At 47.8% G+C, this 143,735-nt stretch overlaps 4 protein-coding genes, 1 long non-coding RNA gene and 1 pseudogene across 7 annotated transcripts; 2 read left to right on the top strand and 4 right to left on the bottom strand.

The window, feature by feature from the left end:
• Positions 1 to 34,277: 34,277 nt before the first annotated feature.
• On the bottom strand, positions 34,278 to 125,300 carry LOC144175942 (uncharacterized). 3 transcript variants are annotated; one of them, XM_077705013.1, is made up of 5 exons: positions 125,145 to 125,300; positions 115,816 to 116,054; positions 78,623 to 78,758; positions 76,594 to 76,667; positions 34,278 to 35,205 (listed from the first exon to the last, which is right to left on the bottom strand). In XM_077705013.1, the coding sequence occupies exons 3-5, from the start codon at positions 78,750 to 78,752 to the stop codon at positions 35,071 to 35,073; spliced, it is 339 nt and encodes a 112-aa protein (XP_077561139.1). In that variant the 5' UTR covers positions 78,753 to 78,758; positions 115,816 to 116,054; positions 125,145 to 125,300; the 3' UTR covers positions 34,278 to 35,070. The 3 variants fall into 3 exon arrangements, with proteins under 3 accessions (XP_077561139.1, XP_077561138.1, XP_077561137.1); XM_077705012.1 differs by lacking the exon at positions 34,278 to 35,205 and adding an exon at positions 36,694 to 37,565 and having other exon boundaries at positions 115,793 to 116,054; XM_077705011.1 differs by lacking the exon at positions 34,278 to 35,205 and adding an exon at positions 36,694 to 37,565.
• LOC144175941 (uncharacterized) lies at positions 55,815 to 57,566 on the top strand. The gene is made up of 3 exons (XR_013323723.1): positions 55,815 to 56,465; positions 56,704 to 56,922; positions 57,445 to 57,566. It is a non-coding gene; the product is annotated as an uncharacterized LOC144175941 (long non-coding RNA).
• LOC144175940 (uncharacterized) lies at positions 57,616 to 65,252 on the bottom strand. The gene is made up of 5 exons (XM_077705010.1): positions 64,960 to 65,252; positions 64,649 to 64,891; positions 62,858 to 63,029; positions 61,355 to 61,503; positions 57,616 to 59,459 (listed from the first exon to the last, which is right to left on the bottom strand). The coding sequence occupies exons 1-5, from the start codon at positions 65,117 to 65,119 to the stop codon at positions 59,296 to 59,298; spliced, it is 888 nt and encodes a 295-aa protein (XP_077561136.1). The 5' UTR covers positions 65,120 to 65,252; the 3' UTR covers positions 57,616 to 59,295.
• LOC144175939 (uncharacterized) lies at positions 65,907 to 73,049 on the bottom strand. Its single transcript, XM_077705009.1, has 7 exons — positions 71,505 to 73,049; positions 71,317 to 71,419; positions 70,456 to 70,644; positions 70,109 to 70,361; positions 68,415 to 68,544; positions 66,709 to 66,948; positions 65,907 to 66,227 (listed from the first exon to the last, which is right to left on the bottom strand). The coding sequence occupies exons 1-7, from the start codon at positions 71,871 to 71,873 to the stop codon at positions 66,045 to 66,047; spliced, it is 1,467 nt and encodes a 488-aa protein (XP_077561135.1). The 5' UTR covers positions 71,874 to 73,049; the 3' UTR covers positions 65,907 to 66,044.
• On the bottom strand, positions 99,607 to 101,039 carry LOC144175938 (phosphatidylinositol 3,4,5-trisphosphate 3-phosphatase and dual-specificity protein phosphatase PTEN-like). The gene has a single exon (XM_077705008.1). It carries the CDS (start codon positions 100,930 to 100,932, stop codon positions 99,976 to 99,978), a length of 957 nt encoding a protein of 318 aa, XP_077561134.1. The 5' UTR covers positions 100,933 to 101,039; the 3' UTR covers positions 99,607 to 99,975.
• On the top strand, positions 100,977 to 102,227 carry LOC144175937 (uncharacterized; annotated as a pseudogene).
• Positions 125,301 to 143,735: the final 18,435 nt, after the last annotated feature.

Here is a 143,735-nt window from a genome sequence, read left to right as displayed (position 1 = left end):
GGATGTGTGGTGTAGTTTGGATGTCTCTGTAAATGTATTCCAGTTAGCTCGTGCTTCATTGAACCTATTATGGGAAGATGGACTGCATGGGCCTTTACCTATGTATGTTAGTGAGGTGGGGAAGTGGTCACTGCCATATGGGTCAGTGCCCACACCCCACTCGAGAAGAGGAAAGAGAACTGATGATGGTTGGTGTTTCATGGCGCAAGGCCAGCGAGGGCAAAGAGCGCCAGAAGAAAAGTTATATAATGAAGCGAAGTGATTACCATAAAAAGGTAGGTATAAAAACATGTAAATCGGACATTGTAAAATCAATTAAAGGTAATGGTGATGGCTGGTGTATAGGGCCAGATTTGATTATGCGTGATATGAGATAAGGTTTAAAAACTTAACATCTGACAAATAATCAAACACACGTTTCATAGAAACACTGGCATCGTCACCTAGAAACAGCGATGGGTGTAGTGGGATATGTTGTCTGTAGAGTTCTCTGAAGTGTTTGTGTCGTGTTGTGTGAAGTGCCTTGCATGTTATTAGTATGTGGACTACGGATAGGCCCTCCCCGCACCTGCTACACAGGGGTCTTGGAGATCCCGTGAGCAGGTGGGAGTGTGTTGCATGCGTGTGGCCTATCCGTAATCGAGCCAGGGTAACTTCGTTGTGTCTGTTGTGAGTATCAGTGGTGTATGCTCCCAAGAGTGGCTTTATAATGTGTAGTTTGTTGTCAGTCTGTTGATTCCAGTGCGCTTGCCATGTTGTGCGAAGGTGTTGTCTGATGTGTGATTTGAGGTCGGTGTAGGGTATTGTTGTTATGTCAACTGTTGTTGTAAGGGCAGCAGCGGCCGCCATTCCGTCTGCGGTCTCATTACCTGGAATTCCAGAGTGCCCTGGCACCCAGCACACGGTCACCTCAAGGTTTAAAGCATGCACAGACATAATAGTACTAATGAGAGCACTGACCACATGGTTTTTAGACTTCTGTGAGGATAATGCACGCACAACACTTAAAGAATCAGTATAAATTACAGATTTCGGAATTCGACTTAGAACAATATGTTTAACTACAAGAAGTATGCCATAGGCCTCTGCCGTAAAGATACTTGTATTTCTATTCATAGTTCTACAGACATTAAAGGTACCACCACCATGCGCAGCACAGGAAACAGTTGTGGCAGTTTTAGAAGCATCTGTGTAAAATTCAGCACACTTGTATTTGTGCTGAAGGGACAAGAAATGTTGCACGATCGCGCTTCTAGGCACTCTGTTTTTCTCGACACTTGTAAAAGATACATCACATGATATCGGGCGAAGCTGCCACGGTACTAGAAGTTCAGTAGCGGAGGTTTTGATGGTGTCTGAGAACATGACATAAAGTTGTGACGCTTCTTCTCTTACTCTGAAAGCGAAGGGAGCAGAGACTGATGGGCGATTTGCAAGAAGTTGAGATATTGATGTATCATAAAAAACTGACGTAAAAGGATGGTGAGGCATTGATGAGATTTTAAAAGCATAAAGCAGGTCTGTGTAGGCTCGCTGACGTTCTAGGCTCCATTTGTTGCACTCTACATACAGACTTTCGACTGGACTAGTCCGAAAGGCACCACACGACAAGCGGAGCCCTAGATGAAGCACAGGGTCCAGCATTCTGAGGGATGTTTTAGTGGCTGACCCATAGACAACGCTACCATAGTCCAGTCGTGAGCCTATCAAGCTGGTAAAAACACGTAAAAGAAGTTGTTTGTCAGCACCAAAAGAAATGTGCGACAGAACCTTCAGCATATTCATTTTTTTTAAGCATTTATATTTTAGTTGTTTTATATGTGGGATAAACGTGAGCTTTTCGTCAAAGATTATACCTAAAAACTTGTGTTCTTTCTTGACAGGAATCGAGACACCATTGAGATGAATGTCTGGATCCGGCCGGATGCCACGCCTCTTGGAAAACAAGACACAAGTGCACTTCCCTGGATTAAATTTAAAACCGTTGCTGTCTGCCCAACCAGCTAGCTTGTTAACACCAAGCTGGATTTGGCGCTCGCAGACAGACAGGTTACAAGACTTAAAGGATAATTGTACGTCGTGTACATAAACGGAGCAGGAAATCGATGGTGGCAACGCCTTCCTGAGGGAATTCATTTTTACAATAAAAAGGGTGCAACTTAAAACTCCACCTTGCGGCACGCCGTTTTCCTGCACATGAACCCTAGAAAGTGCCGTTCCAACTCGCACGCGAAATGTTCTTTCAGACAGGTAACTTGCAAGCGTGTTCATCATGTTACCCGACATGCCAAAGGACTTCAAGTCGCTAAGGATGCCGTACCGCCAAGCAGTATCGTACGCCTTTTCAAGATCAAAGAAGACCGTCATGCAGTACTGCTTGTGGAGGAAAGCATCTTTGATATAAGACTCTAACGCAACGAGTTGATCGTTGGTAGATCGCCCCGCCCTGAAGCCCGCCTGGCAGCCCTCGAGAAGACCATTGTACTCTAAGAAGTACACAAGTCTTCTGTTTATCATCTTCTCGAGGAGCTTACACAGGCAGCTTGTCAGAGCAATAGGGCGATAACTGGCAGGAGAGGAAGGGTCCTTCCCTTCCTTTAGGACAGCCACTACTATGGCCTCCCTCCAAGAGCGAGGAATGTGCCCCGAAAGCCATATTTTATTGTATAGGTGTAAGAGTGTTTCAAGAGTGTCTGGGTGTAGGTGTTGTATCATGGTGTATGTGATTTTGTCTGCACCTGGAGCTGAAGGCTTATATGTGCTCAGAGCAACCTTCAGCTCATGAATTGAAAAACAAGAATTGTAAGAAGTGTGCGACTTGTTGTTATCACGCAGGGACTTCTTTTCTACAGATGTTTTGTGTTTAATGAAAGTGTTTGTGTAGTGTGCTGAACTGGACACGTGTTCGAAGTGTTGTGCAAGTGTGTTAGCCTGGTCTTCCAGTGTGTCCCCTGTTGTACTAACCAGGGGCAGGCTGTGTGTCTGTTGTCCTTTTAGTTTTCGTATTCGTGTCCAGACTTTGTGTGTATCAGTGTATGAATTGATGGAAGTGAGGAAGGTGTGCCAACTCTCCCTTTTCGCCTCATGACGCACTCGCTTCCCAAAAGCCTTTGCCCGTTTAAAAGAAATGAGGTTGTCCGACGTGGGGTACCGGCGAAGGACACCCCACGCCTTGTTCTGGGCCTCTCGCGCCCGCCTGCAGTCCTCGTTCCACCAGGGCCTCCTTGGGCAGCGGGACCCACTGGAGGCCTGGGGAATGGACTTTTCGGCGGCGTCGAGGATGTGCGCCGTGACGAGTTGGGCGGCTTCCTCCACGTGTAGGTGTTTTATGGATGTGTGGTGTAGTTGAGATGTTTGTGTGAATGTGCTCCAGTTTGCTTGTGATTCATTAAACCTTTTATGGGAAGATGGACTGCTCGGGCCTATACCTATATACGTTAATGAGGTGGGGAAATGGTCACTACCATATGGGTCTGTTCCCACACCCCAATCAAGACATGGAAAGAGAACTGCGGAACCAATAGCCAAGTCAAGATGCGAGTATGTATTGTGTCCTAAGTTATGGTATGTAGGCTGTTTTTTGTTGAAAAGGCATGCTCCGGAGGATGTAAGGAACTTCTCTATCAGGCGACCTCGGGCATCCGTTCTGGTGGAGCCCCAAAGAGAGTTGTGCGCATTAAGGTCGCCTGTTAGTATGTATGGTTCCGGCAGCTGGTCAACCAGTGCCTCGAAATCAGAGCTCAGAAGTGCAAAATCAGGAGAGATGTAAATAGAGCATACCGTTATCAACCTATTAAATATTATGGTACGGATTGCTACAGCCTCGAGGACAGTGTTTAAAGGGACAGGGTGGCATGCTAATGATTTCCGGGCGATAATGGCCACACCTCCTGAAGAGTGGGTGCAGCCAACCCTGTCCTTTCTGAATACCATGTACCTATTTAAGAAATTTGTTTGTTTAGAGTTGAGGTGGGTTTCCTGGAGACACATAATACTTGGCTGACTGGCATGCAGAATCTCATACACATCGTCAAGATTTTTAAGGAGGCCTCTGCAGTTCCATTGGATAATATTTTCTGTTCCCATTATTTAAATTTAAGAATGACTGGAATGTGTGTGTTCGTGTGTGTTCATGTGTCGTCTTTCGGGGCTGTTACTCTTGGATTGGGCTTTTTGGGCCTTTCTGTAGGCTTGGAAGTCGGTGGCCGCTCCTTGCGCTGCGTTGCAGGCAGGAACGGCCCGACGTCCATCTCGTCGTCAGATGTCCGAGGGGTGCCAGACGGACCGGGCCCCCCGGACTTGGCCCCCCTTCGGGAGCCCTTCGCTTGAGCCGCCACCGCCGCGGGCGTCGGGAACGCCAAAAGTGGCACGGGCGGTGCGGTGGCGGTGGGAACCGGTGCGGGGCCCGTGGTGTCCATCACCTCGGTACCCTCCAACGGACTGGAGGACGGGGAGACAGAGGCGGGAGCGGCACCGGTCCCGACGGAAGACGTGGCCACCACAACCGCTGCTGCCTCAGCAGGCGGCGTGGTGGCAGGTTGGGCTGCCCGAGGCAACCCAGGGGGGGGGCGGGCGAGGGACCAGGTCAGACTCGCTGAACTGGGTCCCTGTGGAAACCAGACGCCGCTCCGCCCCCCGGAGAGCTGCGTCGGCGTACCTCCCCAGAGGGAAAGAGGCGAACCTCTTTCTCGCCTCTGGAAAGGTGATGTTCTCAGTGACCTTAATGTTTATGATCTGTTTTTCTAGTTGGAATTTTTCGCACTTGCGGGAGTATGCTGCATGCGGCCCCCCGCAGTTTACACAAGTGAGGGTTTCGGATGCGCAGTTCTCGCTCGGATGATCGTGCGCCGCGCATTTCGCACACGTCGTTCGGCCACGGCAAGAGTTCGTACCGTGCCCGAACCGCTGGCACTTAAAACAGCGCGCGGGTTCGGGATGTACGGACAGATGGAGCAACGGATAAAACCTGCATTTATGTGTTGTGGGAGTACTGCGCGGTCAAAGGTCAAGATGATGTGCTTGGTGGGAATCTCCTTGTCGTCTCTGCGGATAGTGATGCGTCTCACGGCAGTGACGCCCTGATCCTTCAAGCCGGCAAGGAGATCCGCATCCGTTTCGTTCAGGAGATCTGTTTCGGATATCACACCCTGCGAGCTGTTGAGGCTCCGATGGGGTGTGACCCTGATGTCGAGATCAGCCAGTCTAGTCTGAGCTAGAAGCTTTGCAGACTGCTGCTTGTCATTTATTTCGATGAGGAGTTCACCAGACCTTTGTTTTTTGCACTTATATGATTTTCCTATTATTGCTTCAAGATACTTGGCGATCAAGAAGACTGACTGAGATGCTAGAGGGTGTGTTGGATTGAGCGATTCCATCACAAGAAATCGAGAGAAATTATCCGGTTCAGGAAATGTTAAAGATGGCAATTGGGGAAAAGATACTTCGGTGCGGCCCCTTTTCAGGGACCGATCACGTTTGGGGGGGGGTTTTGAAAATGCCATAGAGCATAGTATAAAAGCAGGGAGACTGGGGTACTTTCTTCTTTGACCTTACCCTGGTAGCCAAAGAGGTCCCGGAGCTCCCTGCCTGGTGAACAGACAGGGAGCCCATCCGCCGGAGCTTGACCTGGGCTCCGACGGCCACCGTTCGTGGTTTCTAACCCTTCACCTATAAACACATTGCCACGGTTGGATCCAGCGTATGTTTGGGGGCTCGGGGTCCGCGGTATCGCCAGTACCGTCACCAAGATTGCTCAAGGTGCCCCGTGCGGGGAGGAAAGAGAACTGCAGAGCCAATCGCCAAGTCAAGATATGAGTATGTGTTGTGTCCTATGTTATGGTATGTAGGCTGTTTACTTTTGAAAAGGCATGCTCCTGAAGATGTAAGAAATTTCTCTATCAGGCGACCTCGGGCATCCGTGCGAGAAGAGCCCCAAAGAGAGTTGTGAGCATTAAGGTCGCCTGTAAGAATGTATGGTTCGGGCAGCTGGTCAACCAATGCCTCGAAGTCAGAGCTCGAAAGTGCATGATCAGGAGGAATGTAGATGGAGCATACCGTTATCAACCTATTAAATAATATCGTTCGAATTGCTACAGCCTCAAGGACAGTGTTCAGAGTGACAGGGTGGCAGGCTAAGGATTTCCGGGCAATTATGGCCACACCGCCAGAAGAGTGTGTGCAGCCATCCCTGTCCTTTCTGAAGACCATGTAACTATTCAAGAAATTTGTGTGCTTGGAATTCAAATGTGTTTCCTGAACACACATTACACTTGGCTGATTAGCATGCAGTAGTTCGTATACATCGTCAAGATTTTTAAGAAGGCCTCTACAGTTCCATTGAATTATGTTTTCTCTTCCCATTATTTAGTGTGAGAGCTACTGGAGTGTGTGTGTTTGTTTATGTGTCGTCTTTCGGGGCTGTGACTCTCGCCTTTTTTGGCTTGTCGGGAGGCTTTGGCGTCGGGACGCGTTCCTTGCGCTGCGTTGCAGGCAGGAACGGCCCAACATCCATGTCGTCGTCGGATGTCCGAGGGGTGCCCGATGGACCGGGCCCCCCGGACTTGGCCCCCCCTCGGAAGCCCTTCGTTTGAGCCGCCACCGCCGAGGGCGTCCGGGGCGCCAGAGGTGGCACGGGCGGTGCGGTGGCGGTGGGAACCGGTGCGGGGCCCGTGGTGTCCATCACCTCGGTACCCTCCAACGCACGCGAGGACGGGGAGACAGAGGCGGGAGCAGCACCGGTCCCGACAGAAGTGGTTTGCGCCACAAGCGCTGCTGCCTCAGCAAGCGGCGTGGTGCCGGGTTGGGCTGCGTGAGGCAACCCAGCGGGGGGCGGGGGCGGGACCAGGTCAGACTCGCTGAAGTGGGTCCCTGTCGAAACGAGACGCCGCTCCGCCCCCCGGCGAGCTGCGTCGGCATACCTCCCCAGAGGGAAAGAGGCGAACCTCTTTCTCGCCTCTGGAAAGGTGATGTTCTCGGTTACCTTAATGTTTATGATCTTTTTTTAGAGTTGGAACTTTTCACACTTGCGGGAGTACGCTGCATGCGGCCCGCCGCAGTTCACACAAGAGAGGGTATTGGATGGACAATTATCGCTTGGATGATCATTCGCCGCGCATTTTGCACACGTCGTTCGGCCACGGCAAGAGTTCGTACCGTGCCCGAACCGCTGGCACTTAAAACAGCGCCGCGTGTTCGGGATGTAGGGACGTATTGAGCACCGGATGAAACCTGCATTTATGTGTTGTGGGAGAACTGCGCGGTCAAAGGTCAAGATAATGTGCTTGGTGGGAATCTCCTTGTCGTCTTTGCGGATTGTGATGCGTCTCACGGCAGTGACGCCCTGATCCTTCAAGCCGGCAAGGAGATCCGCATCCGTTTCGTTCAGGAGGTCTGTCTCGGATATCACACCCTGCGAGCTGTTGAGGCTCCGATGGGGTGTGACCCGGATGTCTAGATCAGCCAGTCTAGTCTGAGCTAGAAGCTTTGTGGACTGCTGCTTGTCATGTACCTCGATGAGGAGTTCACCAGTTCTTTGTTTTTTGGCCTGATATGATTTTCCTATTATGGCTTCAAGATACTTGGCGATCAAGAAGACTGGCTGAGATGCAAGAGGGTGGGTTGGATTCAGGGACTCCATGACAAGAAATCTAGAGTAATGATCTGGTTCAGGAAATGTCAAAGATGGCAATGGGGGAAACGATACTTCGGTGCGGCCCCTTTTAGGGGGCCGATCACGGTTGGGGGGGTTTTAGACAATACCATAAAGCATAGTATAAAAGCAGGGAGACGGGGGTACTTTCTTCTTTGACCTTACCCTGGTAGCCAAAGAGGTCCCGGAGCTCCTTGCCTGGTGAACAGACAGGGAGCCCATCCGCCGGAGCTTGACGTGGGCTCCGACGGCCACCGTTCACGGCTTCTAACCCTCCACCTATAAACACATTGCCACGGTTGGATCCAGCGTATGTTTGGGGGCTCGGGTTCCGCGGTATCGCGAGTACCGTCACCAAGATTTCTCAAGGTGCCCCGTGCGGGGTGAAGTATATGATTGACAACAAGAAGTACACCGTAAGCCTCTGCCGTAAAGATACTGGTATGACTATTCAGAGTTCTAGTCACACTAATGCCGGGGCCATGCGCCGCGCAGGACACAGAGGTGGCAGTTCTAGAGGCGTCCGTATAAAATTCAGAGCACTCATACTTATGCTGCAAATACAAGAAATTCTGCAGAATTGCACATGTGGGAGCTCGGTTTTTATCTACATGTGTAAACGATGTGTCGCATGACACAGGGCGCAGATGCCACGGTGCTATGAAATGCGTTCCAGAACTTTGGATGGTGTCTAAAAAGGAAACAGCAAGCTCTGATGCTTCCTCTCTAACTCTGTAAGAGAAGGGCGCAGAGAACGATGGTCGATTTAAAAGGAGTTCACTCATGGACGTATCATGAAAAACTGATTTAAAAGGATGGTGAGGCATGGATGAAATTTTAAAAGCATAAAGGAGGTCTCTGTATGCTCGCTTACGTTGTAGGTTCCATTTGTTGCACTCGACATACAGGCTTTCGACCGGACGAGTTCGGAAGGCGCCACACGCCAAGCGGAGCCCGAGATGGAGCACAGGGTCCAGCATTCTGAGGGATGTTTTACTTGCTGACCCATAAACAACACTACCATAGTCCAATCGTGAATCGATCAAGCTGGTAAAAACACGTAAAAGTTGTTTGTCAGCACCAAAAGAGATGTGCGATAGAACCTTCAGGATATTCATTGTTTTTAGGCATTTATGTTTTAGTTGTTTTATGTGTGGGATGAATGTAAGCTTTTCGTCAAAGATTATGCCTAAAAACTTGTGTTCCTTTTTGACAGGAATCAAGACACCATTGAGTCGAATAGAACCACTGGCATCGTCACCTAGAAACAGCGATGGATGTAGTGAGATATGTTGCCTGTAGAGTTCTCTGAAGTGTTTGTGTCGTGTTGTGTGAAGTTCCTTGCATGTTATTAGTATGTGGACTACGGATAGGCCCTCCCCGCACCTGCTACACAGGGGTCTTGGAGATCCCGTGAGCAGGTAGGAATGATGATGATGATGGTTGGATGTTTATGGCGCAAGGCCAACTAGGGCAAAGAGCGCCAAAACAATAGTCATATATGAGGGGTGAAACCTTAAAAACTACGAACAGTCAGCAAAAACAAAAGTAAAATCACAAAACGACAATGAGCATGGCTGGTGTATAGGGCCAGGGAGTGATCACGCGTGGTATGAAATGAGGTCTAAAAATTGAACTTCTTCTAAATATTTAAAAACGCACTTGATAGAAAACATGGGATCATCAGAGAGGAAAAACGCTGGGTGTGGTGGGACGTGTAGTCTGTATAGCTGTGGGAAGTGTTTGCGTCGTGTTGTGTGAAGTGCCTTGCATGTGATTAGTATGTGCACCACGGATAGGGCATCTACGCACCTGCTGCACTGGGGTCTAGAAGATCCCGTCAGCAGATACGAGTGCGTCGCATGGGTGTGCCCTATCCGCAGCCTACCCAAGGCGACTTCCGTGTGTCTGTTGCGTGAGTCAGCTGTGTACCGTCCCAAGTGTGGCTTTATTACGTGTAGTTTGTTGTCTGTCTGTTCGTCCCAGTGTGTTTGCCATGTTCTCCGCAGGTGTTGTCTTATGTGTGGCTTGAGGTCTGTGTAGGGTACGGTTGTTATGTGTACAGTGTTCCTGAGTGCAGCAGCAGCAGCCCTCTCGTCTGCCAACTCATTCCCAGCGATCCCAGCGTGTCCTGGAACCCAGCAGAGGAGCAGCTGATGCTTCTTTGCATACACAGACATGATAGTGTTAAATACAAGATTAACTATGTGGTTTTTAGGGGGTGTATGCGATGACAGTGCGCGAACAACACTCAAGGAATCTGTGTAGATGATAGACTTTGGAATTTGATTTTCAAGTATGTGCCGTACAATCAGCAAAATCCCATACGCCTCTGCTGAAAAAATTGTCGTGTGGACGCTCATGGTTCTGGCTGCACAGAAATTCGGACCATGAGCAGCGCAGGAGACCATAGTGGAGGTTTTAGACGCGTCACTGTAAAATTCTGCAAGTGGGTATTTAAACTGCAGAGACAGAAAGTGCTGCAGTATTGCAGCCTGCGGTACCCGATTTTTGTCAAGTTTCATAAAAGAAAGGTCGCACGACACAGGACGAACTTGCCAAGGCGGTAAACTGTTTGAAAAGGATGACCTGTACACATCCAAAAACAAAGCACTGAGATCCGAGGCTCGCTCTTTCACTCTAAGTGAGGTAGGAATGTGTTGCATGCGTGTGGCCTATCCGTAATCGCGCCAGGGTAACTTCGTTGTGTCTGTTGATGATGATGATGTTTGGAGTTTAATGGCGCAAGACCGACTAAAGGCAAAGAGCGCCAAACAATAGTGATTACATGAAAGTGGCATGGAAGTAAAAGTAGAACATTTCAGTAAAAATAAACCAAGTAAAAGACAACGTAATGTAGATGACTGGTGTAAAGGGCCAGGCTGTCAACATGCATGATAAGAAATGAGATGTAAAAATTTTACGTCGGCAAGAAACTCGAAAACGCGTTTGATTGAAAACATGGCTTCATCTCCTAAGTATGACGGGTGTGGTGGAATATGTCGCGTGTGTAGTTGTGGGAAGTGTTTGCGTCGTGTAATGTCGAGTGCCTTTCATTGTATAAGGATGTGGATCACGGTTAGGGCCTCTCCACACCTGCTGCACAGAGGTCTTGGAGATCCTGTGAGCAGGTGGGAGTGTGTTATATGAGTGTGGCCTATCCGTAACCTAGCAAGGGCAACTTCAGGGTGTCTGTTGTGTGCGTCAGTCGTGTATGGTCCCAAGAGTGGCTTTATTATGTGTAGTTTGTTGTCTGTCAGTTGATTCCAGAATGCTTGCCATGTTTCGCGAAGGTGTTGTCTGATGTGTGGCTTGAGGTCAGTGTAGGGTACTGCTGCTATGTCCGGTGTATTTGTATGTGCAGCAGCAGCGGCCATCTGATCAGCGGTCTCATTTCCCGCAATCCCACAGTGGCCTGGAACCTAACACATGATCACGTCGAGATTTAATGCATATGCTGACATAATGGTTTTATACACTACATTAAGAACATGGTTTTATGAAGACTTGTTGGATGTCAATGCATGTACAACACTCAGTGAATCTGTGAAAATGATAGACTTGGGTATTTCATGTTGCACTATGTGATTTAAAACAAGCAAAACTTCATGGGCTTCCGCCGTAAAAATGCTGGTCTTCGAGTTCAGGGCCTTAGAGACTCTAAAATCAGGTCCGTGCGCCGCACACGACACAGTAAGGGCAGTTTTTGATGCGTCACTGGAAAACTCTGCACATTCATACTTAGACTGCAGGGACAAGAAGTGCTGCAAAATAGCAGTTTGTGGTACCCTTCTTTTATCAATTTTCACGAAGGACAAGTCACAACACACAGGTTGAAGCTGCCAGGGTGGTAACACGTCAGTAAAATATGATGATGATGATGGTTAGAGTTTTTTGGCGCAAGGTCAGCTGGGGCAAAGAGCGCCAAACAAAAGTATCTAAAATAAAATAGTGGCTACTAAAGCCAAAACAATAAAATCAATTAACGGCAATGGTGATGGCTGGTGTATAGGGCCAGATTTGATTATGCGTGATAGGACATGAGGTTTACAAAATTCACATCTGACAAGTACTCACACACACGTTTAATGGAAAACATGGCATCGTCACCCAGAAACTGAGATGGATGTACGGGAATATGTTGTCTGTAGAGTTCTCTGAAGTGTTTGTGTCGTGTTGTGTGAAGTGCCTTGCATGTTATTAGTATGTGCACTACGGATTGGGCCTCTCCGCACCTGCCGCACTGGGTTCTAGGAGATCCCGTCAGCAGATACGAGTGCGTCGCATGGCTGTGCCCTATCCGCAGCCTTGCCAAGGCGACTTCTGTGTGTCTGTTGTGTGAGTCAGTTGTGTACCGTCCGAAGTGTGGCTTTATTACGTGTAGTGTGTTGTCTGTCTGTTCGACCCAGTGTGTTTGGCATGTTCTGCGCAGGTGTTGTTTTATGTGAGGCTTGAGGTCTGTATATGGTACGCTTGTTATGTCGACAGTGTTCCTGAGTGCAGCAGCACCGGCCCTCTCGTCCGCCAACTCGTTCCCTGCGATCCCAGCGTGTCCTGGGACCCAGCAGAGGAGCAGCCGATGCTTCTCCGCATACACCGACATGATAGTGTTGAATACAAGATTAATTATGTGGTTTTTGGGGGGTTTATGCGATGATAATGCGCGAACAACACTCAAAGAATCTGTGTAGATGATAGAATTGGGAATTTGATTTTCAAGGATATGTCGTACAATCAGTAAAATTCCGTACGCTTCTGCTGAAAAAATTGTTGTGTGCACGCTCATGGTTCTGGCTGCATTGAAATTTGGACCATGAGCAGCACACGACACCGTAGTGGAGGTTTTAGAAGCGTCACTGTAGAATTCAGCACATGGGTATTTGAACTGCAAAGAAAGAAAGTGCTGAAGTATTGCAGCTCGCGGTACCCAATTTCTGTCAAGCTTTATAAAAGAAAGGTCACAGGACACAAAGCGCACTTGCCAAGGCGGTAAAATGTTTAAAGAGGATGACCTGTACACGTCTAAAAACGAAGCACTCAGATCTGAGGCTCGCTCTCTCGCTCGAAGTGAAGGCGGAGAAACGGACGGGCGATTTACAAACAGCACAGATGTGGATGTATCGTTAAGGACAGGATAAAAAGGGTGGTTATTCTGAGATGAAATTTTAAAAGCATAAAGTAAGTCCATGTACGTTCGCTGGTTCTCAAGGCTCCACTTATTACATTCAACATATAGACTCTCGACTGGGCTAGTGCGAAAAGGACCCGACGCAAGCTGTAGCCCCAAGTGTAGTACTCGGTCAAGCATTCGCAATGCTGTTTTACTCGCCGACCCATAAAGCACACTGCCATAGTCCAAACGAGACCCAACCAAAGCAGTATAGAGCCGTAGTAGGAGTTCTTTGTCAGAACCATACGAATGGTGCGAGAGAACCTTCAGGATATTGATTGTTTTAAAACATTTTTGTTTTAGTTGTTTCATATGAGGGATAAAGGAAAGTTTTTCATCAAGAATTATACGAAGGAACTTGTGTTCTTTTTTGACCGGAATCGAGACACCATTCAGTTTGATGTCTGGATCTGGCCTGATCACACGCCTTTTGGAAAACACAACACAAGTGCTCTTGACTGGGTTCAGCTTAAAACCGTTCTGATCTGCCCAGCCTGCTAGTTTGTTGATACCAAGCTAGACTTGGCGTTCGCAGATTGACATATTGCATGATTTAAAAGATATTTGCACATCATCTACATATATTGTACAGGAAATGGTTCGTGGCAACGCCTTTCGAAGTGAGTTCATCTTGACAATGAACAATGTGCAGCTCAAAACGCCGCCTTGAGGCACGCCGTTTTCCTGCAGGAAAACATTTGAAAGGGCAGTGCCAACTCTCACACGAAAGGTTCGGTCCGCCAGGTAGCTACGAAGTGTATTAAACATATTTCCCGAGACACCGAAGGCTTTTAGGTCGCAAAGTATTCCGTATCGCCAAGCGGTATCGTAGGCTTTCTCAAGATCAAAAAACACCGTAGCACAAAACTGTTTATGGACAAACGCATCCTTGATATACGACTCAAGGGCGACGAGTTGGTCGTTTGTGAATCGCCCCACCCTGAAGCCGGCCTGGCAGCTCTCGAGAAGACCATTGAACTCTAAGAAGTACACAAGTCTCCTGTTGATCATCTTCTCGAGAAACTTGCCCAGGCAGCTTGTGAGGGCGATGGGTCGATAACTGGCGGGAGAAGAAGGGTCCTTACCCTCCTTCAGGAACGCCACTACAATAGCCTCCCTCCAAGATTTTGGGATGTGCCCCGAAAGCCATATGTTGTTGTATAGGTGTAGGAGTGTTTCAAGAGTGTCCGGGTGTAGGTGTTGTATCATGGTGTATGTAATCTTATCTGCGCCGGGAGCTGAAGTTTTACACGTGCTCAGTGCAGCCCTCAACTCATAGAGTGTAAATTCACAATTGTAACCAGATTTTGACCTGTTATTGTCATCTAGGGACTTCTTTTCACAAGTATTTTTATGTTTCAGGAAAGTGTTTGTGTAGTGTGCAGAGCTGGAAACGTGTTGAAAGTGTTGTGCAAGAGTGTTAGCCTGGTCTTCGAGTGTGTCCCCTGTTGTACTGACCAGGGGCAGGCTATGTGTATGTTGTCCTTTAGGTTGCGTATTCTTGTCCATACCTTGTGTGCATCTGTGTATGAGTTAATGGATGTAAGGAAGGTGCGCCAACTCTCTCGTTTTGCCTCACGGCGCACACGTTTTCCGAACGCCTTGGCCCGTTTGAACAAAATGAGGTTACCCGACGTGGGGTACCGACGAAGGATACCCCACGCCTTGTTCTGGGCCTCTCGCGCCCGCCTACAGTCCTCATTCCACCACGGCCTCCGCTGGTTGCGCGGGGCTATGGATGTGTCCTATGGATGTGTGGTGTAGTTTCGATGTCTCTGTAAATGTGTTCCAGTTAGCTCGTGCTTCATTGAACCTATTATGTGAAGATGAGCTGCTTGGGCCTTTACCTATATATGTTAGTGATGTGGGGAAGTGGTCACTGCCATATGGGTCCGTGCCCACACCCCACTCAAGACATGGAAAGAGAATTGCCGAACCAATAGCCAAGTCAAGATTTGAGTATGTATTGTGTCCTATGTTATGATATGTAGGCTGTTTATTATGAAAAGGCATGCTCCAGAGGATGTAAGAAACCTCTCTATCAGGCGACCCCGGGCATCCGTACGAGAAGAGCCCCAAAGAGAATTGTGAGCATTAAGGTCGCCTGTTAGAATGTACGGCTCCGGCAGCTGGTCGACCAGCGCCTCAAAGTCAGAGCTCGAAAGTGCAAGATCAGGAGGGATGTAAATGGAGCATACCGTTATCAACCTATTAAATATTATTGTGCGGATGGCTACAGCCTCAAGGATACTATTCAAGGCGACAGGGTGGCATGCTAAGGATTTGCGGGCGATTATGGCCACACCGCCAGAAGAGTGGGTGTAGCCATCCCTGTCTTTCCTGTATACCAGGTAACTATTCAAGACATTTGTGTTTTTGGAATTCAGATGTGTTTCCTGGACACACATTAAAGGGGCCCTGAAAGGCATTTTGAGCACACTAAATGAACTAGCGCAACCGTTAGATCGGGTCGTCAACGTCCTCTCTGCCAAGTATTACTCTTTTACGCGCAGCGGAAAGCTCACACTTTTGTTGCAAAGTTTGTCGTTTTTTTCTCACCCTTTCCTTCGTGTTTTTGGACGCCGCCATCTTCACATGTCTACATCATCGATTCCCAGATGTTCGTCATGAGCTAGACATCCTGCTATTGGGCGGCTTTTTCACGCACTTCCGGCAAAGAGATGAGTCGTCTGCTCAGCGTCGGCTCGCCGGCTGATCTGCCAGCGGAGGGCCGGAGTGCTTGGGCATTTTACGACAAACGAAACAAGTGTAAAACAAACGCTTAACCGTTTGTATTGAATGCAACACGGCCATAACACGACATGGATATTCTCTTACCTGAGTACGTTCCATAAGGAAAGCGTTCAAGCCCCGTGGCACTTCTTTCGTGCAATCGCAGAGAACGCCCTGAGCCGAATGCCCGGGTTTGACGCATACATTTTATTCAACTTCAAAACAATCCAGAGATGCGTTTCTAACGAACACAACGTCACAACATGCGTTGAAAGTGTGAACCACGATTGACAGAGGATGGGTTGCCTCCTGCGCGTCGTAAATTCGGTACTCACCTCGCGCGCGGTTTGCGGGGACGAACAGCAAGTCACTTAACTCTGGCGCACAAGCCGATCACTTTTAGCCACGCACACTGCACATACCCAATGCGAGGTTGAGTCGTACGTCGCTCGAGAAAGATTATCCAGACCATGGGAAGAACTATCCACCCGCAGAAGCACAACGTCGCATTTCATCGCGAAACAAAGGCGTCCAAACCCACACACCATCGCCTCCTCTAATGCCAAACGCATCTCGCACTTCCCAATAGGAGTGGGTGGTACGCCTGCAGTGCCCACATGTCGCGAGGTGGGGCCCCAAGCTGAACCGGGATCACGGAACCGTAACTGACTTCTGGAGCGGTTTGTGCCTTGTTGCCAAGGCAACCGATGGTTGAGACTGTCAAAGAAATGGCGCTGGCTCCAGCGCTAGAAAGCTCAGAGCCGCGGCGGAGAATGTTTTGCCAACGTTGCCGCTCTCCACCACGCGTCGCCCCAAGCTGAACTGGTCACATGATTGAAGCGTTTTGTGCACGGGTTCTATATCGGTTTAAAATGTCTTTTCACATGCCGCCGGCAGGAATTACCACCGCCGCAAAATAAGACCCGGCACCAGCGGGGCCACATCTGATACGGCGCTTTTTGGATAAACAGTGCGCGGTGCATCGAGCGCACGACCCTCCCCGTGCGGCTGCGAGTTCGCCGCCGATAAAAAGTCATGTGCCGCCAGCAACGTACACCGCGAAAGGGCAAGGCCAGGCCGCCGCATACATGCGGCCAGATTTTTCGTTCGCTTTTCCAGCCTTGAGCGGAGTGCGGGATTCATGGTGTCAACAAAGCTTGCCCGTAGCAGACGACAGTCCGAGCAGCGCAATAGCGGAAGTACGTCACCGCTGCGGAGCGCAGCATCATGGGAGGCAAGGCTGGCGCGCTGTCAACAGCGGAGAGTAAGTCGAAAGGAGGAGGAAACTCGGAGCGACGATAATGCGCGGTTTTTTACTTACGATTTCTCAGCTAATACTCATCGCTTTAACAAAATTTTTGCGGGAGGAGACTGCAAATACATTGCTTTATTTGGGTGCATGTACATCCATGCATCGGCGGAAGGTATTTCAGGACCCCTTTAAACTTGGCTGGTTGGCATGCAGAATCTCATGCACGTCGTCAAGATTATTCAGAAGGCCTCTGCAGTTCCATTGAACTATGTTTTCTCTTCCCATTATTATGTGTTCAGAGCTACTGGAGTGTGATTATTTATGTAGGGTCTTTCGGGGCTTGGACTCTTGGGAGGGGCTTTCTGGCCTTCTCTACTGACCTGGACGTCGCAGCCCGTTCCTTCCGCTGCGATGAAAGCCGGAAGGGCTCGACGTCCATGTCGTCATCTGAAGGCAAGGGGGTCCTCAGCGGACTAGGCCCCCTTGACGTGGTACCCTTTCGGGCATTCTTTGCCTGCGCTGCCAGTGCCGAAGGCGTGGGAAGCACGACAGGTGGCACAGGCAGTGAGGCAGAGGAGGGGGTCGCTGCGACTGCCTCCGTCTCCATCTCCGTGCCCTTGCGTGTGCTTTGGGCCGGTGGGGAGGATGCAGTGGATGCAGCGGCATCCCCAACAGACGTTGCAACCACAGCCGCTGCTGGGTGAGCGAGCGGTGCAGAGGCTGGTTGGGCTGCCTGGGGCAACCCTGGGGGGGGCGGGGGCGGGACCAAGTCCGACTCGCGGTACTGGGTCCCCGCCGAAACCAGACGCCGCTCCGCCCCCCGGCGAGCTGCGTCGGCGTACCTCCCCAGAGGGAAAGAGGCGAACCTCTTCCGCGCCTCTGGGAAGGTGATGTTTTCAGTGACCTTGATGTTAATGATTTTCTTTTCTAATTGAAACTTTTCACAGCTGCGGGACCATGCTGCGTGCGGCCCTTGACAGTTTGCACAGGTGAAGGTAGTAGAGTCACAGTTTTCAGTAGGGTGGTCATGTGCGGCGCATTTCGCGCAGGTCGTTTTGCCGCGACAAGAAGTTGTAGCGTGCCCGAATCGCTGGCACTTGTAGCAGCGGCGCGGGTTAGGTATGTACGGACGTACACCACACCTAATGAAGCCAGCATTGATGTGCTCAGGAAGTTTTGATTTGTTGAATGTCAGGATTATATGCTTTGTGGGGATTTCCTTATTGTCTCGTCTGATGGTGATACGCCTCACTGCAGTTACACCCTGATCTTTCAGGCCTTCCAACAGATCAGCTTCGGTCTCATTCAACAAATCGGTCTCCGAGATCACACCCTGAGAGCTGTTGAGGCTCCGATGGGGAGTGACTCGGATGGCCAGATCTGCCATGCAGGTTTGCGACAGGAGGTTAGTGGCTTGTTGCTGCGTCTTGACATTGACAAGGACTTCTCCGGTACGGAGTTTCTTAGCATCGAACGATTTTCCGAGGATGCCTTCCAGGAACTTAGTGATGAGGAATACGGACATTGAAGAAACAGGGTTTGTTTTGTCAACTGCCTCGATAACCAAGAATCGAGGATAGTTGTCAGGTTTCGGACTGTGGATTGTTGGAAGGGATGGAAAAGAAACTTCGGTGCGGCCCCTTTTCGGGGGCCGATCACGTCTAGGGGGGGGGTTTGATTTATCAATATGGCATAGGAAAAAGCAGGGAGACGGGGGTACTTTCTTCTTTGACCTTACCCTGGTAGCCAAAGAGGTCCCGGAGCTCCCTGCCTGGTGAACAGACAGGGAGCCCATCCGCCGGAGCTTGACCTGGGCTCCGACGGCCAACGTTCGTGGTTTCTAACCCTCCACCTATAAACACATCGCCACGGTTGGATCCAGCTTATGTTTGGGGGCTCGGGGTCCGCGGTATCGCCAGTACCGTCACCAAGATTACTCAAGGTGCCCCGTGCGGGGCTTCACCATGAATACTCAAGGTGCCCCGTGCGGGGACGTCAGTAAAAGAAGATGTGTGAATGTCTAAAAAGGAGATGTCGAAATTTGGAGCTTCCTGTCTCACTCTAAGTGAGAACGGCAAAGGAACAGACGGACGATTTACAAACAGTGGCGATGTGGATGTATCATTAAAAACAGGTTTAAAAGGATGGTTATTCAAAGATGAAATTTTAAAAGCGTAGAGAAAGTCAACATACGTTCGTTGGTACTCAAGGCACCACTTATTACATTCAACATATAGACTCTGGGTCGGGCTAGTGCGGAAAGCACCCGACGCAAGGCACAGACCCAAGTGCAGTACTGGATAAAGACTTTTTAGGGTTGTTTTCGATGCCGACCCATACACGACACTGCCGTAGTCTAATCGAGACCCGACTAAGGCGGTAAAGACCCGGAGAAGTAGTTCTTTGTCTGCCCCATATGATTGGTGGGAGAGGACCTTGAGAATGTTTAGTGTTTTGAGGCATTTATGTTTAAGTGCTTTGACGTGAGGTATGAACGTGAGCTTGTTATCAAATATGACACCTAAAAACTTGTGCTCCCTTTTAACAGGAATAGGTGCACGGGTAAGTGTAATCTCAGGGCACGCGTTAATCCCGCGCTTGCGGGAAAACACAACACAAGTACTTTTGGCCGGGTTTAGTTTAAACCCGTTAAGGTCCGCCCAGCCAGCAAGTTTCTTAACACCGAGCTGTACTTGACGTTCGCATATTGACAGGTTACAGGATTTAAAAGGTATTTGCACATCGTCTACATAGATGGAACAGGAAATGGTCGGCGGCAATGCCTTTCGGAGGGAGTTCATCTTAACTATAAACAACGTGCAGCTTAGAACTCCACCTTGCGGCACACCATTTTTTTGCAAATATACATTGGAAAGTGCACTGCCAACCCTCACTCGAAAGGTTCGTTCAGCCAAATAACTACAAAGAGTGTTCAACATGTTGCCGGAGACACCAAATGACTTAAGGTCCATGAGGATGCCATAGCGCAAGGCTGCATCATAGGCTTTTTCAATATCGAAAAATACCGTAAGGCAGAACTGGTTATGGACAAATGCATCTTTTATGTAGGATTCCAGTGCAACAAGTTGATCATTGGTACATCGCCCCACCCTGAAGCCTGCCTGGCAGCCCTCGAGAAGACCGTTGTACTCCAGAAAGTACACGAGCCTACGGTTTATCATCTTCTCGAGGAGCTTACACAGGCAGCTTGTCAAGGCGATGGGACGATAACTTGCGGGAGAGGAAGGGTCCTTCCCCTCCTTCAGAAAGGCCACAACTATGGCCTCCTTCCAAGACCTTGGAAGCGGCCCCGAAAGCCATATTCTGTTGTAGAGGTGTAGGAGTGTCTCAAGAGTGTCTGCGTGTAGGTGTTGTATCATGGTGTATGTAATGCTGTCTGCCCCTGGAGCTGAAGGCTTACAAGTGGCAAGAGCAACCTTCAGCTCATGAAGTGTGAATTCAGAGTTGTAAGCAGAATTCGACTTGTTGTCTCGTAAGGGCTTCTTTTCTGAAGATGTTTTGTGTTTCATGAAAGTGTTTGTGTAGTGTGCTGAACTGGACACGTGTTCGAAGTGTTGTGCGAGTGTGTTAGCCTGGTCTTCCAGTGTGTACCCTGTTGTACTAACCAGGGGCAGGCTGTGTGTCTGTTGTCCTTTTAGTTTTCGTATTCGTGTCCAGGCTTTGTGTGTGTCAGTGTACGAGTTGATGGAAGTGAGGAAGGTGCGCCAACTCTCCCTTTTCGCCTCACGACGCACTCGCTTCCCAAGAGCCTTTGCCCGTTTAAAAGAAATGAGGTTGTCTGACGCGGGGTACCGGCGAAGGACACCCCACGCCTTGTTTTGGGCCTCTCGCGCCCGCCTGCAGTCCTCGTTCCACCAGGGCCTCCTTGGGCTGCGGGACCCAGTGGAGGCCTGGGGAATGGACTTTTCGGCGGCGTCGAGGATGTGCGCTGTGACGAGTTGGGCGGCTTCCTCCACGTGTAGGTGTTTTATGGATGTGTGGTGTAGTTTAGATGTTTCTGTGAATGTACTCCAGTTTGCTTTTGATTCATTAAACCTGTTATGGGAAGATGGACTGCATGGGCCTTTACCTATGTACGTTAGGGAAGTGGGGAAATGGTCACTACCACATGGGTCTGTGCCCACACCCCATTCAAGACATGGAAAGATGATGATGATGATGATGGTTTAAGTTTAATGGCGCAAGGCCGACATGGGCAAAGAGCGCCAAATACAAAGTTATTTGATAAGGAGGGAAATCGGATAAAGTCAGTTAAATACTATGAGCACGTCTGGTGTAAAGGGCCAGGGTGAAGAACGTGAGTGGTTAAAAGATAAATACGGTGGCTGGTGTATAGGACCAGGGGTAAAACTATGGGTGATAAGAGATGAGTTGTAAGAAATGAACTTCAGATAGGAACCTTAAGGTTCGCTGAACAGAGAACATGGCTTCATCTCCTAGGAAGTATGACGGGTGTGGTGGAATATGTCGTGTGTGTAGTTGTGGGAAGTGTTTTCGTCGTGTAATGTCGAGTGCCTTACATTGTATGAGGATGTGAATCACGGATAGGGCCTCTCCGCACCTGCTGCACAGAGGTCTTGGAGACCCCGTGAGAAGGTGCGAGTGCGTTGCATGAGTGTGCCCTATCCGTAATCTAGCCAAGGCGACTTCAGTGTATCTATTACGTGTGTCGGTGGTGTATGGTCCCAAGTGTGGTTTTATTACGTATAACTTGTTGTCTGTTTGTTCACTCCAGTGTGTTTGCCATGTTTTGCGAAGTTGTTGTCGGATGTGTGGTTTCACGTCGGTGTAGGGTAATGTGGTTATGTCTACTGCATTCGAGAGTGTAGCAGCAGCAGCCATTCGGTCCGCTGCTTCGTTCCCGGCTATACCACTGTGGCCAGGGACCCAGCAAAGAACCAGTTCAAATTTGCGTACATACACCGACATAATACCCTTGACTATTAGATTTACAACGTGATTTTTTGAAGACTTTGTTGACGACAACGCCCGCACGACACTGAGGGAGTCTGTATATATAATGGATTGTGGGATGTGACTTTGAAGGATATGATTAACAACAAGAAATACACCATAAGCCTCTGCCGTAAAGATACTCGTATTACTGTTAAGAGTTTTAGTGACATTAAGGCCGGGCCCATGCGCCGCGCAGGACACAGAGGTGGCAGTTTTAGAGGCGTCCGTATAAAATTCAGAAAATTGATACTTCTGCTGCAAATACAAGAAGTGCTGCAGAATTGCACATGTGGGAGCTCGGTTTTTATTTACATGTGTGAAGGATGTGTTTATGCTAGGACAGTGCGCGAATAACACTCAAGGAATCTGTGTAGATGATAGACTTTGGAATATGATTTTCAAGTATGTGTCGTACAATCAGTAAACTTCCATATGCTTCTGCTGATTGATTGATGGTTAGTGTTTAATGGCGCAAGGCCAACGAGGGCAAAGAGCGCCTGAGAAGACGTTATTTATTGGAGAAGTGAATACCATACAAAGGTAGGTATAAAAAAGAAAAGAAAAGTGTAAACCGAACATAGTAAAATCAATTAAAGAAAATGGTGATGGCTGGTGTATAGGGCCAGATTTGATTATGCGTGATAGGAAATGAGGTTTAAAAACTTGACGTCTAACAAATACTCAAACACACTTTTCACAGAAACAATGGCATCGTCACCTAGAAAAAATGATGGATGTAGGGGAATATGTTGTGTGTAGAGTTCTCTGAAGTGTTTGTGTCATGTTGTGTGAAGTGCCTTGCATATGATTAGTATGTGCACTACGGATAGGGCCTCTCCGCACCTGCTGCACTGCGGTCTAGAAGATCCCGTTAGCAGATACGAGTGCGTCGCATGCGTGTGCCCTATCTGCAGCCTACCCAAGGCGACTTCTGTGTGTCTGTTGTGTGTGTCAGTGGTGTATGGTCCCAAGCGTGGTTTTATAGCGTGTAACTTGTTATCTGTCTGTTCACTCCAGTGTGTTTGCCATGTTCTACGCAAGTGTTGTCTTATGTGTGGCTTGAGGTCTGTATATGGTACGGTTGTTATGTCTACAGTGTTCCTGAGTGCAGCAGCAGCTGCCCTCTCGTCTGCCAACTCGTTTCCAGCGATCCCAGCGTGTCCTGGGACCCAAGTTACAGGACTTAAAAGATATTTGAACGTCATCTACATATATAGCACAGGAAATGGTTGGTGGCAATGCCTTCCGAAGTGAGTTCATCTTAACAATAAACAGTGTGCAGCTCAAGACACCGCCTTGAGGGACGCCATTTTCCTGCACGTATACATTCGAAAGGGAACTGCCAACCCTCACTCGAAAGGTCCTTTCCGACATGTAGCTACTGAGCGTGTTCAGCATGTTGCCGGAAACACCAAACGACTTGAGGTCACACAAGATGCCGTACCGCCAGGCCGTGTCATAGGCCTTCTCCATATCGAAGAAGACTGTTATACAATACTGCTTATGAATGAAGGCATCTTTTAGATATGTTTCCAATGCAACCAGTTGATCATTGGTGGATCTCCCAGCCCTGAAGCCAGCCTGGCAGCTGTCGAGAAGACCGTTGCACTCTAAGAAGTACATGAGTCTCCTATTGATCATCTTCTCGAACAGCTTACACAGGCAGCTTGTGAGGGCGATGGGACGATAACTTGCGGGAGAGTAAGGGTCCTTCCCTTCTTTCAGAAAGGCCACTACGATGGCCTCCCTCCATGACCCTGGGAGGTGCCCCGAAAGAAATATTTTGTTATAGAGGTGAAGGAGGGTTTGAGGTGTGTCTGTGTGCAAGTGTTGAATCATAGTGTATGTAATGTTGTCTGCGCCTGGAGCTGAAGGTTTACAAGTACTAAGTGCGATCTTCAGCTCATGCAGTGAGAAGGGTGTGTTATAAGATGAGGTCGACTTATTACTGTCTCTCAAGGACTTCTTCTCACAGGATGTTTTGTGTTTTATGAAAGTGTTGGTGTAGTGCACTGAACTGGACACATGTTGGAAGTGTTGTGCGAGTGTGTTAGCCTGGTCTTCCAGTGTGTCCCCTGTTGTACTAACCAGGGGCAGGCTGTGTGTCTGTTGTCCTTTTAGTTTATGTTATGTATTTGTGTCCATACTTTTCGCGTGTCAGTGTACGAGTTAATGGAAGTGAGGAAGGTGCGCCAACCCTCCCTTTTCGCCTCACGGCACACTCGCTTCCCAAAAGCCTTGGCCCGTTTAAACGAAATGAGATTATCTGATGTGGGGTACCGGCGAAGGACACCCCACGCCTTGTTCTGGGCATCTCGCGCCTGCCTACAGTCCTCATTCCACCACGGCCTCCTTTGGTCGCGCGGAGCGCTGGAGGCGTGGGGAATGGACTTGTCGGCAGCGTCGCGGATGTGTGCCGTGATTAGTTGGGATGCTTCCTCTACGTGTAGGTGTTCTATGGTTGTGTGGTGTAGTTTAGATGTTTCTGTGAATATACCCCAGTTTGCTTTTGATTCATTAAACCTGTTATGGGAAGATGGACTGCATGGGCCTTTACCTATATATGTTAGGGAAGTGGGGAAATGGTCACTACCATATGGGCCAGTGCCCACGCCCCACTCAAGACATGGAAAGAGAATTGCAGAACCAAAAGCTAAGTCGAGATGTGAGTCTGTATTATGTCCTAAGTTATGGTATGTAGGCTGCTTTTTGTTGAAAAGGCATGCTCCTGAAGATGAAAGAAATTTCTCTATCAGGCGACCTCGGGCATCCGTTCTGGAGGAGCCCCAAAGAGAGTTGTGTGCATTAAGGTCACCTGTTAGGATGTACGGTTCGGGCAGCTGGTTGACCAGCGCCTCCAAGTCAGAGCTGGAAAGTGCATAATCAGGACGAATGTAAATTGAGCATACCGTTACCAACCTATTAAAAATTATTGTGCGTATTGCTACAGCCTCAAGTACGGTGTTGAGAGTGATAGGGTGGCATGCTAGGGATTTCCGGGCTATTATGGCTACACCGCCCGAAGAGTGTGTGCAGCCAACCCTATCCTTTCTGAATACCATGTACCTATTTTAAAAATTTGTGTGATTGGGATTCAAATGCGTCTCCTGAAGACACATCACACTTGGCTGGTTCGAATGCAATATCTCATGGATATCATCAAGATTTTTAATGAGGCCTCTACAGTTCCATTGAGTAATATTTTCTCTTCCCATTATGGAGATTTAGAAGCTACTGAAGTCTGTGTGTATGTGTGTTCATGTGTCTTTCGGGGCTGTTACTCTAGGATTTGGCTTTTTGGGCCTTTCTGCTGCTGGCTTGGGCGTCAGAGGCCGCTCCTTGTGCTGCGTTGCAGGCAGGAACGACCCGACATCCATCTCGTCGTCGGATGTCCGAGGGGTGCCCGATGGACTGGGCCCCCCGGACTTGGCCCCCATTCGGGAGCCCTTCGTTTGAGCCGCCACCACCGCGGGCGTCGGGGACGCCAAAAGTGGCACAGGCGGTGCGGTGGCGGTGGAAGCCGATGCGGGGCCCGTGGTGTCCATCACCTTGGTACCCTCCAATGCACTGGAGGACGGGGAGACAGAGGCGGGAGCGGCACCGGTCCCTACAGAAGACGTTGCCACCACAACCGCTGCTGCCTCAGCAAGCGGCGTGGCGACAGATTGGGCTGCCTGAGGCACCCCAGGGGGGGGGCAGAGGAGGGACCAGGTCAGACTCGCTGAACTAGGTCCCTGTAGACACCAGACGCCGCTCCGCCCCCCGGCAAGCCGCGTCGGCGTACCTCCCCAGGGGGAAAGAGGCGAACCTCTTTCGCACCTCTAGGAAAGTGATGTTCTCAGTTATCTTGATGTTGATGATATTTTTCTCTGTGTGAAATTTTTCACATTTGCAGGAGTACGCTGCATGCGGCCCCCCGCAATTCACACACGTGAGGGTGCTGGATGGGCAGTTGTCACTGGGGTGATCGTACGCGGCCCATTTTGCACAAGTCGTTCGGCCACGGCAAGAGTTTGTACTGTGCCCGAACCGCTGGCACTTGAAGCAGCGGCGCGGGGTCGGAATGTAACATCGAATGGAGCATCGGATGAAGCCTGCATTTATATACTGTGGAAGTGCCGAGTGGTCAAAGGTCAGGATAATGTGTTTGGTGGGGATTATCTTGTCGTCCCTGCGCATCGTGATGCGCCGCACAGCTGTGACGCCCTCATCCCACACCCCACTCGAGAAGAGGAAAGAGAACTGCGGAGCCAATAGCCAAGTCAAGACATGAGTATGTGTTGCGACCTATGTTATGGTATGTAGGCTGTTTGTTGTTGAAAAGGCATGCTCCAGAGGATGTAAGAAACCTCTCTATTAGGCGACCCCGGGCATCCGTACGAGAAGAGCCCCAAAGAGAATTGTGAGCATTAAGGTCACCTGTTCGAATGTACGGTTCGGGCTGCTGGTCAACCAGCGCCTCGAAGTCAGAGCTCGAAAGTGCAAGATCAGGAGGAATGTATATGGAGCATACCGTTATCAACCTATTAAATATTAAGCGTATTGCTACAGCCTCAAGGATAGTGTTTAAATTGACAGGGTGGCATGCTAAGGATTTCCGGACGATTATGGCCACACCGCCAGAAGAGTGTGTGCAGCCATCCCCGTCTTTCCTGTATACCATTTAACTATTCAAGAAATTTGTGTTTAGAATTCAAATGTGTTTCCTGAACACACATTACACTTGGCTGATTGGTATGCAGAATCTTATACACATCGCCAAGATTATTCATAAGGCCTCTGCAGATCCATTGAACAATATTTTCTCTTCCCATTATTTAGTGTGAGAGCTACTGGAGTGTGTGTTTGTGTCGTCTTTCGGGGCTGTGACTCTTGGATTGGGCGTTTTGGGCGGACTATCTGTAGGCTTGGACGACGGAGGCCGCTCCTTGCACTGCGTTGCAGGCAAGAACGGGACGACGTCCATCTCGTCGTCCGATGTCCAGGGTGTGCCCGTGGAACCGGGCCCCCCGGACTTGGCCCGCCTTCGGGGGCCCTTTGTTTGAGCCACCACCACCGCTGGTGTCGGGGGCACCAGAAGTGGCACGGGAGGTACGGTGGCGGTGGGAGCCGGTCCGGGGCCCGTGGTGTTTATGGCACCCTCTAACGCACTGGACGATGGGGAGGCAGGGACGGGAGCGGCACCGGTCCCGACGAAAGAGGTTGCCAGCACAACCGCTGCTGGCTCAGCCAGCGGTGCGGAGGCGGGCTGGGCTGCAAGAGGCAACCCAGGGGGGGGGGCGGGACCAAGTCCGACTCGCGGTACTGGGTCCCCGCCGAAACCAGACGCCGCTCCGCCCCCCGGCGAGCCGCGTCGGCGTACCTCCCCGGGGGGAAAGAGGCGAACCTCTTCCGCGCCTCTGGGAAGGTGATGTGCTCTGTTACTTTGACATTGATTTTCTTTTCTTGTTGAAATTTCTCGCACGTGCGGGACCACGCTGCGCGAGGCCCCTGGCAGTTGGCACAGGTGAAACTCTGGGTGTTACAGATTTCGGATTGGTGGTCATGTTGGCCACATTTTGCACAGGTAAGGCGGCCGCGGCATGAGTTTGTGCCATGCCCGAACCGTTGGCACTTGAAGCAGCGCCGTGGGTTCGGGATGTATGGGCGGACAGAACAATGTATGTAACCGGCATTTATGAATTCTGGAAGGGTGGATCGATCGAAGGTCAAGATAATGTGTCTAGTTGTTACCTGTTTGTCATCGCGGCGTATTGATATGCGCTTCACAGCCGTGACGCCCTGATTCCTTAAGCCTTCCAAAAGATCGGCCTCGGTCTCGGACATGAGATCTGCCTCAAAGATCACACCTTGACAACTGTTGAGGCTGTGGTGGGGTGTGGCCCTGATCTCCAGATCTGCCATACGGGTTTGTTTCAGGATTGTGGATTGCTGCTGAGTTTTAACTTCAACTAGCACTTCACCAGTTCTGAGCTTTTTGGCATCATATGTTTTGCCGATGATACCTTCAAGGTATTTAGAAACAAGAAATACAGATTGAGAGGAAACCGGCTTCGATTTGTCTACAGATTCAATGATCAAAAAACGAGGGTAGTTATCTGGCTTTGGGAGTGAGATAGAAGGCAAAGGAAAGCATACTTAGGTGCGGCCCCTTTTCAGGGACCGATCACGTTTGGGGGGGGTTTTGAAAATGCCATATAGCATAGTATAAAAGCAGGCAGACGGGGGTAGTTTCTTCTTTGACCTTACCCTGGTAGTCAAAGAGGTCCCGGAGCTTCCTGCCTGGTGAACAGACAGGAAGCCCATCCGCCGGAGCTTGACCTGGGCTCCGACGGCCACCGTTCGTGGTTTCTAACCCTCCACCTATAAACACATCGCCACGGTTGGATCCAGCTTATGTTTGGGGGCTCGAGGTCCGCAGTATCGCCAGTACCGTCACCAAGATTGCTCAAGGTGCCCCGTGTGGGGAACATTCTGACACTTCTGGGACGAACCACTCTAAGGAAGTACACGAGTTACATGGGAAGCTTCAGAGTTAATGAGAGAATGCTGGATACTCTAAAAAAGAAAACTTCCGTAATGTACCCGTTTAGGTGCCATGGGGTACTTATCGACGAGATGAAGTCTGAGCATCTGTCCGTCGACACAGGTGGGAAAGTTGCTGGCTTTGTGGACATCTGCCCTTACACTCCTCAAGAGCAGAAACACGTGTTTGCCGACTATGACCTTGTACTGATGTTCCTACCATTGGTTGGGAACTAGACAGGTTTTAGGCACTTTTGCCACACACTCCAACATCAGCGGGGACCTACTAGCCAAGATCGTATTCTAAGGAACAATCTTAGCCGAGAAGGCAGGACTCTTCGTTGACTATATTACATGTGATGCTGCCGGGTGGAACAGGAAAATGTGGCGAATATAGGTGTTGAGGGCAAACTCGAAGGAAATTGTCGCAAAGCGAGTGTACCCTGCTGACAGTAAAAGATATCTACATTTCCTGTCGGACGTCCTTCAACTCGTGAGAAATATTCGCAACAGGCTTCTGGAAACAACATTGGAGACGCCAGATGGAACCAAAATCTGCTTTCGGCACTTTCTACATGTACGTAGCATCGACGTATGTACCTTTGCTTCTTGGTAGGATTGTAAGATGTTATAACAGGTTGTGCAAGCTGGGAATTTAGTTTTTTACAGCTGACACATATTGCCCTTTAAGTAACGCGCTTTTTTCATAGGTATATGCGGCGGAAATATCTATTTAAGTTGTGTAATAAAAAAGGCTAGGTTATATTTCAGTTAAAATTCATTATATCAGCGTGCATGTTAAAAAAACTGAACCAAGGTACATTCAGAACACTTGGTTCACCTCAGGGGGCGTGTCTGCTGATTTCACTGTAGCCGAGAAGTACCATCATTCAACGCCTGCACATTAGCTTCGAAGTACGTCTGACTGAGTGAGTTCTTACTTAAAAGGCCCTCGATATTTTCTTAGTTTCTCGTATGGCACTGAAACTGAAAGAAGTAAACACAAAAGGGGCGATACGTAATTATGTCTCGCCCCTTTTTATGCAGCCTGACCTTAATGCAATTGGAAATAAAAATTAAATTCTCACCGGTTTTGTTCAAAATCTGCTATGAATAACTTTAGGTATGAAGAACTTTTGTTTTTGTCCCCTCGACCACCGAAAATGCCCGCTTAATATCACTTTTCATTCGTTTTTGCCTTACAATTTCAGGTCTCCTTGCAGCCTCTGCGAGAGAATTTTGAGCTTGACTGCAACAACTTCGCCATGAAGGCAATGCCACGGTTGACAAATGACACATTTGAGCCAAACAACTTAGAGAAAAATGCGCGTAAATTGCGCTTTCCAGTTATTCAGTTCCGAGACGATCAGAGCCCTTCACCTCTACAAGCCCCAGATTGCACCAACCTGCGGAAGCGTCGAAGAGACGCAGAAGTTTTTCAGGTCAGTGTTTACAACGCTTTCACATTACTTGGTGCAGAAACTTCGCTTCCTTCACAGTCAGCTGCAGTCGCTCGGTTTTGTAAAAGCGCTTAATTAGCCGGCATTCTTGTTCAGATCATAAAACATTGTAATTACGCAGAGATGTTTCAGAATTAACATATAAGGGGCTAGTAGTTGCATGTATATTAAAATTTCGGTCTTTTTAATTTATTTTCTGCAGAATTGTGAAATCCCTCATCGCCACAATGACATCCCGAAACCCAGCTGAGGCGTTGAGGGTAAACTCGGCCCCTGTGCAACAGCTTGCTGACGTCCTGGAGTTCTTGACATAGTGGGAGAAGAATAGACATAAAAATGGCAGCATCTCCACTCTGTGGATGATCACGAAGGTGCGGAGTACGGTGACTCGAAATGACATCTCAGTTGCGCCCCGTCACATCCGATTTGCGCCCCGACCGTCATTCGATTTGAGTAGTGAGTTGCACCTTGATTATTCTCTAAATGAAAGTGAAACTCACGCCTCAAATCAAATTTCGCTGGATTTTCGCTTGATGGTGGTGCGCACACGGACGGATGCGGACGGACATTGGGAGGTGCTAAGGTACTCCGCACTGTTACAGGCGAGGGAGTAAACCGTTTGACTCTCGGGTAATAACTCGCGGTTGTAACCCAATGGGTAAGACGGCTGGCACTAACTCTGTCTGGTTTACCAGACAAAGGCTCGAATCCTGCCGGTGCCTGCGTGACTTTTTGTGATTGTTAATGCTATGCGCACGGACGCGGACGGTCACTGTGCGGTCCTAAGGTTCTCTGCTCCTAAAAGCTATTTTTGAGCGAATAACAGTCACAGGCTTGAGATTCACATTAACTAGCACTATGGCTCTTCTTGATTATGTTAATTCAGAACTCGACTACATCTACTTAATGACATACCGCCTAAGCCATGACAAAATTAAGAATTTTTTTTGGTATTTTGAGGCTATCGTCGGGCTGCAACGCGCACCCGACCCCGTAATAGTCGTGACAACTGTAACCTGCCTAAGCTATTGCGACTTAGCCAAAAGTGTAATCGGGTCAAACATAGAGGACCATGTGATCACTTCACTGCTGACAGTGGACGACCAGACGTCCCGTTCCTATAAGCAGCAGCATCTGATTGATGCACTAATCAACAAAGGGAACTTAGAGGAAGTGGAAGCTGTCATTGAAAGCGCAGATGCAGTTGATCCCAAACATTCCTACCACATGCTGAGGAGAGACTTGAGATTAACCAACTACGTAGCAGGTTACGTGGCAAAAAAATGCGTGATAAAAACAAAGTGCCAAGCCTGCAAGCACCAGCTGCTACTTCCAGCAATGCAGGGGAAGGTACTTAATGCAGCAGTCTTCACTAACTCTTGTGATTTTGGGGGACTTCTGTACCCTCAGTGCACCGTTTTAGATTCAGTAGTAATCTCGAAGACATTTTTACTGGTTGTTTCAGCGCCAAAGAACTCCACAATGACAGCGTTATGGATGTGCTGGCGCTTGTTCACAAAAAACACTTTATCAGCTTTGGTTGCGACCAGCATTGTAAGACCATAACTGCAAACTTAGTTGGGTTTTGCGTCGTGACACAGATGCAATTCAATATCAAAGGACTAAACAAATCGCGTGATTGCATCCGAAAGCGGGCACTACACCTTAAACGTATCCGTCTGTAATTATCAAGAGGAAGTTTTGAAAAGGCGGTGGCCGAGAAAGTAAACAAAGAATTTCGGCCCACTTAAAACTCCATGTTAGCATTCTTGTACCTTTCTGTCTAGTAGACATCGTGTATAATTTTCCGCGTTACATTTTATTTGCGTTCCCATCGAAAATGTAAAAAAAAAATGTGCCTTTAGTCCAATTTCATTTATTTTTAAACTTGGAACCATTCTTTTATAAGAGACATCGTTTATGGTTTCCAGTGTTATATTTTATTTTCTCGCAATTTAGTATATTTGCTAATGTATGTTTTGCTTTGGTTTTATGTGCGCGTAGTTGTTCTCATAGTATACTTGTGAATAAAGTTTGTGTCTATTTGATTCAACTCCTTCCTTGTCTAAACCAGGTAAAAGGTGGTACGAAAAATAGAATGTTGGGGTAATAGTTACAATAAAACAAGGTCTTGGGGACAACCGGGCTAACCGCTGGGCTAATCCTTTTTATTGGAAAACAATTCTCGCTTGCGTGAGTCATTTTTTGCTCGGCCAGGCGACAGCATTAACACCACGCCGACCCTTAATTATCATAAGTGGGCCACTGTTCATAGTTATAATAAACCACGTAAATTACGCCACAATAAAAAATCCATCTTAAAACCCATCATTCCAGGCCTCATATATTTTCATTTCATTTTTGTGAACGAATTATGTCCGTCTAGCAGCATAACAAGGACAAGATCATAAAGGAATCATGAACTCGTTCATATTAGGCCATTTCGCGCGAAATACGTTTTAGTGGGAAGTTTGAATAGCGAAAATATTGCTGCAATTACTTGAAAAACTGCAATTTTCCCGTTGTTGTCGAGTGGAAAGGGAAAAAAGGGAAAGGGAGACGGGAGTACTTTCTTCTTTGACCTTACCGTGGTAGTCAGAGGTCCCGGAGCTCCCTGCCTAGTAGATAGACAGGGAGCCCATCGGCTGGAGCTTGACCAAGGCTCCGACGGCCACCGTTTACGGATTCTACCCTTCACCTTTAAACACCTCGCCACGGTTTGACACGGCTTATGTATGGGAGCTCGGGGTCCGCAGTGTCGCTGCTCACCGTCACCATGAATACTCAAGGTGCCCCGTGCGGGGACGTGCTGTTATCTCATCTTCCGGCGAATGTTAACACATTGAGTTCAGCCAATCCATTTTCTAATTTGTGAGATTACAATTAAGTGTCATTATGTGGCATACATATAGGGCAGTGATATTCATTTTCATGCCTTCTGGGGTTTCTGTTTTTCATTATTACATGACAGTTACTGCCAAGCACTCGGGGCATATTTGTATTACTGCCATTGCATTCTAGCAAGATGGGCTGCCTTGCATTCTGGCCTTTGAAATCGAATTGAAAGTAAAGGTCTCACACGATATGTGTTTCAGTAAAAGTACATGTCACCAAAGTATATAATAAAGTAGCTTGTATCTTTAGCTAAAAACTGCTTGTAAATAGCATGCATCCAGCCTCTTAGAAGCAAAATAATTGTGCACAAACAAGCTACTGCTTAAGCGTAATTATAACAGCAGGTTAGCTTGAAATAGGTCATTTCGCGTCCTGAACTAGCTTTGTTCCCAAAAACTCAACTCCACCGTTGTCAGACGAAAAATTAACATACTTTCAGTGCCTGTTCAAGCTGCCATACAGTGGAGACGAGAATGATTTGATGCACCCGACTACAACATCTATAGAACCGCGTTGCCCTCCTTACTACACAAGCGTTCCAAGTGGAACCTATCTTGTGGAACCTTCATTGTTGTTGCAGTTTAATTTCTTTAATGTCACCAGGAGCTATAGCAGTGCGGGCAACAGCAGACGATGGTTTTCTGCAGTAGTATTTTATTTGCTATCGCAAGAACCGAGCATCCATAATTTTTTTTAATAAAGGAACACCGCAAATATCACTAATGTATTGTTTTTCTGCCTTATATTTACATAACGTCTTGTGCAGCAATGTTGACAAGTATGAACATTGACACTGGACTTGAACGTTTAGATTTGGCTGCGGGTATAACTTATTGTGCATATCCTGTTTCGCTTTGGCCGGGTGGCTGAATCGAGTCAGACAGACAGACACATACCAAAATTTCAGCATTGAAGTAGCCCAAGAAAGTTCGCCTAAAATTCGAACTTGGTTGAACGGCACTCTAGCCTAGCCTGCCGCACTGAGCTGGAGTGCTGTCAGATGGCAATCTAGACACTGCGTTCCTAAAAATTACTGCCTTGTCATTAGAGAAAGATATGCCTGAAGTTACCATGTTTAATGTAGTTTTGCTGAATATAAACAACAAACCTGCAGATGCACTCGCACACGCACTGCACAAAAACCGATGTATTCTTGCGGGAGTGCCAGGTACACGAGGTAAGGAATACTCTCATTTTAGGTAAAATCAGACCAGCCCCAAAGGTTGAAGCTTGCCAATGGAAACAAGACGACAGCTTGGAAAGCATTTCGAAACATTTTCGGCGGTCACCCAAGCCACCCATTCAGCTACAAGTGCATGCACCTTCCACTACATTGAGGTGGCCATTCTATTACACTTCTGGGATCATCAAAAACCCTCGATGCAAGCTTTAACGGCATCAAGGGTTTTTGATGATCCCTCCCCACCACACAACTACCACTTAACACAGCTAAGGAATACCCTTGGAGACTGTTCAGTCTGCACGGGCCATGACAGCTGTTTTGACAGAGCCAGAAATGCAAAGCTGAACCTAGTGCTCCTGTGTGCTTTACCCAGCGGTGGTGTTCCTGTGGGCACTGGATGACAACAGATTGTAAACAAAGTAAAAACCACAGTGTTCTCATAACACCTGTAATAAAATTTATTGCGATTCTCTTGCAGCCCCAAAGGCAGCAGAGGAAGGTCAGAAACGCACCGCGGAATACCAGGCAGGAGAGGTCACAAGATAAGTGGAAGAAAAGTGTAGTGCAATGCCACAATTTAATTTGTTAACACTGATATGGCTTGCTCCAAGCATGCAGTCGTGCAATTACAGGCACAAAACATTTCTTGGCATGATTTTACATACATGCTGACTGCCACAGCCTCGAGATGCCAGAAAACAGAGGCCCAGCCCCTACGCGACGACAATCAGTTTAGTGGTCACCTAAACACAAGTGCAACTGACTGCAACATCAAACATCACCACATCACCACTTTTCCGGTAGTGACCCGTGCACTAGATGGGAACCAAACTGAGTGGCATGTACACTGAAAAAAAAATGAAGAAATAAGTACAGTGGTGGCACTTCCTCTTTGCCTTTCCAGCTGCAATGGGGCTCTGCGTTTAACTGAGGGGGGAGGAAACAGGTCAAGCAGTCATGCCCTTGAGGGCTATTGGAACCACATCAACAGGGGCGCCTCACCAGGGAACCACACCAGGCATCACGTACTGCCCTCCCACACCTGCTCCCGGTAGCTGAAACACCACAAATGATAGCACCCTCATGTTGGCCAGCACATGTGTGGATGTCTCCGTGTATACTAGATAAAAGAAATGCATGTCCAGGATAAAAGCAATAAAAAATGTGAGTAGAGTCCCTCTGGGGACTGTGGTAGGAGTCCACAGAGGAGTTGTCTCGGCACCCACTTCATTTGGATTCAGTAGTCGCCGCTGCCACCACTGCCGCTGTTTCTTCGGCTTCTCCGGCCATGATGTCCTGCTCGTGCCTGATGAACGAAAGCAGCGACTGTGATAGTGGGGAAGCAGCCGACGAAGACTTGTCCTGCAAGGGGGGAGGAAACAGCAGGCTTGGCGACACACTCGTGGCACACAGGTCTCCAATGAAGGTGTCTCTTACTACACAGACGTTGAAAGCACACGTTTCCTTGCACCCCACTGGTGGTACGTGTTTCCGCAATTGCAAAGCCACGGATGCTCGGCATACAAACAGTGGGCCGTCTCCACAAGTGGCAGTAATAAGGAAGGCCTTGCAGGGTCCCAGGTTTGATGCGAGCAACGGGAGAATTTAAGCAGTTCACTTTAGAGTAGAAGCCATAAACGTCCCATGCGGAGAAAAGGTGGTGTCTGCATCGTTGCTGTCAAGCCCAAAAGATGGTCACAAAAATAGATCATTACACATTTGGTGCGAGTGCAAAATGCAGGAGGATGAACGGGAGTACCGCGTAGAAGGAGGGGACACGCGATTTCAGTACGCCCCGCTCATACGGCGGTGCTGAGGCACTCCACTCTCTAAACTTTTTTAAGTGTGAATACACTTTATAAGCGACCCCAAACCATCCACCGCCGGCGTCGGCGGCGGCGGCGGCGGCGGCGTCCGCAGTGCTCCTCTATAAAGAAAAACAGCATCCGGCGCCAGGTTTCGATCCGCGGACTCTGCGGCCGCAGCGCGACGCTCTACCGATCAAGCCACGGACGCGACGGTGATATCAGTGTTGACGCGCCTTATATCTTTAACGCATTCAAACTACGTCGTCAGCGGCGTGCGTTGGCGACTCAGCGGCGTTATAGCGGCTTGTTAACTGCGTGGTGTACACGTGATACTACAAACCCGATGGAAGAGATGGAAGAGAAGGCGGCGAGGGGGTGGGCTGCGGGGGCCGAGCGCAAGCGCCGCAAGCGGGCCGACAACCGTGTATTCGCACTTTCACATTCTCCCCCTCGGGGAAATGCGGGGGAATTTTTTCCTCCCATATACTCCCTAGAGGTTCTTTTTGCCTTGTCCTCTAGTGATCCTCCTTGTGGGAGTTTTTTTTACTCCATGGAACAGGGAGGTTTTTTTTACCTCCTAAAAACAGGGCGTTTTTAGGTGATAGAAAGGAGGTATTTAGGGAGTGTTTAAAAATGTTTGGGGAAATTTAAGGAGATCAAAATGGAGTATTTTTTACTTCCTCGAGGGAGTTTTCAAGTGATGTTTATGGATTTTTTAGGAGGTTGAATAGGAGTCTATTTTTGCTCCCTTGGGAAGTACTTATGTTATTTTAGGGGCGTTTTTAGGCGGTTCAAGGGAAGCATTTATTTCTTTTGAATGGAGTTTTACGAAAGCTTGGGGAGTTTTGTAGGCCTCGCGAGGGGAGTTTTTAGTTTTTAGGGGGTTCAAAGGAAGCATATATTTCTCTTGAAAGGAGTTTTTTGAAAGTGTGGGTGGTTTTATAGGCTCCCGAAAGGGTTTTTTAAGGCCACAAGGGAGAATTTCTAGATCCCCCCTGCGGGAGTATTGATTTCACACGGTTTTTCTCGGTTTTAGGTTTATTTCAAACGAACTTTTGCACATCAGTACACAGTACACAGAGTGAAAAAAAAGGTTGCAGTGATTTACAGCAACAATAAAAAAAAGTCAGAAACGTAATACGCAATTCTTTTGCACATCAGTACACAGTAGTACACAAAGTGAAAAAAAAAGGTTGCAGTGGTTTACAGCAACAATAAAAAAAAAGTCAGAAACATAATACGCAATTTTTTTGCACATCAGTACACAGCACACAAAGTGAAAAAAAAAGGTTGCAGTGGTTTACAGCAACAATAAAAAAAAAGTCAGAAACAGAATACGCAATTCTTTTGCACTCAGTACACAAGTGAAAAAAAAAGGTTGCAGTGGTTTACAGCAACAATAAAAAAAAGTCAGAAACATAATACGCGATTCTTTTGCACTCAGTACACAGTACACAAGTGAAAAAAAAAAGGTTGCAGTGGTTTACAGCAACAATAAAAAAAAAGTCAGAAACATAATACGCAATTCTTTTGCACTCAGTACACAGTACACAAAGTTAAAAAAAAGGTTGCAGTGGTTTACAGCAACAATAAAAAAAAGTCCGAAACATAATACGCAATTCTTTTTGACAACTCAGGATTGAAACTAAAATATTAATGAGTAATATTGACGCGGTAAAAGTTAATCAGTTCCAAAGCCGGTTTGGTGCTGGCGAGGTCCAAAAAGGCATGTTCAACAAACGTCATAACTCTGTGTGCCTTCTTGGGATAATGAATGTTGAAGACCCAGAACGATGCGAAGAGACTACACAGTCCTGCCAGTAACGACGATGCAGTGAAGACCCGCTGGCCATCGATGTGGAGGCTGACTTCCCCGTTGTCGGAATGAAGGCAGGGGGTCAAAGGAACGTCTCCCTACAAAAGCAAAAAAAAAAAACCCATAAAATTCAAAACAGACATATGGTTAATGATGATGATGGTTTGATTTTATTGGCGCAAGGCCGACATGGGCAAAGAGCGCCAAACACAAAGTGATTTGATGAGGAGAGAACAAGAAATAAAATCAGTTAGAAGCTATGAGCATGGCTGGTGTAAAGGGCCAGGGTGAAGAACAAGAGTGGTTAAAAATAAATAAGGTGGCTGGTGTATAGGACCAGGGGTAAAAGCTATGGGTGGTATGAGATGAGTTGTAAAAAGTGAACTTCTGATAGGAACTTAAACGTGCGCTGAACAGAAAACATGGCATCATCTCCTAAGAAGTATGATGGGTGTGGTGGAATATGTCGTGTGTGTAGTTGAGGGAAGTGTTTGCGTCGTGTACTGTCGAGTGCCTTACATTCTATGAGGACGTGGATCACGGATAGGGCCTCTCCGCACCTGCTGCACAGAGGTCTTGGAGATCCAGTGAGCAGGTGCGAGTGCGTTGCGTGAGTGTGCCCTATCCGTAATCTAGCCAAGGCGACTTCAGTGTATCTATTGCGTGTGTCGGTGGTGTATGGTCCCAAGTGTGGTTTTATTACGTGTAACTTGTTGTCTGTCTGTTCGCTCCAATGTGTTTGCCATGTTTTGCGAAGTTGTTGTTTGATGTGTGGTTTCACGTCGGTGTAGGGTAATGTGGTGATGTCTACTGCATTCGAGAGTGTAGCAGCAGCGGCCATTCGATCCGCGGCTTCGTTCCCGGCTATACCACAGTGGCCAGGGACCCAGCAAAGGACGAGTTCAAATTTGTGGACATACACCGACATAATACCTTTGATGATAAGATTTACAACGTGATTTTTTGAAGACTTTGTAGAAGACAATGCCCGCACAACACTGAGGGAGTCTGTATAGATAATGGATCGTGGGATGTGACTTTGAAGGACATGATTAACAACAAGAAGTACACCATAAGCCTCTGCCGTAAAGATACTGGTATTACTGTTAAGAATTCTAGTGACACTAAGGCCGGGCCCATGCGCAGCGCAGGACACAGAGGTGGAAGTCTTAGAGGCATCCGTATAAAATTCAGAATAATGATACTTCTCCTGCAAATACAAGAAGTGCTGCTGAATTGCACATGTGGGAGCTCGGTTTTTATCTACATGTGTGAAAGATGTGTCGCATGACACAGGGCGGAGATGCCATGGTGCTATGAAATCTGCTACGGAACTTTGGATGGTGTCTAAAAAGGAGACAGCAAGATCTGACGCTTCCTCTCTAACTCTGTAAGAGAAGGGCGCAGAGAACGATGGTCGGTTTAGGAGTAGTGCAGTCATGGAGGTATCATGAAAAACTGATTTAAAAGGATGGTGAGGCATGGATGAAATTTTAAAAGCATAAAGGAGGTCTGTGTATGCTCGCTGACGTTGTAGGTTCCATTTGTTGCACTCTACATACAGACTTTCGACTGGACTAGTCCGAAAGGCACCGCAGGACAAGCGGAGCCCTAGATGAAGCACAGGGTCCAGCATTCTGAGGGATGTTTTAGTGGCTGACCCATAGACAACGCTACCATAGTCCAGTCGCGAACCTATCAAGCTGGTAAAAACACGTAAAAGAAGTTGTTTGTCAGCACCAAAAGAGATGTGCGACAGAACCTTCAGGATATTCATTGTTTTTAAGCATTTATGTTTTAGTTGTTTTATGTGTGGGATGAATGTGAGCTTTTTGTCAAAGATTATACCTAAAAACTTGTGTTCCTTTTTGACAGGAATAGAGACACCGTGGAGTCGAATGTCTGGATCCGGCCGAATGCCACGCCTCTTGGAAAACAGAACACAAGTGCACTTTCCTGGATTAAATTTAAAACCGTTGCTATCTGCCCAGCCGGCTAGCTTGTTCACACCAAGCTGGACTTGGCGCTCGCAGACAGACAGGTTACAAGACTTAAAGGATAATTGAACGTCGTCTACATAAATGGAGGAGGAAATCGATGGTGGTAGCGCCTTACGAAGAGAATTCATTTTTACAATAAAAAGGGTGCAACTTAAAACTCCACCTTGCGGCACGCCGTTTTCCTGCACATGAACCCTAGAAAGTGCAGTTCCAACTCGCACGCGAAACGTTCTTTCAGACAGGTAACTGGCAAGCGTATTCATCATGTTACCCGACATGCCAAAGGACTTCAAGTCGCTAAGGATGCCGTACCGCCAAGCAGTATCGTACGCCTTTTCAAGATCAAAGAAGACCGTCATGCAGTACTGCTTGTGGAGGAAAGCATCTTTAATATAAGACTCTAACGCAACGAGTTGATCGTTGGTAGATCGCCCCGCCCTGAAGCCCGCCTGGCAGCTCTCGAGAAGACCATTGTACTCTAAGAAGTACACAAGTCTCCTGTTTATCATCTTCTCGAAGAGCTTACACAGGCAGCTTGTCAGGGCAATGGGGCGATAACTGGCAGGAGAGGAAGGGTCCTTCCCTTCCTTTAGGACAGCCACTACTATGGCCTCCTTCCAAGAGCGAGGAATGTGCCCCGAAAGCCATATTTTGTTGTATAGGTGTAGGAGTGTTTCAAGGGTGTCTGAGTGTAAGAATTGTATCATTGTGTAAGTAATCTTATCTGCACCTGGAGCTGAAGGTTTACATGTGGTCAAAGCAGCCTTCAGCTCATAAATTGAAAAAGGAGAGTTGTAAGAAGTGTGCGACTTATTGCTATCACGCAGTGACTTCTTCTCCGCAGATGTTTTGTGTTTCATGAAAGTGTTCGTGTAGTGTGCTGAACTGGACACGTGTTCGAAGTGTTGTGCAAGCGTGTTGGCCTGGTCTTCCAGTGTGTCCCCTGTTGTACTAACCAGGGGCAGGCTGTGTGTCTGTTGTCCTTTTAGTTTTCGTATTCGTGTCCAGACTTTGTGTGTGTCAGTGTATGAGTTGATGGATGTGAGGAAGGTGCGCCAACTCTCCCTTTTCGCCTCACGACGCACACGTTTTCCTAACGCCTTTGCCCGTTTAAAAGAAATGAGGTTATCCGACGTGGGGTACCGGCGAAGGACACCCCACGCCTTGTTCTGGGCCTCTCGCGCCCGCCTACAGTCCTCGTTCCACCAGGGCCTCCTTGGGTTGCGGGACGCACTGGAGGCCTGGGGCATGGACTTTTCGGCGGCGTCGAGTATGTGCGCCGTGACGAGTTGGGCTGCTTCCTCCACGTGTAGGTGTTTTATGGATGCGTGGTGTAGTTGAGATGTTTGTGTGAATGTACTCCAGTTTGCTTTCGATTCATTAAACCTATTATGGGAAGATAGACTGCTCGGGCCTTTACCTATGTACGTTAGGGAAGTGGGGAAATGGTCACTACCATATGGGTCCGTACCCACATCCCACTCAAGACATGGAAAGAGAACTGCAGAACCAATCGCCAAGTCAAGATGCGAGTATGTATTGTGTCCTAAGTTATGGTATGTAGGCTGTTTTTTGTTGAAAAGGCATGCTCCGGAGGATGTAAGAAACTTCTCTATCAGGCGACCTCGGGCATCCGTTCTGGAGGAGCCCCAAAGAGAGTTGTGTGCATTAAGGTCGCCTGTTAGTATGTATGGTTCGGGCAGCTGGTCAACCAGCGCCTCGAAATCAGAGCTCAGAAGTGCAAAATCAGGACGAATGTAAATGGAGCATACCGTTATTAACCTATTAAATATTATCGTACGGATTGCTACAGCCTCAAGGACAGTGTTCAGAGTGACAGGGTGGCAGGCTAAGGATTTCCGGGCGACAATTGCCACACCTCCTGAAGAGTGTGTGCAGCCAACCCTGTCCTTTCTGAAAACCATGTACCTATTTAAGAAATTTGTTTGTTTAGAATTGAGGTGGGTTTCCTGGAGACACATGACACTTGGCTGACTGGCATGCAGAATTTCATACACATCGTCAAGATTTTTAAGGAGGCCTCTGCAGTTCCATTGGATGATGTTTTCTGTTCCCATTATTTAAGAATAACTGGAGTGTGTGTGTGTGTGTTTGTTCATGTGTCGTCTTTCGGGGCTGTTATTCTAGGATTTTTAGGCTTTTCTGTCTGCTTGGACATCGGAGGCCGCTCCTTGCGCTGCGTAGCAGGCAGGAACGGCGTGACATCCATCTCCTCGTCGGATGCCAGAAGGGTGCCCGGCGGACCAGGCCCCCCGGACTTGGCCCCCTTTCGGGAGCCCTTTGTTTGAGCTGCCACCGCCGAGGGCGTCCGGGGCACCAGAGGTGGCACGGGAGGGGCGGTGGCGGCGGGAGCCGATGCGGGGCCCCCGGTGTCCATCCGGTCGGCAACCTCCAACGCACTGGAGGACGGGGAGGCAGAGGCGGGAGCCGCACCGGTTCCCACAGAAGAGGTTGTCACCACAACCGCTGCTGCCTCAGCAAGCGGCGTGGCAACGGATTGGGCTGCCTGAGGCACCCCAGGGGGGGGCGGAGGAGGGACCAGGTCAGACTCGCTGAACTGGGTCCCTGTGGACACCAGACGCCGCTCCGCCCCCCGGCGAGCCGCGTCGGCGTACCTCCCCAGGGGGAAAGAGGCGAACCTCTTTCGCGCCTCTGGGAAGGTGATGTTCTCAGTTACCTTCACATTAATGATCGCCTTCTCCTGCTTAAACTTCTCGCATGTTCGAGAGTAGGCGGCATGGGGTCCCTGGCAGTTGGCGCAGGTGAGGGTTGACGATGGACAATTATCGGAAGGATGATCATGCTGAGCGCACTTTGCGCAGGTCAGACGACCACGGCAGGAGTTGGTTCCGTGCCCGAACCGCTGGCACTTAAAGCAGCGGCGCGGGTTTGGAATGTAAGGACGAATGGAGCATCGGATGAACCCTGCGTTGATATGGTCAGGAAGTGAGGAGCAGTTGAAGGTCAGGATAATGTGTTTCGTGGGGATTACCTTATCATCTCTACGCATCGTGATGCGGCGCACGGCTGTGACACCCTGATCCTTTAGACCTTCAAGAATGTCGGCATCTGTCTCATTAAGAAGATCTGCCTCAGAGATCACACCCTGCGAGCTATTCAGGCTGCGGTGGGGTGTGACCCTGATGTCCAGATCGACCATTTTCGTCTGACCAAGAAGTGTGGTTGCCTGCTGTTGGTTTTTTACTTCAACAAGGACTTCACCTGTGCGTTGTTTTTTGGCATTGTAGGTTTTCCCAATTATTCCATCAAGGTATTTTGTAATTAAAAATACTGATTGTGAAGCAAGAGGGCGAGCTGAATCAAGAGATTCGACAACAAGGAAACGAGAGTATTTGTCTGGCTTTGGGAAGCTCATACTTGAAAGTGGAGGGAAAGATACTTCGGTGCGGCCCCTTTTCAGGGACCGATCACGTTTGGAGGGGGGTTTTGAATTTTCCATACAGCATAGAAAAAAGCAGGGGACGGGGGTACTTTCTTCTCAAACCTTACCCTGATAGCCTGAGAGGTCCCGGAGCTCCCTGCCTGGTAAACAGACAGGGAGCCCATCCGCCGGAGCTTGACCTGGGCTCCGACGGCCACCGTTTGAGGCTTCTACCCTTCACCTTTAAACACATCACCACGGTAGGTTACAGTTTATGTTGGGGGCTCGGGGTCCGCGGTGTCGCCAACACCGTCACCATGAATACTCAAGGTGCCCCGTGCGGGGAGACATATGGTTAAATGAACTTTAATAATTCGATATAGTAATAAAATTGTTAGCCAACGTTCCCTGCGAATTTCAGTACTTAAATTAGGAATGCAAAGTCTTCATAAAACCATGTGCCAATACATTAACCGTCTTGGCTTTTGCAGCAATAAAAAAGACATTACTACTGCACAATACACTCGAGCACAACTTTAAATGACAGTGAAGTTAAAATGCAAGTCTCTCTAGGTTGATAGATTAGCTCACGGAGGACACTATTATACTCCTAATACACCTGGCGTCTTTAAAAAATAAGGCTAAAACTAGAAAAAACACGCAGTTTCACCGGAAGGGCTTAAATGACCTGACGCGCACAACTTCTTTCTTGGCTGCCCCTGGATGGTGCTACTCGTCCCTACTTGGTGTGGCAGTACCGCTTTCCAAGAGAGGATTCGTTCGACGCCAACACTTGCGGGGCCTCAAAAGGCTAGTGTTTTTTTTCAACGAAGCGCAAATACTGACCACGGGTCCAATGGAGAAGCATTTTGCTTAGTGGCCTCTAACTGCAAATGACAGGGGAGTTTGGGAAAGCATGAGCGATTTGACTAAAACTGGTACAGGGTAATGTTGTATTCAGTTGCTTCTATACTGCTATAAACCACCGTTGCTTCACTTGCTTCCGGTTTATCCTTATGCAAACAGTGACTGCAGTCACTGTTTGCGTCACGTTTGATGAGCATTTGAACAGCAATTTCTCAGCACTTCAAGCATCTTGGCACTAAATCAATGCTGAAATGGCCATGGGGAGGTTCGACTTCCGTTTGAAACCAGCTTGCTGGTTGCCTCCAGTGACTCTTTAAGAACAACAAGTTACCCTTATGCCTCATCACCGCAACCGATTGTTCCTCCGTGCCGCGCAAAAAGTGTATAACTGTGAGTATTTTCAACGTGAAATGAGCCATTTCTGTGATTTGTAGGACTGAGTCTCCTATTAATTACTGCAGTGACAACAAACTATGCAAGAAAAAGCAAAAAAAGCACACAATGTGACACATTAAGTGCAAGCTGCTTTCATAGTGTGCATTGACATTAGGATATGGCACCCTGGCAGACTGATGCACTACGCGAGATTTTGCCGTACGTATAGAAGGACAGGCAGGAAATGAAAGGTTTTCAATTGAAACACTTTAGACTGAAACAGTTTTCCTGATAGGGACCTAGAACATTTCAGAATGGAAAGAGGACAGTAAGTTGGTTTCAAATGAAACACACCTTCCCATAGCCATTTTAGTGTTAATGTGCTGCCGAGGGATGCTTTTTGCTAAGAATCCTAAATCAAACAATGCATTTCCTTTCTTCATTTTCTTCTCAGCAGTTTCATGATGCAGCCCCTGTTTGCATTAGAATAAACAGGAAGTGATGAGGTGCGCCGTAGTGGAGGGCTCCGGATTAATTTTGACCACCTGGGGATCTTTATCGTGCGCCGAAATCTCGTACACACGGGCGTTTTTGCTTTTCGCCTCTATCAGAAGGCGAAAAGCAAAAACGCCCGTGTACGAGATTTCGGCGCACGTTGAATAAACAGGAAGTGAGTCAGGTAGCTGTGATGTATGGCGGTAAAGGACCATGATGATGATGGTTGGTGTTTAATGGCGCAAGGCCGACGAGGGCAAAGAGCGCCAGAGAAGTTATTTAATGAGAACAAGTGATTACCACAAAAGCTATGTATAAAATGTGTAAACTGGACACAGTAAGATCAATAAAGATAATGGTGATGGCTGGTGTATAGGGCCAGATATGATTACGCATGATAGGAAATGAGGTTTAAAAACTTAACATCTGACAAATATTTAAAAACGCGTTTCACAGAAACCATGGCATCGTCACCTAGAAACAGAGATGGGTGTAGGGGAATATGTTGTCTGTAGAGTTCTCTGAAGTGTTTGTGTCGTGTTGTGTCAAGTGCCTTGCATTGTATGAGTATGTGGACTACGGATAGGCCCTCCCCACACCTGCTACACAGGGGTCTTGGAGATCCCGTGAGCAGGTGCGAGTGCGTTACATGCGTATGGCCTATCCGTAACCTAGCTAGGGTAACTTCAATGTGCCTGTTGTGTGAGTCAGTAATGTATTGTCCCAAGTGTGGTTTTATTACGTGTAGTTTGTTGTCTGTCTGTTCGCTCCAGTCTGCTTGCCAAGTTTTACGGAGTTGTTGTCTAATGTGTGGCTTGAGGTCTGTGTAAGGTAGTGTTGCCATGTCGACTGTGTTTCGGAGTGCAGCATTGGCAGCCATTTCATCCGCCACTTCATTACCGCCAATGCCAGAGTGGCCTGGCACCCAACACACAGTCAACCCAAGGTTTGAAGAATAAGCTACCATAATCGTTTTGAAGATAAGATTAATGACATGGTTTCTTGATGACTTTCCGGATGATAATGCACGGACGACGCTCAACGAATCTGTATAAATGACGGATGTAGGAATATGATGTTCAACTATGTGACTTACAACTAGAAATATGCCATATGCCTCTGCTGTAAAAATACTTGTATTAACATTCATTGTTTTACATGCTTCAAAATTAGGCCCATGCGCAGCACAAGACACCGCAGTGGACGTTTTAGATGCATCGCTGAAAAACTCTGCAGCCATGTATTTATTCTGCAGATGCATGAAATGCTGCAAAATCCCACTTCTTGGTGTCCTGTTCTTGTTGTATTGTACGAAAGACAAGTCACATGCCACAGGACGAAGATGCCATGGTGCTACAAGATCAGTGTGAGATGATTTGAATGTGTCTAAGAGGGAGACGTCATGAATAGTCATCTCGTCCCTCACTCTCTGCGAGAAAGGAACAGCAATAGATGGGCGGTTTAAAAAGAGTTTAGTTGTGGACGTATCATTAAAAACCGGTTTAAAGGGATGGTTATTCATTGATGAGATTTTGGAGGCATACAGGAGGTCAACATAAGTTCGCTGGTACGCTAAGCACCATTTGTCGCACTCTGCATAAAGACTGTGGACAGGACTGGTACGGAACGCCCCACAAGACAGGCGAAGCCCTAAGTGAAGCACTGGGTCGAGCATTTTAAGTGCTGTTTTTGTGGCTGACCCATACACAACGCTTCCGTAGTCCAACCGTGACCCTACCAACGCGGCATAAAGTCGAAGCAGGAGTTGTTTGTCTGCACCGTACGATTGGTGAGACAGGACTTTTAGAATATTCATTGTTTTTAGGCATTTTTGTTTAAGTCGTTTTATGTGGGGTATGAATGAGAGTTTCTCGTCAAACACCACACCCAAAAACTTGTGTTCTCTTTTTACTGGAATCGAGTCACCAAAGAGTTTTACGTCGGGATCGGGCAGGATGCCCCGCCTTTTTGAGAATACAACACAGGTACTTTTAGAAGGATTAAGTTTAAATCCATTTTCATCTGCCCAGCGAGAAAGTTTATTTACCCCAAGCTGGACCTGACGTTCACAAATGGATATGTTACATGATTTGAAAGATATTTGAACGTCATCTACATACATCAAGCAGGATATGGTTGGCGGCAGTGCCTTTCGGAGAGAGTTCATCTTAGCTATAAACAAGGTGCAGCTCAATACGCCACCTTGAGGCACGCCATTCTCCTGCACGTGAACATTTGAAAGTGCCGAACCGACCCTGACACGAAATGTTCGTGAAGACATGTAACTACAAAGAGTGTTCAGCATGTTACCCGAGATACCAAAACCTTTTAGGTCTCTAAGAATTCCGTAGCGCCATGCTGTATCATATGCCTTTTCAATGTCAAAAAATACTGTCATACAGTATTGCTTATGTATGAATGCATCCTTTATGTAGGCCTCTAGAGAAACCAGTTGATCATTCGTGCATCGCCCCGCCCGGAAGCCTGCCTGGCAGCCCTCGAGAAGACCATTGTACTCAAGAAAGTACACGAGCCTACGGTTTATCATCTTCTCGAGGAGCTTGCACAGGCAGCTTGTCAAAGCAATGGGCCGGTAACTGGATGGAGAGGAAGGGTCCTTCCCTTCCTTTAGGATAGCCACTACTATGGCCTCCCTCCAAGAGCAAGGAATGTGCCCCGAAAGCCAAATCTTGTTATATAGGTGGAGGAGTGTTAGAAGAGTGTCTGAGTGTAGGTGCTGTATCATTGTATATGTGATGTTGTCTGGGCCTGGAGCTGAGGGTTTACAAGTGCTCAGAGCGGTCCTCAGCTCATGGAGTGAAAACTCCGAGTTATAAGAGGAGGTTGACTTATCATTATCACGTAAAGACTTCTTTTCAGCCAATTGTTTGTGTTTCATGAAAGTGCTAGTGTAGTGTGCTGAACTGGACACGTGTTGGAAGTGTTGTGCGAGTGTGTTAGCCTGGTCTTCCAGTTTGTCCCCTGTTGTACTGACCAGGGGCAGGCTGTGTGTCTGTTGTCCTTTTAGTTTGCGTATTCGTGTCCAGACTTTGCGAGAGTCAGTGTAAGAGTTTATGGATGTTACGAATGAGCGCCAACTCTCTCGTTTTGCCTCACGGCGCACACGTTTTCCCATCGCCTTAGCCCTTTTGAACAATAAAAGGTTTCCCGACGTGGGGTACCTGCGCAGGATACCCCACGCCTTGTTCTGGGCCTCTCGCGCCCGCCTACAGTCCTCATTCCACCACGGCCTCCGCTGGTTGCGCGGGGCACCAGAGACGTGGGGAATGGACTTTTCGGCGGCGTCGAGGATGTGCGCCGTGAGGAGTTGGGTAGCTTCTTCAACGTGTAGGTGTCCTATGGATGTGTGGTGTAGTTTGGATGTCTCTGTAAATGTATTCCAGTTAGCTCGTGCTTCATTGAACCTATTATGGGAAGATGAACTGCTTGGGCCTTTATCTATATATGTAAGTGAGGTGGGGAAGTGGTCACTGCCATATGGGTCAGTTCCCACACCCCACTCGAGAAGAGGAAAGAGAACTGCGGAGCCAATCGCCAAGTCAAGACATGAGTATGTGTTGTGTCCTATGTTATGGTATGTAGGCTGTTTACTGTTGAAAAGGCATGCTCCTGAAGATGTAAGGAATTTCTCTATGAGGCGACCTCGGGCATCCGTGCGAGAAGAGCCCCAAAGAGTGTTGTGAGCATTAAGGTCGCCTGTCAGGATGTATGGTTCGGGCAGCTGGTCAACCAGCGCCTCGAAGTCAGAGCTTAAAAGTGAAACATCAGGAGGAATGTATATAGAGCATACCGTTATCAACCTATTAAATATTATCGTTCGAATTGCCACAGCCTCCAGGATAGTGTTCAAGGTGACAGGGTGGCATGCTAAGGATTTGCGGGCGATTATGGCCACACCGCCAGAAGAGTGTGTGCAGCCAACCCTGTCCTTTCTGTATACCAGGTAACTATTCAAGAAATTTGTGTTCTTAGAATTCAGGTGTGTTTCCTGAACACACATTACACTTGGCTGATTAGCATGCAGAATCTCATAGACGTCGTCAAGATTATTTAGAAGGCCTCTGCAGTTCCATTGAACGATATTTTCTCTTCCCATTATTATGTATTAGAGCTACTGGAGTGTGACTATTTATGTAGGGTCTTTCGGGGCTTGGATTCTTGGACGGGGTTTTTTTACCTCCTCTGGAGGTTTAGATGGGGGGACCCGTTCCTTCCGCTGCGAAGCAGACAGGAAGGGTCCCACATCCATGTCATCATCTGATTTGGAAGGGGTACCCGGCGTACCGGACCCCCCGGACCTGGCACCCTTTGCGGTGCCCTTCGTTTTGGCCGCGACCGCCGAGGGCGTCAGGAGCGCCCCGGGTGGCACAGGCGGTGCGGCGGAGGTGGGAACTGCTGCGGTTTCCTCCAGCTCCATCTCCTCCGGGCCCTCGCATGAGCTTCGGGCCGGTGGAGAGGAGGAAACTGAGGGTGCAGCAGCATCCCCAACGGACGTGGATGCCACCACAGCCGCTGCTGACTTAGCAGGCGGTGCGGTGGCGGGTTGGGCTGCCAGAGGCAACCCAGGGGGGGGCGGGGGCGGGACCAAGTCCGACTCGCGGTACTGGGTCCCCGCCGAAACAAGACGCCGCTCCGCCCCCCGGCGAGCTGCGTCGGCGTACCTCCCCAGGGGGAAAGAGGCGAACCTCTTCCGCGCCTCTGGGAAGGTGATGTTCTCTGTTACCTTGACATTAATTATCTGTTTCTCCTGCTTAAACTTTTCACATTTTCGCGAGTACGCTGCATGGGATCCCTGGCAGTTGGCACAGTTGAAGGTTTCGGATTCACAATTTTCTGAGGGATGGTCATGCTGACCGCACTTAGCGCAGGTAAGTCGGCCACGGCAAGAGTTTGTGCCATGCCCGAACCGTTGGCACTTGAAACAGCGCCGTGGGTTCGGGATGTACGGGCGGACATTGCAATGTATATACCCGGCATTTATAGATTCTGGAAGGATGGATCTATCGAAGGTCAGGATAATGTGTTTAGTGGCTATTTGTTTGTCATCGCGGCGTATGAATATGCGCTTTACAGCCGTGACGCCCTGATCCCTTAAGCCTTCCAAAAGGTCGGCATCGGTTTCAGAAATGAGATCTGCCTCAGAGATCACACCCTGAGAGCTGTTGAGGCTGCGGTGGGGTGTGACCTTGATCTCCAGATCTGCCATGCGGGTTTGTTTCAGGAGGATTGCGGACTGCTTCTGAGTTTTTACTTCAACTAGTACTTCGCCTGTTCGTAGTTTTTTTGCCTCGAAAAATTTGCCAATGATTCCTTCAAGGAACTTGGAGACAAGGAATACAGACTGGGAGGAGACGGGTTTCGATTTATCTACTGATTCAAGGACCAAAAACCGGGGATAGTTTTCAGGTTTCGGAGTGTTGATGGTTGGTAGGGATGGAAAAGAAACTTCGGTGCGGCCCCTTTTCGGGGGCCGATCACGTTTGGGGGGGGGTTTTGAATTATCCATATGGCATAGAAAAAAGCAGGGAGACGGGGGTACTTTCTCCTTTGACCTTACCCTGGTAGTCAAAGAGGTCCCGGAGCTCCCTGCCTGGTAGACAGACAGGGAACCCATCGGCCGGAGCTTGACCAAGGCTCCGACGGCCACCGTTTACGGCTTCTACCCTTCACCTTTAAACACGTCGCCACGGTTGGACACGGCTTATGTTGGGAGCTCGGGGTCCGCGGTGTCGCTGCTCACCGTCACCATGAATACTCAAGGTGCCCCGTGCGGGGGCGGTAAAGGACCAACTGAATTCAACGTTATCATGTACCAAAAGGTTTCGATGATGATGATGGTTTGATTTTATTGGCGCAAGGCCGACACGGGCAAAGAGCGCCAAACAGAAAGTTATTTGATGAGGAGACAACACGAAATAAAATCAGTTATAAACTATGAGTACGGCTGGTGTAAAGGGCCAGGGTGAAGAACAAGAGTGGTTAAAAAATAAATAAGGTGGCTGGTGTATAGGACCAGGGGTAAAGCTATGGGTGGTATGAGATGAGTTGTAAAAAGTGAACTTCTGATAGGAACTTAAACGTGCGCTGAACAGAAAACATGGCATCATCTCCTAAGAAGTATGATGGGTGTGGTGGAATATGTCGTGTGTGTAGTTGAGGGAAGTGTTTGCGTCGTGTACTGTCGAGTGCCTTACATTCTATGAGGACGTGGATCACGGATAGGGCCTCTCCGCACCTGCTGCACAGAGGTCTTGGAGATCCAGTGAGCAGGTGCGAGTGCGTTGCGTGAGTGTGCCCTATCCGTAATCTAGCCAAGGCGACTTCAGTGTATCTATTGCGTGTGTCGGTGGTGTATGGTCCCAAGTGTGGTTTTATTACGTGTAACTTGTTGTCGGTTTGTTCGCTCCAGTGTGTTTGCCATGTTTTGCGAAGTTGTTGTCTGATGTGTGGTTTCACGTCGGTGTAGGGTAATGTGGTTATGTCTACTGTATTCGAGAGTGTAGCAGTAGCGGCCATTCGATCCGCTGCTTCGTTCCCGGCTATACCACAGTGCCCAGGGACCCAGCAAAGGACTAGTTCAAATTTGTGGACATACACAGACATAATACCCTTGACTATTAGATTTACAACGTGATTTTTTGAAGACTTTGTTGATGACAACGCCCGCACGACACTGAGGGAGTCTGTATATATAATGGATTGTGGGATGTGACTTTGAAGGATATGATTAACAACAAGAAGTACACCATAAGCCTCTGCCGTAAAGATACTCGTATTACTGTTAAGAGTTTTAGTGACATTAAGGCCGGGCCCATGCGCCGCGCAGGACACAGAGGTGGCAGTTTTAGAGGCGTCCGTATAAAATTCAGAAAATTGATACTTCTGCTGCAAATACAAGAAGTGCTGCAGAATTGCACATGTGGGAGCTCGGTTTTTATTTACATGTGTGAAGGATGTGTCGCATGATACAGGGCGGAGATGCCATGGTGCTATAAAATCTGTTTGAGAACTTTGTATGGTGTCTAAAAAGGAGACAGAAAGCTCTGACGCTTCCTCTCTAACTCTGTAAGAGAAGGGCGCAGAGAACGATGGTCGGTTTAGGAGTAGTGCAGTCATAGACGTATCATAAAAAGCCGATTTAAAAGGATGGTGTGGCATAGATGAAATTTTAAAAGCAAAAAGGAGATCTGTGTATGCTCGCTGACGTTGTAGGTTCCACTTATTACACTCCACATAGAGGCTTTCGACCGGGCTAGTCCGGAAGGCGCCACATGCCAACCGCAGCCCCAGATGAAGCACTGGGTCCAGCATTTTGAGGGATGTCTTACTTGCTGACCCATAAACAACGCTTCCATAGTCTAACCGTGAACCTATCAGGCTGGTAAAAACACGTAAAAGAAGTTGTTTGTCAGTCCCATATGAAGAGTGGGAGAGAACCTTGAGTATATTCATGGCCTTTAAGCATTTATGTTTAAGTTGTTTTATGTGGGGAATGAACGAGAGCTTTTCATCAAGGACTACACCTAAAAACTTGTGTTCATTTCTGACTGGAATTGAGACACCATTGAGTTTGATGTCTGGATCCGGCCGAATGCCGCGCCTTTTCGAAAACAAAACACAAGTACACTTCACTGGATTAAATTTAAAACCGTTGCTATCTGCCCAGCCAGCTAGCTTGTTAACACCAAGCTGGACTTGGCGCTCGCAGATAGACAGGTTACAAGACTTAAAGGATAACTGCACGTCGTCTACATAGATTGAGCAGGAAATGGTTGGTGGCAGAGCCTTCCGAAGAGAGTTCATTTTTACAATAAACAAAGTGCAACTCAAAACTCCACCTTGCGGAACACCGTTTTCCTGCACATGAACTCTAGAGAGTGCAGTTCCAACTCGCACGCGAAACGTTCTTTCAGAGAGGTAACTGGCAAGCGTGTTCCACATGTTACCCGACATACCAAAGGACTTCAAATCGCTGAGGATGCCGTACCGCCAAGCAGTGTCGTACGCCTTTTCAAGATCAAAGAATACTGTCATACAGTACTGCTTATGGAGGTAGGCATATTTAATATACGAGTCTAACGCAACGAGTTGATCGTTCGTAGATCGCCCCGCCCTAAAGCCTGCCTGGCAGCTCTCTAGAAGACCGTTGTACTCTAAGAAGTACACGAGTCTCCTGTTTATCATCTTCTTGAAGAGCTTACACAGGCAGCTTGTCAGGGCAATGGGGCGATAACTGGCGGGAGAGGAAGGGTCCTTCCCTTCCTTTAGGAAAGCCACTACTATGGCCTCCCTCCAAGAGCGTGGGAAGTGCCCCGAAAGAAATATTTTATTGTAGAGGTGAAGAAGTGTTTCAAGTGTGTCTGCATGTAAGTGTTGTATCATTGTGTATGAAATCCTGTCTGCACCTGGAGCTGAAGGTTTACAAGTACCGAGTGCGACCTTCAGCTCATGAAGTGAAAAGGGGGTGTTATAGGATGAGTTCGACTTATTAGTGTCTCGCAAGGACTTCTTCTCACATGATGCTTTGTGCTTAATGAAAGTGTTGGTGTAGTGTGCTGAACTGGACACGTGTTCGAAGTGTTGCGCAAGTGTGTTAGCCTGGTCTTCCAGTGTGTCCCCTGTTGTACTAACCAGGGGCAGGCTGTGTGTCTGTTGTCCTTTTAGTTTTCGTATTCGTGTCCAGACTTTGTGTGTGTCAGTGTATGAGTTGATGGAAGTGAGGAAGGTGCGCCAACTCTCCCTTTTCGCCTCACGACGCACTCGCTTCCCAAAAGCCTTTGCCCGTTTAAAAGAAATGAGGTTATGCGACGTGGGGTACCGGCAAAGGACACCCCACGCCTTGTTCTGGGCCTCTCGCGCCCGCCTGCAGTCCTCGTTCCACCAGGGCCTCCTTGGGGTGCGGGACCCACTGGAGGCCTGGGGAATGGACTTTTCGGCGGCGTCGACTATGTGCGCTGTGACGAGTGTGGCTGCTTCCTCCACGTGTAGGTGTTTTATGGTTGTGTGGTGTAGTTTAGATGTTTCTGTGAATGTACTCCAGTTTGCTTTTGATTCATTAAACCTGTTATGGGCAGATGGACTGCATGGGCCTTTACCTCTGTATGTTAGGGATGTGGGGAAGTGGTCACTACCATATGGGTCCGTGCCCACGCCCCACTCAAGACATGGAAAGAGAATTGCAGAACCAATAGCCAAGTCGAGATGTGAGTACGTATTATGTCCTAAGTTATGGTATGTAGGCTGTTTTTTGTTGAAAAGGCATGCTCCTGAAGATGTAAGAAATTTCTCTATCAGGCGACCTCGGGCATCCGTTCTGGAGGAGCCCCAAAGAGAGTTGTGCGCATTAAGGTCGCCTGTTAGGATGTATGGTTCGGGCAGCTGGTCGACCAGCGCCTCGAAATCAGAGCTCGAAAGTGCATGATCAGGAGGAATGTAAATGGAGCACACCGTTACCAACCTATTAAATATTATTGTTCGAATTGCTACAGCCTCGAGGACAGTGTTCAGAGTGACAGGGTGGCAGGCTAAGGATTTCCGGGCGACAATTGCCACACCTCCTGAAGAGTGTGTGCAGCCAACCCTGTCCTTTCTGAATACCATCTACCTATTTAAGAAATTTGTCTGTTTGGAATTGAGGTGAGTCTCTTGGAGACACGAGACTTGGCTGATTGGCATGCAGGATATCATACACATCATCAAGATTTTTAAGGAGGCCTCTGCAGTTCCATTGAATGATGTTTTCTGTTCCCATTATTTAGGTTTAAGAATGAATGGAGTGTGTGTATGTGTTCATGTGTCGTCTTTCGGGGCTGTTACTCTGGGGTTAGGCTTTTTAGGCCTGTCTGTAGGCTTGGAAGTCGGTGGCCGCTCCTTGCGCTGCGTTGCAGGCAGGAACGGCCCGACATCCATCTCGTCGTCGGATGTCCGAGGGGTGCCCGACGGACCGGGCCCCCCAGACTTGGCCCCCCCTCGGGAGCCCTTCGTTTGAGCCGCCACCGCCGAGGGCGTCCGGGGCACCAGAGGTGGCACGGGCGGTGCGGTGACGGTGGGAGCCGGTGCGGGGCCCATGGTGTCCATCACCTCGGTACCCTCCAACGGACTGGAGGACGGGGAGACAGAGGTGGGAGCGGCACCGGTCCCGACAGAAGTGGTTTGCACCACAACCGCTGCTGCCTCAGCAAGCGGCGTGGTGCCGGGTTGGGCTGCGTGAGGCAACCCAGCGGGGGGCGGGGGCGGGACCAGGTCAGACTCGCTGAACTGGGTCCCTGTGGAAACCAGACGCCGCTCCGCCCCCCTGCGAGCCGCGTCTACGTACCTCCCCAGAGGGAAAGAGGCGAACCTCTTTCGCGCCTCTGGGAAGGTGATGTTCTCCGTGACCTTGATGTTAATTATCTTTTTTTTCCATTTGGAATTTTTCACACTTGCGGGAGTACGCTGCATGCGGCCCCCCGCAGTTTACACAAGTGAGAGTTTCGGATGGGCAGTTCTCGCTCGGATGATCGTGCGCCGCGCATTTTGCACACGTCGTTCGGCCACGGCAAGAGTTCGAACCGTGCCCGAACCTCTGGCACTTAAAACAGCGCCGCGGGTTCGGGATGTAGGGACGGATGGAGCAACGGATAAAATCTGCGTTTATGTATTGTGGAAGAACTGCGCGGTCAAAAGTCAAGATAATGTGTTTGGTCGGAATCTCCCTGTCGTCTCTGCGGATAGTGATGCGTCTCACGGCAGTGACGCCCTGATCCTTCAAGCCGGCAAGGAGATCCGCATCCGTTTCGTTCAGGAGGTCTGTCTCGGATATCACACCCTGCGAGCTGTTGAGGCTCCGATGGGGTGTGACCCGGATGTCGAGATCAGCCAGTCTAGTCTGAGCAAGAAGCTTTGCAGACTGCTGCTTGTCATTTATTTCAATTAGGAGTTCACCAGACTTTTGTTTTTTGCACTTATACGATTTTCCTACTATGGCTTCAAGATACTTGGCAATCAAGAAGACTGACTGAGATGCAAGAGGGTGGGTTGGATTGATGGATTCCATGACAAGAAATCGAGAGAAATTATCTGGTTCAGGAAATGTCAAAGATGGCAATGAAGGAAAAGATACTTCGGTGCGGCCCCTTTTCAGGGACCGATCACGTTTGGGGGGGGGGGTTTAGAGAATGCCATACATCATAGTATAGAAGCAGGGGACGGGGGTACTTTCTTCTCAAACCTTACCCTGATAGCCTGAGAGGTCCCGGAGCTCCCTGCCTGGTAAACAGACAGGGAGCCCATCCGCCGGAGCTTGACCTGGGCTCCGACGGCCACCGTTTGAGGCTTCTACCCTTCACCTTTAAAGGAGTACTGACACGAAATTTCTCGCTTTCAGTTTTTATGCTGTAAAGAATACCTATGGTCGCAGTAATTACGAAAATCGAACCGAAAGGCGTCAGCCACCAACATATAATTAATTATAGCACGTTTATTGCAACCACTTTCAAATTCGGTCGCCGCGCGGGAAAATGGCCGTTCGAAGGAGAGCCTGCAAGCGGACTGCCTGACGTCACGGTCTACGTGACGTCGGACCGTGACGTCATGGTCTCCGTGATGTCAGGGACGTTCGCTGCATCGTCTGCTACGGATTGCACGCGGTTCACACTTGCTCGCGCAGTCATGTCTGAATCGTCAGTCTCGGATGAGTCCTTTCCACCGGATTTTTTAGATGTTGCTGCGGCAGTAGCGGCAAAGCATTTTCAATTTGACCCGCTAGCCAGCAGCGACTCGGAGAATGGCGACGACGGCATCGACGCGGGCGGCGACGACGACGACCCAGAACGCTGGAGGTTGGGAAACGTGAACTGGTAAGCCTCAGCAGATGTGCACACTTGGCGCATTTAAGCATTTAAAAATTACCTTCATGGCTAGTAGCCGCACTTTGTTCATTACATAAAAAAACTGCGAGTTACCTGGTCGGGTCGGTGCGAATTCACTGCTAGTGCTAACCGCGGGCCCTTTGTGGATACGCTTGTTTGGGCAGAATGCGTTTCCACTCCGCTTGTACTGCAGCGGCAACTAGAAATGTGTCTTATTTTCTTAAAGGTGCACTTGCGGCCACTGCCGACCGATGCCCAAGTCGCTCGAGTCGAAGTGTTGCCGGGAAATTCCCCGCGTCGATGCCACGATTCCGGCGGGCGACACCTGCATAACGGCGCACCCGACATTTACACAGGGCGTCTTAAACATTCACGCGCTAGAAATCGCCTATTACTGGCTCATGGAGGACCGACCAGGCGTAGTGGATGACCCGGAGATTCACAGGTATTTTTGGACTTCGGTTAATGCGCGCACTCACGCTTTTTTTTTTTTTTTCGTAATTGCAACCCTTTTGTTCTAACCATTTTCGAGTTTTCCTCTTCGCAATTCATTGTGGCACTTTCTCTGGCTAGCGAAGCTTTATGTTAGCCACCTATACTTTGGAGAACGAGAAACGCCCGATTTGTTCATTTTATAGGACCACAGACCTTCTATAAAACCATGGATCCGGCACCTTTGTTGGCGCAACAATGCTTTCACAATTCTAGATTTCACAATTGCTGTGCTCCTGAACATTTGAAGCTAGGTACGAGGACGTGAGATACACCTGTATACATAAACTTTTGGTGTCACTTGGTTGATATACAATTACTGCATAATTTCAAGCCACTCAAGTTCCGTGATGAACAAGAGACTTGTAGCAGCATAAGGGTTTTCTGGAGCAGATAAAAGCTAATTTCCATTGCACTAGTACTGCTTCTTCAGTTTTGTCATTACTACTTCAACTGATTAAATTGACTATTTCAGGGTGTACCGGCACGTTGCCTACAGGCAATTTGTTCGCTGGATTTGGAAGGTACTCGGACCAAACCGCCGGGTAGTAATCCCAAGTTGCGCCGTGAACCAAATAAGGGAGGCATTTCCTTCAGAGGAATATGCAGGGTTCCAGTACCCTCAAGTGTAAATAAAGGTGTCATGTGAAACAGCAACAATCTCTTTATTTCATTTGTGATTCCCAGGTAGTGATAACACTTCATAATATTACACTGCTCACATTGCACACAGGGATGCAACTACATACCTACATATGGGATCATGCATAGACACAATCATTCACAGTGACTACAACACATTTTACTGCAAAGAAGTATATTTCTAACCCCTCCCCCGGTTTTCATTCCTGTGTCATCGATTTACTCGGCGCCGCTCAGGGGCTCCTCCTCGCCCCCACTGACAACTTTCACAACTATTTTTCTCCTCTCCCCCGCAGATGCCCCTTTGGCAAGTTGCGCAGTAGGCAGGTAACGGCGGTAGTGTGGTTATCAGATGATTGCGAAAAATAAACAGAAGCATGGAAGGGCGTTAAAAAATGCACTGCAGATTCTTCTCGGTCACGGTGCATTTCTGCTACGTCTCAGTAAGTGTTCGCGTGATCATCGAATGCCTGGCGGCGGGAGCTACTCTGCTGCTACCTCGCAGCGCGCCGCCGCCGCCGCCGGCCAACATGTTGCGAATCATGTTTGAACATCCCGCGCAGATGTCACGTGGTTCGGGTTAGCCCCGCTGAAGGGAGCCGCGAGCAAGTTGTTGCACATCGTGTTTGAACCTCCCGCGCAAATGTGACGCGGTTTAGATTGGCGCAGAAACAGGGTCTGGGGAAAGTGTCATGGGGATGGTGCTCCTTGGTAGTGACGCATGACACGTGTGAGGGAAAGTCAATGAGAGATGATGCCGTAGCCGCACGTGTCGTATTCCATCTCACCCTTCGCTAGACGCTCCTCTCCGTTTCGCTGGTGCGTTCACTCACTCGGTTACGTGGACATAAACAGACGCCCCTCTCGCGATGCCCAGGTAATGGCTAACTAAAGGCTGCCTCTAAAACTACCGAAACCCGCCGTCACCGTTTGCACTCAAATTCCACTTCACCAAGTACCTGCGAATCCCTTTCTGTTGGAGACACTTGCCCAGTTGGAACGACGGCATGAGCCCATATTTTCTTCAGCTTGGAAGGCCTCCCGAACTACATTTTCGTCGGTGTCTTTCACGCCTAAGCATGTGCCATGACTGGATACCGGTTTTTGCGGGCACCGTTTGCGGGTGGAAAAAGGGGGACGTGCACACACAACTAAACTTAATGCCGCTACCCATGCAGGTTATCCATCTTCACAGAGTGGAAGGACACTTTTTTATATGCTACCATAGTTCAACATGTACAAATGACACCCAAAGTGACGCTGAGGTTAAACAGGAAAGAAAAACAATTTTCAATACACACATACACAGAGAGTGCTAACAGGTCTAAATAAATGTAAATCACCAGGCCCAGTAACAAAGCCATGGCAGCTATGGTGGTTTGCACGCTGCACCTTTTCCAATTCCATATTCCCCCCTTCCCCACACTTTCTGCATTTTAGATGAAGGCGAAAAGCAAAAATGCCAGTTCGTTAAGATTTTGGCGCACGTCGAAGAGCCCAGGTTGCCAAAATGGGTCTGTTGCCCTCCACTAAGGTGCTCCCCATAGCCCAAGCTTTGGTTCCACACAAAGTGAACACGCCTTCCCGCTGAATCATAAAACGGCTTGAATGCAGAAGTGCAAGGAGAGGAAGAAGAGCTTTTCCGCACTAGAAGGTGGCAGGAGTCCCTTTAGGAGTTGCTGCCCTATGAAGAATCAAAGCGGCTCCAGAAAGCCTGCACTGCTGCTTCCTTGTCGACAGGCCCAACAGAGCTGGTCAGAGGCGGTGGCACTGGTTGAAGTTGGCTGGGTGCTCCATTGGCATTGTTCAACCGATCGTCCACGGCTCTTTGCAGGTGGTCCAGATAGCCTGCAAGCAATATCAGCCAGTCTGTGCATGAGAGCCAAAGTATAACATTTGCCTGCAACTGTTCTAGGCCTCCTGCACTGCCCAGGGGGCGCTCCGCAAGCGGCTTCTGGGCAGTACTTCTGGGTAGTACAAAGCTGCGCAGGTCTCAGAGGATCGCGTGTTGAGAGAAGCAAAATGAGCTCGATGTTCCCGATTGTTTTGCGACATGGTCACCAGCCCATCCCCGACAAGTCCGGTCTCTTTCGGCGATCAACTTGGCATTAGGGGAAAAAGCTTTGCAGCGCAAAATACGTTTACAGAGCCAACAAAAGTGCCGGGACGGTGAGGGTGCTCTCCCACTCACAGATTCACTGGCCATTTGAAGTGAAACTTCTAGTTTAAACTAATACTCTAGGAGACAAGGACTTTTCAACAACAGCCAATCAAAAAATAAGAGGTCCAGCGGACCACTGGCTCGCCTGGTGCGGCGCGCCGCTCTGTTGCGTACCTGCGCACTATGCATGCGCTTTCATTACACAGTGCTCGTTCACATCGCCGTTACGAATACATGGTGTAGCATTAGCTTGCCGTTTTGTTGCATGTCTCAGTAACAAAATACAGCGAGCATCACAAGAGTGAAATCTGTTTGGCAATTTCGAAATTAGTGGTGGTAAAACAAGGTGGTTGGGCGAACTGAGATGCCGCTCGCTTTCCTTGTTTGCTCTCACTTTACTTAATTACGCTCTTGCATTATATATTCCCACTTCGCACTTGATAGGCTAGAATAAGGGTCAGCAACGTTTTGAATTGTAGGGCCGCGTCGCATGCAGCCGACACGGCGGAGGGCTGGACGGCAAATCAGGTGGGAGGGGGAGGGGGGCTTTGAACGCAAAAAAAAAAAAAAAGGAATTGCCAATAATGTTTGACAATATTCTGCCAAAGTGTGAAGATGGGGACAATTCAACTGGAAGCGACCAATTCTCTGTTCTTGTCTCGCTGCCTAACTCCATTTGAGGACAAAACTGGCGTGTCGGCGTTCAGATTGTTAGCGACGACCCCTGCACTAGAAGATAACCAACAGAGTCGGTGATGATCGAATGCAAATATTCGGGGCCACGCGCCGTGTATGCAGCTGTTATGTTATGCAAATATAGAAGTAGACATCTTTGCAGGCAGCGGGCGTGCGATTTGGTGCTTGTTTTGCGTCCTTTAATTGCGGAGAACACCACTTTCCCTTCGTAGTTCGCAGCCACCTGTTTTAGTCGATGGGAGAGGCCATGCAAATATGGAATTACAGGGACCTTTTAATAGCGCTTAATTTGTTTATTTGACGCTATTGCCTCACCTACCCGCTAGTATACATGTGCCCTGCCGTTTGTAAATCGTGCGGTGTAAAATGTTACGCAAGAATCATAGTTTGCGAAAATACAGAACAAAATTTCCTTTCGTTTTCAAGGCGGTGCCAGGCCAGCAGTATCAGCAAATCTTGCAATCGCTTGCATGCTCCCGCTGAAGCAACCTTTCGCAGTTACCAGCAGCGTTCCGTGTTTATGCTACTTGTGAACTTCCCTTTGTCGACCGCACGCAAGAAGAAAGAACGGTAATGGTTGTCAGGAAGCAAGACCAATTGTTGTGGTGATACTGTCCCACAGTAAAGGAAAAAAAAACCTAGATTGTAGTGGTCAACGCTCATACACATTGGTTACAAAATACAAGCTACAGTAAACCCCCGTTACAAGAGACACTGTTACAAGAGACACTTGGTTATAAGAGACATCTGAATGAAAGCGGTTGGGTTGGTTTTGCTATATTTGCCATGTTAGCAACATTGCATACAAGAGACATGATTCTTGGGTCCCTCGAGCGTCTCTTGTAACGAGGTTTTACTGTATTGCCACATGCACGGAGTCACATACCGTACGTGGGTGGAACTTTTATGGCGGCGACAGTGTGGCCTCCCTTCCTGGCTTTTGGAAACACCACTTGAAAGCGCGGGTCCCCATTCCGAGTCGTTGCCTGCTTTCTTCCGGCGTTCTCGTTGTAATGCAGGGCTGATAAGGTGCATCTGTGTACATGATTACACAAAATGGCATCATTATTGACTCCTAATGTTTCTAGCAAACAACATACAGGTCACACAAAATTCAGGCAAGAAGTGTGAGCAAATTTTATTTCTTTCGAGCACAGATGACCGTCATCACTAAGAATCAGTTATGAGTATCGGATAAAATACATACTTAGGCCCGAATTTTAAAATCTTCCTTACCTTACCCCATTGCCTCACCTTACTCAAGGAGCCCTTCATGCTCCCTTACAGTGAGGCGACCTTGCAGCTCCGATCTTCATTTTTAAAGCCTCCCTCAACCTCCCTTACCAAAGGGCGCCCTTACTTCCGTCAAGGAAGCCATTCGTGCACATGGGTGCGAGGGTAAGCGCAATTTGTTCTTTCAATGTGCCTTTATTAGCCGTGATAGGCGTGCGATTTGTTTTGTTTTACATTTATACGGGCATATATATTTAATGTTTGCTTATTGCGCAGTTCTTGAAACAAGTTGTACTGATCGGTTACTTCTGTAGGTCTACTCTGGTAACAGTTTCACGTTGATTTTTGTCAACATCGCATTTAGCGTCGAAACGTGCGAGCAAACGTTTTGTGCGAGCGTAGCGCCTGTATAACCATGCCCGTGAAAGTGGATTACACAGAAGAAAAAGAAGAACTTCTCTGAGAACTGGCGCGAAAATACAAAAACTTTGTAGAGTGCAAGAAGAGCAACGCCGTGTCGCTGCAAGCAAAACCTGAAGTGTGGAAGCGGCTTTGCGACGAATGCAACAGCATGCCCAACATGCGCCCAGGGAACGTGAAACAATTCCGCGTCATTAGCGTTTCCTCTTCGTTGCGTTTGGCAGCCGCACGTACTTAGGGAACAGGTGCAAGCACACCGCCTGCCTAACTTCCCAGAGCACATTGCTCACCGTGGGCGGCGAAATGTTGACGAGGTCGTCACCACTGTCAACCGTCAAAAGAAGTTCCACATGTGAGAAAGTAGGTGTTAGTGCCATAAAAAATCGTGCTAGGGATCGCTATCAGCGCTTATTTAGAAGCGGCGATCAGATATCTGCCACGATGCTAACACTACGCTCCCTTACCCCTTCCCCCACCAATTAGAATGTCAGCGTTGAGAGTCCAGCAAATCTTTCTTTCTTCCCTAATAAAAAGCTACAAAAATTTTCAACCTGTTAACACGGCCACCTATTTGATGCTGACTGATATTCATTTCAACCGTAATACAAAATGCACAAAGAAGGTACTGTACGGGAGAGCAGGGTCCTTTTCCATGGATACAGTACCATTTACAGGGGGAGGGGTGAGACACACAGTCCCTACTGAGTTGCCAAAAGCATCTAAGTGGTCTACGTACCTTGCAACGATTCCTCTGTACGAGAATGGGAAGGCCTTCGGAGCGAAACGGTTGATGACGGAGTGGAAGGACTCCACTCCGTAAGTCTGCAAAGCAGGGGAAATCTGCTTGATGTCATCCAGCAGCCTCTTTGCTGAAACGATAGGGCGCAGCTTGTCGAATGCGTCTGTGCCTGTAAAAATTAAAACAAAATTTTTAAACATTTGATAATTACTATAGTCCCTAGTGCCAAAACAGCAATGGAAATGAGTGCATGTACAAGGAGTAGCTCGCAAATGTGTAGTATGTCCAATTTTCACTTTTATAATCTCGCCGACACAAAGTAAAGGTCAAAGATTAAAAATTCAGTAAGTTTGTATTGACGCGCAAGACTTGAATGGTTAAGTGTTTGCATCATCATCATCAGCATATTTAAGGCCACTGCAGAGCAAAGGCCTTTCCCATGGACCTCCAATTACCCCGGTCCTGCGCTAACTGCACCCAATTTATCCCCGCAAACTTCTTGATTTCATCTGCCCACCTAACTTTCTGTCGCACCCTGCTATGCTTGCCCTCTCTAGGGATCCAGTCTATTACACTTAATGAACAACAGTTATCTTGCCTTTGCAGTATATGCCCTGCCCACAACCATTTCCTCTTCTTAACTTCTACTAATATGTTCTTAAAGCGACCCTACAACACTCTTTGAGCAGTGCAAGTAAACCAGCGCGACATTTAGATTACACTGCCAAGAATACCTGAGCCAAATATTACACGTGCACGTGAAGCGGTGAGAATGCAAATCACTCTGAAAAACTCGGAAAACCCAACTGCACTCTCTTCAATTTTCCTGATTATGCACCTCTGGCATGGCCTAAAAGACGTCATGTAGCCATGGCTGTCCCATTGACTGACGCTGGTCACCTTTGCGGCTTATTTCTTACTGGCGCTGTGTACCAACCTCCTCTACACCTGAACCTGTATGCACAGTTTTAGCTTTATTTTGTTTTTTCAGTGAGTGCACAGTTTCAGTGACAACCTAATACTCCCCTTTCAATGAGACCACTCAACAACAAACTTTACAGCTTCAAAAACGCCCTACCAGTCTGAGTGCGCGCTTGCGAGCAGGCAGCCATGCCTGCTTTTTTTGTGGCACCAAACCGGAAACAGACTCCTTCACATTGCGGAGAAAAAGAGAACTCCCCGGAGTGTGATTTATTGAAGGCCACCGAAGAGAACGCTGCAAACCGCCCCCTCTCCGGGAGACAGCGCGCAGCTTTTGTCATGTTGTCTGCGGTCGAGTTGAAAGAGAATAATTATGTGCAATTTCTCATTGCACGTAGTTTCGGTGTTAATGAACGGATTTTCAGAATTCTTGTGAGAGGAGATAGGTGGGACAACAGACTTTACCCCAAAAAACATTTAGTTGATGGAAAATGCTGCAGGGTCCCTTTAACACGTGTTTGTTCCCTGACCCACTCTGCTCTCTTCTTGTCCTGCAATGTTACACCTATCACCTTCCACTCCATTGCTCACTGAGTCGTCCTCAATTTAAGTTGAGCCCTTTACTGAGCCGCCAAGTTTCTGCCCAATAGGTGAGTGCCCTTTTCTCGCGCTGCAAAATTTGCGGCTTTTTTTTTTTCTACTGACACTGTGTGCAGAGGACGCTTGGCGGTCGCTATGGAGCACACACTCACTAGCACTTAGCATTTTCTTGGTGTTCTTTCCTGCAACACCGAACTTCCTGCCAGTAACAATAGCTCCACTTTAAAAAATGTTATGAGTAGGGTTCTGCAGAGGACAAGTTCTAACCAGGATGAATCCACTTTCGTCGCTCCAGCTCTCCATGCAGACACTTGTCGTAGAGTGGGCCATGGCCGTCGTGCTTGTCTTGCACATGGTTCAGCACAGAGAGCCAGACAGCCACTGCCAGCTCCCCGTCACCACCACCAACTTTCACGGCATGGTACAGATGGTTGGTGATAGTCTGGCACCACAGGGCAAGAATTTCGCACCCTTTTGCCTTGGAAGCTGCCAGCACCTTTTTTCTCAACCCTGCAGAAGCACAAAGAAAATCAGTTGCCACTGTAGTGGGCGCCTTTACATACAACGCCATTACTAACCTTTCGCAACGTGCCATGCATCGATGAAATGGTTGACCTCTGGCCTCTCCGTTTTAAAAAACTTCCGCACTTGCGGGTGGCGGTCAGTGACCACTTCTTCGATGGCGACACCCCTGTCGTCCAAGTCTTGAAGCGCCCTCGTGAGGCCCTCGAGCTCCATGTGCCCACTTGAGGCCACTTCATTTGACTGAGAGGAAACAAGAGGGGTACAATGAGAGACCAAATACAAACAGAAAGGGAACAGGCTAAGACAGGGTGTCCATCAAAATACGTTGAAATTCCCCGAGTTTCCCAGGTTTTCCCTGAGTGCCTTTGCTAAATTCCCTGAGCAATACAGAATTTGCTTTTGGTCAAGACAGGCTGACATATGTCGCCGGATGCTACCAGTCCTAGAGGATGACACTTTCATCTGCGGTAAAGTTCACTCACCGAATTTTAAAGTCGTTGCAATAAACGTGCTATAATTACTTCTATGTTGGCAGCTGACGGCTTTCGGTTAGATTTTCGTAATTACTGGGCCCATAGGTATTCTTTACAGCATAAAAACTGAAAGCGAGAAATTTAGTGTCAGTACTCCTTTAATGTTTGGCTTTTCTCTAATAGAAACAAAAATTCCCCAAGTTTTTCTAAGCTATTCAGAATTCCTAGGAACTGCAGGCTTCTGCAGTTGGTAGACACTACGTAAAAGGTTGTGCGCATCATTTTTGACAAAATGAACTACACGCACTACTCATTGACAAAACAAGAATAGATACTGCAGTATGCATCGATTCTTCTCGGCGTTCTAAATTCTGGACACTATATTGTGCGCAACACAGAACAACAAAATGTGGGCAATGCAGAAGCACAAGATTCCAACCCATTCCCTTCTTCAATGCACAACTACCATTCACTACTTTCTGCATTTAACATGGTACAAACAACAGGCACTCGGCAAAATGCAACACCGAACAGGATTGGAACAGGCCCAAAGGCTGCACCCATAACTGTACACCTGGAAAGTGAAATGCGAGCCTGATAATTTTTATGCTATGTTTTTGAGGTAAAACATGCTCAAGTACAACATAGGCATCACGCAACAGGAATTATGCCAGTACCTGAACAACCTGGACATCAACCACCTTATTGATTGACGTCTCGATGAGGGAGTACGTCCCGTATTTGGCGCTGTAGCCTGGGGAATCTGCCCTGCTGTCGCCGGCAAGCTTGACACCACCAGCTGCTGCCTTCAGCCTCTCCAACGTAGCTGCCTGCTGCTCCTGCCACACCTACAAAAAGTAACACACACTTGGCACTACACCCTTTAATCTGGAAAACCACATAACCATTTAAGGTTATTCAGCAAGGAACACCCTTCACTGTAGGGTGGGTCTCCCTAATAGCTTGTACTGCATTGCTAGGAGTGCAATTTGGCATTAATTTTTCCATGGTTCTATAGAAGTCTATGTCTCAAAATCTTAAGGAAGTTCTTGCACTGCTTCCAGGATATCTAAGTAGTGGTGAATCAGAAAATGCTTAATTGCACAGTACAGCACTGTGATGCTAAACATATCAGAACTGTGAAGGGCATTAACAAACTTCAGTCAAACTTAAATCACACAATTCTTTCAAAATGCATTTTTGGGGTAGTTGTCTCCTAAATGCTTCATCTGAACTTACAAAAGCTTAGTTTGAACTTACGTACAGTGTGAAACCATGTCCTATTTTCACAACACTTCAACCATTAAATTTAATTGCTGCAATTGATACCTGGTCTACTGCTGGAAGCAAGATCTTCTTCTGAATGCGGTAGAATGTCCTCTGGCTGATGCAGCAGATTCCGGCGCTGTTCAGGAAGTTCAGGCACTTAGCAGGGCTGCAGCCGTTGAAGAGGATCGCGGCAGCCAGGTCCACATTCCCCACAGCATACGTGCCCTCGTTCAACTGGCTGCGCCACTCCAACGAATGCGATGCGCATGTTGTTGTGACGACGACAAGAGAACCTGTCATCTGAACGTAAAAACAAGAAGGGTTGGCTTAGAAGTTGCAACACTTGTTTAGTGAAGCTTTGCACTGTAAGCGGCACACCTTTCTGCCAACCCCAAGTCTACTCAAAGCACAAAACAAACTTTAAAATCACGCAATAGCGTGACAATTATAAGGTCTCAGCTGAAGCAGGTTTCAGTTTTGTTTGCTGCAGCTATACAAAATACCACTGGTATTTAGTGTTACTTAGCTTTTGAGCTCACAGGCTCGAAAACATTAAAATAACAAAGAAACCTCTGACATGACGTCAGGTTTAAAGGAATGTGAGGATGCTGAAGAAACTGTGAAAAAATGTACTTTTAACACTCATGCGTGAAATATGGAATAGTTTGTACCCATATACAGATCCTGTTTGCGCTACAGTAAAGCCCGCTTACATCGAACAAGGATATGTCAAATTATTGCCTATATCGAACCCTGTATAATTCTAGTAAAAATTACATGCATTTAAAGCTTTTTATATCGAACGCTATTTTGCTCACAATGGATATATCGAACTCTCCCGCGCGGGATTTTTTTGATTGATTGATTCTGGGGTTTAACGCGCCGACGCAACGCAGGCGATGAGGCGCGCCGTAGTGGAGGGCTCCGGGTTAATTTTGACCACCTGGGGATCTTTATCGTGCGCCGAAATCTCGTACACACGGGCGTGTTTGCTTTTCGCCTCCATCAGAAAAGCGGCCGCCGCGGCCGAGAAGCGAAGCGGGATTTTTTTTTTTTTTTTTGCTCTCCCTAGGCATGCGGCAGGCTTTTCCGCAATACATCAGCGCACAACGGTGTTGCGGGTGTCTCTTGTGACTCCCGCGCGAGCTCGGGCGTCCAAACCGGCTGTGGCTGAGTAGACCAGCTCCACGCATGCATGCCGTTGCAGCCGAAAGCGCCACAGTGGGTGCTGCGGGGTGCGGTGTCACCAAACTTGAAGTCCACACCACTCACTGCGCACACTTGCTTGGTTCGCCGTTATTCGCTTGTATCCATGCTCGTCTCCGCTCTGTCGAAGACGCTGAGGACTCTGTACAGCTTCCGATCACGAGTGAAGCCATGGCTGCCGTGGCCCTGCTAGGGCGATACTGCAGTGCCATTGAGGGCAGCGGTCTTGTTCTTGTCGACTGTTTAGATACCGTGGAGCAAGTAGTAACCAGCAACGTGTTGTGCTCCAAGGAGCAGGCTACACTCACGCAGTTCTTCCGCCACAATAAATTATTGTTTTCTTTCGAAGAAAGTGTCGTATCAATACTGAACTGCAGGGTGGTAAGAGCTCAGCGCTAGCTCGTGACTCTCGGCAAGATTGCTCTCATATAAGTTTTTTTTTTTTTGCTCCACTTTCTATATCGAATTTTTGGTATATCGAACTATTTCACAATGCTTGCGCTGTTTGATGTAAGCGGCTTTACTGTATGTGACTGACTGCTACAAGCGAAAATGCATACCCGCAATGAGGGAGTGACAGGATGTCGACATTTCCGGCAGGTCTCGAAGAGCTCCAAGAGGTTGCTTTCGCAAACAATAAACTTCCTTGTGACCAAGCTGGATACTGGAGCAGCACTTCCCTCACTGGCTCTGTTTTACAAAAAGGAAAGAGGGAGAGAGAAATAAACAAAACATTGCTAATGCGGACACATTTAAATTATTGAGAGTTATCCCCTGTTGAAATACACAGCATTTTGCTAATACCTATATCTCAGTTTGAATTCCCAGCTTGAGTTAACAAGGCCTTACCGAAGCCACATTTTTCAGTTCATATATGCCAATGCTAGTTGGAGTTATTGTTGCTCCAGTATTATTCTGATACATTAGAAAACACCCCAACCAATTCCAGCACTAAAAATACAGCAGTCTCTTATTCAGATAAACTTCGTGGTTGAGACCAACAACACTTCTTTTGTAACGTGCACAATCCAAGAAATGTTCGCCTCCAAGAGACGCTTAAGTGAATTTGTCAACAAAGCTCCCGTTTTTGCTTACACTCAAATGAACACACTTTTCATCGTTTATCCGGGCGATAAGGCAGTATTTATCTTATATAACCTGAAAGATGAAACATTACTATGCACGGTCTGTGGTGGCTCCTCCAACTAACCGCAGTGACGTCAGGTAAACGTACATGTGATTGGACGATGTTCAAGATTACCATTTAAACAAGTTTCAGTTTTGGTTCTGTGAAAGAACATGCATGGCATCTGACAGTATTATTGGATGGGCATTCTCGATATCTCAGTAATCACCATATAGCGCTTCTGTCATATAGCGCTTCTGGCTGTAAAGTGTGTCAGATGAGCCAACCAGGACTGCTTAAAACTGCAGCAATCACTAGCAGAGGCCTATGCAGTGGCTGAACGCCCCCCGCGTCGCTGGAGACGCTCAAATGCGATGCATTTTTCCCCCATCTTTGGTGCTTGCCTCACTCATGCCTGTATCGTAAAATGCTAGCTTGCACCAGGCCAAGGGTGTGCTGATTCAGGCCTGTGCCCACTGCCCGCAAGCAGTCGGTGCTCATGGCAACAGCACACCACCGAGAACTCACTACTGCATCAGTGTCAGTCTGCGCGTTCTGCAAACTTGCTCGTGGAGCAATGAACGTTACAGCACAAAAATGGTGGATTCAGTGTAGAAAACATAGGCCAAAACGAATAAATCAACTTACAAAAAAAAAAGGATGTACTCTTGGGGACCCGAACTTGCGACTTGCAAAATAACATACCTAGCGCTCCGAACCATTCAGCCAAAATCCAGTGCTGACGTTATTGAAATAAGAAGTATATAATGTATAACCAGTTTACACTTGCATTTAGTCTTAGCATTTCAAGCAGCTTAGATGCCTATTTTTTGTATAGTGGTCATGCAGTAAGCGTCTCCAAGATTTCCACAATATCTCATGCTTAGCAATTGCATTTCTTGATGAAAAAGCAGTCAAAGATGTGTGGTCGTGCTGCTGACGGCTGCGCTTGTTCACCCAGCGCAAAAAAGTGCTTCCTACAGGTTTGTTTACAGGCAGCTTAGTCTTTACAACTGCAATGTTCAATGAATGACAGCTGAGGTAATGCGACCAGAAATATCCCTAAGTGCCATGATGCATGAAACCCTTGTGATAAAGAGGCAATATGTTGTGCCGTCCGATGCTTACACTGATGATGGGTCTGACGCTGTTGGCTCATGTCCTGGCTGCCACGATGAGGGCTCCATCACTGATGCTGCTGAGCTGTCCAACTCTTCTCGAGTGCTTGGCTCGAAGTTTTTGTCCAAGGGGTCGTCGTCAAATGTGAGGGACAGTTCGCCAAGCGGTGGTCCGGACCACTCTGCAGCTGGCACTGGCGTAGACGCTCGACGTGTTTCCTCGAGCAGCAGGATTTCCGGAAGGGCCAAATCAGTTTGGCACGCTGCAGGCAAGGGTTGATTTAGTTCCATAAAGTGTGTAATTGCGCTTGTTTACAGTACTATCAAAGCTGTGTAGTGACATGCATCACTGCATACCCATTTCTCTTGTCCTGCTTTCTGTCTGCGTCCTGATCGACTTTGTCTTTACTTTGATGGACGCTTGCGTCGCTTTCAGTGCTACTTGCACGTAGCACTGTGTTTGTGCATCGGAGGCCCTGGAATGTGGCGGTGGCTCATTGGGGCATGGTGCAGCCACAACCAAATTGACCGATGAGTCAACGGAACCTGGAGCATAAAAAAAAAGCCTACAAGTAAGGCACCGGCCAACGAAATGAAAAATTAATAGGCAAAAACTTCTCTGTATAATTTGTGCAGCTCCCCTGTTTGGGCTATGGTCATGAAAGCAAGGACCTAGCTATTTCGCCGCTCTCATTAGCAGCTGAACTCAGAACGCCCTTTTAATTACCTGCGAAGTCAACTTCCCAACAGGCTTTATGAAGTTAAGCAGAAATAAGAGCCAGCCCTAATATTCAGAACTAGGTGCTTCTACGGTACATAATGAAACTCAGTTGTAACAGGGCGAGCGCCCAGCTAAAAATCAGTGCCGTCAGGCTAGCGGAGTGAAGGAATCCACCCAGACATTTTTTATGCTATCACTGGCTTCAATTAATGTTTCCTCCACGGCCTAATGTTTCCGATCGACAGACAAAACAGTGGGACACAGCAGACTGCACCGACTAACACATTCGGCACCTCACCAATGAATGAGGCGTCATTTGCAGCGCACCCAAGTAGCTAATATAACCTCCCCCCGTCCCCTATGCACACTAGACTAGGGCCTAGGCTTCCTAGCACAAAACGTTATATAGGCTTGAGCACAACGTATCGCCTACCTCGATGCCCGATCGCCTACGTCGCGCAAGGTTAGCTGAGGGTAACGTGCTAGCATATACGAACCAGCGTTTGCAGAACCGTCTGTGCGAAGGTCCACATCAGCGGCGCCCAACAAACTGCCGACAGAGCTCTGGCTGCCACCAGCGCAACCAGCGTCGATGCACCCCTGCGTGAGCAGTTGAAACGGCAAACATCACGACCCAGCCAAAACAAACGAACGGCCACATTCAGATCATAAGGCGTGTACTAACCTCGGATTTCCGCCGCTTCGGTTGTGTTGGACCCCCGTGCGCAGGATCTTCAGCGGTGGGCACGCCAATCGTGGGCACGGCACCAGGCACAAGGCGCAAATTTGTATGGAGGCGCAAATGTGAATGGAGACGCCCGAACTCCTGCATCAACTTCGGGCTCTGAAAGTAGCATTCCTCCGAGAAGTGCAGCGAGCAAATTTTGCTAGCCGGCTTCGGCGACCAGTTGTTGCGGCCACTGTCGCGCACGAACGCAGCCCAGGTTTCGCGCTGCCCATCGTCCCGTGGGAAAAAATGCAGCTTGGCGCCGTCCGTCGATTTACTAGGACAGGCTGCCACTGAGCAATACTTCGCGTTCCGTGAGCTTGCCATAGAACTTCGGCGAGCTCGGCGACGCGCATGGGCCGCTCAGACACCACACAGTCTTCGCACCAGTCCAAGAAAACAGCAAGCGCGAATTGATGAGCAAAACCGTCCTAAACGTGATGTGCGCACTTCGCAAGCCTTGCTCACAGCGGTACCGCAGCCAAGCCAAACCTCCTATCGAAGCGAGACCGCCCACAACAACAGCGCAGGCTATCACTTCCGGTTCCGGAAACAACTGTATGACGTCATGCTGAATCGGCCGCAAAATCGCGGATAGCCTGACGTCACACCCTAAGCGATTTCGCTAGTGCTGCCGATTTGTAATAGTTCGCGGCCAGGGCAATTAAAATCGATTTTTGATGCGTTTCCAGCCTCGGATCGCTCCAAAAATTTCTGTGGGTAATCTGTACAAACTACTGAAGCCAATTATATCGTTATTTAGGCCTCTAAATTTGGTGTCAGTACTCCTTTAAACACATCACCACGGTAGGTTACAGTTTATGTTGGGGGCTCGGGGTCCGCGGTGTCGCCAACACCGTCACCATGAATACCCAAGGTGCCCCGTGCGGGGGACCAAGAGGTTTCGTCACTTTCAGCTAAACCAGTCGTGCTTCCCCAAACTCCCACGTCCTTTGTTGCTCTGGACAATTACGATTTTTTTTTTTTTTTAAAGGAACCCATGATCATCAGTATTGACACTTTGTTGAAGAAAAACACATTGTCCTTTTCAGGCTCCGTGAATGTTGAAGTGGCCCCTGCACAATGGCCCCCCCACAATGCCTTCCATAGCCGCACAGCCATCCTTAACTTGTGACCGAGTAGTCGCATTTACGACCAGTCTCAGTAGCCATCTCAGCTTGAAATGTAACCACAGAATTTGTTAAATCCAGTTTCTAAGCACAAAAGTTTCTATTGTACGGTATTCTCCCAACGTGTCGACTGTACCAATGCAACCTGTTATTCACTGAGAGACGACTTGCCCCTAGGAGAGGAACAGGAGGAGCAAGAACGCTATGCTTTAAAAGAGATAGTGACAGGTAGTGTTTGTTTCACTCGTTAGTTTTATGAGAATCAGAATCACGACCACAGTTTTGATGGGTCAGTGGCTTTTGATGAGCAGTGGCTGATGACGATGAGTATGACTAGCCTTGGTATCTCTCGAGATGCAGGAGGGTGTGTTCAGATAAGGACAGTCAAAGTGGTGCCATGACCATTTTTTGTTTGAGATGAAACTTTAATATTCTGTAGAACATTGCATCCCCACACCATGGAACTGGCATTAGTTTAGTAAGTAACGCCACAGTTGATTTATTAAAAAATTATTTCGAGCACGATCTGGCCGGGCTACTTTCCACAAAGCTTGGTGTGGCAACTTTAGGCACCTGTAACACCAAGCGGAAATTTTTCCAAAGCCTCTTAATTTTTTTACCAAATATTTCCAAACTTTTCGGCTGCATTCAGAAAAATTGAACTTGTCATGTTTATATTGTTTGAGAAAATATTTCTCAAACTTAGTAGCGAGAGCAATGTCGTTCAGAAGTGCACTTGTAAAAACTCTTTTTACCTGTAGGCTTAAACGCTAAGCTGTCTGGTTTTTTAGACTTGCTTACCAGGGGCTGCTGAATACTTCATAGCTTGCTCATTGCTCTAGAAGAAAACATGTTCAAAATAAAAGTCTGTAAAGTGCAACGAAAAATGAAAATTTGGAAAAAAGGGCCAACTTTCGACGTCGTTTAAAAAAAAAAAAACACTGGTCCTCAATTTTCGCAATATTTACTGAAAATGGTACTAAGTAACTGAGTATTCTAGAAAGCTAAATATGCATTGCATTATTTTTGTTCTAACGTGTAAAAATGAGGTCACATTACACCTTTTTTTTTAATGTCCAATCAACAATTCAGTAGCACTCTGCAGTAAAAAAAATACAAATAATTATGGCTGTATTTAAACATTTTAGGAAAATAAAATGACATATATAAAGAAAACTAATCAGAATAGTCATATTTGCCCGTTGTTAAATTTGTTAGTTGCGGGAGGCATTAAAATAATTGAGTTTTTTCCAGCTTGTGTCTTTTGCAGTGTAAAATTGCTGTTTCAAGAATATTTTTTTATCCCCTTGCCTTAGCTGTCTCATAAACCCATACTTTACGTTTGTGACGCTGCTTAATCACACATAATTTGTAATTTATCCCATTTACAAGCCAGTAACTACGCTGATGTTACTGAGAATACTTGACGTGCGAAAGTCGTGGCCGAGGGGGTATCTCCATTTCACCTGGTACATGCGAAGTTCTAATAGCAAAAAGTTCGTCTTTTCAACTGTCTGACTTGAAGGCTTCCTGGAATACTAAATTAAATTGTTTTCTGAAAACCATTGTTTTTAGTTCCTCGAAAGATAAACTAACACTACAAAATCTGTGTACCTGTGCTTTGCACACTTCAATGTTAGCGGCAAGGTACAGCTTTCTACTTCCAAGGACCTTCAAAGTGTTGACAAGCACGGTTCAGAACCGTCGCTGATACTCGAAATCGGAGTTGGGTGTACATTTGGGTGTACAGTGTACATTCAGGTTCTTTCGTTTTATTTCGCTATTTCCGTGAGTATGTGTGATGCCGACTACCGGCAGAACATTTTTTTCTTTTAGTTTGTTCTTCCCAAATGTGGCGAATTGGCTATTGTCAAGATGTGGCACGACGAAGTTCTTTAATTTTTAAGGATGTGTCCACGGACTCTTTCGCACTTTGTGTGACTTCGCTTGCAGGTCAACGCCAATTATCATTTATACGTGTGTTATTAAAGCGAAAATCGGTGAATGCTATTTAAAGAACTCGCTTGATTTCCACCAACCCCAAGCATGCATGGGCCGAATCAGGACTGAGCTCCCACAGAGATTTGTCGCAGTCTTTCGCTTCATCGCGACACAGGTGAACACACATCTTTGCTTCTGCTGTCAATAGTATCCTTTACCATTATTCGCGAAGAATTTCCGTACATCACACTTGAAGGTTCAGACCAGTGTTTGTCGATACTTTGAAGGTCTTTGGAAGTAGACAGCTGCAACTTCCCCTTAACATTGAAGTGTGCAAAGTACAGGTAGACAGATTTTGTAGTGCGATAAAAGTTTGTCTTTCGGAAAACTCATAAGAAAATTTATGAGAAGCACATCGATATCTTATCCTTGGGAGCCTTCAAGTCAGACAGTTGAAAAGACGAACTTTTTGCTATTAGAACTTCGCATGTACCAGGTGAAATGGAGATACCCCCTCGGCCACGACTTTCGCACGTCAAGTATTCTCAGTAACATCAGTGTAGTTACTGGCTTGTAAATGGGATAAATTACAAATTATGTGTGATTAAGCAGCGTCACAAACGTAAAGTATGGGTTTATGAGACAGCTAAGGCAAGGGGATAAAAAAATATTCTTGAAACAGCAATTTTACACTGCAAAAGACACAAGCTGGAAAAAACTCAATTATTTTAATGCCTCCCGCAACTAACAAATTTAACAACGGGCAAATATGACTATTCTGATTAGTTTTCTTTATATATGTCATTTTATTTTCCTAAAATGTTTAAATACAGCCATAATTATTTGTATTTTTTTTACTGCAGAGTGCTACTGAATTGTTGATTGGACATTAAAAAAAAGGTGTAATGTGACCTCATTTTTACACGTTAGAACAAAAATAATGCAATGCATATTTAGCTTTCTAGAATACTCAGTTACTTAGTACCATTTTCGGCAAATATTGCGAAAATTGAGGACCAGTGTTTTTTTTTAAACGACGTCGAAAGTTGGCCCTTTTTTCCAAATTTTCATTTTTCGTCGCACTTTACAGACTTTTATTTTGAACATATTTTCTTCTAGAGCAATGAGCAAGCTATGAAGTATTCAGCAGCCCCTGGTAAACAAGTCTAAAAAACCAGACAGCTTAGCGTTTCCTACAGGTAAAAAGAGTTTTTAGAAGTGCACTTCTGAACGACATTGCTCTCGCTACTAAGTTTGAGAAATATTTTCTAAAACAATATAAACATGACAAGTTCAATTTTTCTGAACGCAGCCGAAAAGTTTGGAAATATTTGGTAAAAAAAATTAAGAGCCTTTGGAAAAATTTCCGCTTGGTGTTACAGGTGCCTAAAGTTGCCACACCAAGCTTTGTGGAAAGTAGCCCGGCCGGATCGTGCTCGAAATAATTTTTCAATAAATCAACTGTGGCATTACTTACTAAACTAATGCCAGTTCCATGGTGGGGATGCAGTGTTCTACAGAATATTAAAGTTTCATCTCAAACAAAAAATGGTCATGGCACCACTTTGACTGTCCTTATCTGAACACACCCAGGATGGCAATTCTTATTTATCTAGATGAGAAATCATGATACCTCTTCAGCAACGACATCCCTTTCCTAGCAAACGACTGTTATTTTGAGCCATTATTGAGTGACCAGTGAGCAATCCGCAGCTGAAGCCCAGAATCTGCTTCTGTTATTGTTGTTTGTGCTACACCTGTATGAAATGGATAATTGCCTTTTTGTTCAGCCTGGTTATGGCCATGCTTTACCCATTTGGAATAATCGTTGTCAACTGCCCATCACATTCGTCGCAGCAAGGCAAATCAGTCTATCAGTTATGCTAAATTTAGCTAACAGCATCCTTTTAACTTCCGATATCTCTATGCTGCACTTACTTCTTTACGCCTAGGCTCAACTGTTACGTAAAACTTACCTTGGTCAAAATGGCGTCAAAAGAATCTCCACACCTGTCGACGATGAATCCCAGCAAGGCACGAATGCCATCCTCTGCAAATATTTTGAAAGGCAGTTTTATAATAAGGCTAAACTCCATCAAAATGTTACACTTGCAATTGTGCCAGGATATGTACAATAAAAAAAAAAAAAAGTCTCTTGTCATATTTTTAAAAAACATGGCACCATAAATTCCTCTTTCAAAACTGAACTCCATATCGCTGATCTATAATAGAATATAAAACAAGCATTCACCCATTGCAATGCTTGCTTGTAATACTTTGGAATACAAAGATAGCAGTTTTACTGCTCCTGAAAAGCATGTGCTTAAAAAGCCACAACGAACCTTCTAAGCAAGCAAGCAAGCAAGTCGGCAGGCAAGTGGAAATATGTGAGTGTCTATCAACAACAGAATGGAAGGAATCAAGCCATCAGTTGTACCCATGCCAGCAAGAAGAGCACGTTTTAGAAGATTCGATGGGAGCTCAGGTGTCTTAGTACAGACAGCATGACCCAGCCTGTTTGTACTACCCAAAAAGAACCCCAGCCTGAATTCAAACCCACACAGAGCGATACCACATGCCTAGTGCTCCATATTGACTAAGCTATGGGCACATGCACAACCCCTCAGAGATAACACATGTACATGCCAAGGCCTATCCAATGTTGCACATTCCTGTTTACTTGTTCACCTTTAGCACTCCGAGGTGCCTATCTGAGCATTTCTTGAACAATGCTTGTGCAGTAAGCATCCCTCTAGTAGGCACAAATATCTGATCACCAGCGAATGCATTCCTTCAGGCAGCAAAAGCAATCACACATGTGTGGTCGTGCTGAAGCTGGTCTGCTACTTCACCCTGCAAAGGGCTTCTCATACCTAGGTTTTACGCCTCATGATAAAATATTCAGTTTATTTTATCTCGTTAGTACCTAGATCAGTGGTTCTCAACTATGAATGTACTGTGGAGCTTTCTCAAGCTTGCAAAACAATGGAAGGCTCCACGATGAACTATATAGATCCAATTCGTAATGTAGAGGAGTTCGCAAATGCAGCTGAGGTCACCCAAGCAATTTAATGTCTGCCTTTTGAAGCTGACTTCTATGCTGATGCATCTCTAATTGCCAAAAGATTTGCTCTTGCAACTAACAGTTGCCCAAACACCTATATTCTGCCTCTTGTGTGTCTGGCTTTTTGCACCGCTGGCATGTTGTGCAAAAAGCCAACTTTAAAGGATGCGCTACATGGAGAAAAAATAGTCTTATGCAGCAAAGCCACAGCAATGATTGGGGGGAAGAAAGAGCTTGGGGAAGGCTTTGCGGACCCCTGAAAGGCCCTTGGGGCCTACGCACACCCATTTGAGAATCAGATATAGATTAACCCCACCCATTTTTTTCCTGCCTGTAACTAGTCAGATTTTGTACAGGTGTACCAGTCATACAGGCATAAGCAGCTACAGCTGCAGTGAAGCATGGTAAGCCAACATGCGTATTGCATATGCGCTACTGGGAAGTTATTTTAATTTTATCAACTTTACTGAGCTGAACACAGTCTCTACAAACTAAGAAAATACAGGCATGCCATTCCAGGCACAAATCCTGACGGGGCTGTTTTCACTGTACAATCGAATTGTGATGACCCGTCGGCAACTGGCCAACTGATTTTGCCAGCACTGTGGTTGGCAAATCGGTGAGGTGCGCAGTAAAGCCAATTAAAAAGAGTACATGTCATCAGAAATGCCACAGAAAATCAGCAAGGCAGATGCAGAAAGGAGAAAACATTTTTGAATTGGTTTTCCGACTAAATAAATCCACATAAACACACCTAATATGGTAGAAGCTTAGCCTAGGAACTCCAGAGTATAATCTACACAAGTAATCTCACAATGCTTACGACCTTTTAACAGCTACCTCAAAAATATACCAATGAAATTTTATTGCCTATCACCTGAAAGACAAAGTTTTCAATGACATAAGCGAATATAAAGTACAGAAAAATGCGCCAAGCTTACCTTCTGCTGCCTCAATGAACAAGGCAACCTCTCGTTCAGTGCCATACTTCAGAACAATATCAGACAGAGAAGCGAAGCCTGCTTCCATTTTATCGGCGATTTGCCTCTGAAAGACAACTTCAAACTCCATCAGAAGCTGAAAAGAAATAATAATAGAAATTTAATTCATTATGCATTACACAACATTCCACTCTCTAAAACTACTGGCCACTCTCTAAAACTACTAAGCAAACAATTCTGTCTTCCATTATGTGCAGTGATACACTTGGCTTCCAACGCTGCCAGCATTAACGGTCTGCCGAAGCGGCAAAAGCTCACACGTACTTCTCTGGAGAATGTCTCCGAAAAAGGCGCCAGGAGAAAAGCGATTGAGATTGGCGCCAAACCTCCGCGCCCCCGCACCACAGGGAGGATGCCCGCACCGAGAAAGAGAGAGGAAGGAATACAAAGGAGAACGATTTTATTGCGGGCAATGGTATCGAGAGTAGCGGTTATACCCTCGACATCTCTCCGGCGGCGCGCGGACGGAGGCTAGTTTCACGGAGGAACTTGGCGGAGGCACTCGGCGCTTGAGCAGACGACGCTATTCCGATTCAGGCGTGTCCCGAACTTATTTGAACGGTCGCTTTGCGCACTTAGAACTAAAGTCAAATAAACGTGGATAATGAATGTTAGAACAAAATTACTGTGTTTAAACCGAAATAATCAAAGAAACACCTATGCGTTCGTAACATAAAAAAACACCTTCGTTCTTTCTCCTCTTAGTAAACAAAATCATAACGAATTAAGGTTGAGAAACGCCTTGAGGGCCAATGCCTATGCGGATGCGGGATCGAAAACGTGGGCATGCTAACTAATATGCTCCTGCAAGCCCGCTACAGATGTTCTTGCGATGAGATTTTTTATTATGAATATTTCCCCGCTGAAGCGAGCTCGCGTATGTGGTGTCGGCGCCGCAAACCAGCTGAAAGCAATTTGGAAGCGCTCAACGTGGCTGCCGCTTTGTAAATGCCTTCCAGCAGCACACCGGCCTTCTGTTTTCATTTTTCCACTTCCTCTGAGCAATCCGCCTTTCCTTTTAGGCTCTGGCAGTATGACGGCACGCGCTGTGCGATCAAAGGCTATGGCGCTGCAACAAGGCGGTCGCGCACGACATGTGCGGCGAGTTTTGCGGGGCCTCTTTGGTGCTTGCTGCACTTCCGTTCGTTTTTCGCTTCTGGATTTTTTTTTTTTTTTTTCCTCTGTCGTGCGTAAGGTTTTCTGAACGGTTCAACCTGCGGACGTACAGCCCGCCTATATATATAGTGCGCACCGTACTCCGCAATGTGAAACCCCGAGAAATCGCAGCTGTCGCATCGTGCGACAAGAGCGCTCACTTCTTCCATCGCCGAAGTCCTGAATGAGGTCTCAGCTACGCATCATCGCCAACCTGCTGCAACCGTTTGCTGAGCTGCTTCGGCCCTGCCACTGGTGAACCAAGTCTGACAAGACATCCATGATCTTCAATGCGCGCCTGTGACGGTAAGTGGCACTCGCCAATCACCTCCGCTCTCTCCATCTCTTTTCCGTTCAACCTTTTTTTTGTTTATTTTAGATTCAGGTGAACAGTTACCGAAGTGCTTTGATTTCCCTTCACCCAACGCTGCTGCTTTTAATTATAATCCACTTCGCGATCTCTCTTCCCCCCCCCCCCTCCTTCCCGTCAAATCGCCGCGAAAAAAAAAAAAAAAAAAAGAAGAAAGGAAATGATCGAGCTAGCTTAAGCGCGTGTGCATTCCCTTTTAATTATTTTAGACTGAAAGTCTAAAACTTGAAGACTACTGTCGCAGCTCTCGTGATACGTCCAACCATGCAGCCTATTCATTTTTTTCCCCCTTATAAGTAAGCGATCCAGGTATGTCTGGCGTGCCTATGCTATGCGCGACTTAAGGGTTAATGCCGATGGGGCGACCGAAGGCGAAGAAAGAGCGATTCCTGGAGAGGGCGGGCGTCGGTATGACCGCGACGCGCGAAAGTGTGTATGGGGGCGACAGGCGCCAAGAATACTCATTGTGTCCTCAGCGGCTGCAAGTTCGGGTGGCTTAATTGAAATGTTGAAATGCTGCGAAATGTATCTCGAGCCATCACGGTCAAATCAGAACAAAATAAACGAAGACGCACCTCGCACAACTGCTTCACTTGCTACTTGATTTAACCTACGTTCATGAGTTAAAATTGTAAGCAAAACAAATTTTAGCGCTTCTTTGATGCTCAGGTTACCGTCGAACGTCATTTGTAGGTTAAAAGGCAAGTTACACTGGCACCCTGTCTGTACCCTTAAAAAAAACTGATCAAACAATCGCCACAAAAAAAAAAATAAATAAACAACCTTGGCTTTGAAATGAGTCGAACCACGGACTTTCAAAACGGAAATCCGACTTTCAACCGCTCGACCACGCGGGGAGACGACGTAGAATTTGGTGTACCAACCGAGGCTGCCCACGAATAGTGTCGGGTGTACTTTCTTTTGGTCGTATTTGAGAGGTTTGAGCAGTGGTAACGCTTGTTTCTTGCGCACCGATCTTGGAGCCGAGGACAATAATGCTACTGCTACAAGCGTTGTAACCACAGCTCCATTATTTGAGTAAAGAAAAGCTATCGCACATCCCCGGTCTCCCCTGCGCAAGCCATGGGAGCTACGAATAGAATGGAATGCGCCGCTAGAATTCTGGCGTTGATAACGCTTGCTCGTCACGCACCGATCTTGCAGACAAGCCGCATTATGCTAATACTGGATGCGATGTAACCAGAGCTCCCTTATTTAACTCGCACAAAGCTATCGCAGATCCCCGATCTCCTCGATGAAAGCCGAACAAGCCACAAATGGATGAGAACAGAAATAGCTTGCAATTTGTCTCAAGGCAACCGATTACGACAAGTTGAAAAGAAATTGATTGTTTTCTGCTGAAAGGAGTGACCCCAAACCACGCGAAGACGGACGCCGCCCCCCCCTTTCCGATGCTCTCTCGCACTGCGTCGACGCCGATATCTGGCGAGCGTAGACATCGGCGCCGCTCGGGCGTCGGGTCGCGTCGCCATGCATTTCTGGCGACGCGCGCTGATGCAACGCCAAAAGTACGCTGCATGTGGTTGGGCCTTTAGAGAGGTTGTGCGAGCTCGTGTGAATGTATAGCTTTTTCTTGCATCAGTGCGCTTTCAGGTTTTCAGGGGAGTGAAAAAGAAGTGGGGGAGATTGAAACCTAAATATGAGGTTGGGGAGGGGGTGGGTGGAGGCTGGGACAAAGAATTAAAATGAAAAGAAGGCTGATTTGCTGGCTGCAACGCCTTGCCACAAATTAAAAAAAAAACACATAAAGCAAACATAAAACCGTAATACGGGAATGAGTGGTATTTGTATGCACAACCCGCACGAGCTTTATCAGCTGTTTCCAAAAAAGGCCCGTCAATTCTTCCTCCACGGTAATACCTATATATACTTGTCTGTAAAAAAGCTAGCGACAACAGTGTTTGCAAATTCATTTTAGCGTGACAGTGCCGCTTACATAAAACTTTTCCATGAGATTTTCTGCATTTTGGAGAGCAACCGAATGTTTGTAAAGCTGCTTTCTTTGGTTAGTGAAAGTGTGACTTTCATTTAGAGAAACTACATAAAAATGCATTACACCAGCGTAAACACTGGCTAATTGTCTTAGCTGATTTGCGTGCTGCAAAGCGGAGCGAAATAAATTAACGCCTTGCTACAAATTAAAAAAAAAAACACAAGCAAAAGAATTCAATCACTTGGCTGCATAACAGGTGTTCTCTGAACAAGGTAGTAAACAAAAATATACAAATTTTTAATCTCTAACAATAACTGGTAAGAATCAAACACGGCATCAATGCCTGGCATGAAGCCAAAGCGCGTCGAAGTTGTGCCAAGAGCGCCATTGTATTTTCTGCCGAAATGAGGCGTCGAAGCTCATTTGGCGCATTAGCAATATTAAAGAGTTGCAGCAGAGTGGAGGAGGTCACACTACGCTCTGGTAGGCGACCGGTGCTACTGCGCGTGCGCAGAAACGGATATACTGGTTGAGCACATGTCCTGTCCCGCGCCCGATTCAACAGTCAGTACCAGGTACTTATAAAAGGCGAGGCCCAATTTCAACAAAGAAATAATTATTTTCCCATAATTCGCCACTCTTTCGCCACATATCACGCTCCTGACCACTCGACCGACGGAGAACCGGCGCTGTCAAACATGTTACCTGCCTGCGATTTACTCATTCTGAACCAGTTTGGCCGTAAAGCAGCAACCTATGTGTTTTAGAATTTGACGTCATGTATCGTACAACCGACCATTTCAATCATGTTGCGTGTAGATTACACACATAGAGCATCGCGGTATTTGGTGCCGTCAGCTGTAAAAATTTTTGTGTGCTTTATGTTACGCCGGACGTAACTCAAAACATTGGCCTAAAGTTCCCTCGCACGTAATTATAGTTTTCAATTCTGGGTCCCGTCGGGCGTAGCTCTAGTTTTCAATTTCGGGTTCCGTCAGACGTAACTCTAGGCACTGTGTATTTTTAATTGGTTAGCAGGAGTAGTTCAAACATAAAAGTTATATTTATGTAAACAATGTAAACATGTATGTGATTGCAAAACAAAAAAAAACTGCTTCCCATATTTTTTCTACACAACTTCTGGCATCTATTCATGTGTTGCTGGTAATTTTTTGTTGAATAGTTTTTTTCCTATTGTTCTCAAGAACAATCAAGGAAATTTTTTTAACTAAGACACTACTTATCTCACATAAAGACTAATTAGATATTTGAAATCAGCTACAAATACTGAACAAGCCCATGAAGTTTTGTCAAAATTGGTTGGAAAGCAAAAAAAAGACCAGTGTGCTTCCTTGAATTTGAATTCTTTATTATTTCCAACGGTGTGAGATACATACAAGTTAGTATACAAACAAGGAGAATGCTTCAGATCAATAGAGAATGTTTCAGCTCAATAGCAGTAATACCAATTTAATCACAGGCTTCTAACAAATAATCCACGTAATAAAAAAATAAAGCAGTAGCGACTCCACAGCCACATTTTGGCGATTTCTCAATGTCACAAAGGCTTGTTTGTAAGATTGGTTGTGGCCGATTACAGCCCCCGCAACGAAACATGACTGGACAATCGTAGCAGAGCGATTCCTTGTAATTGGATCGTTTGAATGTTAAAAAAAACACTTAATGCAGTGATAACTGTGCTTAATGCTGGTACATATAATGTCAATGCTGCCCATATTATGTCACTAGTGCGAGATTTGAAAGGCGTTCAATATTTCTTGCTTTTATTTTTGGTTAAAAAATCTTCGTGGCTGTAATGCAGTTGAGTGAGTTACGGAAGGCTAGTTATTCCACACAAGTTATTTTTTGTCTTGATACCCACTCTAAGCTCAGAAAACACCACCGTGCTACTGTCAAAAATCCCCCTCCCCATTTTCCACCTTCCAAACACTCCCAAAGCCTCTGTGCTCAGTGCTTCCACATTTTACACTCCCAGGCTGTGTGTTAGCCCACTGCTTTCCTCAAAGCTACCTAAATGAGCAAGGTAGAAACAAATTATTGTTTTGTCGCATTTTTCATTTCAGATGGAGCACGTAGCTACTTACGTCTGCAATCGGTGTCAACAGAGGACACCTTCTTTCAACCACCTTTTCCGTCACTACTGCACATGGCACGGCACTGAAGGTGACTGGCAACGTAACCTGGAAGGCTGCAGCAGAACTTACAAGCTCTACAGCTCCTTTCGCAAGCATGTCAGCCGTCATCATGGTCACCTGTTTGCTTCGAGCAGTACAAGCAGCGCACCTCCTACTGAGCTACAGCAGCCCCAGGATGATGCAGGCGAGGAAGTGGCATACAGTGGGTCCACCGTGTCTGAACAAGCCACCGACGAGGTGCAAGTTCATGATGCTCAAGCGGCTGACCCGACCACTCAATGCACCTCACATCTTTCTTCTTTGCTTCTTAAGTGGCAGGAAGGCAGACAGTTACCAGAAAGTACCATAAGTGAGATAGCAAGCGATGTAATTGCCTTCACCACAGAGTTTAAAGAGACTCTAGCATCAGTTGACACATCTAAGCTTGGAAAATTGAAAACCAGGATAGGCAGAGAAAACCACTGGAAGGCCGTGCACACATTTGTGTCTCCTCGCAGAGTGAGTTGCTCTGACGAAAAGGGCGACACTTATGAGTACGTCCCAATTTTAGAGACAATACAGGCTGTTGCAGAGGCTCGTGGTGAATTTGAACGTATTCAACCACACAAGGCCCACTTGCAGGATGTGCCAGATGGCTCTTATTTTCAACAGCATTCATTTTTTTCGAATGCTAACAACGAAGGCCTGCTTGCTCTCCAACTTTACTTTGACGAGTTTGATGTTTGCAATCCTATAGGAAGTAAGCGTGGAAAGCACAAGGTGTTAGCTGGGTACCTCACAATTCTCAACTCATCCCCTAAATTTCGCTCAAAACTGAATGAGAAGTATCTTGTACTCATTGCAAAGGACGTGCTTGTCCAGAAAGTCGGCTTGCACAAAATTTTTCAGCCACTCCTTGCTGACATTCACAAGTTAGAGACTGAAGGGGTTGAGCTCAATGGAGAAATAGTAAAGGGGTCATTGTTGTACGTGTGCGGAGACAACTTATCCAGCCACCAGATTGGCGGCTTTCGTGACCACTTTTCATCGGGCCCCATCTGCCGCTTCTGCATGGCCACTAAAGATGAAATTGATGCAAAGTGGCAGGAGCATGAATACACTCTAAGAACCAAGGATGCCCATGCACGTCATGTGGAGCTCATAAAGACAGACAAAGATTTGTCCAACTGCTATGGTGTAACTGGCCAAAGCTGCCTAAGTGCCATCCAGTCGTTTGATGCCACACAAGGGTTGCCACCAGACATTATGCATGACCTCTTTGAGGGTGTCATTCCTTTCGTAATGAAACATGTGATCAAGCACTTGATTAATAGTGATGTTTTCACCCTAGAAGAGCTGAACAAGAGGCTTAGTTCATTCCCACTTCAAGGTGCTGACAAGAAAGCTAGGCTACCTCCTCTCACACGCCGAGTTCTCTTTGGGAGCCAGGTCATTAAGGGCTCAGCTGCGGAAAAGCTTTGCTTTTTTCGCTACTTTTCCCTCATCATCGGTGACTGCATTCCTAGGGACAACGCAGCCTATGGTGTCTACCTTGCATTGCGAGTTGCGGCTGACATTATTCTTGCACCTCAGGTTCCCCAAAGTGTTGCAGCGTACCTAAAAGTGAAAATCGAAGATTTTTACAGCAGTTTAAAGGAAGTATTCCCAAATGTTTGTGTCATCCCAAAAATGCACTATCTGATTCACTACCCCAGACTTCTGCTTTTGTATGGCCCACTTTCAAAGCTCTCGTGTATGCGGTTTGAAGCGAAGCACCAATATTTCAAGTCTCTAGCAAGAAAAACGCGCAACTTCAAAAATGTTTCGGCTACACTAAGCCGTCGCCACCAGCTGAGTTTGATGTATTCCCTTGCTCAACCAGTTCAGCTAGTAACCACCGTGGGTGGCAAAAACAAAGACTTTGACTCACTGCCTCAACTGCTGAAGGACAGGCTTCAGGAACTTGGCACAGCAGGGATGTATGTTGAATGTTTTTCAACAGTCACATTGTCAGCAAGGACAGTATGCACGTCTGGTGTGCTGCCACTAATTGTCCAAGCAGACGAACTTCCTCGGTTCGCCCAGGTACAGCTGATTGCATGTTGCGACAACAAGTACTTTGTCGTTGCATCTATCCTAGAGACACAATATTTTGACAATCATCTCCACTGTTTCGCTGTAGCCCACACAGATCATAAGGTTATAATAGAAAACATTGGACATCTTGAAGAGTATTTTGAACCAATGTACTTGTACAGTCTGAGAGCTCACAGCTATGTAAATACCAGATATGCCTTTTTTACAGAGAATGACTAACAAGTTTTGGAGGCTTCTGTGTATATACTGTTTGTGTCTACCTTGTTAAAGTTTCTGTTGTACAGTAGTTGCATGCTTGTTATGTGGGCAAGCACTAGGATTTGACCAGTTAGGAATTTTCGCTGGCATGCAGGTGCCAAGAAACTGTGTTGCAGCCAATGACTTGAATGTTGCACTATCAATATAAGAACGTAAAGATCTTTGACTTTTTGAGCTAATGAATTTGTACACTTTGTCTACGTGTATAGTGTTATTGGGTGTATGATAGCTTGTTAGGTGATAGAGACTATCTTTATTGCAGGATTAAAGCATTCTCTTCATGTAAATAGATGCTTGATTTAATTTTATTGATTGTGGGGGTTTAACACGCTGACGCTACACAGGCGATGAGGCAAGCCATAGTGGAGGGCTCTGGATTGATTTTGACCACCTGGGGATCTTTTAACGTGCGCTGAAATCTCGTACACACGGGCATTGTTGCTTTTCGTCTCCATCAGAAAAGCGGCGGCGGCGGCTGGGAATCGAACCCGCGACCTCGGGCTCAGCAGCGCAACGCCTTAGCCACTCAGCTACCGCGGCGGGTGGATCTTTAATGTAAATATGTAAATAGATGCTACGCAAGCTGGCATAAGACCTATGAAGTAAAAACTGAGTTTTTCAAGCTTCAGTCTTTCAAGTTCACATTGGTGTTTTGAAATACTTGATAATGCAGAGAATCTGTCACTATTTTTGATTCCCATGTGATAGCTTTAGTGTTTTGATCAAAGTTTGTGTCAAATACCGGACTGGATTACCTGACCACGAAGACTACTATATTCATCCACCTGGCCACCGTTCTAGTAGAACAAACCAGAATAAATGCTGTCGTCATTTCGTGCCCTTCAGTGCACATTGCAACGCACTGTGAATGCTTGGAACACGCTATCAAGCGATGCTGTAAATGGCACAAACATTGATCAGTTTTGTTTATTTATGGAACGGCTAACAGAGCCTGTATAGTTATTTTTGTTGTGAAAGAGGAAAAAGTGTCTTGCAGGGTTGCATTGTACCTTCTTTGTGCATTTTTTTATCGTGTGTAGCATGGGATTTCTAGTATATTTCTTCTTCGTGTACGCGAAGTGTACACGAAGATGTACTTGCTATTAAAAAAAGTGTTCCTCTGTTCCGCATATTGTCCCTCATAGTACTGAAGTTCTTGACCTTGTTGTACCTTATTTGATCCATGTGATGCTGTATGCCAACTACCTGTGGTGACTGTGAAGACCTACCCTATTTATAAATGAATAAACTGCCAACATTGAGAAAATGTCCATTGCATTATTTAAGGCGTTCGGAACCAACACGGAGTTTGTTTATTGACTCTTTCATACGGTTGCATATACGGTTGCACATAGTGGCATTATCAAAGCCTTGCCTAAAATGCAGAGTAACAATAATGGGTCATAATGGCTGCCCACCACAGTGCGAGCATAGCCACGGTATGCTTACAGTTCCAGATATCTTATGTGAAATGTGGTAAAAATGTAACTGAAAATCGTATCAGGTAATCGAACTTGTCATCTTCAAGTAGTCGTGGTGAAGTTTGGTAGAGGTAGAAAATTATGTCTCGGGTAATGTACCTGTAACCCCAATTATGAAAATCTGAAGTAAGGTCACTTAGCATTACTGCCGAACCTCTAGTTAGGTCACTTAGCATTACTGTTGAACTACTTTTTCACCAAATAAATATTTAACAGCCACCTGGTTGTAGTAGCCATCCAAATAGGCTGGAATACACTACAAAATCGTCGAAAAATGCTTAGAGTAAAACTTTTGCACAACATATATACTATTCTAAAACTGGCCTGGCAGAACCACGAAGCCCGGCAGAATCGCGCTGCTAACAGACTCCCAAGATGCGCAATCGTGCGCCCTGCAATGCCTGTCGCCAATAGATTGGCTTAATTATGAATATTCCAGTGCGAAGTTTTTGCACATTAGGCACCCCCCCATTCCGTAATCTCGTCCAGTGTCACACGGGATGCTCTTTCTCAGTGTCACCGGATTTGCAAACGCATTTCCAGGGGAGACCACAAAGCTGCTGCTAAGTGCTTTCTCGCTCTTACTAAGTCAGCAGACGTACGTAAAGACTCGCTGCCTCGTACAAATGCGAAAATTCGTACACGTTTCACTCAGAATACACCAGCGTGCGTGTCCGACTTGCCTGTGCTGTCATTTACCCGCTACGTCCGCTGTACCCGATGGATCATGGTACTTACGTTCGCCGCACCTTAGGCACAGTGATGTGTTAAAAGTACGAAAAAAAAAGATTAGAGGCTGCTTTATGCTACAGCAAACGGTGCAGCGGTGCGTAGGCAATGTATGCGTGTGTTACCTGCTCTCAAGCGCAGGTTTTAAAAGGAACAACATTTAGCGAGACAACGACGCTGCTGCGAGTAATGCAACACCGCAGGGCAATGCGTTGAGGGCCGTTCCTCGGGTTATAGGAGCACCTAGGAATGTTCGTATTACCTCACATTACTCGCCCTTCCCCACAAAAAAGAAAAAAAAAGAACACGCACGTTTCACCACACCGACTGCCCGCACAACCACCGACACGACACCCAGTGTTTGCTGTGCAGTTCCGCAATTGTGCCGTGTTGAGCCGGCAAGGGTCGCTCGGTTGCTTGAGCGCGCATTCGCGCGCTATTTAAACCGACTAGTTGTGCACAGGCAAGTTACGTTAATGAGCTTTGCAACGACCAGCATTATGCATCTCTTGTTGCCGGCAGCGTGATGAGGCAGCAGTTATTGTTAAAATAAACAGATCAAGATAGACGATCGCGCCGGCTGTGGCATGGAATATCGGCTTTGCAACTGCGTTCAGCCATCGCGTGCTACTCACTCATTTAATTAGCAATAAGTGACGGTTACAGTTCACATTCAGCGTGAATTAGCAGCCGGAACATAGGACTAACATGGCGACCGCCCGCTTGAGATGATTACACTCTTGATGGCGTTTTTTGTGGACGTGGAGGTACTGCAGGGACCGAACTCCATCTTACCAATGGTGTTATGTCATTCTAAATTATCCTGTTTAGTTCTCAGATGGTCAACGGTAGTACCGTGGAGGTACGTCCACATTTTTACGCCATGCCTAGGGAGGAAATTTTTGCTATAGGTACTTTTCATGGCACATTCCTTCTTAAAAACGCCATTTCCGGCTAGTTTGCGTTTACAGTGCACAGCACTGCTGGTGGCTGACTGCAGCACTGGCTTGTTCAAAAGAGCTTCACACCACCATTGTTGCCTCACCCAGCAGTCACCAGACATTCTGGGCTGTCTGCACAGCGCAACGCTGCACTGCCCACCAGCATTATCACCGAGGATATTATCACCGGCATTACCGAGGAATGTGGCAGCACTCACAATACTGGCAGAAACAACTTTCATGCAAATAGATGTGCTGTGTGGGGAAGGTCCTTGGCATGCTTATGGACTTGCAATGGTGCACACAAGATAAAGCTATATTATTTAATGCAGAGGGTAAACCTGTGCTCTATGAAAGTACAAAATGTGTACGAGAAGGTCTAGGCTACAAGGAGCACGTGGACACAGGCCACGGCAGCTGCTGTCAGCGTGTTTCCAATGCTTGCTTGACATTCAAGAGCATCCACCTCAATGCTAATGATGTTTACCAGAGTAATGACAGGAAGAATCTGGCACGATACGAGATATATGGTCTTTGCAGGCTGGAACTCACGATCCTGAGCTCAGTCCCCCTGGTCCCGACCACACCATTGTACGGGACCTTCTCAAGGTAAATCAGCTGGGCTGTACTTTCCTTGCCGAAAACAGCAACCATGTCCCAAACAACTGGACCTGGCAGTTCAACTTCAAGTTCTTCCTGGAGAGATATGGGTTCGAACGAGTGCATCCGTCCACTCCTAAAACGTGGCACGATCTGAGACCGAAGAGTCGCTCATGAACTCTGGTGTTAAGGAGTGAACGCAAGGCTGACAAGGAGTTAACACACGACTGTGTGGTTTGCGAGTGTCATTTCGACGAAAGATTCATCAAGAAGACGTACCGTCACGTAATCACCGGTGAGGTCGTAGAAACATCGCGGGATCAGCCGCAGTTGAGAGAGGATGCAGTCCCAACAGTATTCCCCAACAAGACAAGAGAGCATTTCAGTATCCCAACCGACAAGACCAGACAGTATACAAAAGTATTCGAAACAAAGAGAAGACAGCCCAGACGGACCGACAAAAACTGAGAAGGTGCCAGTAACCTGTCACGATTGTGAACAAAAGTAACAAGAATGTCTTACACTGTGACTCGCGCATCTCAAAATAGTTGTGGCGTGTTTATGCCAAAAAATATTCGAATAAAGGCACCCAGTTCCTTCCAAGTCTTGCACAACTTTCAATTTGGTCTGAACCTTTTTCAGTACTGTTGGTTCACAGGGCAGCGTTACACAAAACTTCGCCAACCTGAATAAAAAGCTGACAATACATCACTACGCAGGCCGAAGATTCATGATAGCATCGTGTCTCCAGTGAACCACGACACTGCAATGGGTCGAAGGCCATAAAGACTGCTCGGAGGCACACACACAATGTACCTTCAGCCACGGCAGATATTGTGCAGAACCTTGTAGAGTGACCAGCTCCTTCTCTTGTGTGCCATGGATCGTTGGGTGGGCTTGACGGTTTGAAGCTGCCATGCTGATGGCATATCAGCAGAGCGGAATAGCCCCATCCTGGGCAGCCTCGCCGCGACAAGTGATACCAGTGACTTGGGATATCAGGTCGAGAACACAGACTGGGATGAAGGATACCTGTCAAGTGGTCGTTTGTGGGAGACTTATGCAAAAAAAAGCAGGTGCCGAAATCAGTAGGCTAAAATTTGTTCAAAGCACTGTGCCCTTTCCGAGCGCATGTGCCCATGCACAGCTCTACTGTTCTGAAGCTGGGTGAGTACCCAGCACCAACAAATTACAGTTACCTCGGTCCGCACTGCAGGAGCCCAAACTGCCAACTGGAATTCGCTGTGGATCTTGCTACCTATGACTCAGCAAAAAGCCAGAGAGATCACGCCAGAGGTGCGTGAGCTCAAGCACTAGGCAGTGATAATGGATGAAACAACAGGTGCGCCACTCGACAAGCAGAGAGCAGCAGATGTCCATATGGCTTCGTACGTAAAACAAAATTTTGAGGCGCAGCAGCCGCCTCACCCCGCCGGGCCATCGACGAGCCAGCCCCGACGGACTATGAACAGAACGCCCCCGAAAGGGGGAATGCCAAAAATGCGCCCCCCCTCTCCGCTGCAAGAACGCGGCCCGTCGATCGACGTCGAAGGCTTCCGAGAACAGCGGAGGGGACGAGGGTGACATCAACTGCTTGTAAACAGACAGTCCGAACTTTAGCAAGTTCACAACTTATAATTTTCGGGTGCCAGTGAGTTCGTTAAATTGGGTTTAAACTAAGTTAGGTGCGGTGTCTTCCACACCTCGAGGGTCCCTCGACACACTCATGATTAAGAACGTTCTTCTATAGCAAAATGAGCTTGTCGCAAACTACACGTGAAAATTTGGAAACATTGTTAGCCATTTACACCACAGTTCACAATTGGTAGCCTTAGAAAAAAGGATGACCATTTGAACAAATTCTTTCAGCTGTTGGTTAGATATACGCAGGCACAATGTTCTTCAAGGATAAGATGATAATAAGATGTTTATTGCTGTCTTAAGTGCATATCTCTGCTTCCGTAGTATTACGCTCCCCCTAAAATTTTCCCTTTCAAGCCAAGGTACAGGAAGGCGTCACCTTGGAGGCAGTTCTTGATTGTGGTTGAGAAAACCTTGATGGCACTGCGAAACGGATCCACCTCCTAACAAGGCAAGACGTTTACGTCACCAGAGACAACATGAAAAGTAGCGAGCGGCTACATTCTGATGACTACCCCAGTGTCGTGCTCTGGGTAGAGAAAATGAGGAAACAGAAGGACAACCCAGTTCTCTTTTTCAAGCAAGAACCAAGCACTGCCATATATATCACCGTCATGTGCTCAACCAGCCAGAATGTGAAATTCTTGGGGAGAAGGATAATATGCTTGACATGACCGAACCACAGAAAGAGCTACTCAACCACCTTGGCAATGACAAAGTCTGCATTGATGGAAGACATGGAACAACCGGGGCACTTTTGCGTGGGCCCGTCTGCAGTTGTGCACTTTGAAGCCCCTTCGCTTATGCGTGCATTTTTATTTCAAGAACATGGATGTTACTGCAGCCAGGAAGCGGCGCGAGCGGTACTTTGACAAAGGGGAACCATTTGTTGTTCCACCGACTACTGCATACGGGCGAAAGCACGAACGTGATCGCACCCTGATGACCTCTGCAGAATCCCTGGTGGACAGCAGCAGTAATTCAACGCAACACTCCGATGCAGCGCCCGTGCTCGCGCAACGTAATACCGCAGTCATCGTCTACTGCTGTTGAACTTGACTACATGCAAGGTGAAGAAAACGTATGTGACCCGATGAACCTCTACCCCAGGCACAGGTGACCAGGATGAGAGAGACAAAGACAAAAGTGGCGATGAAGCATCTGCCTCATGGGCTGCGAAGTTCAGTACTGGACGAAACCGAGCTTATAGCATCGGATTTCACCCACTTGGGCGAGAATACTCTTCCGGGATACACAACAACAAAGGCAGCGGCCGTAGTAATGATCATGGCTTTTGTTATTACCCATAACCTGACCTTGGTAGTAAATGGAGATCTACTCAGACTTGTGGATGCCCTTTTTGGCTTCAAAGGCAATGTTATTCCCCGGTCCAAGTACCTTTTTAGGAAGGTGTGGGCATCAAGAACGGCCAGCATAGGGAAGAATTTTTTTACTGTCAGATTTGTGGGACTCTACTGGATCCACTACCTGGCATTTCGTGCATGACATGCGCAAGTTGCACAATTGACGAGGACAGTGCCACACTAAAGGCATCGGGCAATTATTTTCTTACATTTGACCTCAACGAGCAAGTGAAGTATTCGATTGCCCGCACAAAAGACTTCCTTTTCGACAACCGTCTCAGGCTCAAACGTGACACTGAGCGAGGGTTTTGTGCTTCAATGGAACGAGGGTATTGTGCAAGCAATGGAACAGAAATCAATCCATGATAGATTGCTACAATCATGGCAACAAAAGCCACATAGATAACAGAGAAATTCTGGAGAATTCGTTATATTTGCCCTGCTTGTATCAAGTGTGAACAGGCCTTAAATACCAGCAATATCCATGGGCTACCTTTTATTCATCACTAGTACTTTTTTCATACCTCAATAAAGTTTATAGCACCGTGCATTGTCTTGTGCGACAAAGATGCACAGCAAAAAGAATCTCATGAAAGAAATTGAGGGGTTTTCAAAAAGTGAAATTATATCCGAATAATGTGCATGCAGTGTGCTAGTTACCTTTCCTACAGTAGAGTGACCGTTTTGCCTTTTTTCAAGGCGACAAAGATGCCCGAGTGACTCACCGAGTGCTACAAATCAAGCCACCCGAGTTACACCCGACTGACACAACCTGTGAAGGACAGATGCCACTGGAAGGCCAGCGAATGGCAGAACTGGCTGTTGTTTTATTCTCTACCTTGCTGTTTGGACCTACTATCTCAGCGCTTCTGCAACCATTTTGCTATTTTGGTTGAGGCCATATTTACCATTCTCTTGGGAGAGCTCACAACAAGGCAGATAGACATTGCCGGTAAGATTAAGTAGAATTTGATGCTTGTACATAAGATTGTAAATGTTATATTTGTGTTACAAACTGCTTTTATAATTATACAGAGTGGTCCAAACTTGGTATGTGGATGGGGGTGTGGTAGAAGGGCAGGTCTGCTTGGATTATGTTCTCAAGTAGAAATATTGTATACAGTTTCTTCAACAAGATTTTATTTTATTTTGTCATAGTCATATTTATAAGGTGTGTTTAACATGTTACCCGAAAGAGCGAATGAGTTGAGGTCACTGAGGATCCCTTAACGCCAAGCAGTGTTGTCCGCCTTCTCAAGATCGAAGTTACATAATACTGTTTATGCACGAAGGCATCATTGATGTTCAAGTCAAGCGCGACGAGTTGATCATTTGTCGATCGCCCCCCTCTGAAGCCCGCCAGGCAGTTTATCTTTTTCTCGAGGAGCTTGCACAGGCAGCTTGTTAGGCCTATGGGATCGTAACTTGAGGGGGACGAAAATGTTCATTCTAAGAAGCACTGCAGAACTGTTTGTTGGTTTTCAGGCCATTTTCCAAAGGCAAGAGCCACTCATTCATGTCACAGAGTCCGTGAGCTAAGTGAAAAAGCTCCTAAGCCGCTTCACGAGACATGAGGTGTACTCATCTATGAATGGTGCTGAACTTAAGCATCTCAATGTTGGGGCAACGGAAACTGAAGTAGATAGGGCCTGACACCGAGCAAGAAATGAAGACTTGGTGCCCCAGGAGAAAAAGCTTTCAGGACGGGGGCAGAGGCATTTTATATTGCAACTGCAAAGCACCTCCTGAAGCAGCTTCCATTGGACACGACGTTCATCACGAACTCGTGCAATTTATGCCATTTCAAGCTTTATATTTAATTCATGCGAGACAAAAGTATTCCCGGTAACATTGCCACATTAGTGCACATTCGTCTCTTTGCTGCAGTGAAAAGATAGGCTATGGCTTCAAGTATCTGGTTATGTACTGAAACTGTATGTACTGGCACTGTAAATAAATAAGTTCTGCTGCCGAGATTGGCTTAGCAAGTGGTAATTTTGTTTGTTTTCTGCTTGCTTGAAGCAGTTTTACCTGCCAGCAGTCTGGTCATAACTGGTGCAGTTGGCAGGAAAATCCTGGCTAATAAGAAACCCACTCTTGTGGTATACTTGCTACAAGGAGCGTGACGGGAACCCTTACTCACAGTAAGAAGTGCCTCGGCGAGTCGACAAAGGATCCTTTGAAACCAAAAAACGATGTGGTCACTGGTAAGGAAGCTGGCAGTGTATACAGACATGCATACATGATGCCACTTTAACATTAAGGGTTTGGGACCGCTGCACTATTCTTTAATAATGTTAAAACAGGCAATCATTAAAAAAAGCTTACCACAGGAGAATTCAGTAGCCTCCGTCATGAAGCACGATATATTTATTTGCGCGTTCAGAGTAAGGCTATGACAATTTTTTTACAGAAACTCATCTTAATTTTTTTACTGCAGTCTTTTGCAGCAAATTAAAATCAATCACGCTGAAAACGCCTTAAAATGTAGACAGAAAAAGAATGGTTTAGTATAATACCCAGGGGTTAAATATACACATGAAATTCACGCTTGTAATGAATGCTCCTGATGCAATATTTTAACTCTTGCAGCACAGCTGAAGCACTGGGGGGCAGGCAAAAGGGGTAGATGTGCAGCCCACCATCGCGATCCTGGTCAGGCTACTGGGCGAGCAAATCTAGGATGTTAAGTCTCGTAACAAGCCGCAATGACTGCTTACATCATCAGAAAGATCCAGAAACCCGATCTGTTCGAGGAGGTGATCGGTTGTAGATGCAATAAATGTGTGTAAAAACGAACTGACCGGCTTTGGTGCAGCTCTTAGCTTGTGGAACCAGTAGTGGCTTTAATACTCGTACTTGAGACCAGCAGCTGCTGGAATAAGTCGCTTCTGGTACCCAAGTGGAACCAACAGCAATTCGTTCTAACTTGGACCAATAGCAACTGGTCCCAACTGGAACCAGCTGCTATTGGCAGTGAGCGCGAACACAGGCGAAGCGCGCCTCCGTGATGTCAGCTTAGGGATTCTCGCATTTGTCGTCTGCTTCACTCAGGATCGCTCTCCCTGCTGTTTCTTTGCGCTCGGTCAACATCTGATGCTTGTCCGCACCAGAATTGGCGTGTGGGTAACTTTTTATAATAATAGGCCTAAAATCGCATACACTAGCTCATGGTGTCAATTAAAGTATAGTTTTGGATACCACTACGGGAGAAACATTGCCGGCGCCACCCCATTCCTTGCGAAGCCGGTCCTGTGCGGAGCGCGAAGAGTCGGAGCTAAACGTCAGATTCTGTATTAAGCAATCTTTCGAGCCAGCTGCTAGTAACCGACAACAGAGAGAATACAAGACCACAACAAATTCCCGGCCTTTGGAGCTGTCGGCTTTGGCAGAAGGCATTCCGATTCTCGGTTATTATATGTAAGGTAAAACAGTTTTTGCAACCATGCCGAACGCTCGAACGCATTTTGCCACATCACTTTACGTTGTCAAGGCATGACAGTTTGCCGACATGCACTATAGACTGCAAAAACTGTAGGTTGAGTTCCAAATAACCCAGTGTGTATATACGCGTGTGCTGATTCTATACCAGGCATCTAACCAGTATGAAGGTTTATTGAGCAAAATGAGTCACGTCTTCGTTAAATTTATAGTAACACATATATGTTTGTTAAGACCTGGAGGGATATTTCGGAACATTTTGCACAGCCATATCTTCCCGATATTTGGATATGCGTTATAGGAAAACTGCACTCAAGAGGAGGAGGAGGAGGAGTAAGGGGAGGAGGGGAAAACTTTGTTTAACAATTAAATCGATCTGGTTAGTGGGCCGGGTCCTCAGTCCAGGACGAGAGAGTAAAAGTAATTTTCTTCAAATCATAGAACGCCATCCCGAGTAGAATAGGATTTGTTCTTCGCGCCTGGAAGGGTTGAAAAGCAATAAAGAGCTACTTGGAATTCTTCTTCGGTTCCGAGTCTTGTAATATATGCAGGTATACTATTTATTACGCTAGTTAGCGAGTATATCATGCCTTCAACACCGTAATCATGTCATCATTCTTCAATTTGAGAGTCAGTTCGTTATGATAGCGATATAATTACGACAGAAATTCGGAGCACAAAAGCCGCCTTCGAGTACTGTGGACCACGCTGTTTAGGGCGCGATCGCGGTGGCATAGCACAAACCTTCTCATTGTATTTGCATGTGAATAAACAAAGCACGCTGCGGATATGCACCTTCTTGCACGCAGCCGTAATGAAAGCCAATTTGTGAAGAAGGGAACGTATGCTATACAAAATGAAGGAAATATCCACACGACCTTTGTGAGGCTCCCAAACATCCCGAAACCTCCTAATAAGAAATTGGTGACGGCGCAGAAAAATTAATGCGTTGGGCAGAAAAAAGCAAGAAACATTAATCAGATACAAGACAACAACGAAAGAAACTGAAGAAAACCGCTTTATTTCCTGCTGTGCGATGTGCCTGTAGAGGCCGCTGCTTGGTACGTAGCATTAAACTGTTGAGTCTTCATAGGAGCATCTCAAAAATACTGCAGGGAAGCCTACGCATTTTGAACACTTATCGAGAAACTCTGATCACGGATCCTCGCGAATAAGCAAGAAAGGACGAGTTACACACAATCTTCTGACCGATACTCTGAAGATACTCCGAAACTCATCACGCAGTGCTTTACAGCTGTCACCAAGGCCAAAAAATCAAATACTGCCAACTCCATTTTCAACTGGTTTTTTTCAATCACCTTTGCTGTGCGATAGGTTGCATTATGGAACGCCTTCAAGCAGTGCAAGTGACCTCCATAAAATATGCTATATAGGTGTGTGTATACATGTTTGATAGACCTATGCAATTATATATATAATATATATGTATATCCAGGTACTCATACGTTTACTGTAACAGCTCTCAATATCCGGTCTCCCTCTACCACGACAAGTTCACCGAGCAGAAAGTAGTAGGACACAGCACTGGGCCCGGTGGCCAAATTTACTGCAAAAGCTGGTTCGCAATTTCAAGATTGTTTTGTGCAAACGCCACATGCTGTAGCAGTGGAGTCCAAGAAGGACAGTGAGAGTCAGCTGAACTCGCGAAATTAGGCACCCGCACAAGCTAGAGTAGATATTCCAGTGTATGAAACAAGCATGGCGCACGAGCACAGCAACGTTGATGACGTGAAAGCAAAACACACCAAACTTGTTTTTTTTTGTCAGGAAAACAAAAACAGAGGATAGCTGGTTTGTGAAGGCAAAGAGAGAGGTGTAAGACGAGTGTGAAACTAAAGGGTGAACACCCAGCACTGTGCCTATTATCTTGTTGCTCTTGACCTATCTTGGCTTGTACTATTTTTGTCTTCAAACAACCCTTTGTTCCAGTAACAGAGGACAATTTTAACCGTGGAAGCATCGAAACTACTGAAAAGATTTGCGCTTCTGTCCCTTTCTATGCAGCCAATGGTCCCTCACGGATTGTGCGGATGGTCACCGACGGATTGTGCGGACAGTTTCTGCTTGAACACAGCAAAACTACCATGGTCATATTCGTGGTATCACTCAGAACTACGCCCATAGTGATGCTAGGAGCATTGCCAGGTACTCAACATTTATGGACCACTTGCCTTCTCAGTTACCACTTTTTTCGCGTCATTAAACACTAAATATACACCTAGCACTTGTCTGAAATAATACAATCAAAAGTCAAGCATCTTTAATAATAATACAAAAAAGACAGAAAAAAAATAGAAGGTTATGCGCAATCACAAAAGTTCTCAAAACATTTTACGTCACTGCAAAAGTTTCAGCTACTTCGAGCGGCACTGCTTGGACACGAGGCAGCGGCACCTTTTCTTGCCACACAGATCCGCGTCAGTGCGCGCTCTGCCTCCCAACCTGCTCATGGAATCTATCACCAGTCAGTAGCTAATCACCGGAACGGACGGCACAGAACAAGCTTTCTTTCTTCTCAACCTCGCACGCAGCAAAACATACATTTCATCTCACAAAGGGCAAAAGGGGCGTCCACAAACAGTTTGAATAAACACAAAACCATGCCACACAGCTGAGCACACCACTGACTTTACATACGAGTACGCACGCACACAAAAAAGATACAACGCATTACAGATGCACGCAGGAGTGTGTGTCGAGTGTCTGTGTGTGTGTGTGCGTGTGTGTGCATGAGAGAGAGAGAGAGAGAGAGTGACGTACTAATGGTGTGGGTAGTGACAGGTGGAGGAATATGCCTCTGGTGGCACAATGAAAAAAGCAGGGGGCAGAAGAGCAAAAGGTGGGGGAGACCGGTTGCCCTAGATGTGGGGGCCTCCTGCGTGTCCCAGTCATCGTCGTCCGTAGTATCACTTTCGGTGCCCTCGATGTCGCTGCTGGGGTCGTCGCCAGGCCAAGGGCACAAGTGACTCATGGGAGCAAAGTGAAGTGACACCTTGAAGTCTTTGCTAAATTTACTGTGAGCTGTGTCCTTGTATGCTTTGTTGAGGTCCTCCTTGTACAGAACTAATGTCCTCAAATCCTCATCACCACCATTGTGAATGATGGATTATGTGGCTGCGGCCCCAGCACCCCCAGCCACACCGTTTGGATGTGCATAGCCCCGCCCGACGCCGCTGCCAGCGCTGCTGCCCCCGCCAACACTGCCGCTGCAGCTCGGAGGAACAAAGAAGGTGTTGAACCAGAACTGGAACATCTTCTCCTTCTTCATCATCTTGGGTTTGTTGTAGACCTCGACCTTGATGTCGCCCCTGAGGGGCCCTGCCCGTGTCAGGTGGAAGCACAGCGGCGCCCCGCTGCCCTTGCGCACCTCCAGTACGGTGGACGCGTACAGCTTCTCCATGCTGCTGGAGTCACTCTTCCACAGCAGGAAGAAGGGCGAACAGGTTCCTCCATTGAAGGTAGGCACAGGTTCGAGAGAGAGCGAGTGGAGCACCAGCGTCTCCGGGTTATACTCCACGTGTGTACTGACCAGCTTGGCATAGTACTCCACGTACCGTCGCTGGCTGGGGATAGTCACCCCCTTGAGGTCACTGTAGTAAGACAGGGCCTCCCTGGCAGTGCCGAACATCTTGCAGTGCACAAGGTAGGAGCACACCATCACCCCCGTCCGACCCTTGCCCGCTTTGCAGTGGATGACCGCTACATTGTCTGGGTGGCTGTTCAGCCACCGCTCCACGTCTTCACAAAAGGGCTTGATGAGGTCGATCTCGGGAGGGTTGTGGTCCTTGAAAGGGTAGTACGCCACCCGGTTCTCGAACTTCTTGGCATCGTACTGCCGTTCAGAGCACAGGTTGTATATCTTGTAATGGCCTTTGTGCTTCTTTTCAAGGAACTTCTGGACATCGTCCATATGGTTCCGAAAGACCCCTTCCAGTTTCTCCGCTGGAAATCCCATGGAAATGATCTTCTCGTTGATGTAGGACAAATCCAGGTCAAAATCTTCATCTTGATAGTGCTTCTTATTCTTGCTCACAACCTGTTTTAAGCGCGCAGTCATGGTCATCCTAGACCAACATAGGTGCAGTACCCTCAGCGCAAGGCTTCTTGACGCATCTACGACCACAGTGAGAAATAGTATGGCAAAAGCTGCCGAAGAACTGAAGAAAGAGGCCTTCTACTCTGATGGAGACCTGGAAACTGCGGTCACAGTGGATGGAACATGGATGAAGCGTGGTTATTCTTCACTACATGGTGTCGTAGCAGCAATATCGGCTGACACAGGAAAGGTGTTGGACTTTGAAGTAGAATCCAAGTTTTGCCACATCTGTGCTCGCAACCTTCACACAGATGACAACATGAGTGAATGTAAAGTTACCTACGATGGGCCATCTGGTGGAATGGAATGTGCTGGAGCTGTAAAAATTTTTGGACGCTCTGTTGAAACGTACCAGCTAATGTACACAAGTTACACTAGTGATGGAGACACTAAGGCATACATTTCTGTCAGAGACTCACAGCCCTACAAGAAGGCCATAGAAAAGCATGAATGTGTGGGACACGTGCAGAAGCGAATGGGCACGAGGCTCAAGAACATAAAAAAAAAATGGAAGGGGAAAAAGCTCGCCGATGGTCTGCCACTTTCAGGGAAAGGACGCCTCTCAGAAAAGGACATCGACTCCCTTCAGGTTTACTATGGCAAAGCTATCCGGGAAAATGTAGATAGTTTAGATAACATAAGACAAGCTGTGTGGGCAATATACTTTCACAAGTTATCAACAGATGCCAAGCCCCAGCAACGGACTCTGCCCAAAAGAACCATCCTCATGGTGTGGGTATAATCGCAGCCTTGTTGAGGGAAGCGAAACCTACTCCCACAAACACAACATTCCTGAGGCAGTGATGGATGTCCTCAAGCCAGTGTTCAAGGCATTGTCAGATCAAGCTCTTCTGAGGAAATGCCTCCATGGAAGAACCCAGAACACTAATAAGTCACTGAACCAACTCATCTGGTGCCGCTGCCCCAAGAGATTTGTCAGCGCTGACACGGTGAAAACAGCTACTAATGATGCTGTAGCATTCTACAATGATGGCAATTCTGCACGGAAAGCAGTTCTGGAAGCCCTTGCAATTGTTCCAGGTGCGTTTTGTGACATTGCCTTCAACAGGATGGATAAAGAGCGTGTTGACCGGGCAGAATTCTATGGCTCCGTCGAAAGCAAAGAAAGACGACGGGTGAAAAGGAACACCAAGAAGGGTTTCAGAAACACCTCTAAAAAAGCCAGCAGCGAAATGTATTCTCCTGGTTCATTTTAAGCATACTTGAGCAATACGCAAACATAAAACTTCGTTTTTCTCAAATTAAGTTGTTTATAACTTCTTCAACTTCAATGTACCTTTTCTCGGAAAGTATTGATTTGATTACAGTGAAACTTTGCACACATGTTCTACAGCTAATCATAAATATTCTGAACTAAAACACTTACGTTAACATAAATATTACTACTGCAAAAAAAGTTATACCTCAAGGCACCCTCTTACAGCTGTGTGCATGACGTGACATTATTTTTTTGCGCCCATACTCCAATAAGGTATCAAATGTCTTTAGTTTAGATAAAACCAATGGTTATTTAGAATAACACAGCGCAATATCATCACATTCCTCTTTTTTGTTCCAGAGAAAAGGTACATTCAATGAACAAACACACCTCAAATTTTGGGAGTGGGCCACAAGAAAGATACACAATCTAGACCCAGACAAAGTGCTTCATGTTTTACCCAATGGCATCTTGTCTGCGCACAACAAATTTGATGCGGATATCTGCAAGCGTTTCGGAAATATAACGTTAAATTTAACATGTATCATTTACCCCACCATACCTCTCTAAGTCTCGTAACAGGGCGCAATGACTGCTTACATCATCAGAAAGATCCAGCAAGCCCTGATCTGTTCGAGGAGGTGACCGGTTGTAGATGCAATAAATGTGTGTAAAAACGAACTGACCGGCTTTAGTGCAGCTCTTAGCTAGTGGAACCAGTAGTGGCTTTAATACTCGTACTTAAGACCACCAGCTGCTGGAATAAGTTGCTGCTGGTACCCAAGTGGAACCAACAGCAATTCATTCTAACTTGGACCAATAGCAACTGGTCCCAACTGGAACCAGTTGCTATTGGTCGCCACTGGGATTTGGCTAATAAACCAGTTGAGCTGGGACCACTTGAAACGAGTTAGCATTTTTTCATCTGAGCACACAAGTTAACCCTAGCGAACGGGGAAACAAAAGAAACAAACGAAGGAACGAGACGACAGGGAAGTTGTTAGAAAGACAATAGGAAAGTGAAAGATGAAGGGGAGGACAAGAAAAGGTGACTGCCGATTCTTCCAGGTGGGCCAGACTGGAGGTGCTGTCTAGCCATCTGTGCGACACTGGAGGTGTCGCACAGTGCACGGAAAAATCTGCTTTACCTTGAGGCACACAATTTTCCTGCACATGTACCCTAGAGAATTCAGTTGAAACTACCACGTGAAAGGCTCCCTCAGACATGTAACTGGCAAGCTCGTTGATCATGTTAACATGCCTTAGGACTTGAGGTCGGTGAGGATGCTATACGAGTGTGCGGTATCACGCATTCATAAGATCCAAGAATATGCCAGCTAGAATGTTGCGAGCTGGCACTAATCGCAATGCAAGGCAGCAAGATCTTCAGTGGGCTAAAGCTAGCGCCGCAAGTCAGATAGATATTCAAGGCCCCTACCTCGGGTACAAGCATACTTTTCACTCTATGGTGACTCCACACACCACAGGTGCCAGGAGGCCGTCTGTATTATTCATCACCATGGGTTCTGTGTGAACATGATTGCCCAGATGAATGGCATGGACACACTTCTGAGGGCGATGACACATTCAAAAAATATATTTCATCTGCTGATTCAGATACTGTATCGTTTTGTGCATAACGCCAAACATGCCATGCCGGTGCAGTGGGGGAAAAGAAGCACGTTCATTACACACATACTGCATATATAGTATTTGGAAGAGGGTGTGTCTTTCACCTTCTAACAGATATGCTGTTGGAGTGGCAATCTTCGACACGTGCGCTTGCTGCCAGAGAAACTGCGCGTGCGCGGCACATTAGAGCTGGGTGCCCAAGATACGATACAGATACGACCCCATTAGACAAGCGATGTGATTGGGCTGGCTCACACATTTACCACGCCACCTTGAACGGTTTTCTTAAGGTCCTTCCTGAGGTGTGACCAGACCTCCCTTGTGACACCAGGACGCTCTTAGCAACAACATGAAAATTTCTTATTCAGCACCTTTCAAATGAAAAATATGTACACCTTGGACTGAAGGCATGATGTGCCAAGTGCCTGTGCTTGGGTTTGCAAGCAGCTGAAACTCAGTCTTCACTTAACTTTGAACATAGATGGGCTGCCACTTTTCAACAACACTAGCCACTACCTGTGGCCAAAACTGGCAATGGTTGAAGAAACAAAAGTACGAGAACCATTTTCCAGTAGAATTTTCAGCAAAAAAAAGCCTGCCAACCTGAAGACTACCTCAATGAGTTTACAAAAGAAACAGATGAACTCAACGTGACAGTGTTGGAGGGCTTGGGAAGCAGAGGCAAGTGCCAATACGAGCCCTAGTGTTTGATCTCCCTGCAAGGGTGTTCGTGCAGTGCGCAAAGGCTCACACTTTATACTATGGGTGTGACAAGTGCACCCAAAATATGCTGAACGACATTTCCTGCGCGAAATGCACCTCTTCGGACTGACGCTTCGTTCAGTGCACAACTACAAGGCAAACACCACACTGGTGTTTCTTTAATGCAGCAGCTTTGATAGGGAATGGTAACGCAGTTTCCCATTGACTACATGCACGTGGTACTGCACAGCATCGTTGGAAAGATTAACTACTGGGCAAGGGGGCCGTACACTGCCCCGCGATCAGATACCAACTGGGGTGATCAACGAAAGTATTACCTTGCTGCAGCCGCATACACCTTCCGATTTTAGCAGGAAGCTTCGGACGCTGAAAGATGGGAGAGTGGAAGGCAACAGAAGCCCGGCTGTTTTTGCTCTATTCTTTCCCTTGTCTGCTAAAGGAATCCCTACAGTGGAGTCTTATGATCCCTTCCTAATTCTGCACATTGCAATCCACATTTTGTGTGCAAAAAACTCCCCCGGCAATCAGGTTTCCTATCCCGAGGAACTTTTTCAGTTCTTCGTCGAAAAGGCAATTTCAAAGGAACTTGATAATGAAACTGTCCTTCTGTACAATGTGCACTGATTCATTCAGCTCACACAATACGTCCGTATTGCTCAGTACGCCGTATATTGCACTGTTTGAAAGTTACTTTGAAAAACGTTTCATTGTTAAGGACTATGTTTATCATATATTAACGGCACGGAGGTGCGCATTGGGCGCGGGACCCGGACTCTCGCACCGGACGCTGTTTCAACGATTCTACTGAACGTTGCTCAATATTTAAGCAACGCTTGCCTCCTAAAAGAAACGAAAGGAAGAGGAAATCTCAAGAAGATCTGATAAAAAAAAGGCCTGACTGACGTCTGCAGACGAGGCTGAAGTCGTGGACGAGCCCGATGTTGACAAGCCGGCGACAAGGGACAGAGCTGCTGTGACAGGTGCAAGAGGAGCGGCATTGCCCAAGCACTGGACATTTCACGAGATGCGAGATGCCCAGTGAGGATATTTTAAGTCTTCCTTACTGGACTCCAGCACAGGGGATGTGACCGTAGAAATAGCAGAATTTTTTACTGTAAAAAGAGACGGTGTTTCCCACTCGAGAACGTTTGTACTCGGAAAACATGCAGGAGAAGCGGCAGTGGTTACAATGCGGGATGTAGAAGCTGTACTGAATGAAGCGCCTGTGTTACAGGTGCAGCTACTGAAGCTGTAAAGTAATGGCAGTGAACTTGTTTCTTATCTTTTTTGTGCGGGATATGTATGCGCATGTGGGTATTTTTTACTGTGAATTGTTAACATTTTAGTACTATGCAGGAGCTGCGTTTAAGAAGATTCCTTCTTAAACTGCAGCCACAAACCCAAAATTCAACCCAGGAATGTCAGCTATGGCTTGAAAGCTGTAAGTATTCTGACCATGCTCACATTATTCTGCTTCTTCCCTCACTGCGTTATTGATTACATGCATACTGTTTTGGCTTGGTCAAGTCCACGATGATGATTTCGCTTCGGTCTAATAGGTGCAACCTTTTTCTTTGCAGCGTACAAGAGCAGAATAAGTGCTCAGCTGGTTTCACTGCAGCCACCTTGGGAAATATTGCGGCTTGCACGGGGTCTACCTGAAGTGAATTGCTGAAGGTCTTCAAAATGAGGACCTGGCCCCTTTTCTATTTCCCGCTAATTCTGAAGGACAACTTGCCTTCAAATTCTACAGGAACTGGATGAAGTTAGTAAATATGCAGATGTAGTGCGGCAGTCAACCTCGACTGAAGAAAGCCACCTTGAAAGAAAGAAAGCCACCTTGAGGCTTAATTGTATCAGCTTATTTTTTTTCACTCCTCACAAAGTGGCATATGAAACCAGCCTTACATCGGAATGGTGGTCAGGGAGTCTAGGGCTGTGGCAACCAGCTCGGCTTGAAGAGGCTGCCATCCACGATGGATCCTGCCATAAAACATCAACATTGAAGGCTGCATCAGCAACACTTCCCTACAGAAAGGTGTCACCTTGCAGGCAATTCTTGATGGTGTCCGAGAAAACCTTGATGGCACTGCGAAACGGATCCACCCCTTAACGAGGCAAGACCTTTACAACGTCACCACAGACTACAACATGAAAAGTAGTGAGCGGCTACATACTGATGAGTACCCCAGTGTCATGCTCTGGGTAGAGAAAATGACCCAGTTCTCTTCTTCAAGAACCAAGCACTGCCAGATGACCGTCATGTGCTCAACCAGCCAGAAGGTGAAATTTTTGGGGAGAAGGATATTATGCTTGTCATCATGACTGAACCACAGAGAGAGCTACTCAACCACCTTGGCAATGACAAAAATCTGCATTAATGGAACACATGGAACAACAGGGGCACTTTTGCGTGGGCCCGTGTGCAGTTGTGCACTTTGCAACCCCTTCGCTTATATGTGCATTTTTATTTCAAGAACATGGATGTCACTGCAGCCAAGAAGCGGCGCAAGCAGTACCTTGACAAGGGGGAATCTGTTGTTCCACAGACTACTGCATACGGGCAAAAGCACGAACGTGATCGCACCCTGATGACCTCTGCAGAATCTCTGGTGGACACCAGCAGTAATTCAACGCAACACTCCGATGCAGTGCCCGTGCTCGCGCAATGTAATACCGCAGAGTCATCGTCTACTGCTGTTGAACTTGACTACATGCAAGGTGAAGAACACCTTTGCGAACCGATGAACCTCTACCCCAGCCTAGGCGACTTGGATGAGAGAGACTAAGACGAAAGTGGTGAAGCATCTGCCTCATGGGCTGCGAAGTTCAGTACTGGACGAAACCGAGCTTATAGCATCGGATTTCACCCACTTGGGTGAGAATACTCTTCCAGGATACACAACAAAGGCAGCGGCCGTAGTAATGATCATGGCTTTTGTTATCACCCATAACCTAAGAGGATTGAGAGACTATGCAGGTGTCTGCCAAGCTGACTGCTGAGGCTCGGTGCCATCACTGCAACCTGGTGAAGTGTGCCTGTACAGGAGAGCCTCCCCCTGCACAAGGACTGTGAAGGTGCAACTTAAGCGGGAAAAAAAGTCCTAGCCTAGAGACTATATGCCCGCCATGTTTCAGATTTGAGCAAGGATTTCAGTCCCTTCCAAAGGAATCAACTTTCGATTGAATTTCAATTTTTTGCGCTTGCTTGATGTTTATTTTATCAGTCTACTTTCACAGAGTATGGGTGCGAAAAGTCGATCCTGCACTGCATGGCATGCCAGTACAGCAGGCAAATGAAAAAGCACGAAGGGGCCAACCAGAAGCTCTTGGCAGCCATGGCGCCCACTTTAGACCCACGGTGGAAGCCAAAGCAAGACCACTCCAAGATGTTTGAGTATGATGAAAAAATAATGCGCACAACCACCATTCCCACCGCAAAATAGGATTGCAGCCCGGAGTATGTTTGGCAGCCTGACCTGCCTAAACCATTTCTCAAAATTGATTACCGCCTAGGTAAGGGGCATTCCTTGGCAAAATTCCTCGGGAAGGCATGAATGCTTCTTTCTTTTCCAAATCAAACACCCGTGTTTCATTATTTTAATAACACCACCCTTTTGTGGCAGCGCTTTTAGCCCTTTTACGCTTTTAATCATCGCATCAATGAATGGTTACATGACGAATGATTCATGAGGGAATGTGGCAAGTATGAATGAAGCATGTATGATTGGAATTCTGGTGTTTGGGAGTATGAATGAGTGTACGAATGCAGTGTGTGGTTGGATCACGCGAGAATGGGTGCGGGGATATAATGAGCGAATGTACGTGTAAATCTGCCTCGACGCTTCTCTCATCACTATCCTTTTTTCATGATTTTAAAATCACGAGCTGTGTGCAGCCACCTTTTGTGGCCAGTCGTATTGGGCCTTTTACAATATTTTAGAGCAACAACCTCCTATTTTCTAACCTTTTTTTACTAACAATCTCTATCCCTCTGTTAGTTCTTTATTATTATTTTGTTGCTCCCCTTGCTCTCTCTGTATCTATCCTATCTTACAATAATTACATCATCCTTGCTCACGTCGTTCACCCATATATGTTGGGGCTTCCTAATTGTGCCTTATTCTGTTCCGGACCTGTTTTTAGTATATCTACATTACCTTCCGGCCCCGAGAGGCCAGGTTCGTGGAAGAAAGAGGGCTCATCCAGTCTAGGCCGCTTGCCAATCACGTTGTCGGCCAACCCCAGACCACCACTCCACTGTTGCTGTCTTGTGCCTTTCTTGCATGTATTTTGTTTGTGTTGTTTTTTGTGTGTTCTCTTTGGGTTTTCTACTTTTTTGCAGGGCAGAGTCAACCATGGCGGGCGTGGCACCTTCCCGGGAAGAAGCCAAGGTAGACCACCCCCTGTGGGGGTGCCCAACCGGAGCCACTCACCGCCGCCATCAAACAAGTGTGCCGGAAAATAAATTGTAAATAGCGTACGCCCGTTTTAGTGCGAGGCCCTTCCTCTGAGGTTAACTTAAGGCGGGAACGCGGGCTAGGTCAGCCATTTGGTCTTCCACGCTTCAAGTTCTATGGCATGGCTCCCCCTCAACCACCTGCTCACCCGGACCGGCCGTCACAAGAAGCGGCGCCCGGTCTCGTCGTCCAGTAAGCCCTCAAGACCGGCCTGCGTTCCGGGCGACTCCCAGCCCGGCCCTCTACCCAGCCTGGCACTCCGGCGGTATTTATGCTACCTGCGCCAAAGCCGGAAACCAGGATGGTGACCACATGGACATACCAGGGGGGCAAAGAGCCACCAATGAGTTTCTTCTCGACCCACTCATGAAAGCGGCAGCGGCAGCCGCAGATACAGCAGTCCCACTCCCTCGGCATGTTCGAGGGGCGGACAGTGTCCGTGATGGCGGCGGCGGGCGGCGCATCCCTGGCCCCGTCTCCGAGGGCGCAGTACTGCGCAGGCTGTGGCGGGCTGCGCATCACCGAGAGCCATGAAAAATCAAAATTCCACTTGGACCACGGTCGCGAGGGCTGCCCTGCCGAGCCTGATCAACCCCGTGGAGGAGGCCCTGGTGACTGACCTGTCTTTCACCACAGCCATCACGGCGGAGGTCCGGCGTACCACGTCCAGGGTGGCCGAGGCGGTGCTGTTTGAGGAGGTGCCTTTGCCTCCGGCCCTCTGCGCAACCTTGGAGGCGGCCGCAGCGGTGACCCCGGAGGGCATGGAGGCGGCGGAGGGCGCTACATCGAGTTCGGGTGGCAACAGCGCCGACAGAGACTACCTAATCGAATCTCATTAAACCAGGTCAGAGGAAGCGCCCGCGTACAACTTTATTTTTTGGGGGTTGCCCGTCGGCCGGGTTGGTCTTGAGGAGGAGGTTGTGGGGATCCTAGTGTTTCTATGCCTTGTCCGCACAGGTTTTGGGCGAGCTGGTAGTCGCCATTTTGGGTAGCCGGCGCGTCACGTAAGCCGGGTCCTCTTCATGACCCCACACGACGCGCCGAACCGGCTCGCCGCGAGCGTGTGTGGAGGGCGAGGGAAAAGGAGGACCGGTTCGTCGCCGTCTCCCTCGCCGCGGGGACTCTTCTGAGAGACTCTGCCCAGATCTGTCACACGGGATGCCTCCCCTGCTCCCACGGCCGTGACGACGGACATCGAGGTCTGAGTCCCGCGGCTTGAACGAGCGAACGGAGCCACTGTCTCCCCACAAGCGATAGTCGTGTTGTCTGGTATATGCCCTGTATCTGCCAGGCAATAAAGCCTCACTTTGGATTGCCGGAGCCTGTCTACCGCATGTGAGTACCCGGACCCGTGCGAGTCTTCGGATTCCGCAGGGGCTATTGTACGGCGCGTAGCACTTTCTCTAGCGAAGCAAGCCGGGGCCCTCTGCTATCCCGTACGTTAGCCCACAAAGCGTGGACGTCAGCCTGGACAGAAGATGGTGGGTGTTCCCGGAGAAATCAGATTTCGCAAAGGTGAACACCGCCCTGTGAAGACAACCGGGTGTAAACGGTGCAGGTGGTGTTCTACCAAGGCGTAGGAAATTCGGACGACACTTGTATGCAAAGTCTGCAACGTGCCATTGTGTGCTACATGTTTCTTGCCTTTTCATAACTAAAAGTGATGATCTTATACAACCTGACGTAGCTGTTTGCAAGAGTGCAATTTTGAATAAATTTGGAACCCCCCGTTTTTTTTTATTGCCAACAGCCCGTCGAATGTGGCCGCTGGGACCATATTGTCCCACATTCTTTGGTTGTCTAAACAGCCAGCGGGACATATGCGTCCCACTTTTTTTATGTCGCCCTTTGTGCTAACCAGGGTGTCGAACCGAAAAAAATACCGGTTCGGTTACGGTTCGGGTTCGGGTGAAATAATTTTGTTCCGGTTCAGTTCCGGTTCAACAAAATCACGTACCGAACCGGTTCGCGAACCGGTTCGGGAGCTTGAACCGGTTCGCGAACCGGTTCGATTAGTTGAATTATCACTAAAATTAGAAAAAAAAACATTTACTAGTTTAAAACGACCGTCAAATCAAAACACAAACTGACATTCAAAATGGTGCTGCTCCCCAAGGGCAGTGGCGCAATTGCAAAGGAAACTTTAAACAATTAGGAGATATTAGAAAAACACATGAAGTGGCGACGATTTACCACCTTCTTTATCGCTCAGACTTTCTGTTGTCCTAGCAACTATTCATAAAGCCAACGCCAAGAGATATGATGGTGGGATATATTTTCTGTCCTTTTCCTTTTTTGTTGAAATCGCAATTGTCGCTATGCAATCGCCCATCACGCTAACCTTGAGGCCTTAAATTTAGTCCTGCGTACGGGCGTGTTCAAATACCAGCGCTTAATAACAATGGCGCACATTTTTTATATTTGTAACAAAACAGAAAAATTCTACAACAGGCACATAAATACTACCAATGAATTATATTATTTGGTAACCCTGAATAATTTGTTAGCTGTCACCTTATCGAATGTGTTAGCCACACTTTTGTTAAAAGTAAGCTTTAGTTACGCTCAGTCACTGCGTTATTGCTCTGACCACTGCAATTCCTTTTGCGATACCGAAAGTGTGCATTACAATCAGTATGTCATCGTACCGCCTGAACCCCTACCATCGTTCCGTGTGCTACATTGCGGAATCTTATAACAGGTAATGCGGTTACAAAATGAAAGGGAAATTTGACACGTGGAGCATGAGATGGGACTTTTTGGGTAGACGCTCTTTAATTCGTCCACAGCAGTACTCCCCTCCGGAACGAGTAGCAGTAGAAGCAATGTAGCGAGTTGGGCAAACGGCTTAGCAAACAGCTTAGCCACTGAGCAGCTCCTGCGGTCACACTTGTCAAGTATTAATAATTTGCAGGTGTCGGACCCTTTCAACAAATTATGAAATGCAAATAGTTTGTACACATCGGGTGTGAGCTTTCGCTGTTGCGCAGTGGAGCACTCCTGCAGCCTGATTTCTCCAATGAAGTCGCAGCTAGGGAAGGGCAAAGTCGTTTTATATCACCTGCAAGCTGCCGAGAATGACATTTCGTTTGGTCAGCTTGCACTACGCTCGCGCCTCCAGCAGCAACAGACCAATGCTACATTGGTGCTCATTCATTTCCCCTGTTGTTACATAAAGCGTGATAGTGTTCAATTGTCTGGAGGGGAAAGTGCGCGAGCAAGTACGAAGTTGATGGTACGGGAAAGAAAAAAAGGCCTGAATTGCATTGACTGTGCAATATCAACAACAGAGGGTCGAACCGTTTCGGCATGAACCGGTAACCGTTATTTCTTTTTCCGGTTCAGTTCCGGTTCGGGTTCAGCGTGCTCAAAAAATAACGGTTCGGGTTCGGGTTCAGTTCCGGAAAAAATACCGGTTCGGTTCCGGTTTTCGGTTCGGTTCGGTTCCGGTTCGACACCCTGGTGCTAACGAAACTAAAATTTTCTGTGACATAGTGATGTAGTAACCATCAGTTTTGTACAGACAAAATGGATTGATCATGCTTCTTCTCATTGCGTCCCATAAAGGGTTAAATTAAATGATAGAATTTTGGTATGCTCGGATGCATGCAAAGAGGTTGGAAAGGGCAGGCTGCAAAAATTGGACAGCCCTTCAGCTGATTCAGCCTTTGTGTCAGTGCATTTCGCCTCTTGTCGCCCGTTAATGAAACAACTCCCATCTACATCTCTTCAGAAGTTATTCATTTATTTTAATATTCTGGTTCCTGCTTGCAACTGTTTTCTTTGATTGCAACTTTGTTTTCTTTTTTTCTGTGATTGTGCAGCAGTCGGGATGCGGTTACCATCACAGACCGGGAGATACAGAAATCCCTTGAGGTGCTGAAGGAGCACCTGCCCAGGGACTACAACTCCCTCACTATGGCAGACCTGAAACATCTTTCAGGGGGGTGGGGTGCCGAGGCGACGGCCTATTGGGCCAAGAGAGTCTCGAGTGCCAAGCTCCTTCCGGAGGGGCAGTGGTCATGACGACGTCCTCAGGACCCCTGCACACTTCTTCCTCCAAATTGATGCATCACGAAGCTACGTATATAGGCTTGTGCCATACCGGATGTGCATACAGAAGACCTCCTGGGCCTTCCAACACGGTCGATGGACAACGGGAGCTACGGCAGGGCTGCTTGAGTGCAGCTCAGAAGCTGTGATCGTCAAGGTGCAGGGGGAAGGGTTTTCCACCCAGCATTCTAACTGTCAGCTTGTCCTGAATAATTTGCTGCAGTTTTCCCTACTTCCATGCGAAAACTGCGGAAGATACAATCATCTCCCGACCGTCTGCCAGAATAGCCCGCAACGCAAGAACTGCGGTAGGAAACACGAGTCCCGCTCATGCATGGAGCGCACCAAGCACTGCGCCAACTGCGGCGGGGCACACCACTTTTCCTCACCGCGGTGCCGCTTTTGAAGGCGGCAGAAGCAGATCGCCATACAGGCCGCTACGCAACACGCAATGTAGACACAGAGAAAGGCAGAAACGAGGTGGAAAAGCTTGGTGTGCATCGAGCAAACGCCCACCACAAAACAAGGTGGATTTGGCTCATAAAAGAACCACTTGTGGTCTTCTTATGTTTAACACATACCACTCTTGATCGGCGATATTTTTAGCATCATTTGTAACCATTACAAAGCACGCACATTACGCTAGCTAACATCTCTGCTTCATCTGAAATGCTACCAAGGCATGATGTTTGCCATTTATAGTCGGGACATAGCAATGCGCGCAGCACTGCCCAACTGCAAAATATAGCCACATTTAAAGCTTTAAAAGTGAAGCAACAAAGGTAAGAAACACCGATACCAATCCCATCAGAGAACATAAACTTTTCCTGTCCACCAGAAATCAACAAGGCAGCCTGTACGCAGGTGCAATGAATGGACCCAACCACGGAGCAAGATAAACAGGAGCACCGACTTCGCTCTCTCCTGCGGACTCTTAATGTCCACCACTCGCGGAGCACAATGTAGATGGCGCAGCGAATGGTCAAGCGGCCGGCGTTCCCCGTGCGCCGGCGGGCGCGTTGGCGGAACGCATTCCGCCGGCTTGTGTCGTCTGCTTCGGCGACGGTAGTTTTGTGCACGGAGTGCTTTGGGCCTGCGTTGGCGCCGCTTCGCGTTCATTGCGCTCCTCCTTCGCACGGCTTGATTGTTTGACAGCACCTTCTGGGTAACCGGAACCCGAAGGAATTGAGTGGTCGTACGGCACGGCAAAGATACGTTAAGGACTGGTTTGCATGGCGGGAAAACAAAATGTAGAGCGCACATATAGACATATGGCTGCTATACAAACACTACCTTTTGCGCAGTGCTTGCCGAAAATGTGACTCCGTTTTGTAAATTTGTGAACACCATGCGGGTGTGTTTTAACAGGTTTTACAAAAGGCGAAAGGTGCAACTGGTTCTGATCACTAGCGATTATAAAAGTTGCCTCAGCTTTCTCGCCATTCTCCAACTTACGTCCAAAACAGTGTGCCTAGAACACGGACCGCCACTCACACGCTCATCAGAAAATAACAAACGCGATAACATCACCCGCGACTGCCCGCGACGTAGCAATCTGCTCAAGATCGAGGTCCTGACAGTGCGGTCTTTTCACAAGCCTTCATTTCACGATATTTGAATTCGTCCGGACCCTATATCTCTGTGGTGATGACTCGCTAAAAGAAAAAGTTTGACGAGCCAGATGTTTTGCTGGTCAGTGTTAAAGAAAAAAAAAAAAAAAAAAACGCCGGGAACCCTTGTAGGCCGAAAATTGCAGCCATACAAAACGCAGCATTTCATTTGGAATCCACGGCGTTATCGACGAGATAACACGACCGTAGAGCGACAGTGAACATCGGGCGGTAAGTTGCGGTATGGTTACAATGTTTGATATTCTTGGGTGCCTTATCAAGATGACAGTGTTTTTGTACACTTAATAAAACAGGGCAGCCGTCCAATTCAGTCATTGGCACAGAAATGTGTGTCTCATTGCCGTTTGCCGATGGAGACTCCGGGCGACCCTTGTAAGCATTGTTCGTTCGCAGAAGAAGCATAAATAATTAAGCAGGCGGCCGGAGAGCGGGCCAAGAACAGAGGGTAATTTTTGCGCTGCATCAGCTTGTCGTAAGCAGAATCACGCTAGACTGCATGTTGTGGCGTTTCATATTAGTCTTGCTCATTCTTTGGTGATTCTAAAGTCGTCGTCGTTCAGTTGCGTCTTACATCTGCTGGGTTAGTACAATATTTTTAGCGGGTCTTCATAATGTCAGAATAAACGCCCCCCAAATAGGGAATAAGCGATCGCCATGTATGTGGTGGCGTGCGATTATCTGCGCCGTCTATTCCGGCTGCGCACGGGTGTTTAAATTCCGCACGTGAAGGCATTCCTCCTGCATAGTAGGACTGGCATACGACAGGCGTCGTTGCGAAAGAAACCATGCCTCTGGGGAGAGCGAAGAAGGGAAAAGCCATGTACAGAAGCACAGCGATGAGAGGGCAAACGAAGGAGGAAGAGAGCAAAGGGAAAGCTTGGCGGCCGGCGGCGCGTGGACATTACCGGCCCGGCAAAAGAATTTTTCTGGGACACAGTCGGCGCTCCTCTTTATATCTTGCTCCGTGGACCCAACACCATTGTTGCGTCCATCTGGTGTCCTATACAAGAACCCCTCTCACTTGCTCACATGAGTTTGACAATTCACTCACTGGAGAGTTTGGGCACAGTTTAGGCAGGCAAGAGAATGAAAAAAAAAAAGAAGCTTACCTTACTTTATCCCTTGGTCTCACCTGTTTCCCCAATGCTTTTCTGCTCTGTTTTAGGCAGCCCTTGTAGACATGCCCAGGCCCACATCTGTCCCAAGGGTGGGCTGGATCTAGGATGTGGTCGCCACGACGAAACGCGCCTTAGACAGTAACCACGAGGAACGGGTGTCCCCCGAAAGAGACTCTGTCCTCAGCCGCTCCTGGCCGGAGCACCATGGTTCTCCACTGTAAATCCAGGACATGCTGGCTGCAAATGGTCTGGCCTGGAAGAACAGGTGGCGGCACATGCATTCTTTCGATTGATTGTGGGGTTTAACGCGCCAACGCAACGCAGGCGATGAGGCGCGCCGTAGTGGAGGGCTCCGGATTAATTTTGACCACCTGGGGATCTTTATCGTGCGCCGAAATCTCGTACACACGGGCGTTTTTGCTTTTCGCCTCCATCAGAAAAGCGGCCGCCGCGGCCGGGAATCGAACATGCATTCTTTCAACAACCTCGTTGTTTACAAGGTCTTCAGCACAAATTGCTGAAGGAGCTTTTGCAAACACCTACTGCTGACGCTGTACTAACAATGGAAGCATTACCATGCTTATGAAAAGCCATCCGCTGGTTATCTGTGTTAGAGGGGCTTTACCTTGCCCGATTTGATTTAAATGTCCATAGGAAGTGTTGACTTGCCGCAAGAATCTAACCTTTAGAGTCCATTAGAGAGCTAACCTTACAGTAATGAGCATCACAATTATGGAACACATTTTGTGGGGTAAAGAATTTTACTAATTCTTTGGCACAAAAGTTCTTAATACCATGGCAGTTTCCAACTGCTTGGTGCAGTGGCGAACATGTCCCCCTGAAGGTAATCGAAAAGGGCTTCCAGCCCACGAGATGCTCTCGTGTTTTTTTCTTACTCTCACACCTGTCATGGGGGCAAAAATGCAGCTTCTTCAGCAGTTATGAGCCCATTCTTTCAGGCACTGGGGGCAAGAAAGGTTAAAAAAAGAAAAGGCAGCTAGAAAATAACAGAACCCCCCCCCCCCCCCCCCCCAATTAAAGCACGCATTCACCCCTGGCCCTTTTGTTTTTGTTTACCCCCCTGTCACCAACACTCCAGAAGCATAAGTAACGCCCCTTGCGAAGTTCAAGGGATAATCCGATACTTGATATTTGCAGTTCCGCAGTGCTACTTTTGAATGCAGTCTTCCTATCGCTTTAAAACAGTGTCTGCAGTACGACTACACTGTCCTCCATGATTTAACCCTTCACGCTCCGTTGTCGGGCCATGCCGAGCAATGCAAGACTGCTGTAGCATTCCGTTGTCAGGCCAGGCCCGACATGATTGTTGAAGGTCAAATTTCGCGGTTTTTCCTCACTGCGATAGGCCCCGCATCCTTTGTATATATGATCCGCCATCTATTGAAAGATAAGTGAACTGATAAGTTTGTCTTTTTGCACTAGGGTGTGCATGTTCAGCACTGCTGAGAAACATGGCCACTTACTCATCGCGTGCGTTTTACTAGGGTGCACTTAGTGATAGCGATGATGACTAGTGAAGAAGGGAACTGCATGCCTCCATTGTTAGTGACAACAGCGGTTCGACAGAAGCGAGTGACGAAGACCACTACGGCGGTGGAGACAGCACTGAGCGGATCATTATTCTGCAAGCTGTACCTTTCGCCGAAAGAAAATGAAATGGTGACAAAATTTTTTTTTTTTTCTGGCATCTAGAGGTTTCCATTGTCCATAGTTTTATTTAAAGGCACAGCTGCAGAATTATGGTGAAAAAGAGCAGGCAAACCTGCAGTACCGCCACAACCTCATTGAACAGCTGGTGGGTGATCTGAGGGCTCGAGCCGAAAATCGGGGCACATTGGCATGTTTGGAGTGCGAGGAAAGGCTATTTGGGATGAGCCATTTTATCTACAAGTTCCCAGGCCGAAGCAACAAGTACTTTGATGCTTGTAGCGACAGAAAAACAAAAGGAGGCAGGACAGAAACTATGTTGTTCTGCAAAAGCTCCAGTAAAAACCCTCACCTACACCCAGGAGAATGCCTCGGGCAGTTTGACATGTTGCTCAAATATTTGTAAAAGACTTGCAAGCACAATATCGCGTGAGCGCTTCTTGCTCGTGGTTCTCATCGCGGCAACTGGCAAAATAGCTGCGGACCAGAATGGCCAGAAATTGGGTACAAGGTTCGGACTGCACTAAGTTAGGTTTCAAGGCCCAAACTTCAAATCCTGCTCACGAAATTTAGGGGCCCCGAATAGGCATCACACACACATTTCCTGAAAAATTACAGCCACGAAACTGAAGTCAACGGGTCATACCATGATGGTGCTGATACAGCCAGGACAAATATCACACACTATTTCTGAAGTCAGTAACTGCACCACTAGTCATCATCCGTAGCAGTCGAAATAATTGTAACTTATGGTACACATGCTGTAGCCTATGCCCTAATGATGCAGGTGTCTATTTGGCTACTTTTTAGACCACACAGGGGTAATCATACTTCAACTTGTAGAAAAAGATTCCCCATTTGTCTCATCTTTCTTCCTTGCCACCTTGCGGTTTTCACCCCCAAAATCTCCAATCATACCTCCATCATTTTCTGTTGTGGCTTAAAGCTGTTTACGTCAACACAGGACTCATCCCAGACATGTCCAGAATATAAGGATGGCACTCTGGGTACAGCAAGCCCAAAAGATTAGTGCTAATTGAAAACAAATCACCATTAAAGCACTGTATCAATCCTTCAGAAAGTTGAGTAATTCACTTCCACTTCTAATACATATGATAAAGCAGCAACACAGGTATGAAACTATCCACAAAGACGATAGATTGCAGGGCAAGTAGTATAGCAGATTATGAGGTTTAATGCACAGACGCTACACAGGCAATGAGGCGTGCCCTAGTGGAGGGCTCCAGATTAATTTTGACCACTTGGGGATCTTTTGCATGTGCCAAAATCTTGAACAAACAGGTATTTTCTATTTGCGCCTCCATCAGAAAGCGGCTGTGGCGGTGGGTAATCGAACCCACGTCCTTAGGCTCCGCAGCACAACTCCTCAGTCACTTTGGCAAGTAGTACAGCCGTGAGCGAGCTTGTTTCCATCAATTGACTACAATACTGCCTGCACTTCATTACTTCCCTTGAAATTAGAATAATTGAACATGACACCGTGTATGCTGCCAGCAGCGGCTGAACGCATAGCCGTACTCTTCTGCATCTATTACAAGAGAAGAGCCAGTCTGCCATAACGGCGTTAGGGTACCGCTTCTCATAGATGGCTAGCAGTGACAGCTTCCATGTTTGTGACCCACACGCCCGACGAAAGCCTGCACGCTTATCTGATGCTACTACCTTTGGGTGCTCTGAAATGGATGGAGGTGGTTCACATAAAAGGGCTATTGTGATGTGTGCAAGCCGCGTATACCTGCTCAAGGGCTATGGGTTTCAATTCTCCCTTATTTTTTTTTTTCACAGGCGGGTTTTAATCAAGTTCACTATCGCATTGGCCACAGGGCAGATAAAGCATTTCGGGAACTCACTCTTTCAAGGCAATCACTCAAGATATTTCACTAATACTCAGTATTTATTGGTACGTTTTAAGTGGTTGTCAACACAGCATGCGTAAAAACCGCACAAATTTCGGAAAATAGCAAAGTCGTCACCGTGCGTACAGCCACACCCTTGGAATTGCCATTCCCCATGCGACAGTTTTTTTGTTGCTCAAAATTCCCCATGTAATTCATACGACTGCCGAAACACCGAAAATCCTCGTTTCCGAGTGCTACATAAATTGAACGGCAGTGTTACCAGTAGTTTAACACAATTTTCGTGCACTTGTATCCCTTGACATCTGCGAACTTCCACAGCCATAAAATGTTACATTTCTTGATGTTCTATTAAGGTGCACAAAACGTCAATGTTGCCTATACTGACAACTAATGTCCTCGGCTAAGAACGAGGACTAAGAACTTTTGTATCAGGTCCTACAAAATCCCGCACGTAATTCCGGTTCTAAAAAATTATATGTAATTGTGGTTCTAAAAAAATTCCGCCCGTAAGCCATAGCCTTCTGCAGTTGCAAAGCCCTGATTTGTGTTCCCTCTAATGCATTTCTATGTACTACAGCCGTTATCAAAACGAATGAAATATCTGTATGGCTACAACAGCTGAAAACACGCGGCACGTGGGAAATAATAGCATCGCAAGCCCCACGCACAAAAACACAAGCGACGAACAAAGGGTGACGGCATTTTTTGTTGGCAGTGTCTGTTCTGCCAGCAACCGGGAGAATTTCTCAGAGGGGTTTCTGCCGGCGGTCGCTTCCTATTGGCTCTTGGAAGTCACGTGACAAAGTGCCGGAGAGAAAAAGGCCCGTAGTGTCATTCTTGCCCGTGCGTGAACCGCTATTTCGTCGTGTTCCCTACAACTCTGTTTTGCTGCTTTGCGGCAGTATTTGTTTGCCCGTAATTATCAATTACGGGCACGCGACGCCACAGCTCGAGTGCTTCGCAAATGCAGGAGACGGATACCGGCAAAGTGCGACTTGCGGTCGGAGATCACTTCTGCAGTTTTGATGAATTGGAAGCGCGGATCACGCAGTACAGCGAAGAAAACTGCGTTCAGTTATGGAAGAGGGATGCAAGAACCATTGCGGCGGCGAAAAACCGCGTGGGAAAGCTTGCCAGCAAGATGTGCGAAGGACTAAAGTACTACCAGATTCGGTACTGTTGCATCCATGGCTGCGCGAAGTTTGTCAGCACGAACAAGGGTGCACGGAAATCATCGTAAGTACTTACACACGGATTTTGTATATCGCGCGCTGTTTGCTTGTTCTATGCCTGAACTGTCTTGGTATTATACAGCAGCTGCAGATCGGGCGCAAATGTAAGCATCCGCTAATTCCTATACTGAACGACACGGTGTCGTCACGCAGGTAGCTGTAGTTAAAAAAGTGTTTGCTGCCCGCCTATGCCTTAATCGTGATTGCCACGTTCGATAAGTTTGCGGTTATAATTCACGCCTATGAGATATAGCGCCACGTTCCAAAAGTTTGCGGTTATAATTCGCGCCTATGAGATATAGCGATCCACTCGGAAGACCAAAATAAACAAATTTTCATAGCTGGGGGGCGCCCTTGTTTAGCTTAAAATGCATTCATGACACCCTACTACTGGTTAATAGTTACCCTGAATAGAATAACAATTGTCCCGCTTTTTTGTTCTACATTCATACTGCCATAGATGAGATTGAGTTATGCAGCACTGTTAAAACTTCCTCATCCATAAGTTGCTAGTTGAGCTTAGTCCTTTTAATGCATACCCTTGTTTTTCTTTTCATCGTTTTTCCTAGGACGTTCAAGCAAGACTGCAGCTTCAACGTCTACATTGCTGCTGAAAAGGAGGGGCAGTTCCTGGAAGTGAGGTCTCTCGACTTGACGCACAATCACCCTGTTGACAAGGAACTTTTCAGACACCTACCACAACAGAGAAGACTGGCACCAGATCTTCAAGCTAAGGCTCGCGAAATGCTGAAGTTGAAGGCCAACAAGGTGATGGTGAGAGAGCAAATGGAAAAGGAGAGCGGCGGTGCTGTACTTCTCAAGGATCTCTCAAATATCGCCGCGAAAGAAAAATTGTTGAAACCGAGGAACAGCTTGCTTGAAGTTGTACGCATGCTGAAAGAAACGCATCAGGCAACAGTCCGTTTGCTCACTGATGAAAACAGCGACCTCCAAGCTGTTTACTTTCAAGACGAAGAAATGAAGAAATCATTTCATTGCTGGCCCGAAGTAATATTCATCGACGCGACCTACAAGTTGCTTGAGACAAGAATGTCGTGCTTTCTGGTCATCATTGAAAATGGTAATGGTGAGAGCGAGATTGTCGCTGTTGGGCTGTTTGGAACTGAAGATGCCCATACTCTTCGCTGGTTTTTTGAGGTGTTCAAAGATTTGAACCCCAAATGGGACTCTGTGAGGGTGACCATGGCGGACAAAGATGTGAAGGAAAGACCCGTCATAAGAGAGCTTTTTCCATCATCGGCACTTCACATATGTGCTTTCCATGTTCTGCAAGCTTTCCGTAGAGAAGTAAGCATGCAGAAGTTGGGAATTTCAAAGGGTGAGCAGGAGAGTGCATTAGACATTTTGCAGCAGATGGTCTACGCAAAAAGTGAAGATGCCTACAATGAGCTCTTCGCCTTGCTCCAGAAAACAGCGGCACCAGGAGTAGTGGATTATTTTACTACAAACTGGCACACCATTCATGCAGAATGGATAATGGGGCTTAAGTGGTCATGTGGTAACTTTTTCAACTCGACTAACAACCGTGCAGAGTGCTTAAACTCAAAGTTAAAGCAGCTTGTAGAACGCTTCAGTTCGCTTGAATTGTTTGTTGAGCGATTCTTTGCAATCGTCAATACACAGCGCAACGAAAAAGCACACAAAGCAGCAGTTATGCTTCAAAAGAACCCAGTAGTGCCAAATGGTGATGAAGCAGCCAAGATGCACACAAGCCTGCTGACGCCATATGCATTTCGTTATGTCAGCCAAGAGCTCTGTGCATCAGTGGCGGCTAAACACAAAATCAGCTGTGCCATTGCTGATGGCAAGGCGAGTGCGACCACTGCAGATTGTTCTTGCTCTTTCCGAAAAGCCATGCTGTTGCCTTGTCAACATATCTTTGTCCTACGTGAGGCATCAAACATGCCAAAGTATGATAAGGAACTGTGTGCTGAACGCTGGTTCTTGGATGTCTATATAGCAAACAGCCGGCTAAGGCAGGACAATGTGTGTGGTGACAACGTGGATGTGCAAGTCAGCACTCGCAGCAACGAAAAAACATTGTCGGCACACCAAAAGTTCAAAAAAGCCGCTGGTGTTGCGTCAAAGCTGGCAAGCATGGCATCAGAATGCTCCACAAACACGTTTAAAGAGAGGCTGTCTCTTCTAGAGACGATTCTCGAACAGTGGAAGAATGGTCATGAGGTGGACATCTCCGCACGCAGGCCCTCACATCACCTGAAAGCTGTTGTTGCGGCTGAGACTACAAGTGCAGAAGACTTGCAGGAGCTTGCACTGTGCAGAGCTGCTGAAGAGGAAGGACCTTGTGAGGAGCTCCCGGAAGAAAATATTGACATTGCCGAGTGCTCAAGTACCCCACCCAGCAATGCACAGGTGGAAACCTGCAGAGATGAAAATTCTCTCTCGCAAGCCTGCACTACAACCAGCAACGTTGCAAACATCAAAGTGCCAACTGCGATGAAGAGATGTGGCCGTCCAAAGGGGCATATGCTCACTGTCGTTGGGCTCCCACGAAAGCGGAAGCGAACAGAAAGTGAAAGGCCATTCTCTGAGCTGGCAGTAAACGAGAAAAAGCTAGCCGTGCTAACTTGGCTCGTAGGGGCGAAGACAGCAGCAGAAGCTATCAAAGGGAAGTTAATTGATAAAGACTGTGTGTGGAAGCGAGGCCGGAGGAAGTAAGTGCACGATGGCATTCGTGATGAGATGGCGGACATAAACATTGTGCGCCGCTTTTTCACTGATGATGCTTGGGAAGCTGTAGTAATGGTCACTAACATCAAAAAAGAAGAGGATTGGAAGTGTGCTCAGTGCAAGACAGAATTAGATGACTATGAGTCCATTCTTTGCGACTGGTGTTTGTTGTGGCACCATCTTCCATGTGTTGGGTTGGCCAAGAAGCCCAAGTCAAAGCTCTGGAAATGTGGCCCATGCACGGCCATTGCTCGTACAAAGTAGTGCTAATCATTCACTCTGTTGTAGAGTGTACATATGTTTTTCTTTGAAGGAAGTGCTAATTCCCTTCATTATTGAATTATTTTTCGAGGACTGTGCAGGAGAATTATTTTGGACTGTGCAATAGAAAAGTTTGCTCAATGCTTTTTCTGTAAAGTGTATTTTTTGTAAGGAAGAGCTAATTCCCTTCATTAGTGAGTTGATTTTTGGGAGGGGGCAGGGGACTGTGCAATAAAAAAGTTTGCTCCATGCTTTTTCTGTAAGTTGCTTATGCGAGTGCTGACGCAGCTTCATAGTTTTTCTAATGAAGTCCACTGCAGTGAAATAATGCTACTTTGTATATTATTCTATGCTTCAAGTTGCCTAACGTGTTGGGTAAATACTACTTCCCAATGCCGCGTTACTGGCATTAACAGAAACACGACGAAGAAACGACATGGTAGGCACGGTTGTATGCTTTAGCTAACATACAGACCTGTTAACGGTGGGCTCAGGGTGCTCAAAGTTTACACTGCAGCTTGCCGATGAGTGGGGTAATTATTGAATCGGTTTGAAGTTAATGCTGGCGTCTTGGCGTCTATGAGCGATTACCCTTATGGCTCGTAGACAGCCGAATGTGGTTGGCTGTATCCTCGCGTAAATATTCCCGAAAGTGATCGTCCAAGTATGTAGGCAGCTCATTCTGCCACAAACTATTCAACTCTACTCTCGTGAAAGTGTACCCGAAAACGATAGCAGCCTGTGCAGGCAGCTCATTCTGCCACCTCTGCGGGGCTCTGCCCAAAGATCGAGCGCCCCCCCCCCCCCCCCCCCTCCACACACACACACACAGATAACTGCGCATGACGACGTTGAATGGGCGCTTACTGGAGCAACGAATCCCAAACATTTTCCCGAATATTCAACGAAATTTTACAACTACTGAAAGCGCTTGCGCGCGACTATCGAGCAATCGCGATTTCAGTGGGAAGAAGTGCCGCCGGCGTAATTAAATTACCGGCGTTCTATAGGCAGGCAGGCTGCCGTGAAAAACTGCGTCATATATTTCTCACGGCAGCCGGGATAATTATGAAAAAAGAATTCTCCCGGCACTTTGTCACGTGACTTCGGAGAGCCAATAGGAGGTGACTGCCGGCAGAAACTCATTTCAGAAATTCTCCCGGTTGCCGGCAGAATAGACACTGCCTTTTTGGTTAATTTTGCAATTTTCGCCCTCCATTATTCTTGCGTTATTGCGTCTCACGTAGTAGTATTCTCAGCTGTCCACTGGAATGCGCCGTTCGCCTGGCGCCGCGAAAGGGCCGCTTGCCGCTTCCAAGCAGCAGTAACCACAAACACACAAAGAAAATGACAGCTCTCGTTCATTTGCACGCGGTGGTCTACTGCCGACACCACGTTGTTTGCTTTGACTAAAACATGCCCGTACATTTTTTCCGTGTCAGAACATCTCACTGACGATTTTCCAAGCGATGACATCGCAATATGTAGCATCTTTCAGAAAAAAAACATTACCTCGCTACCCGGCGGTGGGCATAAGCGTCAACATGGGTTGCAACCGACACAGAGGCCCGTCCGATGGTCCGTACGTACCAATCCTTCCGTGCGTCATTGCATTTCACGTTCCTGATGCTGTTTGCTGCTGTCGGAATTCCTTTCACTGCCGAAATGCGATGTTTCCTGCAGCGGACAGACATAACGCCCCGCCGAGAACACAAACGTTACGTGAGCCAGTCCAGAAGCTGAAAGTTCGTCCCGCTTCACATTGTTGGCGCTGTAGTCGCAAAGTGTTTATAATTTGTAAAAGGCAGCGTCTTCTGCCACGCGCGTGGCACCAGCCACGCCCCTCTGACAACGGCTGCTGCTACGCGTGACGTCATAATGACGTCATAACATTAATAATTGTCATTACTTTGTGTAGTGTAGTCCGAAATACATATTTTTTTTATTTGCAGTACAAAATAACGCACCATTGAACTGCTAAAACTTTTCTAAACAAGCAATTTTTGTTCTTGCGGGAGCAGCCGGCGATGCTGCTGCTGCTGCCAGCTGCCGTATCGCATACATGGAGTCGTGTATCCGAAAGCGTGACGAAGCTCCGATTTTCTCGGGCCGACAACGTAGATAAACCGAAGTTCATATTGTTAGAAGCACTATCTGAAAACGTGAGAAAGTTGCTTGCGATTATGTATTGCGTGGGGACCCAGCCAGCCTTTCCAGACCGCAGCAAAATAGCCGCTCTCGAGTAATGTTGACCCGTGACCCCTTGGTTATGCTTGGTGTACGCCGATGGTACCTGCGTACAGTTTCAGGGTACGTGAGACGACATCGCACAGCCGACTGGCCCCGTTCGAACAAGCTACGTTCCACACAAGAAAAGACACCGTCCGAGCGTAATTCTGTGAACCTTCCGACGCATGTCGGCGCGGCGGCATCTGCTATCAACAGTTTGCACCACGGCATACAAAATCCAACTTTAGAGCAGTGGGAGCGAGAGCTGGCCAGCTCAGATCCTGATCGTCAGCTTCGGCTCATCGAGAGGGCGAAGGCGGCAGCAAGCTCTTCTGGGGTCCTGGACTGAGGACTCCACTCACAGCGCTCTTATTTTACATGAATAAAAGTTTTCCTCCTCCTCCTCCTCCACGGCAAGTTCAGATGGGCGACCTGAAATCGCGGTGTGTTTTTTCGAAATGAAGACAACTTGGCAGCGCCAAAAGATAATCGGAATGTACAGTGCCGAGGACGAAGGGTAGTGGCGGCAACTGTTTTTTACTAGGCACATGTGCGCATTACAATTACAGACAATTGCGCCAAGAATAGGAAAGGTAATCTTTGTTGTCCCCACACATGTACCACGTACGTACCACTACAGTAGATCTCCTCTTCTGAAATATTAGCAAGGAAAACTTCCGAAAATTGGGAAGTTCTTATTTTCTAGTGGGTGAAATTGTAGCTTAAAATTTGTTTTACACCCACGATACGTTTTATGAGCAGAAAAGTCTTGTGAGCATGCGCCACAAGCATCATAATTGCGTGATATTCAGCGCTTAAAAAGATTTCATAGTAGAAACCAAAGATTTCGTAATAGAATACATGATTCTACGACAGTTTAGGACCTGCGACCTTCAAAAGCTTAAGTAGACTAGCTAGGCGCTTCATCTCATAGCTACTGCACTGGTATAACTTTCACGCCTCACTGTACCGTGGTATACGCTATGTTGACCAGACTTGACTGAGTCCCCCATGCAAAGGAAGTTAATTCAGGACACCCAGACGATAGGGTCAGAGAAAAGGCTGTACAGACGGTAATAGGAAGGGTGTACACTTGGCCGGCCATCATGTCTAATTACACATACATGCACTCCAGCATATGAAAATGTATGGGTTCTGCACAGGCTCAATAAGCAACGTCAAAGAGAATCTAATCTTAAGATGTGCCTGGAACGTGAAAGCATCTACGGATTGTTTGTGTATACAGGTATAAGCAGCGAGCATGCTGCAAATGTAATTGATAGGCAAACGTCAAGGCTGTTATGGGGCGAATTTAACAAAAATAAATGGTGAAAAAGATCCCAATTTCAAACTACATTGATGTTATATGTGCATGCACTATAAACACAGTCATCAGTATGTTAACTGTACGTAAACACTCAAGTGATATGATCAAACGGAACTGGAGGCCCCACTACAATCGCCCAGCTATGTTTCTTTGCAGTGGAATGGGTCGGTATCTGTTAGGCGCACAAACAAGATTCTGTAATACCAGTTATTTGTTTGAAGTTTGCAATAAAATTGATGTCATTTGTTAGTCTTTTTAATGAACGAAACTTTTCGTGGCCACAAAACAGTGGTCGATAAACAAATGCTCACTTTCTTTGGTGGCTTGTAACGATTCACTAGAATTTCACATGGCCAACCCAAGGAATCCATAACTCGTACACTGCAGGGTAGTGCTAGTCTCGAAAAACATTTGACAGGACGACTGGAAACTAGCGCGGCCCACACGCTCCATAGGTGGAAACCAGTAGCCCTCCCACAGTGCCATAAAACAGCTAATGAATGGAGTGAGTCTCTGCTGAATATTAAGCAGGTTCAAAGGGTAGGTTCGCATTGATAGATTTTATGCCATCGTTCACTGTGCGTAGATTAACTATTTAACGGGCACAATAGTCATTTTTGTTATTTCGGACAGTTCTTGAAGGGTTCCCTAAGTGTTCTTTAACAAAACAAAAAGTGAAAGCTCTCAGTTAGGGATTTTAAAAACATTGTTTAGCCTCTCCAGCAATTGTCCCAGCCTGAGGGAACTCGGCTGATAGTTGGTGCCGACTGTCGTCCTCGCTTGCTAGCTCCCTGACCAAGCACATGAATGCAGTGACTAAGAAAGATGGTGACCAGAGTGAGAAGAGAAGGTGGATCCCATACAACAGCCCTTGATCATCTAAACACCAAAAAAGCGCCGATGACTCCAGGGCCGGATTAAGGTGGGGGCTACGGGGGCTGCAGCCCCGGGCCCCCAGCTATCAGGGGCCCCGCTCGATCATATGAACAAAAATGTCTTGAGTGTGCTAGCTGCCCGCATTGAAAGTTGAAGCTAGGAGCTTCAACCTCACCTTCACACCGAAGCTGACCTTCTCTAGGTGGCGTTGAGCTGACTAACTCGGGACAGGTGGGGAGGAGTGGACACGTCATGGTTGACAACCTTCAAGTCCATTTAAATTAATTTAGTTATTCCTACTCCTCTTCCTTGTTTATGAGAAGACGTCTCGGACCAAAAGTCGTGGGTACACAGCTTGGCCGGGCCTAAGAAGCCACATAAAAAAGGCCCCTAGCTCGGCTCCGGTCTTTTTCGGCACAGGTCGTTCCGGTATTCGTTTCGGCACACGGACATGGAAGTACGCGGACGTTTCGGCGCGCGCACGTTTCGGTATAAGAAAGTGCCAGGCATGCGAATAATGAAATAATGTCTGAAGAACATTGCAAATTGTTTAGGCCTGAGGGACGTTATATGTAATTATTGACAACTTCAGCGCTGCCCTATATACGGGCTCATACACAGTTTCTGGCAGAAATTTCAATGTATAGTGCTTGACAAGGAAGTTCATTGCGATGACGACCCGTTCAATAAAGCAAGTGGATTAGTTGAATCGCATAAGCGTGACTGATATGAACTCGATATTTCGCGCTGAATGGTGAGCGTATATATGGTTATTTAAATGTTCAAGGGTTGTGTAGGCCACTCGCGGGGTCGTTCGGCTTCAGCCTGGGCCTCTGTGCTGTAGCCTGTGCAGGATCTCTGAGCAACAAGCGTTGCGGAAGCTACATGTCCGCGAGACTCCATTCGTAGCTCAATTCTGTAGGCGCCACTCCGTGTGGACGCAGAGGCCGCTGGATCAGCCCGACCCTAGCGGCTCCCTTCGAGCTCCGGAATCAGCAGGCGTAGGCGGTGTGAAGAGCTCAGGCGTGTACGCCTAACAAAGCAACAACAACGTCTGTTTCCTTTCGGGATGACGAAAGCTTTGTGTGTCCACCTAAAAAATGCACCTCCGGCGCGACTCGGGGACGGTAATCTGTTTGTTCCCGTGTGCGCTTTTCACGTTGGAATGAGCCGCCGGACGGCGCGGACCAAACGGCGGCCCGCAGATCTGGTCCTGCGTGTGCGCGGCGGCTGCAGGAGGTAGGACGGCAAGTTGGGTAGTTGGTGCAGATTAAGATTCATGGTGAAAAGACAGCGCAAGGAACACAGAGACAAAAAGCAGAGTGGACGACGCACAGCGCTGACGACGCACAGCGCTCATCACCTACAGGCTTTTGGCCCGTAAGCCATGGCGGCTAAATGTTTGGCAGATGTCTTTGAGTGACAGCCGCCTGCACAGACTTTGAGCACCCCCCCCCCCTCCTGATGTATGCATATGGAGAACTTTACAATAAAACTAAAACCTTGCAGGCTTAATAAAATATGCTTCTTGTAAGAAAATACTCTTTTCTACCATGGCGTGTGCTGGCCAATACGGCGTTCCGACTAATTGTGAATCTGTGATGGACCGGCCATTAAACCATAGTAACTTTTACGCCTGATAAAATCCATTATATAATACTAGACACCAAACAAAGAAATTAGTTTCCGGAAAGATAAAATTATCTATAAGTTATTACTGATCAGAGAACATAACATGGGCTTCGAAAATTTTCGAATATTAAATCGGAATAATTTTTATAATCATCATCATGACAATCGTCATCGTCATCATCATCATCATCACCGCCAGGGCCCCAAGGACGCAGTAGCCCCGGGCCCCAAAGTTTCTTAATCCAGCACTGGATGACTCACAGGCCACGACTAGGGCGTTAAAATACCTTTTGACATACAGGGCATTTACAACCTTTTATAAAAAAAAAAACTTATGATTACACACAGTCCCTCCATAGAAAGGTTTGTTTCAGACAAGGTTGTTGAAATTTGTTATTAGTAACAACATAAACTCATCATTGGTCCCTTTCATTCAGCACACTTACGGGCTTCGTTTTAAAAACCCTGCTGTTTCTATTTCACGTTTAAATGAACTGCTTATGCAATATTCTCTTATTTACCTATGTTAGAAGTAAACTGTGTTATACCGTAAAATGTGATGTGCCGAGTGCATGCAGGTGTGACATTCAATGGGACATACAGAACGTGAAGCTCAGTGCTGATAAACTTAAATCAGGGAAAATAAGGCTTCCCATGTTGCTTCTTTATTTTTGTAACTATTCTCTCTACCAAGTACCTTGGTGGTAACTCAACTAAGATCACCTTTACCCTAGGCCTTTATAATTATTTTGCTCTGCAATAATACATTCTCAGCTGGAGCATGCCTTCTGAATTCAGGCCCCAACCACGCTTTGTTATTTCACATTTGCAGCTGTATGAAATGTTGCTCTTTAGGTTTTGCCAATGATTTTCAACAGGCCACTTCACTAGTGTCAGAACTATTTTATACCTTTAATTGCTATTTATAGCAAACAGTATTATATCATTTTTCATAATACATTTTGTTGTAACCTCATTCAATGATTTTGTTACCCCGCCAGCCTGGTTCATAAATCTTTGCGTGAACATGCTTGTCTTGCAGCTAATCTGCAGTAACAGACCCCACACATTTTGGCTTTCCAGCATAGCTTTGGTGTCCGCAAAAAGGAATCTTTTTCTTGGCTCGTCTTCACCGCTTTGTAGAAAAAGATCACTTGCTGGTTTGGCTTTCCCGCAGGACTCTAGTGTAGTGCAAGAGAGTATCGCTTGCTTATTCCTTTTTTTTGTTGAGGTTTTAATGCTGTTCATCTACCAGAACCCTGGCATTTTGTTTAGAAATGGAGCTTCACAGCACAAACAGTGCACAGAAAGTAGAGCTACTCACTTTTTGCATAGACACGGAAGTTTGGCAGATCACTTGTCATTGACAAGCAAGTGTTTGATTTCTGGCTTAAAGGGAAGGTGAAGCGGTTTTAGAATTAAAAGAAAAGTTGACTAGCAGCAAGTACACATTGAATAGTTCATGTGTACGAAATATTTTCGCAATACATGCAATAGAAGCGGCGCAATGAGCAAACAAAAGTGGCCCGATGCCCCGCCCCCATCTCGCCGCGCGATGCCGGAAGACCGAAGAGCGCGGGAGAAAACCGGTTGAAAAACGTCATACCTGGACTTCCGGCCGGATCGGCCGCCTCGGCCATGCTCATTTAGCCGTGTTTCCTTGTGAATGATACTTGTTGTTGTTGTGGTTGATAGCACTCATTTGTACAATTTTCGTGCTCAAAAAGTATGCACGAACGCCAAACGAGGCATACGTTATCATGCCGTATTCCTAAGCAGAATAATTCCACGCCGGGATGCTTGATAACATACGGAAGCGACAGCCGAGGTGGCTGTGCTTGATGACAGAGAATATACTACACTACGTTAAATACCTTGTAAACCGCTCCAATGCGTTTTTTTATGCGACGGACGTGAATGTTCACATTAGATTCTAGATTTAGGAAGGATGGGGAATACTGCTGTACTTTGGCCGGAGATGTTTCGTTTCATTCCAGAAATAAAGTCACATTTGTTCAGGAAATACTTGTTTCGTTAAACGCGTCGGTTTTCTTTCCCTACGGGCTCAGGACAGTGTTCAAAAAATTGGGCCCATCTCCCCGCGAGGGGGACTCGAGTAAATGCGTCGCATAGGGGGTGGGTGTATTGCGTTAACGTTTAGTGTTTGGGGAGTTGGTGGTAGTGAATGCGTTGTATCAGCAGCTTCTTGAGGTAGTTTGAATGAGTCAAGGATATAAGGCGCGTTCGTAGCCTTTCATTCTGTGTCGGTTTTGTGGCGCAGTGGGAAGAGCACCATGTACCTCGCGTTCGGCCCACAGGTAGTGAATGCGTTTTATCAGCAGCTTGTTGACGTAGTTTGAATGAGTCAAGGGTATAAGGCGCGTTCGTAGCCTTCCACTCTGTCGGCTTTGTGGCGCAGTGGGTAGAGCACCATGTACCTTGCGTTCCGCCAGCAGGGTCGTGGGATCGAAACCAGGCGCCGGATAGCATTTTTTTATATAGTGTAGGGGGGGGGGGGTGCGGACTACGACTACGGACGTCAACGCGGGTGACATCGTGAGGTACTGAAATGCTCTGCATTTAAAAAAACAATTTTTTGGCGAAACTAAAACAAGGGGCCAATCCTGATAGAAGTTCTCTCCCGGCTAAGAGGTAAACAGTATTCCTACAAAGTAAAAGAACCAAGACAACCAGCTTACTTATTTTGCAAGTAGACATATGTCACGATAAGGTGATGTTTGTCTGGAATTAAAAAAAAAAAACACCACTCGATCTGAACCACCACCGTGCCATAATTTGTGTTGACTGCGGGGGCCTAATTTTTTGCCCAAGATTCCGTGTGGCTGCATATTATAACCTGGCAAGCACTTGTTGTCACTGAACCTCAAGTGTGCTCCAGTGATAGTCGGTGATATAAATAGTGATGATACTAAAAAAATTAGGAGCGAAGAGTAAATATACGGCCTCTGTCCGACTAGCGCGGTAAATGCTCAAATCTAGATATGCTGGTACAGGCCAACGATTCATTATCACAAACGTTTGGTGATTGTTACCTAAAGTAACGTAACTACAACGTAACTGCCTTGTCCGACTGGTCTGTTAATTATAACGAGGTGGCCGTAATATTGTAGCAGAATGCGCAACGCACAAGCGAAAATCAAGCCCTACTACAGCCAATAATGCTGAGCAGGCACTAGTGTGCTGCAGTGTTTTCAGAATAAATGCATGTGAAGCAGTAAGACGCCACTCATCGAAGAGCAGCTAGCAATCGCGGAGGCGCCGTAGTGCCGCTGCCGAAATGGCGCGCGCGTGTGGGTCTGTGTATGGGGATGAGTAACGGGGCTGGGGTGGGCGACAACGAACAAAGGAAACGCGGAAGCAGAGTCTGCTTGTTGGTTTATCCGTGTACCGGTAAGGTGTGTCTCGCATATACGTTTGCAGCGCATGAACGCTATTTTTTCGTGCAGTGCACGTACGTGCTTTTCGCTGGTAGATTGTTTATAAAACGCCCATTAATCTTCGGCATAAATGGTTTTGTGTATAATAAGAAACATTTAAGGCAGTGCCTAATATTAACATAACGTATAAAATCCCCCTATGCTGGTTGCCTAATTCAAAAATATTTTGATGGAACCCACTAGTCGACGTCACAGTCACTGCTTTGGGGTTCTCTGTCGAGTAAAGCAAATTTAAGCTCCAAGATAATTGAACCAACGGAACGGGAAATTATATAACAAACTTCTAGTCATGTGCGAAAATTAAACTGCAAGCTAAATTGCCGCAAAGGCAACCGTGGGATCGTTCGCAATGCTTCCGACAACCCGCTCGGCCGAAGGGTGTGCTCCTTTGACGTCATGACGGGCGCAACCAATCAGGGGCGTCAAAAGACGAAAAGCGCGCGTCTTTCAAACGAGGCCGCGCTTTTTGCAAGATAAATGCCACTTGGACTCATGTACGATACATTTCAATGTGATATTCGGAATCAGCGCGCAAGAAACTATATAACTGTTGATCTAACTCAAATTTTTTGGAAAGCGCTTCAGCTTCCCTTTAAGGTGCAACGCTGGGATAGTTTACTAGTTGGGGGGAAAAAACGCAGCGGTGATAAACGGTACTGAAGTGCTGGAAAGGTGCCGTGACCAACATGGTTTCCATGTGTTGGCAGCTTTTTTGTCCAGTGTTTTTCATTAATATTTGCCAGGGGGCCTTAACAATGGCCTGCTTTTGTGTAACAAAAATGTCAACAGTGAAGCACTTATCAATGCTCACATGCTGCTCATTGATACCAGAGCAAAAGTACGTTCAGCAGTCATTTTATTGTTAAATCCACCCATGATCCATACACCTTCCAGCTGTACTGCAACTTTCACAAACACCGACAGACATTCACATCCACGCACGTGGCCTTGGCTCCAGTTCTTGCACAAGGTATTAAGAAGTACTCTCGGGAGTGGGCAATGTCACGCTCGACGCCAACCATTACCCCGAAGTTGTACTTGATAAACTATTTTTCAAGCCTGTTGGCTTAAAGGATTGTTTAAGTGCCCGTTTTGTGGAAGAAAAAGAAACAGCTAATGGGCACACAACACACAGCCCGTGAATGTGTTTTCTAGCAGCTGGCTTCTGACGAGACTTGCATCATTGTGAACGAAATGTGGGCCATTTTATAATGCCCCTTAGCACTAAGTAAATTCACTTAAGCAATTTTACAATACAGTTTACACAGTGCGGAGTTAAAAAGCAATAGAATGTGAAACGTCCCCTCACAATTGGAAACTCTTCCTGTTCACTACCCCAAAGGCTTGGACAGTAGACGCTTAAGCACGCTTCACCAGTTGCGAATACAAGCAGTAGTGTCAAGTTGAACTCCGCAGAGTGCTTGAGATGGGCATATAGATGTCACAGCCACTTGGAATTTGTGTAGAGACTGCAAGCCTCCAAGATAAGCTGGTGGCGCTGCGGTCGTTGAGGTGAGCAGACGTGCCTCACATCGGCTCCGCATATTATGTTCCACTGTGCCGAAAATTCTTCACGAATTTGGGAATCCTTGGTTCGAGGACATCCGCGTTGACGCAGCGATCACGCCGACACCGAATTTTGGTGAGCCGGACCATTTTTCACCAATTTTCGGACTTCGAAAGTTCTTCCGACGTGGCCCAAGCGCTAAGCCTAACGAGGCCTAGCACGACTTCGGGCCGCCGAGCCCCGCCGCTCGCTCCGCTCCGACGGCGATGAAGACCACGACCTCACACTCTGCGATGGATACGACTACCGATTTGGAGTCTGGCCCCGCGCTGGGCTTCCGAGACGGGCGGACGACGATCACCGTTCACGGGTCCGACGAAGACGACGGCACCCCGAACGCCCAGGCCGGCTGGATCCTCGCAACCCAGCGCGGCCGACGATCACCCACCGGCACCGGAGAGCCACGTCAGCACTCGTCTCCGGCAAGCCCTGCCAGCCAAGGTAGGCTGACTCCCGCTCCTACACGGGCCCAGTTTGCCCGAAAAGTGAATGCTACCATCGACAAGGCCGCCCGCATGCCACGCGACACGGCCCGCGACGAATTCAAGATTGTGATCCGCCCCCGCGGCGGACTCATTGTTGGAAAGACGAAGCCCACCGACCTCATGCGAGCTATTGCACGGGCGGCGGGCATGGAACCGCAAGCTTTCACAGAAGACACTGCATGTCCCAACGTCGCCCAGAACATCGTCGTCGTGAGCACGCCGAACGACGCGAGAGCACAGCGCTACTCGACCATTCGAAGCATCACCCTCGGCACGCAAGTGTTCGAAGTCTTCGCATACCACGCAGCACCAGACAATATCGTCAAGGGAGTCATTCGGAACATTTCACTCGAAGACACCGAAGAAGACATTCGCCGCTACATCATAAACAACTACAACCCAACAGTCATCGACGCGCACCGCATCGGCTCGTCCGAGGCTGTCGTTGTACTGTTCCAGGGAAACAAGGTGCCCATGTACGTGAAGTACGCCGGCGTCATCATTCGCTGCACCATCTACAAACAGCACAGAGAAGTCTGCAAGACATGTGGACAGGTCGGCCACCGTAAGGACGTGTGCCCTACGCCCAACCAGAACTTGTGTTTCGCCTGCGGCAAGACCAACCCAGGCCAGAACCACGAAGAGGAATGTAAGCCGCACTGTAAGCTGTGCGGCGGTCGCCACTCCACCGGCGACAGACACTGCAAGAATCGTTTCAAGGTGCCCTTCCAAGTGAAGAAGCGCCAATGGGAAACCAAGACTGCTGCGGCAATGGAAAAAGCCCGACCTCCTCCGCCGCCGGCGCCGAAGGTCAGACTTTCCAGAAAGGACGCGTTCCCGGAACTGCCGGGAGCGAACAAACAACGCCATCCATCACGCTGCGCGAGCCGCGATAGGTCGCGCAGTAAGTCACGAGGCCCGGTGACGCACGACGCCACGTCATGGGCCAAGGTCACAGCTGCCGGGGGTGGAGCCAAGCAACCGGCTCGTCCACGCTCGTCCAGCCGCGGCGACAGCAGAATACAAACGCTAGAGAAGATGGTGCGTGATCAGCAAGACGTGATCGCCAAGCTGACTAAGCAATTGGAAGAGATCCTTATCACAGGACACCGTACGCCTACGACATCACCATGGGTGCTTGGGAAAACGCCACAACCGGCGTCCCTCACCCCGCAACATCTGCAACAATCGCCCAAGCCGAGCCGAGCGCCGGTCATCCGACCGAGCACCGCTCAAGCGCCCCACCAACCACCACAACAGCACACCGCTACCCCGGCGGCACAAGTTACTACAATAGAAGAAGAAGACGAAGACATCGAAGAAGAAGCCGATCAGGAGGACCGCCCTCCGCGCTCTCCACGGTCAGTCAGCTCGCTATCGCCACCGCTCACACCGGGCGGTGTCAGTTCCGCAGTACGACTCCGCCGTCTCTCGGAACGAGTGGACAGCATAGAGAAACGCATGGACAAGCGCTTAGACGCGCAGAACGCCAAGATGGACCAGCTCGCTGCTCGACTCGATGAGACCAACGCGCGGCTCGACGAGACCAACGCGCGACTCGACCGCCTCGAACAGTTCCTTTACGAGAAGCTGGGAGCCCCCAACTCCAGCACGGTCAACTACAACCCACTCGTATCCCAACAATCACCATGACCAGGTCCGCCCAATCAAGACTAAAGATATGGCACTGGAACGCTAACGGCCTCCAGTGCCGCAGGGCGCTCCTACAGCAACACATACAGACCATGGACTCTCCGCCGGACGTCATCATGGTTCAGGAAACACACATGGAACGTATGCCAACACTACCGGGCTACCGAACGCACGCTACACCTCCCAGCGCTCGCACCAGTACCAAGGGCGCGGCGCAGGGAGTCTGCACCTTCGTCCGGAAAGGCATCACCCACATACCGCACGACCGCTTCCTCGATCACGACACGGCCCTCGAGCTATGCGCGACCGAGATCGTAGTCGGCAAGAAGACGCAAGAATCACTCTACATGATCAACGTGTACAGTAACCCGCTACACCTCAGTCAGCGGTTCCGAACGCTGTTCCACAAGACCATGCACAAAGCCTCCCGCCACCCGATCCTCATCGCCGGCGACTTCAACGCCCACCACAAAGAGCTTGGGTACGGACTCACCACGGCCAAGGGCAGAGACCTGCTCGACGAAGCCGTGGAAGCCGAATTCACGCTCGTCACTGACCCGCTACAGCCGTCCCGCATCGGCACCTCAACCGCCCGAGACACCAATCCCGACCTCGCCTTCGTACACCTGCCTGACAGCAGAACGACGAGCTGGCGAAACACGGGCCACAATCTCGGCAGTGACCATTACATTATCGAAGTCGAGATCCCCCTGCGAGTATCGGGAACCTCTACCACCCAGCGCACTCACAAGCTGGTGGACTGGCATGCCTTCCGTCAGCAAGACATCGCACCGACCATCGACGACATCGAGCGATGGACGCGTTGCCTGGTGGACGCCACGAAGCGAGTCACCACGGAGATCGAAACGGACGACTCCATACCGAGCATGGACCCCCACCTGGCACACATGATCGAGGCGCGCCGGTCCCTACAGCGGCGATGGAAGAAACACCGCCACCACGGCAATTTACGCAAGTGGATCGCCCGCCTCGGTCGCGAGATCGAGCAATACAGCCGACAGCTCTGTACCCAGCAGTGGCACGCGATCTGCAACGAGGCCGACGGACAACTCCACGCGAGCCGAACATGGAAGCTGCTTCGCCACCTCAAAGACGAAACCCAGAGCAAATCCTACCAACAACACCACCTGTCCCAGAACGACCAGTACCTGCCCATCACCTCGAGCGTCGAGCATCTGGACTACCGAGGGGCGGCCAACCCCGAGCTAGACGGCGACATCGAGGAGTGGGAAGTCCGCCGAGCGGTGCAGGACCTCAACTGCAAGTCGGCGGCCGGGCCGGACAACGTACACAACAAGGCTCTCCGGAACCTGAACGACACTGCCATAACGGCTCTCACACGGTACTATAACGACTGCTGGCGCTCGGGCTCGCTCCCCAAACAATGGAAGACGGCCCGAACGATCCTCATACCAAAGCCCAACAAGCCGCCCGGCATCGAGAACCTGCGCCCGATCTCCCTGACGTCGTGCGCGGGTAAGGTGCTCGAGCACGTTCTCAACAACCGCTGGCAGAGCTACCTCGAAGAGCACAACATCTACCCGGCCACGATGCTCGGCTTCCGAGCGAAGCTCAGCACACAAGACGCCATGCTCCTCCTGCAACACGACCTGCTCGAGTCCCCCAGCAGAACCGACTGCAGGGCAGTGCTCGGCCTCGACCTCAAGAGCGCATTTGACAACGTGCTCCACTCCGCCATCCTGGCACAAGTCAACCGACTGGGGCTGGGAGAACGAACGTACAACTACATTCGAGCGTTCCTGTCCCACAGGACGGCATGCATCCACGTCGGTCACCTACAACTAGACGAAAGGGAGCTGGGCAGCGTCGGCACACCGCAAGGGTCCGTCATCTCTCCCTTCCTGTTCAACATCGTCATGATCCCGGTGGCCGAGCGCCTCACCCGCCTGCCGCACGTCCACCACACGATCTACGCCGACGACATCACGCTCTGGGTGTCGCGCGGCACCAACAGCCACATCGAGGAATCGCTGCAAGAGGCGATCTGTGAAATCGAGGCCTGCCTGAAGAACACGGACCTCCGGTGCTCCCCGCAAAAGTCGGAGCTGCTTATACTGCCACCCCCCGGCCACCGCAGGAAGGAAGCCGAACGCGAAGCCGGCAACATCACCCTCCGCACCGAGAACGGCAGGACCATACCGCACGTACGCAGCCTCAGAGTGCTCGGCCTCCACATCGACTCGGGCAACACCAACCACACGGCCCTGGACAAATTACTCACGAGGATGGGCATCGCGACCCGTCTCATCAGGAGGATTTCCACACGCCGCGATGGCATGCGAGAGCCCAACCTCCTGCGACTGCTGCAGTCTTTCGTGATGAGCCACGTCTCGTACGTCGGCGCGTTTCACCGATGGCTGCAGCACGAGCGGGACAAGATCAACGCAGCCATCCGCAAGTCCCACAAGACGGCACTGGGACTTCTCCACAGCACAAGCAACCGGGCCCTTGCGTCCCTCGGCGTACACAACACACTGGAAGAGGTGTGCTAAGCCCAGCGCTCCGCGCAGCTCGCCCGTCTCGGTACTACCAAAACTGGTCGCCTGATCCTGCAACGGGCCGGCCTCCGCCCGCTACGGACGGAGCCGCTCTCGGAAGACACCCACGAACACAGGAAGATACCCAACGACATTGCCAGACAACTGGTCGTCGCACCGCTCCCGCGCAACGTCCACCCGGACCGCAACAAGGAGCGAAGGCGAACCAGAGCCCGCGCACTCGCGGAGACATACGCTACAGACAACACGGCGGTATACGTGGACGTCGCCCAACTCCCGGACAGACCCCACATCTTCGTGGCCGTAGTGATCCGCGCCACGGACGGAAGCATCCTGAACGCCTGCAGCTTCCGCTCCCCCGGCGCTGAGCAAGCAGAAGAGGCTGCCATCGCACTGGCGCTACGAAGCGACCCCGACACCACAACCATCCTGAGCGACTCCCGCTCGGCCATCACCAACTTCGCCAGAAGCAGCATCAGGGAAACTGCAGCCCGCCTGCTCCCCACGCGCAAGTCGACCACAACCAACATCAGATGGTTCCCGGCACACGTCGGACGCATCGCCGGAGGAGCGGCCAACCGCAACGAGACAGCAGACGCCGTCGCACGCGAGCTCGCGCACCGTGCGGCGCCCCCCTGCGCCTCGACCGCGGGAGACGTCGGCCTTCAAGCGGAACCGCTGACCACGTACGGCGACATCCTGTCGTGGTACCGAGAGGGGCGCCGAGCGCTGCCTCCGCCTCACCCGAGGCTGGGCAGACGCGAAGGCGTCCTTCTCCGACAACTACAGACCCGCACGGTGCTCACGCCGGCCCTCGCCCGACACGTGTGCCCCGGATACTGTGTGCAAGTGCAGTGCAGTGTTTGTGCGCGTGAACCAGCAACTCTAGCCCACATCATGTGGGGCTGTGAAGTGCAGCAAGACGGTGCCGAGGCGGACTCACTACCGCCAGACATTGTGGACTACATCAGCTCGCCCGACTCTGCGGCGCAGCTGCTCGCCATCCAGCGGCTCAATGACGCCCTGGCCCGGCAAGAGCGAACGGGGGACCCTCCCGCGGGAGCGGACTCACCTAGTAGCCGACGTCGCGACGCAGGCCCACCCTCGAGGTCTACATAGCCACGAGCTAGATAGGGTGCGGAGAAGCCCTGCGTGGCCTGATCCGCACCCGCACGCCGGATATTCTCAATGAAGTCTTGTTCCCTCTCCCCAAGATAAGCTCTCATCATCATTAACCTATCCTGCTGAGAGTGAATGAAAGTATTGTGGCTGGTTATGTTCAATTCCAACCCAGACAAACACAACAGTAAAGAAGGAACGAGCCTATCAAAATACATACTCAAAGCAGATGCAGGAGGAAGTTTTGTTGCCTAGGTTAGATGAGGCGAACGGTACTGGAGCAAAGGAAAGGGAAATAAAAGCCAAGCAGTAATTTTAAGCCTTGCCGATCATTTCATTAAGTCGAAAGCACAATGGTACTCTAAGCAACAAATCTGAGCTTAGATGAACAATAACTGAACTGTCACTTAGTGTTAACCTTATGCACAATACTTTTAAAGGACTATTAGCAGAAGTTCCAAACTTGGCTCACACGGGGATCTTATCGGCAGCACTTCTCCCATGCTTGCACAGTTGGAGCTTGAGCCTCCTTGCACAAGAAGCCAGCCAGTCAGCGAATGGTTTCAGTGGTATCTTGAGTAGATATCTTTGAACGGGCAGTGGGGCTCCACCCACGGAAGTGAAGCTGCGCTCCCTGCACGGATTCTGCAGCGCCGCGTGCACAGATCGTTTCTGCAGAATAGTCAGGATACATTTCTCGGCGATAGTACTACTGCCCCGTCGGATTGCGTTCGATGGTTCCGTGCGCTACCTGACGACACTCGATTCGTGCACACGCTGACACTACGTCGCTAGCGTTGGCATGTCATCAAAGACAGCTACCTCGTTAGCCACGGCGCGACGCGATGGAAAATACTGATCCCCACGTTTTATAATTGAGCCACCGCTCCAGAATTGGAACACAAGGCTTGGCATGGAAGAGGCGAGGCACAAGTAGACACCGAATGCAGGCGCGTAAAGCCGATGTCACGCGAACTGCAAGACAACGTGAAGCTTACAAAATATTAAACGATAACACGACAGTTCTAGGAGCATGTAAAAAGAGGGGCGAAGCAGCATGCAGAAAACAATTCGTTAGGCTTACCAAGACGTGCAACAGCAAGTTCAAGAAATACCCAATCTAAATAATTACAAGCACACCTCCCAACAAGAAAAAAGCGCCGCGAAGCAGCCGCTGTACAGGGAGATAAGGACGTAACGATGCGTCAGGCCTGCCATTAGAACCACGGGCGGAGAACATCGGGACACAAGACGTAAACACCCGGCTGCCGACCTCCATGCAGCGAAATGTAGGCGAAAAGGCGGCGAACGTCGCCCGGCGGCGGCCGCTCCGCCGCCGGCGTCGAAAATACGGCTGTTCGCCGGCGATCTACGCGAGCTAGATGTCGAACGCGCGGCGGCGAACGCGACCGGAAGCGGCAAACTGCATTTTGAGGCCGCAGCCAATCACAGCCTCGTACTTCGTTGTACTTCCTGTCCTGTCTTCCATCGGCGGCGTTCGCCGCGTCACGTTGCATGGAGGTTAGGGGTGGACGAAAACTGAGGGGCGCGTCAAACCACGGCGTCCGCCGCGCCAAGTTCGCCAAGAAACTTCGCTGCATGGAGGTCGGCATGAAAAACGCGGCATGAACAATAACGTAAATATGACGTTTGTTTTGTGACGTCACAGGAAGTCACGTGATTATTTTAGCTTGACGTCACTTCTGTGTGGCAGCAGCCGTTGCCAGGGGGGCGTAGCTCGATCGTGCCACACGTGTGGCAGGAGACTTAAAGGGACACTGAAGTGATATGTAAACATTGCGGGATTACTAGCGCAAATTGTAGTCCGGAGTCCCCAGGCCATGTTTCGACCACTCTAGGCGCGTTTACGCGATTTTATTTAGTAGAAAAACTAATTCGAAAATTCTGTCCTCCTCTCTTTACGCTCGCCCATTTTCTGTGGCGTTTTCGTGTGACGTCAGGAGGGGATGAGGTGGCGATTGGCTGGCTGCGCTACTGCACGGCTCCCCGGCCTTCAGACAGAGTCAGTCGGCCCAGCGTTTCGTCCGCCGGCCACCGGCGGGTCGTCGCAATCAAGGAGGTTAAAAAAAATGGCTTGGTCGCAATTCGTTCGCTTAGTTGAAACGAAGCCAGGACACGTTTGTGAATGGAAGAATGTGCCTTTCTTTATTTGCTTTGTTTGTACACTGTATCTAGCTCCAAGTCAAGGTCGCTTCACACAGGCGCTGCACAAGCGCACATGCGACGCTTCGCTGACAGGTACGCCAGTAGGAAAATATAAGGCCTCTTGAAGGCGGGAGAAGAGTCAGCGAAGTTAATATAGGTACTAAATAAATAAAATCAACTGATATTTTTACCGTACAGCGTAAAACTAGGGCGCGGGAAGCACTTTTTTGCGCTGGGCGATCAAGAACAGTGGTCAGCAGCACGACTACGCATCTGCGAACGCTTTTCCGTCTACGAAATGCAATTGCTAGACGTGAGCTACTGTGGAAACTCGGGCGACGCTTACTATACGAGCGCAGTACAACAAATAGTCACCTAAGCTGCTTGAAATGCCGTAACTAAATGAAAGTGTAAACCAGTTGTGCAATATATACCATATGTTAGGAAACCCTGCGGGTCCGGCTTCGTGGCCGAGTGGGTTGAGGCGTTATGTAGTTCTCCGCAAATGTTTTGCAAGTCACGAGTTCGAATCCCCGCGGGTATGTGTTTTTTTTTTTGTAAGTTAACTTTTATGTCTTCCGCCGATGTTTTCTATATTGAGTTCACCTTTTTTTGGGCCGCAACGTTCATGTCTACACGAACTAGTTCACAAAACACGCGCAGGCTGGCACTGGCGCGCTAGCGAGTTCTCGTTGGCGTGCTGTTGCCATAAGCACCGACTGCTTGCAGGCAGTGGGCACAGGCCAGAATGAACAGACCCTTGGCCTGGTGTGAACACGCTTTTTACGATACAGGCATGAGGGAGGCAAGCTCCAAATATGGGGGAAAAGCGCATGACATTTGGGCGTCTGCGGGTACGCGGAGGGCGTTCATGCACTGCGTAGGTCTCGGCTAGTGAATGCTACGACTACAAGCCGTCCTGGGAGGCTTATCTTGTGCATTTTACAGCCGCCAACATGGCAGAAGCGCGGTACGATGATTACTGCGATATTGAGAATGCCCATCCAACAACGCCATTGGTTATGTTTTACAGAACCGAAACCGAAACCGAAACTTGTTTGATTGCTAACCTTGGGCATCGTCCAATCACGGCGCCCCTCCTCTCAACGTCACAGCCTTAGTTGGTGCG

This window comes from Haemaphysalis longicornis, unplaced genomic scaffold (genome assembly GCF_048455015.1).
Source record: "Haemaphysalis longicornis isolate Haplotype H1 unplaced genomic scaffold, Haemaphysalis longicornis Haplotype H1 scaffold_3, whole genome shotgun sequence".
Classification (NCBI taxonomy): Eukaryota; Metazoa; Arthropoda; class Arachnida; order Ixodida; family Ixodidae; genus Haemaphysalis; species Haemaphysalis longicornis.
Note: the sequence above shows the minus strand (reverse complement) of the source record. Positions and strands in the feature narration are given on the sequence as shown.

Excerpts from the sequence above, each read along its gene's own strand:
- LOC144175940 (XM_077705010.1), bottom strand. The coding sequence starts at position 65,119 with ATGGAGCTCGAGGGCCTCACGAGGGCGCTTCAAGACTTGGACGACAGG. Across the intron at positions 63,030-64,648 it reads ACGAAAGTGGATTCATCCTG|GCACAGACGCATTCGACAAG; the intron begins GTTAGAACTTGT and ends TAATTTTTACAG. Across the intron at positions 59,460-61,354 it reads AAAAGTTCCACCCACGTACG|GCTATCTGGACCACCTGCAA; the intron begins GTATGTGACTCC and ends TATTGCTTGCAG.
- LOC144175939 (XM_077705009.1), bottom strand. The coding sequence starts at position 71,873 with ATGGCAAGCTCACGGAACGCGAAGTATTGCTCAGTGGCAGCCTGTCCT. Across the intron at positions 70,645-71,316 it reads AGACGGTTCTGCAAACGCTG|GTTCCGTTGACTCATCGGTC; the intron begins GTTCGTATATGC and ends TTTATGCTCCAG. Across the intron at positions 66,228-66,708 it reads TGCTTCCAGCAGTAGACCAG|GTGTGGCAGGAGCAGCAGGC; the intron begins GTATCAATTGCA and ends TACTTTTTGTAG.
- LOC144175942 (XM_077705012.1), bottom strand. The coding sequence starts at position 78,752 with ATGGAGTTTGAAGTTGTCTTTCAGAGGCAAATCGCCGATAAAATGGAA. Across the intron at positions 76,668-78,622 it reads GTTCATTGAGGCAGCAGAAG|AGGATGGCATTCGTGCCTTG; the intron begins GTAAGCTTGGCG and ends AAATATTTGCAG. Across the intron at positions 37,566-76,593 it reads TTGACGCCATTTTGACCAAG|GGAGACGTTCCTTTGACCCC; the intron begins GTAAGTTTTACG and ends TTGCTTTTGTAG.
- LOC144175938 (XM_077705008.1), bottom strand. The coding sequence starts at position 100,932 with ATGACCATGACTGCGCGCTTAAAACAGGTTGTGAGCAAGAATAAGAAG.